Below are 123,450 nucleotides of genomic sequence, written 5' to 3' on the forward strand. Positions count from 1 at the left end.
AATATTTTTTTATTAATTGATGCCACTTCTAGCAGCATCAGCTAAAATTTGCTTTTCATTTTTCCAGTTCAATATATAGGTGAGACCTAATATTCAGCTTAAAAGGCTCTCCCTTTTCTCTTTCCTGCTTTCACAAGTCTCATTTACCATAGGAGGAAAATTTCTAACCCTGCCATCTGATCCATACTATCAAGAACATTTGCAGGTGAAACACATCGTGGTGCCTATTGATGTAGTCAGCCAGAAATATGGATTGTGCTTGAGTGCTGCCTCAGGGGACAAGATCAACACTTTATTGCCATTGGCTTCCTGAAATCAAGACGTGATATTGCAGGAAGTTCTTCTGCTGCAGAAACATTATGATTATATAGAGAATGTATATCCAAAGGTCCTTTAGTAGCTGCTACTTAGACCCAAAATTCTGATGTGCTCTCTGCTTCCCTAGGACCACAGCCCTGGTGCTATGCAACACGGCAAAGGTTTTACAGCTGAAATCCTGGACAGTACTACTGCTGTTGCTCACCTTGGCCACAGCAATGTAGCTGTGGATAGTTTCCATACCCTTGAATGCAGTAGGGAGTAGTGTTTTGAGGAGGTTGTCTTTCTCTTACAATTTTTAGCTGATATAAAAAGAAATAAAAATGAAAACTAAATTAAAAAAAGAAGTATAAAGAAGGAAAGATGCCAAGAGAATCCTACTCCTATGCAGGGATTCCTGGTAGTCTTAAAATCGCTCTCTCCAGATTGCGATGTCACCGCTGCCTCTTTAAGGCAAAGTATTCAGAAAGCTGAAACTTCTGTTTGAGGTAGCAGCCAGAATTCCACAGATTTGGGTGATAAAACATCCAATGGCTTCCAACTTGTTACTCATTCTGAATTGTACTAGCTGTCCTCCTCATAATGATCCTTCTTTTGTCTTATAATTATCTCAGACACAAGAACTGAGAAACTAAACCCTCTATTTTCAGTAACTGATTGCAAGATCTCATTAGCTAGTGATCTTAAATTGCTTATAGAAGAAATCTGGAAAACTTGCCCAACTAAAACACCACAGAAACCTGACCTCTCCATATGTGGGAAAAGAGAGCACAGATGATAGCTTTGAATAGATAATAAATAAGAAGGTCGAAGACTGGGGACACACATCTCCTTTCAGCCAGTGCACTGTGTCAGATAGGAGATGGTTACAGAGCCCTGCAACTCTCTCCGCCCCTGGTAGGGCTTGTAATATATACATGTATACACTTACATATTAAATACGTGTATATATATATATATTTTTTTTTTGGGGGGGGGAGGGTGAGGGTAAAGGCTGGATTAGATTTTGTGAGATTGATATTTTTAGTACTGATACCTAAGGAAAGAGAATCAACTGGACAATTCAATGACTTTAACCAACGGGAAAACAAGTGGGGAGAAAAGGTTTTCTCACCCATCAAGGAGGCTCTGGGACAAAGAGTCCTACGGCTGCCAGTTTGGAAAGATCCCACGGAACCTACGGCAAACCCCCGTTCTCTGTGAGCCGCTGCCCGCGGGTGAGGACCCGGGAGGGGACGGGGCAGGCGTGGGGATGTCCCAGCGCCTCGGAAGCGGCGCGGCCCGTCCCAAACGCACCCGCCTCTGGGCGAGGGCCACGCTTCCCCCGCCCCACGGCGGGCTCGGGGGCCGGACGGGCGTGGCGGCGGAGGCGGGCGGCTTGAAGGGTTCCCACCTGCCCGCTGCCGCCCGCCCGCAGTCCCCGGTGCCGCGAGGCGGGCGATGAGGGGGCCGCGGGCGGGTGCGATGTTCGGGGCGGGCAGGTATAGTATTCCGCGGCCCGTCACCAGGAACCTGGAGGACCTGGACTCGGTGCAGAGCGTTCTGCTGCACAGGTCAGCGGCGGGACGGGAGCGGGAGGCGGGCGCCGCGCCGTCTCTCCCAGGCTCGGCGGCGGGGGGCTTTGCGGCTTCCTCGCCGGACTCGGGAGGCGGTGGCGGGGAGCGGGCCCCTCGGCGCAGCCCCTCTCGGAGCCGGCGAGGGGCAGGCGGCGGCCTTGTGTTGCCGAGGCAGGAAGTCAAACGGGCCGAGCCCTCGTCCGCCCTCGCCTTCTCCGGGCGCCCAGGCAGGTGGGTCCCCCGCTCTGCGGGAGCCAGCACGTGTCGGATCGGTTCCGTGAGCGCCGGGAGCTCTCCTTCAAAGGGAGAAGCAAAAACTCGTGAGCAAATCTGAGGTGGGCAACCGTTCATGAGCGTGCAGGAAAAGCACTGCCTGCTTTATCCCCTGCTTGTCCGTCCCTAACGTGCTATGCTCCACGGTATTGCGCCACAAAGAAATCGGACCGGTAACCCCTTACCCAGCGGGGCATCTGTGGGTCTCTGGGAGCCACGCTCGGTGCCACCTCCTTGGTGCCCAGCTGTGCGAGGGCAGTGCCATCCCGGTCAGCAGTGCTCAGCAGAAGCACAGCTGGGTCTGGTCTGCAAAGTGCCCCATTCCTCAAGTATTTTCTCGGCCCTGTTTTATTTCCTACTGTAAAGAAAAAGCACGCTCTCTCTCGGTGCCAGCTCTAAAGGGCTATTGCTATGGGAACTGACAACTGATTATTAGCTCAGCTTCTCTCCAGCTGAAAGCACCGAAGTGAATGAATAGTTGCTTGAAATGCCCAAGGATGGAAGCACCGATTGCAGCGCACAGCGTGCTCTGGAATTGGCCTGCTCCTACTCTGCCCTCTGCAGCAGCTCTATAAGCAAAAAGCTTGCCCATGCAGTACCAGGGATCCTGTGGTATCTGAAGTACTATCAATGAGTTTGTTAGTGGCTTGATAAAGAAATCTGATTAGTTTTCCTATAAAACTTCTTTTGGTCACAAAGGTAGCTTTCGTTCTCCATGTAATCTCTTGAAATGTGAATTCCCCAATTAAGATGACGTTCTGGTGTCCCTGTTCAACTTGTACCACTTTGCTGTGGGTCGTAGCTGTGTGAAAATGTCAGAAAAGCTGTGAACAGAAGATTTTGTAATCACAGTCTTATTCGTGTAATCTTGTGTTAAACCTTACTGTGATAGCAAAATCTTGCTTATTAAGAAAAGCTGATGCAAAGTGCTTTTCGCTCCTCTTAGAGAAGGGCTTTAGTGGTGTAGGGGAAAGCTGTACTGTTGTCAATAAGCTTGTACGAAAAGGAATCCACTCCTTTCTCCTATTTTTGCTGGTGCTGTGCACAGGAGAAATAAGAAGATGAATAGGGCTCAAGAGCTGAAAGAGGCTCTGTTTAGCAGTCCACCAGAAATTTGGTTTGTTTTCCTTCAGATGTATGAGTAAAGGAGGTGTTAACCTTAAAAAACATAGAGATGAGAATATTTTTCTCTTAGTATTGTTTGCTTGCAATGTATCATGTCTTACCTATAATGAATCATTTTATGTCTGTCTAGTTGTCAGTAGTGTCATGTTGGAAATATTACTGGATTTGAAAACCAGTAGGAAGGAAAAGATGAAACCGTAATGTGTTATTTAGTCTTTCTTATTAGTTCTCGATAACGAGAACTTGAAGTTAGGAAAGGCGAAGGAATGCTTAAAATGTTAATAAAAATGGTGACTGGATGAAGAACAGATTGAGCTGTAGGCCTGCAGCAACCAGTACGATCTGTTTCGGTGTTACTGAGGCCTGTTTGTAGTGCCTGCACTGTGGAGAAAGGGGAGGGGGAAAAAAAAGCCAGAAGACTGTGAGGTGCCATCACCAGAGAGTGTTCCTGGCTCAGAGCACCATTCGGGTGGTACTACAGTCAGTTGTACCTCACCCACACTAGCACTTGGCAGAACAAGCACCTAATGATCCAGAGTCTGTTCAAGAAGCATTTAGATGAGGTGCTAAGGGATTTGATTTAGTAGTTAGGTAGGGATAGTGATAGGAGGATGGTTGGACTAGATGATCTTGTAGGTCCTTTCCAACCTTATGAACCTATGAACCTGTGAACCTAGAGTCGTTTCTGGACAGGGCATTGGCAATTCACAGGCATAAACTGAGTGCTCCTAAGTGTCAGACAGAGTTCCCTCATGGTGAAGAGAGCAGTGATTTGCTCCCATATACCAAAGATATCACACTGCTCCTATTTTCAGCTCTGTGTTGAACAGAGCACAGCCACATCCACAATTCAACCCCCGAACATGAATTCAGTGAAGTCAGTCTCACACAGGATCTACCAGAAGACAAACTGTTTCAAGTCCTTTCCTAATATTTATGCACAAGAAATGATGGGAAGCTTCCTTAAGTAGGATTGTGTGGGAAAAATCCTCTTCACTCAAATAAAACCCTGCTGCGTGAGATAAGTCTTACAGTTTGTAATTGTTCCCACAGCACCAAAACCCCACATTCATTTCAGAGGAATACTTAAGTGTTGCCCAACTTTCTCTCTCTATGAACTAAAATCTTCCAGCATCCTTTCCTCCATGGTAAGTTTAACTGTAAAATAGCAAGTGGTGTAAGACTGCCTCCACTTCTTGGAGAGCCTGTCTCTCTCACTTATTGAGCAAACAACTGGAAACAATTAACCAACTCTTGAACTTAGTGAAACTTGACATAAATAAAAGGACCACCTAGCACAGACAGAAACCCCTCTAACAGAAACACTTCAGTGTGCTATTCACTGTGTTAGAAGTGCTTGCAAATGCCAGTGGAATTAGGGTGAACAGGTCTGTGTATCTCATCTACCTCTTTTAATATTGTAACTCCTGCCATATTCTTTCTAGGGCATCATAACTCATCAGGCTCTTTGGGAAACAGTGTTTATGCCGATTCTGTTTTTACACAGTAAATTGTTTGGGAAGTTGAGTACTTCTGAAACATTTTTTCCACCTGTTTTTCTGGAAGCAATAGAAAATATGAAAGTTGGGGCATAGCTTGCATTCTGGCAATTGGAAACAAAGATCTGATTTATTTTAAGAATTGTCTACCACGCATGAATTATATACTTTGTGTAAAGTGGTTTTTGCCAGCTCGGATAATTCTTTCCACTCTTTCTCTCTCCCATGTCTTGTCCTAACTTGAATAAAATCACACTGGAACAAACTTGCCTCTTTGTTTTCTCTAGGTAAGGAATGTTTGTCTTCTCTTTTGGGTAGTTATGTATTCAGAACATCCACACAACAGTAAGTTTACTTTGAAATAAGGTTTTCTACAGGCATTTCAGAATGGCCGCAACATTTGATGTAGGTATTTCTAAGTACTGTAGTTAAAGTGAATCACTGGGACGCAAGTCCAAACCATTCCTGTCTGTTAATTCACTTGAAATCACATTGATCAACAAATGCTTTCCTAAGACATTTTCAAACGCAGGAATCTCATACCAGAATTCTGCAACTCATGCAAAATACTCCAGTGCTATAAAACCTCACTGCTGAGGCTGTGCAAGCATCCCACTGAGCAGAGATTAAATCCAACACGTTACAAATGTTCCAACCATTATTCTCCATCCCTTCCCTTATTCTCCATGTGTGTCTTGGTAGGTTTACTGACACAGCTATGCAGCGAGTTGCCTGCACTGCTGCCAGGGGTCTTGTTTTTCATGTGTGTGAATAATTAAAACCCTGAAAGCGAAGTGGCCTTTTGTTTTAATGTCTCTGTGTTGTGTGTTTGTAGGCTGTATTGCCTGCTTTCAGGTGCCAAAATGTGCAGCTGGTTGGGCTGTGCCTTGCGGCCCTGCCCTGTCTCCCTCGCTTACCTGCTGTCCTAAGCTACGGAGAGGTTGCCTTTGCTTCTTGTGCTTCTTTAAATGATGATGGGATGTATTCTGCTGTTAACGGTCTGATGGTGAAAATCAGTTTTTGATTCAAGTTTCTTTCTCCATACAAGTTTTTTATTATAAGCAGTGCTCTGGGGCTCACCCCGGGGCTGTGGATCCATCCGGAGTCTCTTTTACGGGGCTGCTGCTGAGGCCTTGGTGTAGTTCACACAGCCTATTCTGCGTTAGGTTTTCGATGCTGACAACTGAAAGATGCTCAGAAAACCGCTGAGACTCAGATGTTGGTGCTGAGGGAGCAGCGGGGAAGGCTGGGCGATTCTCAGGCTCTCATACTCCGCGGAGCCTAAGCGGCCCTTGCAGCTCAAGGCCCCGCTTACGCTTCCCGCCCTCACCGGGCCCCCACAGGCGGGGCCTAAGCGGCCGTTACGCTCCCGCGCGGCGCTGCCACGCGCTTCCCCTGTCTCCATGGCGCCGAGCGGGACCGCCAATCAGAGGGCGCGGCGCGGGTCACGTGCGGGAAGGCCGCGAGAGTCATGGCTTCCGCGGGGGAGGGCGCGAGCGGAGTGGCCGCGGGCATGGAGCCGCTGCGGGGCTGTGGCGAGGGCGGCTCGGACGGCGGCAGCGAGAGCGGCTCGGACGGCTCCTCCATGTCCGCCGGCTCCGAGTAAGGGCGGGGCGCGGCGCAGTCTGCGGGTGGGCTGAGCGTTGGGGGCATCGTTTTGTGCTAAGCAGTGACTAAACGCCAAGTGCGTGACACTTGTCCCTGCTTGCAGCATCCTTACCCGCCCTAAGTCCCTGCGGTTCCAGGTAGAGAGCAGTACCTGTATGGGCGTTTTGTATGTTTTTTTTCCCAGCCGGACACTCCCTCTGAGCTCCTACAGGTGCTGCGGTGCGGTGTCATAGCGTTCTTTGATCGGCTGTGTTCCCACTATCTCTAAACAAAACTTTCTTCCTATATTTGGTCAAATTCTAATGTAAAATGTACGAATGTGAGTTTACTTTACTCAACTACTGATGTGATTCCGAATGTCTCGGGTCAGGTTTTCCTTGTTTGATTGCTATCCTCACGGTCTCAGGTTGGTAGGAGAGATCTGGGAGTCCTCAGGGCAGCTGTGGTGCTCCCCGGGCTGGGAAGGGGAGCTACTCTTGGCTGTGAGCATCTTTTACGTACAGTATTTTACAAGTTCTTCACGTAGTCTGCTAAAATGAACTTCAATGTGTGTGAAATGAGAAGCTTTCTAATATTTACTTGAAATGTGTTGATAAATTAAATCACTGTCCCTGCTTTAATGGTTGCTGATCCTCATGCTCCTGTAATTGTACTGTGAGGTTCACCTTCAAGCTGTGGAGTGGACAGTTGGTCCTGTTGCCTTCTCAGCTATTGTCTTTTTTTTTTTTCCCCAGCCAAAAGTGTGATTTCCTTTAGTCATTTCCCATTTAAAGCGTGTTTATGAACTACTTTGTATTTGTTTCTGAGCTCTGCGCTTGTTCCAGTTAATATGTCTCTTTTAGACTATATGATCCCAAACTGGACGTGGTTGACACATGGCCATTGCTACAGTAGGACAAGAACTGTTCATGCCTTGCATACAGCACCCCTGCTAATCCATCCTGCAGTTCCCTTGCCTTTTCTTTGCAGCATCTTGATGCTAGTGACTCAGTGATCCACTCTAGCTGGTAGAACCCTTTCTGTAGCAGTGGTGCCTCTTAACTCTTGTATTTTGTATTTTTGGATGCAGATCTAAATGTCCTGTTTTGAATGTGTCTTAAGACGTGTTATATGGATTTCTTTCTTTTAATTTTTTTTTTACTTTAAGATGATTTAAAAGCACTATTGTCTTTCAACGAGGTTGCAGTACAGTCCAACTTTTAAATATGCTATGAGAAAAATAATGGGAGTGAACAAGCAAATAAACAGTATGCCATTTTTTCTCTAAGCCCCATCATGCCCATGTATGTAATTACTAATTAGAACTTGGATACGGAAGAAACCCTTTTTTCTTTGCTTGCTTCCACAGAAGTTAGTAACAGTGCTTTTTGCAGTGGCTGGAAGGTGTTTGAAAGGGACGCCTTTCCTTCCCAGAGCAATTGTTTGTCCTGGAAGAGTTCCTATCCCTATACAAACTTCAAGCATTAAGCTTTTAATATTCAGGAGATTACATACTTTTTTTGCCTCGTACTCTCCGTATCCCTTCCCTGCTTGAAGTAAGTAGATGTGACTTAAAGAGCAGTCTTTCTCATCAGAGCTATCGCTGATTGTTTTTCTTTGTTTCCCAGTGACCTTGAACCTGAATGGTTGGATGGTGTGCAGAAAAATGGGGAACTGTTTTATTTAGAAATGAGTGAAAGTGAAGAAGAAACTTTACTTCAGACCGTTTGTCCAGAAATACCGTCAGTGAATCATGTCAGATTCCGTGAAAATGAAGCAGAAGTTATTCAAGAGGGATCACGAAAAGAAAGGAAGTATGAACTGAAGAAGTTGACAAAAATATTAAAGAAGAAGAATCTGTTACCAAAGCATCCTAGTAAGAAAGGAAGTGCAAGCTGTAACGTGCACTCCGGTGGTCCAACTTCCATACTGAAACACCACTCCACTCAGAAAATGGGTGAAATACAGCACAAATACAAAGATATTTATGTTTATGTAAATCCCAGAAAACTGCTGGAGAACGCTGGAGAAGATGAGCAGCTCAGGCTGCTAGAGGCCTTGGTAGGAATTGTCCATCAGTCTTCGTGGAGCAGCAGAAGAGCAGAAAAACAAGGCAAGAAGGATAAGGTCACCAGAGGAGTCAGTGAGGAGAAGCTTGTAGTACATGGCTTGGTGCCGGGTAGTTCAGCAATGAAGACGGGGCAAATACTGATCGGTAAGTTCATCAAGTGAACACACTCCTCTTTTAAAATGAATATTCTTTGTTTAGTTTTTGAGAAGCAGCTGCCTTGATTATTCCCTAGATGTAAGTAATGCTTACAATTACTGTTTGTAAATTCCTGAGGTACTATTTTAAGTAAATATCGCTGCGTTTGGTCCTTTGTCACTTATTCAATGTTACATTCTTACGACTGCTAACATAATATGTGACATAAACTGGAATGCATTAAGATCACGGTCCCTTTAGCTTAAAAGGAGCACGCGTCTTCAGCTTAGGAAAAAGTACCACCTCACATCTTTAATGCAGAATTTATTCTGTAGATAACTGCCTGTGGAAATACTTGAGTGTGCCAAATACTGCATTTTGTTTTTATTCTTTTCTACCACTCTCAGAATATGTTTTATATGGTTTTTGAGACACACACACAAATAAAAGAGAAGAAAACACAGAGTAAATATATACTTTTTAGATTCTTATCTGTGCATACTCTTGTTTAGTTGTTCTTCTGTCTAGCAACGAGAAGAGCTTCTTCAGTAGTGTAATCAGCAGGCCTCTCTGGTGCAGAATGAGAGGGCAGTGAGCCAGCAGAGCAGCTCTTTTGTGTTGGATTGGCTGTTGCCAGACATAAGGCGATGCAGCTAAGTAACCTGGCAGGAAACAATGCAGAAGAAAAATTGTCCATCTAGTTTTTGCTGGTGTGCTGAGTTAAACTGGATCACAGAAGTCCTGACAGGCACCAGAGCTAGAATAACATACAGGATTGAACTTTCCTGGCCAGGAGTGAAGCAGCAGATGTATGTGTTCCCGTTTCCAGCATCAAGAGGCCACTGAAATAAATGACTTAGTACTCGTGAGCTCCCAACCTCAGAAACTGTAAATATGGGAAAGCTAGCCTGTGCCTTTTAGGGGTGGATGGTTAATTGCCCTTGAAGTTGCTCTCTAGTAAGGAAAGAGATGATTCTGGTTAGAAGTTAATGAAAATTTTAATGCTGTAGTAGCACAAAACCCACAAACTCAGCATGAGTGCTTTTGAAATTCCAGTGTTGTGAGTATTGAAATGCAAATCATGCTTTGACTAGCTCATTCTTCTAGAATAGGTTTTCAGATAGGCTGCTGAAGAATACTCCAGAGAGAAAATTGGATAACTTTCAAATTTTATCAGAAAGGACTGGTTAGTCAAGAAGTGAGGGATGAAGAATGAGAGGAAGGAGGAAGTTCCTATACAGCTTCATCTACTGTGCTTAATGGTATTTAATCTGATTAGTGTAAAGCTGGGTATTTATAACCTCTAAGTTAATTTAGGAACACCAATTTGTATGTAACTGCCTGTTTGTAAGAGCAGCAGTGAAGTCAAAACAGTGTAGGTACATATCAAATCCAGGAGAAAATACAGACCTTCTCAATGTGGTAGTACTTCATCTGCAGCATTCAGTGTTTTCTTGAGCTAATGAGCACAATTTCTTTTGTTTGTTTGTTTTGTTTTGTCTTAAATAGAAGAACGTTTTAGTTAACTGAAAAGTCTAGCAATTTTATGTGTCATAGGGCTGACCAATATTGCTTTGGTTTGGGATGTTGGAAAGTAGTATTTTCAAGCATATAATAGTTATTCAGCTTTCACTTGAGAAAATGAGCTGTATGCTGTGCCAACAGTATAAAATATATAATTTGGAAGTATTTTTATACGAAAATTACACATCTATAGTGAACACTGAGTACTGTCAAATTGTTATGTGGTGTCTAGCAATGGAGAAGCTTCGCATAAATTAGGCGTTTAGATTTCAGTGCTGTCAGCATAAAGATATACAGTAAAAATAATTCTGATTCTGTCAGAAGAACTGGCTGGCTCACTGTCTCTGTATCGTACTTGAGAGGACGAGAGTTACAGTATACACCCAAAGCTGACTTAGAACAACTGTAGTTCAGTAGAGGGCCTCTTCAGATCCTCGCAGGAGCTGAAGTTGCACAGAAAGTTCAGGAAAAAAGTCAGTAGAACTTTGCTTGTAAATTTTAGGAGTTCTGTTCAGAATTTTGGAAACGCGCAGTGAAGTATATTTCTGCAGTCAGTCTAAAACATGATCAGTATAGCATGATGCCTGCTGACTGCTTTGGGTATGGTTTGCTCATCTTCTTTGACCTTCATAAGCACAGATGTTAATTAAAAAAAATCAGGAACAGGTTAATATTTTAGTAACCTTCGATGAGTGATGCAGACCATTTTTGTATTAGTGGTTTTGTTTATTTGCTTTATTTTTAAGTGAATGCCAAGTATATTTTCCCTTTGAAAAGAAGTACTTAAAAGTGTTATACCGTGGGTTTCTCGCTGTCCAGTTTGCAGCGGATGTTGCAGGCAGTCTTTGCTCAGAAAACAGTGACTGGATTTGATCTGTTGACAGTTAACATAGAATTTGAAGTCATTCCAGTACTGAGAAGACAAGAACAACCGAAAATAAAAATCCATTTAGCAAGTGCCTGCTTTACCAAGCCACCTCCTCTGTGTTCAATTTCAAACACCACTCTTCTCCCCATTCCTCATCTCAGCCCCCTGTTCTTATCCCATGGTAACTCTGCTCATTCTCATCTCTTCAGCAAGGTAACAAATCTTGCAGGAGGCTGGGACCGTGCGTGTGGTGCCTTCCTTCTGCCACCCCCTGCTTCTTGTTTTCCTTTGCTCTATAGTAACTCTTCCACAGGCTGTCAGCTTTCAAGGAATGAGTCCTCTGCGGGACCCAGCCCTCCTGTAGCGACTGCTGTGCTCTCTAATACTCAGGCAGATGTGCCACTGGCTGCCCTAGCTGGGCCAGATGTGCTGAGCTGCTGCCCTGGCTTCAGGACTTGCTGTGAGCTGCAGGAGGTGTTTCGTGGCCTTCCACACAGCTCACTGCTGCAGCGGTGAGGAGCATATTCTGCCTCTCTGATCTTCACTGTTGAGCTCTATATTTCTGTTTTTTTCCGTGTTTGTGGTACGGTAAATAATAATGGAGTTACAGGTTACTTTGTATTATTCACAGCAACTTAGTTATTTGTCAGCAGTAACTGTGGTTGCCACTGAACTGGCTACTAAGGTTGATTCATGAGGGAGGTTGAGTTTTTTTTTTTTACTTTGAATGACCTGTCACTGCTTTAACACTTTCAGTAGAAATAACTGCTTTCCCCCCCAATAAATAATCATTTTCCTCTGATGGCTTCTTCAATCGATTCTGATATGTCTATCCCTTACAGCATCGAACATTAAAATAGAAAACATCTGTTTATTATTTGTGGAATATGCTTTTTTTTTTTTTTAGGATTGGGTATGGAAGTCGTAACTCTTGTTGCTGTATTTTATCAACTAAGTAGAGTGCAGCCACTGACTGTGTGAACATAAGTTTTGTAAGCTAGGAAACTGCTGCTTTACCTCTTTAAAAAGATGTTCCTCTGTTGTTTTTCAGTTCTTAGTGGTTTTTTTTTCTATATTTACAAGTTCATCCGTCTTAAATTTTCAAATCAGAAAGTCTGCATTGCTTTTGAAATTCTTGGTGCCACTTCCATGTGGGTTAAGAAATCCAGTTGCTTTTATTCCATGTACCTTAAGGGTCTTTGTTTTTTGTTTTTTGTTTTTTTTTTGAATATTTTTCCTTACATGAATTTATTATTAACAATATGCATAGCCTGCTCTGCTATGTGGAACTTTGAAGTTAGATCTTTGAGCATATCTTCAAAGACAAAAAGCTCCACCGAATACTCACTGTTAGATCCAGGGAAATAAGGGTTATAATAGGAAATGCCGTTATAATTTGATTTCCTCTCCCCTCTAAACTGAAACCCATCCAATTCGCAGCAGGGGATACTTTGTGCAAACGCTGATGATGGCCATCTTTACTGTGGTATACATGGAAAAGTAATTCCTACGATACTGGAAATGCAGAAAAGCTCTCTCGCCTTAACCTCTTGGCAGTTATTTTTCATTATCATTGCACTTGTCACTGAGCACCTGAGTGTTGTGCATGAATTCTCTTATCTGATCAGTGCATTCAGCTGTCAAAAAGGTGTAAGGAGTATCTAGGGAGAGGGATTATTTCTCAAAGTTAGTAAACATGGACTGTAATAACCCAGTTCTAAGCAACTGTGCAGAAGATGCAGGCTATTGTTGAAAGCATCAGTTTAAAGGTGCAGATCCCAACTCCGTTTACTGGCAAATAGTTTTCTGTGGGTTTTTAATTCTCTTGGTGCTACATGGAAGGGTTACTGATTTCCTTTGAATGAAGACATGTTTAAGCAGTGATTTCTTCTCCTTTCATTTGAATGGTGAAACCACAGATAATTTTTGTTGGAGGTCCAAAGTTCAAGTCGTGTGCGTAGTATCTTTATTCAGCAATTGATTATGGTGTGGTAAAACAGGCAGTCCTTGCTGGAAGGCAGAGCCTAGCGTGATCTGATTGTTTAAAACACAAATCCATTTACGTAAGCAGCCTGCAGTTATTTTATGACAGTTGAGGTCAATAATGCTGGTGGTGGTTGTTGTCATTTGTCATTTGCTACGAGCGAAGAGTTCTGTTAGAACAGTGTTCTTGAAAGGACCACAATGCTCTTAAAGTTTGAGATTTTCCATGGGAAATTACCATATATGGTGTATTGTTGAAAAGTCCCTCCTGTGTAGAGTTGTTAAGCACACAAGATAGAAACACGGAGCTTGCATAAGCTTTGCTGTGCTCTCACTGTGCAGTATGGGATGTCGTTTATATTCTTTAATCTCTTCTTGAGGCATAGCAGCATTGGTTTGGGTCAAAGCAGCCCACTAACATATAAAACAAGTAATTGATCTGGCTTTCTTCAGTACAATTTGTTCCACGCCTTGCCTTTTTTGGAAGGGAGTACGTGAATATTGATAAGTACTTCTACTAAGCCACTTGTGAGAACAGAGGAAATTATGTGAAATTATGAAAAAAATAATAAAAAGGTCTTCTCATTTCTTCTCCATGTGAACGGCATGGCTCTGATTTTTAATTCAGATTAAAATATTAATTTGCCATCACTGCATGCAAGTGGCATTCACTCATCAGCCAGTACCCCCAGCCTAATGCAGAGTTATGCTTTAAGAGAAGGCGTGTGCAGGTTTAGCTGTATGGAACTGATATCTAACAAAGGCAATAAATGTGTGCATCGTGGGACAAAGTGACAATCCATCCTGAGATAAATATTTTTGCAATGTTTGTAGTCCTGAGACTTGATCTTCTTTAGATGGGCAAAAATTTATTAATCATTTTCACACCACATGTTTGAGGTCAATACACACTCTTAGGTAACAGTGAGTGACAAGTATTCTCCGCTGAAATGGAATTGAAAAAGACTGAATGAAGAAAACAGGCACAAATTCTTGACTGTGTTTTATCTCTGTTCCATCACTTCAGTAAAACCTGGTTCTGCTTAGCACTGTGCAGAGAACATAAATGGGCATCTAATAGTTTGTGAACTAAGCGATCTTTTTGTCTTAAATGATAGAACTCCAAACTTGATTATTCATTCTTACTGAACTCACAGACACACACACACAGACACACGCACACACATATCACAGAACTGTAGGGGTTGGAAGGAACCTCTGGAGATCATTGAGTCATCTCCCAATAGCTTACTGTATTCTTTTAAGAGAAGGATAAATATTGTTCTATATTTCTATTGACTCTAAGTTTGATATCCTGGAGCTGTCAGAAGAAAAAAGAGTTCCTTTAAGTGCTGTTGCTCAAAATCTCTCTAAAAATGGAAATTAAACCTTGTCCTAGTGTTCTTCATTTTTCAAGACAGACATTAATGAGCTAAGGGGCTAATACAGTGCAAGCCAATAAGAGCAAGTCAAGTGCTATTCTATGTATAATTTGTATTTGCAACTGTATTAATGAAAAATATTAAGTTTTATGTTTTTCTGTAGCAAGTTAGAAAAGAATATTTCATAGAAATGCATGATTCTAGTCTATGTCAACTTCAGCAAAAATGTAAGTGTTCAATTCTCTGTATGCAAGAAAAGTCAGTTGTCCTTTTTCATTTTGTAAGACGTACCTGCAGTGCCATCTGTACAACCCTTTTCAGTCCTCTATCAAAACGTTTTTCTGCATATCATTCAGCTGTGTTTTAGTCTGAAAATTGACTGAACTCTGCAAATTATCAAGTTTAAGAAACGATGCTGTTTGGTTGGATTGTTGTAGGTTATTTAATCTAAATTGATTAAATATGAGCGAAGTTGAATTTTGTATTTTGCATACCGCCTTTTTGATTTAATGTCTAAGAACCTAAGTCAATCTCACTTTTGAGTTTCCCAAATCTTTAAAGGGAAAGACGTGTTTCTCAAAGGAAATGGTTAATACTGCTTCTAACAAGGAATACTTGCATATATATAAACTCTCACTGTCATAAATTGCCACACTGGGTAGATCCTGCGGTTGTGTTCTGTTTTAAGGTGCTTCATGTTCGTAATTTTACTTCCTTCCTGTTGTGCTAGTAGTGGCTTTCATTCTGTTTCTTAGTAGTCTCCGTCTACTGCGTTCTGTTTTCTTTGGCAAAAAGAAAAGGCCAAGAGCCCCACCATCCCCGATCTGGGAAGTCAGTACTGATGGGTGTAGTTTTTCTTATTCAGTGTCAATTTGCAGTTCTTGCCTAGAGATACAGCATTTTCTGGCAAAATGAAGGGGGCCTTATGGGACTGCTTTGGCAGTGTCTTGTGGAAAGCTGTTCCATTTATGGTATGTGATTACATTTTTACAAATTGAATGGAATAAATATTTATCTCTCCAACCAAAGTTTTACAGACTTACAATAGTTGTCAAATAAATGAAACACTTCGAGTATAAAGCATCTAAATACTGATGGATCTTTTTTCAAAGAGTATTTGTGTATTCTACCCTATCAGATGTGGTCCAAAAACATTCCTTAAGTGTGAAGGTACATATATCTTCACTAAGTGTGCGCAGTTTGTTTGAACGCTGTTGTGGAGCAGAAGATCAGATGCCCACATTTTGTCTTTACAGTAGAATTATTTCCCTGACAGAACAGAAAGAATAAGAACTATTTTTGCTTTAAACAGTGCTCTGGATTAGTACAGGAGCAACTTAAGCTTTCTCTTCTATTTGTGAGCGATGATCTTAAGTATGTGTTATTTGAGTGTTCTTCAACAAAGAAGATAGTAGTTCTGATCATAATTACTTGTGTGAGTGCAGACTGAACAGTCCTTTCTCAATTGCTAGCTGTCAAGTCCTAGGACTCTGCCTTGAGCTCTTCTACTTGCTTTTAAATGCTCTTTTAACTTGCAACTATCCTACCTTTGAGTAGTTCTTGTTCATTAAGTCAAAACTTTACTGCACTGTGCATCTAAAATCATGGGGAGTAGGGAGAGAGCTGCTTGTACTTGAAAAAAGAAGTCCTTCATAGGAGCAATAATAATTTTTCCCACTGATCTTTCTCATCTTTCTTACCTGCTACGTTGTAAACCTGTCTTTTTGCAGAGGATGTGGTAGAATCATTAATTAACTGCAATATTTTCCCTTGCTTGAAATAGAAATTCCAGTTCTATTTTTGAAATTTATAGTTGAGTGTGTATTTTTATTTTTTAAGCTTTAATTCCTTTCTTTTTGCTTTTCTATCTGCCCTTAATTTTTTTCAAACCCTTTCTATCTGCAGGTGATTTCTTTCTGTGGGGTCCTGTTTTTTTTTTTTATTGTATTTTCAGTAATGGGGAGAGAGCTGGAGTTTAGAAAATGTGAGATGTCATTAGGTAGGAAGAACTGACAGATAAAAAGATAAAGAGGGATAAGAAGCCTCAGAACAAGGCAAGACTTTGGAAGAAAGAGAGAGGGCTAAATCATGGTGTGGCTTAAGAGACCGAGGAGATGTAGGCATTAAATGAAGTAGCCGTGATTCTGAGGAGGATGACTGACATTTCACAAGATGATTGGCTAAACTAACTGCTCACCACCACAGCAGGGTAGCTAAAGTCCATCATATGCTGTCCACGCAGTCCTTTTTTTTCCTTTCTGCTAACTCAAGAGGTCATTTAAAGCATCTGGGATTCAAAAGTTATTTAACTGGGGAATGGATGATTTTCTGCCAGTTTACTAAACTAAGCTGAGTTACTAAGTTCTCAGGAAATGGCAGCACTACTGTAAGAAGAAAGGGGAAAGGGATGATGAGGTTCTCTGTCAGATAATGATTGAAACCTCTTCTGTATATAATGGCCTCGAACTCAAGTGCACGTAGGAAGAATGAGTCAATAGGATGGACTGAAACCTGGATGGAGGGAAAAGACCTTGCCAGTTATTTTCGTAAAACAATACAAATGTGGCAGTAAGGACTTCAGAGCATTTGAGTTAATAGACCTGTTTCTAAGCATAGTGAATGTTGCAGGTAGATCTCATCTAATTAAATGTTTTAAGTTATTTATAAATGGATGCCATATTTATTTTTCTAAACAAAACACTGTTTGGCTTTGTACTGTACTGTAATGGCCTCTAATTCATGGCTTTATCTCTTTTATCTCCAGGAGATGCTCTAGTTGCTGTAAATGATGTTGATGTGAATTCTGAAAACATAGAAAGAGTTCTGTCTTGCATTCCAGGTCCTATGCAGGTACAGTTGAACATTTATTCCGAACGTCCTTTGTAAAAATAAATAGTATGTATAATCTTTTTTTTTTTTTTTTGCTCAGGAAAAGTTAATTAGGTGATCTTTCTCTTAGATGAGGAAGTTCTAGTTTGTGACCAACTTCAGCAAGATGTGCAGTCTGACAGCAGAATGTATGAAGCAAGTTATTAATGTCTAGCTTCCAAATAACTGTAAGCTGAAGAATAGTGGTGGTAGTGAATGCATACGCTGCTATTTTATTATCCCTTGGAAATAATTATGATGGAGTCAAAGAGTGAAGTGTAAAAATAATGTTTGCTTGTCATTTTGAATTTGATTACCTAGTTCATAAATAACTGGTGTATAAATACTGAGATAAAATAATTCATCAGTGTAAAGGAGTCACAAACCCTGATGTAACATGTAGAGCTATTAAAGAAATTTAAGAGTATTTAAATGGAGGTATTGATAGTTCTTGCATTTAAATAGAGAAATAGAGTGTTTAAAAGTCTTCAGCTTAAATGTTTTTAACATCTTTCAATACTGAATAGTGATTAAAATGGATACGAAACAAACAAAATAGGTGAATAATGTTTTTTCATACAAAATACTCTGCATGTAGCTTGTCTCCTACCTGAAAAATATTTTTGGAACTATAAAAAGAATTAAATAATTAAGAATTAAGACATAGAATGTAAATTACCTGCATTGTTAGTACGATAAATGTAAGTGTTTTTAGTTTACTTGGCTTAAATCCACATCCTGGTGAACAGGCAAACAAGGTAAAAGCTGTAACTCAATACAAGATGGAGGAGGTTAGAATGATAGTGTATCTCACAGTATGTCTGTAGCCCTTGGTAGCTTTACTTAGGTAGAATATATGAAGCGAAAATAAAAACGTTTTACTGTCCAGAGATAACAAAACCAAAAACTTCTATTTCTTTTTAAACGTGCTTCTGTTTGCAACATGGCGTAAGTGCTTGTAGAACTGCATCTGCACTTGCAATAAGATTGAGTACTACAATGTCAGTTTAGGAAGTTTTCCAAGATACTCAACAGTACGAAGCTTGCCTCTGCTACCAGAGTTGTGGTCAGATTTTGGCAGAGCTCCATTGCAGAAAAACCTTGTCTTGCCTGTCCTGGACCAAATAAGGAGTTGATTTAACTATTATTAAATATGGAATGATTACAAAAACAGTGATGATATAGTTTACTTAATTGTATCCTTGCTAGATTGGAGTGGGCTTGTTGCTTAAATGCAGTGCAACCCTTTGCATAGTAGTGATTTTTAACGCAGCGTTAACATTTTCACTGTCTACTGGACAAATTTACTGACAGTGCTTACTTCAACCATAGAACCATTTGTCATGTTGGCTTTCCAAAACCTTTTATTAAAGTGCAATTATTCCTTTTTTACCGTGTAATTTTAGTCAAGCTGAAAGAATGATTGCTGAAATAGACAAATAGAGAATTTAAATACATGGTTCTTTTTTTTTTGCAGTGTAGAACTCTGTGCTCATACTGCTGAAGAAACAGAGGGTTGTTGTTTCTAAGATGGTAACAAAGGCAGCTGTTACAAGCAAAATTGTGAATATCTTCTCATTCAGCACACGTTGCACGAAATGATTTCTCATTCATTGTACATTGCATACATTTTAAAAAGATGCCAATTAAAGCGCTCTTAACATCATCATGAGTTAATGAAATAAAAAGCTGAGTCACCATTCTTCTGGGTTTGTTGTAAAAAATACTGCAATTAAATTAAAAAATTACGTACCTAACTTCTCTCAGATGCAGCATTTTGCTTAACATCTCTCATTATTGTGTTACCTTTCCCAAATTTTGTTTGTATTAGCTGAGTTTTGGCAAACTCGTTTTTGAGTGTGCAGGGGCTAGAGCAGTGTGTTTACAAGGGAAGAGCATTATTTCCTATTTCCCCTCTCCCACAGCGGAACTGTTTCTGTTTGGGTGCTTGTAGGTCTCTTAGTAAGATCAGGTCCCAGTCCCAGTTAACTCATTTCAAAGTTCTTCAGCAGTCATTGAATGCAACAGGACAAAGCATACCCCTCTATCAGTGACTGAGACAGTATAGTAAAGCTATGTTCTGTGATCTGCGCAATTTTACGTTTCTGAAATCCAAATATTTGCTGCTTAATCTGACGCTGATCATTGCCCACGTGTTCTTTTCCTTCTATAGTTGTACTCGTGAATATTCATAAAGCTTGATGTTACATTTCATTTCTTAAATGCATCCGAAAAAGAAAATCAGGACCTGTTTTCAGGCAGAGTTGAACAAACTTAGTGATTTATTTTAGTCAAGCTCAGTTGATGGTATTTCTGTGCATCCCACGGAATTACTAGATACACACAGAAGACAGTTTCCCTGAGTCACTGAGATAGTACAACAAAACTAAACAAACCCCTCCCTTGTTTCATTCTGTCATCTCTTTTAAGCAGGTAACTTGTAAGCATCCAGAAAGCTACTCAAACTTATCTTTTTGGGGAGCTTTATAGGCAAACATCCTATGGAAGTTGGTCAACTTCAGAGAAGCTAAATAATGCTCAGAGTAGTGTGGTTATTTTTTTTTGTAATTTAAAGATCCAAAAAGGTGCTTCTTCAACATCTTTATTATTACTTTTATTATATAAGAATTAAAATGAGTTTCTGTGCTGTCTGACATATGGCAGTGGTGCTGGAGCTACGCATTCTTCAAGGCGAGGCTTGAAAGCAGCAGAACCTTTGAGGTGTTGAATAGCACCAGACAGAGGAGAGACTGACTAGGAATGAGATGTGCATAGAAGAATACACTTCTCTTTATTCAGATACTTAGAAGTTGCAGTAAGCTTTCTAAAAATATTCAGCTTGAGGCAGGTAGTCAGAAATCTCAGCCTGAGTTTTTAAATTATGGTTTGGCAAATCATAAGCACATGGAAAACAGCATCTTAAACAGGAAATGGCAGGCAATGCCACCAGTTCTGCCTGTAATAAAATCCATATTCTAGAGCGTACAGCTTTCTTACAGATAAACACAGAGCATGCCTTTCTGGGTCAGACCATAAATGTAACAGGAGTATTTTTCCATGTATCAACACTGAAAAATGTTCAAGTAAAAAGTATTAACAAAAAATTCAAGTATACAGGGATTCTCCCATCTTATTTGTTGATGTTCCAGCAGTCCTCCTAATAACAGCTTAGGGACTTGCTGGATCACTTTCTAGTTTGTAGCTTATTTTAATCTAGTCCTTAAAATTCCTTTGACTTCCACAGCATCCTAGAACAGTGATTTTACGTAACTGAGTTATACGTTATGTTCATTTCTGTTGGCTTTCAACCTGCTTCCTACGAAGTGATTTTAATGCCTACAGGCTCTGGTGTTAGGAATAACAGCTGTCTTCTTGTTCTTCTTATTGTTCTGTGATTTTGGAGAGCTCTGTCACATTCAACTTTTGACTCTTCTTTCCTAAGCTGAAAAAATCCCCATCTTTGTACCTCGATATTATCATCTTCATCCGTTCCTTCTTGCAATATAGTGCAATATGATAGTTTTTTGTTTGTATTTTTTTTGAGAACTCTTCTAAGTGTTGAGAGTATATACATGCTGTATATTTTTGGAATGGGATATCAATATTTTCTGTGCTTTTTCCAATTCTCCATTCTGAAGTCTTTTTTCCTGTTTTCTGTTGTATATTGACTTTTTTTTTTTAAGAGAACTGGAGTCAAAACTGTGAAAGATTTCATACTCAGTATTCATGAAAGAATTCCTCAGTTGTCATGTATTTAATTGGATCTTGTGCTCAGGACAGAGCTTCATTGTAGAAATGTAGCCTCTTGGTTTCATTCTCTTTAAGCATTTTCTAGCCTACGTGATCTTTTTCACAGCAATTTTTTAAAGGATAAATGTAGACTAGAACTTGAATGAGAGCTGCTGTATAGAATCAAATAGACTTATAACAGGAAGCGAAATTATGGTGAGAGACCTTTCTCAAAATGTAGTGACTCCTCATCTGAGTGGCGTGGCATTGCGTGCAGTGATGTGGGAGCCAGCAAGGAGGCTGCAGGAGGAAGGAGAATTACAGTTTTGTTTGGCCCAATTCATTTGAGTCTTTGCTTGGAGAGCCATATGGTTATGTCTCTTAAGACAAGACAGACTGAGATTTTTTTAGAGAGGCTGAAAGATAGACTGCAGCAAGAATGACATCTGTGCGTCATTAGAGTAGGAACTGTAGCCTAAGTGTTGTGAATAAGTTTCCACAGACAAGATGTAGTTGAAGTTAAGAGAAAGAACTCTTGAGTCTTGAGGAAATCTGCAAGAAGTTAAGCGGGATATGAAGAAAATCCTCTGAAATACATGCAGATGGATTGACGTAGAAAGAGAACTGAGTCACAGAATGCTGCAGGAGGAAATGCTCTACAACTGTGAGCGATCAAGTTACTGGGTCATAAAAAGCTGCTGCTGCTTAGCTGGATGCCGTTACTCCTCGAGTCCTGTTAGCACACTGTGCATTGAAATGAAACTGAAATGATGAGGAAAGAGCAGGGATGACTTGCCGAGAGGAAAGAGAAGTGGTAGCACGTGACAGGAGAGCATGATGGAGTACAGTGCCGTTCCAAAGAATAGAAATGAGAAGAATAAAAAAATGCTGATAGCGGCCAAAATAGGAGAGGAAAAGATTAATGAGTAGTGTTGGGAGGGAATAGAGTGGGATGGAAGAAGGCAGCATGTGACATAAATGGTGTAGCTAGAAGAGATGATGGTGGCTCATCTCTCGGATCTTGTTGGACAGGCAGTGCGTGTTTTAAAGCATTACATCTTCTTGCTGGGACTCCTCTCAAGACTTGTGTATGCACATACAGGCAATTATGAAAATATAAAAGCATCAATGTTTAAATGTACATACTGGCTCTGCTTAGGCTTTTGGATGTATTGCAACTGGAAAAAAAAACCCAAAAACTTTAATTGCACTAATCTGTAGGCTACATTGTCACTGACAGAAGTGGGATTTGGTATGTTACATTGTGTTTGAGATCTGCTAAGTCAACAAATGATTGTCAACGAATAATAAAGGTTATTTTCACATAGGCAAACAAACTTGGATAAAAACATAAGAAATGAAGAACTGAGAGTATGTCTACTTAGTTTTGCTACGCTGTATAAATTTATTTTCCTGTTTAACTGTACCTGTCAGCATGCTCAAAACACCAATGAAACGTCCACGAAAGAGCCTTGAGGATGTATAAGGACAGAAGTGCTAATATTTAGAAAGAGTCAAATTTAGTGTATGTTTAAAAATGGTGGTAATACATTTTGTGTTCAAATAAACTGAGAGCAGTAAGTATATTTTTCCATTTTCAAAGCCATGAAAATTGAGTATGAAAACACACCAAACCACATGCTTACTTAAATGGCTCACAAAGCGTATAATAGCTGGCTGTTCTTGTTAGTAATAAATGGTTATGTAGCACTGAGTGTATAATTGTTTTTCCTCATACAGCAGCAATTCTTGAATGCTTTTGTCTTGTACAGATGTTTAGAAGAATTTAGTGTTGTGTCGTGTAAGTTCTTAAAAAAATCAACTATGAGGATATCTCTTAAATGTCTCAAATGACATCCCTCTTATCTGGTGTTATAATGTAATTGTAAATGCATCATCATTCTTGCAATAATTAATTGCTTTAATAGGTAAAACTCACATTTGAGACATCGGTATTTGAGCCTGAAGGAGCCTCTCAGCAAAGGAATAAACGGGAACAGTCGAGTATGAACAACCTGGTTCGGCTTCTGTGGGGGGAAGACAGCATGGGACTTCAGCAGGCTCTACAGAGTGTTCCTCATATCGTTATGTTCCTCTCACTGAAACTGGATTCAGAAACATCTAAGGATGAGGTATGTGTCTAGCTAAGAAAAGTGAAGAGGAAGGGTAAAAACTGGTAGCAGCAAATGCTGTGCCTTTTGATATTAAAAGATGGAAAATCTTGCTGATCAATTTGAGTAATGAGAAGTCTGCCAAATGTCTGTTTTGACAGAAATAAAGCCTGAAATTTCAGGGGGGAAACAATCACTGCAGACAAACTCTAATTGGGCTTAAAGTCACTTCAGCACGGCTGGTTGTCTTGACAGAGAAAACAGACCAGGTGTTAACAGAGAAAGCAGAGGCAAAATCAGAACTTCATTATTGTCTCTCAAATGCTCTCTGTGACACGTTGAATACATGATTCAAATTGGAAGTATGAAATCTGCCTAATCAGAAGAGCCTTTTCCTCAGTGGGAGCTGTTGGCAGTCCCCACACATAATCTTACTGAACAGTCCCCTTTTGTTTAGAAATGCTAATATGCCTTTTCTCAGAAGAGTCTTGCATTGTCTGCTGTTTGCAGCCGACTGCTGATTCTTGCTTGGGCATTGTTTTCTCAGGTACCGAAGTACACTTTCGTTGTCCAATAAAATTTCCTTTCACATCTCTTTCCTTTTGTGTTCTTCAGAAAAAAATTTCCAGTCTACACGTAACCTTTTGTAAGTTTGTGTAGATGTTCCTGATGTAGCCATAGCTACAGCTGTTCTGCTCCACATGCTCAGCAGATAGAGAACAGAGTGGAGGGTTGAGCTTGGCCTGTTGCCTGATCAGAAAATGAATAGTGGCCCAAGTGCACTCTTTGGGAGTAGACATTTAGAAAAAGACCCTTGTCCCCTTCTGTACTTCTCACATTTAGCTCGTGGAACTTTAATTAAGCCATTTTGTACATATGCAACGTGACATTGTCTCTTTTTTTGAAAGATGCTAGGCTTGTGTAGAGCCTGAGATGGGCAGATGTGTGTATAATTAAGACTTAATAGGCAACCATGAATTCTGTACCTCGTAACTCTGCAGTACTTGGCTTTGCAATAGAAATCACATTCTTTTAACTCTAATACTTTCAAGGTACCCTATGCTTCTTTATATATTGCTGCTATATACTAACGCTGTGAGATTTGTTTTGCAATTCTTTCTTATTTTGTTCAAGAGACTACAGGTTTTCATACTAGACACCATCATTGGAAATTAATCTATATCAATTTCACTTACAATTTTTAGTAGCCTTCCTTCTGTGTAATCTTCATCGTGATACTGCTTCCATTAAAACACGCAGTAGCACAGTACTTTTCTTCTTTCTTATTTCCCTGTGATAAAGATGAAAAAAGCTTATTTAACAATTTATTAAATAAATTTAAGGTGCTTTATAAAAGTTGACTTAGCTGTTAGAAATACTTATTTGACCTTAAGTTCTAAGCTTGACCAAGAATCCTACATTACATGTATGGGACGGGTATGGGGCAATGGCTGTAGACGTAGACCAGCGCTTTCTTGGACACATATAATTTTCATATGAAATATTATAAAAAGAAACGAAGAAATTCAAGGTCTCTGATTCTGGTAGGTAAATAGATATGCAAGTGCTTAATGGCAATTCCTGTACTTCAGAGTAAGTGAGCAGTGCTTTCTTGGCCCCGTTATTTCTCTACTTTCTCCCAAGAAATGGGATTAAGGCTGAATGTTGAGTGGAGGTAAAAGAAGGATTATAATGCATTTGTCCTCTCCTTTCACACCATGGAAGAATTGCTTCCTGGTAAGTCTTGGCAGTTATGCAGCCCTAAATAGTCTCTGGTGTTGCGATATGCTTTGCTGGTATAACCAAGGCTTTTTTTTTTTTTTTTTTTTTTTTCTTCTTTTTTTTTTTGAACACAGTAGAAAAAGAAAGCTAACTTTTTCAGGGAATTTCTTTCATTTTCACTGGGTAAACACTAAGTGACATTTGTGCTGTAGAGGTACTATTCCAAATTTAGTTTACATTAGTTCAAGTTAACACTGAATTATTATATGCTCATGCCATCTTGCACAGTGGAGAAATACAATGATCCATCACTAAGCTTCTCTACTCACATACTAAACAAGCATGGTATGCAGATCACGTCTTTATAAACATTGGCAACTTGGGCTAGTTACTAATTCTTCCACTTGTGAGCCTTTGGCACCCAAAAATAGACTTCATGATCTCTAAGACTTGTAAGCTTTATCTAACAGTCCTTAAGGAAAACAGTGTTAGAAAGTATTTGTGATTGTGTGTGTGTCATGAGTCCCATGTGATGATGGTTTGATATTGTCTTTTATGCTTTAATTCAAAGTTATGATTATAGCATACACTGTTTGTACCAACATACTTTATGTGCACTACCAAACATTATATTATATTTTATGCATTTGAATGATGGTACCATATTTTAAAAGGAATGAAGTTCATAGTCCTTCTACACGATAGTTTTACTGTTACAAACTGTCACGTAAAAATGGGAAGTGCCTATGAAGGTAAGGTGTTAAGCTATCTTGGCTCACGAAGACAGTTGTGTTTCTTGGAGAATTTCACTCAGGTTTTGTAACTTCTAAATGAATCTTTAGGAGTGCGTAGTGTTCTTTTCCTCTTTTGTTTCTTTTCTTTTTTTTTTTTTTAATGTAAGATTTAACTCTTGTCAGTGCACTGTGAAGATTGTAGTATTTTTGCTGGTCAGCATATTTTTGACTCAGTTCCATTTCATTTGTTGTCGAGGCTGCACTGAATGGAGGAAAAAAATGCTATTAAGATTCAGCTTGAGACATAAATAAAATACTAATTTAAAAAGGAGAAATTGGTAAGTTAAAGGTTAAGCCCTTAATCTAGATGCTCTTCTCAGGTTTAGGGTGTTTGGTTTTGTGTAGGGTTTATGATTTTTTTAAAGTATGAGCTGCTTCTCATTTGGCAATTCCATTGAACTTAGGGCTACAGTGGTACTTTTCATCGTGCTCTGAGGACAGCTGATCCTCTATGGTGGTGATATGTGCTGAGCCTTACTAGTTCATTAATATATATATATGTTTCAGCTGTGACCTTTTGTTATAGTTGTCTTTTCTTTCCCTGGGAAAGTGTTCAGATAATTCTCAAATGAATTTTGTGTAAAGGACCCCATTCATAATGAGGAGAGAAAAAGAGAGAATGTTTTCTTTTAGCCCTTTGTAGTGCTATAATTGGAAAATGGTGGGTTGTTTTTTTTTCCTGCTGAGGGATTGGTTTGAGAAAAAAATGCTCGTTACTAATAGCTGTTTGAAAATAAAGTTAATTAGATTGGATAAGAATGAAGAGTTTGCCAGGTCTGTCTACAATGAAACATTAATTTAATCTTGATGAAGGAAAATCTAACGGGTATTGGCACTGAGCAATAAAATAGCTAAGTTAATCACATCAGGGTTTCTTTTGTGTAGAAGAATAATTCAGTGTTCTCATTGCATTGGATGGGCTGAATATAACATATCGTGATTTGGCAGAAAGCAAAACTGTGGAGAATCATACATTTGCTTATTAATGTTCTGTTGTTATGGCTCCTGAAGTAATTAATATACTATTTCAGAACATGCTTAAGTAACTTTTTTGTTAAAAGAGTCAATAAGAAAAATACAAATAAGTGTCACAAACATTCATCCTCACTGATCTTCAGTTTCAAGCTGACCTTTCTATGAGCATGCCAACAAATACAGTCAGAGGTTTGGTGGTTAAATTGGTTTATGGTGTGTACGTGATTTGAACATACACCAAAGTGTTATGTTTTGTTGTGCACATAGTGTGAATAGGTAGGGACAGGGAGAGATCTGAGTCATTGTGTTCTTTTTGTTTTTAAAGAGCTGTCTGTTTGATGGGCAATGTGGCTCTTAAATCAAAGCTTTGAAAGAAACAAACAAATGTTTGCAGTCTCTTGGAATCAGATTTGTTAACAGAGTACATAAAGCTGTAAAACCAGTGGCCCAATCGTTTGTCATTTCCTGTTTCTCCATACAATACTGATTCAAAAGAAGTCCTACTTTTCCTTAAAACGGTAGTTAAATAGTCAGAAACGTTTGCTTGTATTTTCGAACTTTGCAGTATGCCTGTGTAGATCACGGCTTGTTTTGATACTGTGCGAAAGTATATGATAAAAGCTTTCATGTTTAAAAATAAAAATTGATGCCAGAAAAAATCTTTTTTTTTTCCTGGTTTTGTTTTTGTTTCTTTGTTTTCACTTTCCTTAACTAACAGTTAACTTTGTTCACAGCAAGAAATTCTTTATCAGTACCCCATATCAGAAGCATCCCAAAAGCTCAAAAATGTGAGGGGAATATTTCTCACTCTGTCTGACATAATGGAAAGTGTTACTGGCGCCCAGATTCTCAGGTAAAAATCGTTGAAATTTTATGTGTTACTTCTCTTATTATTTGAAATGTACATGTACAGAAAAATGCACGTGGGTCATGCAGCCAGGCCTAGACAAAACAAGAACATCAATGTACCTTGAACTGGGGCAGTGTTTTTGTCATAGGTAACAGTGTTTAGGATTTTTAGTTCAGTATAACATATTTTATTTTATCAGATCCCTTCATAGATCTCTTAAAACATTCTTAAATAAACTTTAAACTTCAATTGTTTGGCACTGTGCATTGGCAAACTGAAAATTCTGCAACAGCTTCAATCAAATTAATAAACTAATACTTAAATATGTATTTCACTTAATGAGCATCTGCACCTTTAAAATTCACTTCACATTTTATTTGGAACACCATAAAATATTTTTGTATCCACAGACCAGAACTGTGGTTAGAATTCTGATACAAATAGCTCTGAGCTTTTTGGAGGTGGGTAGAGGTGGTGGAAATATGTCAAGAGGTCATTACATACTTGAAGGCAGACAATTTTCAGATGGAATAATTAGGAGTGAGGTAGCATCTTTAATTTCACACTTAATTCACTGAGAATTTATATGTCAGCTTACATCTCCTGCGTGCTTGGGTCACAATTCCCTTCTGCACAGCACTGCCTTTCACATCACACAAGTCATGAATAGTTAATTTTGTTGTTGTTGTTGTTCTTTTTTTTTTTTTAAAGAACCAACTGTTAGTGGGATTCCAAGCCCAAGAATTTTGGTTCAAGAAGGATGAAGGCAGTACAAATAGTGAAAAATACTGCCAAGAATATAGAACTTGTTGAAAGGCAGAAAGTCTCTTTCTTAGCTTTAGGTTGTTTTCCACTGATACTTTTTTTCTTGAAAAGGCATTCTTAAATTGTTTTGAAATGCTTTTTAACATAACAGAAAATCCTCAGCGCTCCTCTTCTGTAGTAGAGAAAGTTATGATAACTGCTCAAGTATTATGTATCGTTTGAGATGTGTTTGTTTGTTGTTAATTGAGTTGTAAGTTCTATTACTTATTTTGCTTGGAAAGGTCCTTGAAGGATAAAAATTTTCTGGAGTCCTATGGAAATAGTTGGGAATTTCATAACTAATGAAATGATGGTGTTATGGTTTATTCAGTTCCATCAATTTCTTCAGTATGAGTGAGTCAGTGGAACAACTTAATCACAGAGTCATTTATTTAAGCTTAAAGTTTCATGTCTTCTACTTTGCATCAGTGTTGTGTTAGTTATTTAAATATTCTTAGATCATACTAAGAAAAGTCAGGAGTAGAAATCAGCGCTTTTTCATTTTAGTAATTTTTCTAGATGGTCTGTAAAACAACTAGCTCTAATATGTAGTAAGTCTGTTTCAAACTCCCATTGTAATAGCAACTAACTAGTACCAGTACATTTCTTTTTCACTCATAGGGATCCTTAGTGTTGGACAGAGATGATTATAACTTAATTTACGAATGAGGAACTGAGTTACAGAATCTGTGTTCATAGTTGCACAAGTTGAAAAATGAATTCTAGTTCTGGTCCTAGCTGAGTACTTAAACAAGAAATTTAGTGTTGGAAACGTTTACGGACCTTGTTTTTTAGCAGAAACCATTGATAATTACATTCAATTTGTAATTACATTCAATTTGTTTATCTATTGTATAATATATTACTGCTGACTGGAACTCTAGGTTTAATTCTGTTTGTGCTCTAATCTACTCGGTAGCTCAAATGGGTTTGTTCTAACTTTCTGGGGGTGATGAGCTTTGTAGGGCAATTTCTGTTACAGGGAGACAGCACAGCAGTTAAAACTTGTCCCGCAGATAATAGGTCCTAATAGCTCTTGGGCTTGCTGTCAAAATCTACCTGTGGGGTCTTATTTTAAAAACCTTTTGTGAGTAAACACTGTCTTCAGATCCTTCATCTCAGTGTGACCTGAAATGGCATTTCACTTTCTAAATTAAATGTACTAAAAGACGGGCAAGGGCATAACAGGAAGACCTTTAGGGGGCATCTGGATTAGTTCTTGGAGGAAAAGCGTGCTGTTTCAGTAATGGTTGTTCCTTCTTCATACTTGTACTTGAAAATGTTGTTACTAGTTAGGTGTCCTCATACTTGGAGTAGAAGTCAGAGGGTCAGGTTTTCTAATAATTAATGTAATTATCTAGATCAGTTGCATGCATATTATTTTACATGATTATAAGATTTTGTATATGTAACACATACATTCCAACTTGGAAGGTGATTTTAAACAATTCCTTTTTTTTTTTTTTAATTTCATCATGCTAACAGAAGTACTTCTGGCTTCATTTTTCTAGTTCGTCCCTTTTCTTATGCGAAAAACTAGTTCAAGTTGTTTACTGGAAAGAATGTGACAAATTGCTTGTGATTGGCCTTCCTGAAGAAAAGTGAGTTTTAAATACAATACTTTATTTTCTTTCTTTTTTTTTTTTTTATATTTTTCTCAAATTCCTCAGATTGTACTGTTCTGATATCAAAGAACAAGAAAGGGGGAAGGATTACTATGTATTCTTCTTACTTAAGTTAGATTTTATAGCTGAGATCCCACTGTTCGGATTGACTTTGCTCGTGTTTTTTAGATACCTCTCATTACAATTTCTTCTTCATTGGCTATGGAGGGCATGCAGTCTTAACAGATCTCAAATAGGTGTAAGCTGTAACAGTTACTTTCAGTGTTTTGTAAAGATGTGTCTTGATTAGAGACTACTGAGTAACAGTAGTAGTAGTACGTATTAATGTGTTCTAGAAGTCAAGAAATTCTGAGTATTTTCTTCCATCTTTGCTACTATGTCTGTGTGGCCATGGGCAAGTTCCTCAAAGGAAACTTCTCACACAGTCTTATGAAGTAATTTTTGTTTGCGAGTATATCACTGGTTGTGGAGACTCTTCAGAAGATGCCTGTGTGCATTCACAGTAGTTAAAGATGTTATAAACATAAGGAAACATTTTATTTTTATTATTATTATTTTGTATTTTAGTGTGCCACTTACTCAGCTTAGGAACATGATTGAAGATGTTGTCAGGACCTTAAAATTTATGTATGGCTCTTTAGACAGGTGAGTTGTTTCAAAAGTCTTTTCAGTCTCTAGTTTTTAACTGATGCTCATGGAAAAAGAACATTATTTTTAATATTTACATTGATTTTTTCTTTTTGCCTGTTCTCTCACCTTTGCGCAAAACCAGGATTCTGTTCTTCTTAACCTTTTGTTTTACTCTTAACACTGGTAAGACTTTAGAAATAGTCTTTTTTACTTCAGAAAACATCTTGATTAGGTTAAGTCATTCACGTAACCAAAGTCACTCTAGATGTCAACAGCACTCTGCAAATGTATTAAACCACTGTCTGCAAAACGTATATATGAATCACAGTGTTACATCTGTACTAAAATAAACACTCTGGACTTCTCAACTTTATTTGGCAGAGTGAATATCCTTCTCTATATTTGGAAATTACCCAGAAAAATTTCAGTTTGACTGTAACCTAAATAAAATTGCCAAGGTGGGCTATTCATGTGCTTACATTCACCTCAGGATTGAAGTGTATATGCCACGGAGAAAATCCTAGTGTTCCTATGGCTTTTGTGCTGTTCAGAAAAATGTTTTAGACAAAATGATTTCACATAATGTCAAGTCTTAGCTTTTCCTCATAGCATTTTTAACAAGGAGCATCTTATATTTGTTATACATGCAGCTATTTAAATGCATCTCAGAACAAGTTTAGCTTTCAGCATGGAGGGTAAAGTAGTTGATTTTCCTGTAAGTATAGGAGACCACTAGCAATAATAGAATTTTTTGTATCTTCTGAAGAAAATAGTCATATAGCACAGTGATCTATAACACACAAAACTAGTTAAATAAATTATTAAAATAAAGAAAAAGAATAATCTGATCATTTTTTTAAATATGAAGCTGATCATTGCCTCATCTTAAGTTGCTCCAGTAGTACTCTACTGCTTTCAGCAAGGCCATTTCTTCTTTGTATGTACGTACTGTCTGAGTATTAGTATAGCGTTTGTTTAAAATGAATGTTAAAAAATCCAAATGTAGGACCATGATGCAAAGAGGCTTCGACAGCACAGAGGGTTATATAAACAAGCTACAAGTTTCTAGATGATATTTTAACTTGCAGTTCATGTTTGTTCAGTGCTTTTTGCCAGGTGGAGCATGTTTCTCGTCTGGATCATTTTTTCAACCTGTTCTTCCAGCGAGCACTTCAGCCTGCAAGACTCAACTCAAATGCCAGCCCCAGTGCTCAACACTACGCTACCTGCAGTGCATTATTCTTAGACAGTCTCCCAGGCTTGCGCTGGCTGACCTTGCCTCAGGAAATCAAGGTGATCTTGTTTTCAGATCTCTTTGTCTAAGACAAGCCAGAAAACTGACACAGGTCTTGCATCTTTTGTTGGCATTGTATAGTTGAAACGTAGACTGCCTGTTTTCCTACAGGACCCTTTGCTTACTTTTAGAGCTATGCCAGCGTTTACCTTGAAAACAGAATGCTATTACATATGTAGTTCAATGACTTCAGAGTTACCTAGGAAGAGCATGATGATAAAGCAATTAAGATTACTTCAGTCTATCTATACATAACTAATAATATATGTCATAAGGAAAGCAAGTCCTGGTATGTAGCTTTATGTTTGATTCTCATCATTTATGTACTTTCAAAAATACATTAAAAATTAATTTTAGTAGTAAAAATACTAGTACTATAGATAAAATAATACTACGGAAGCTCATGTGTAACTTGCTATTTAGAAGACAGTCTTTTATCAATGTATTGAGTTATGCAAAGAGAACAGGATGCAATCATCAAAGAATGTAGAATACTGGTGTGAAATGACATTTAGGACAAATGCTGGTAATTGTGGCTTACATGCACAAAGTTACTCTAGTCTTTTGCTTTTTATATTTTCAGTTAATTCTGAACTCAAATGTTTTAATAACATAACTATGCATGTATTTGTTTAGAAAGGAACCGAAAGACTTCTGGGAACTCCTTCGCAGTTCATTTATTTTTTTCTGTTTCCGTGCTAAAGTTTGCTTTAATGTGATTTAGTATCACTACCTTAAGGTTATGTTTTCTACGGAGAGCATTGGTAGAACATAATTGATCTCACAGTAGGTTCAGACGTAGATAATAAGGTCTTGCTGGGTGCAGTTGGCTGCTGTGTTTTCAGATATGCTTCGAGTACAGAAGTTAATCTGTACTTGGAAAACGTGGAAATGGATTAATGATTGCTTCTGTGTTGTCATTTTCTGTATGAGCAGGGTTCTGCTTTATGCTTCCCCAGTCAAAAACAGAGCCGTAGACTACTCTAAAAATAGAGAATTGATAATGAAATCTAAAAGCCATCTTCTTGCTGAACCACGTAGTCAGTATATGAACGAATCTCAGTTCTGTACCTTTTCTAGGCTATATACAGCAAACCACTGGTTACAGGGGAAGAGAGACTTACATATGTTGGCTGTAGATTAGGAAGTAAAACTTTAGAAGCTTTTCGGAGTACGCTACTCCTGAAGTGCAGCATTTAACTTCCTCATTGTAATCTTATTAACTTTACAAGTGACTTTTGTGATTCTTTGTTATTTCAGTCTTTTTTGCTCCTACTTGCTGTAAGTATAAAATCTGATGCAGAGAAGAAGTTTCTACTTCAGAATGCTCATTACCCAAGTTGGTGGTTAGAAGTAGTTTTGGAGGTGTTCTTTATGTAATTATGTAGTATGATACTAGTTCTGAATTGCTAAGGCCACTGGATCTCTTAATTTCCTACAAGTTGCAGCTGTATGATGGAAATTAGGTCTCTTAATACTTTGGGAGAGCATTTCGAGAAATTGAGGATTTTTTTCTACATCGTGTGTAGTAGCATCAGTGTAACTCCCCTCATGTTCCTAATGATGAAGCTGTTCCTGATGCACTATATTTCTTAACTGTTTCCAGAGATTTTTCTGAATCAGGTTAAACGTTCGTATATTCCATGCAGCTACTATTTTTCTGTTAGTATGAAGACTTGAGGTAGCACCCATCTCATCTTCTCTTACACCTAAGATATAAGTTACTACAGCTGAAGTGCTAATCTTGATCTCCTTCTGTTATTAGGGGGAAAAATCTGGCAATTCAACTGATCTACTCTAGCTTTTTGCTTTGGTATTAAATAATGTCTTAGGACTCCAATGCGGCGCGGGACTCACCTGCATCAATTATGAAGCCTGAATTGAAAAGTCTAGCTCAAAAAGGCACTTCTATGCTGTAGGTATCGTTCAAGGACCTAAACATATGACTGGACAGGGCATTGCTATGATCCTTAATGAGACGGGTGCCTTTTAAAACTGGATCACTTTTTCTATTTAGAACAATCATGTCATATAAAAACTCTTAACATCTATTTAGGTTCCCGTTGACAAAATATCTTTCTGCACAGTGCACGCGCTGTAATAGCCTAAGGGAGTGAAAGAATGCTTCACTACGTTTTCATTTTCTGTCCTTCAGTGAATATTAGTGAATCTAGGAATTGTTTCTGCCATCATGATGTTTAAATATTTTCCACTCTGTAATTACAAAATTCCTTTCCATTTTATGTGAAGAGCTGTTTGCATATCATACTTAAATGTAGGGGAGAATTCTAGTCAGACATTTGCTTTTGTAATATTTGTTTGAGTGACAGAAGTGCATGGTTTTTGAGCATCTCAGTAAAATTGTTTTCATCTCATTATCCCAGTTATATCTGCTATCCAAGTGAAAAATTGTGAGGTGTGCCCTTAGTCTTGTAACACACACCCATACACTCTCTTGCAAAATCCATACTCCACAACTGAGGAGGTTAAAGCGTTTATGCAGTTCATAGTTGTAAAATATAGTTAGTCAGCACTGTAATGTGTGTTAGAAATGTAACTCAGCACACCTCTATCATCACTTTTTTTTCCTATCAAGAAAATGATTTTTTTGTACTATATGTTGGTGAACCTTTCTTTTCCTCCATGCTTTTATTCTTCTTTCTCGCATTTCTTCAGAGACAGACTTTAATGCTTCAATCTCTATTTTAGCTTGCAGGTTGTTTGCTTTCTTATAAAATTACAGGGTTTTAGAGGGTTTTGCAAAACTTATTTTAATATGTGTGATATGAACATGGGTTTCCAAAATTATCTTTGGTCATCCACATCTGCAAGACTTTTCTAGACAAAGTTTTCTAGACAAAGAGGAAATTTCTGGTAGATAAATTTAGTGAGGGTTTTTTTTATTTGTGTATTCTTTGGAGAATACAAATGTCAGTTATTTTGGGCAGAAAGCCATTTACATCTTAAGTGAAGAAAAAGCTGAGATGCTGGTTACTTGTTGACTGCCAACTGTGTAGTTGACATTTCTGTTTGTGAAACTGGCCGTATTTCAATTAGAGTCAGCTTGTTTAAACAGCCCAGGGTGCTTGTCATGGTCGGTTGTAGGTTGTTTTCGTTAGTAGCACATTTGTGTCATGGACTTCAGCAGCTACGGACATGTTCTGTAAAGCAGTGTATTTTTAGAAAAACTTGAATTCACCAACAGCTCCTGCATGAAGTGAAATACACCAGTGTAAAGCAGTTTCAGCAGAACAAACATCATGTGTGAGAACATTTGGGAAATTTCCATAGAGATAAAAAAAACAAATCCACTGTGGAGAAAGATTTTTCTGAAAACTCAGCTGGATACAGTAGCTTGCCAGATCTCAGTGTTGTCTCTTGCCTTCAAGGAGTGGTCTCTAGTCCTCATGTTTTAAAACATGCTTTAACTAAGTGTGACATCTCCTTCATACACAGCACAGTGCGTTCAGGAGGCATACAGGAAGAGAAATTTCATTTCCAAGAAGAGGGAAACACTTAGCAATTGAATGTTTTTTCTGATGAATTGAGGTGTTCTCAATATTTGTTATTGCTGTTAAAAAGCATGTGCGTTTCTGTCCATTCCCCTTCGTCCTTGTGAATTCTAATCCTCTAAGATTAGCAAGATAAAGTAAATTATGAATTTACTGTAAATTACTGTGTTGATAGCCTCTATTAAAATGTACTGCTTAATATTTCAGATGGAAATTGACACGGCACTGAGCGATCTTGAAGCAGCTGATTTTGCTGAACTGGTAAATATTTACTTTTGTTGTTTGCATTGCACAGCACTTCTTTGCCTTCCCCATATTCAGTAACTTAAGAAATGCACCAGTTACTCAGCCACGCTTTGTAATCAAGTGGGATTCAAAGCAAAAGTATGCTTTGTTATTCCTGTTTTAAGATAGATTAATGTTACCTGCTTCCTTTGTCCTGAATTTTTCTCAGTGCTTACCATGTTATCGTCCTCTAGCACTATTCACTGAATAAACATGGTTCACTGTAATTTAAGTCTACAGGCTGTCTGTAAGGACACTTCTAATCTCAACAGAGTTGGTTTTTTTTGGTTGTTTGTCTTCTTTTTATGTATAAGCACCTGTCTCCTCCCCAAGTAATTGTAAATAAAACAGAAAATTTCAGTAAAGCACTGAGAACTTACCAGTTTAAATAAAGCGATTACAAGTCATACAGGATCTTAAAGGAGAAGACAGTAATTTACTTGAGCATATGCTTTCTACCTGCTGTACAGGGTGGCGAGATGTAAATGTACTAAAATCTTGTTCAGATAATTAATGTTAGAGCTATGAATACCATTTAGACAGACATATAGTCAGTCTTCCAAAACAAAATAAAAAATGGTACCAGGCTGGGTGAATAGTTTCAGAAGGGCATGTTTCCAAATTGTACTTTATTGCGAATAAATTGATCACACCCAATAATTTAAAAAACTCTATATCCATATATAAAGTTAGTCTTACTACACTGAGAGCAACGGGCATCTAAACTAAAAGATTAACGAGTAGGCATATTTGGGGTAGAAGTGCAAAACACTGTATTAAAAATGCTTTGACTTGGAAGTTTTGCTCTAGGAGGGCCTCTGGTGTCAGTGGTTACGCTTCAGTTTGCTGTAAAATCTGTAGGTCTTAAAAAGTTTGTTTATGGACAAGTAGGCACTGAATGGGAAATCTGAGCATCTTATTTTAAGCTGAAAACTATAGTGACATGAAAATTTATAATGTAGGTTAAAACTTCCTATTTCACTTAACTGTTCAAAATACTCTTAATACTGCCATTCTGATGCCCTGTTGATATAAGTGGACAGAAATGGAAATATTAAATAATGATGATAGACTGCAATTAGTTCACTAGTATTCACTTTGTAAAATAAAAATAAGTCGGAACTAAAAATTGGTGCTTTTGTTCACAGTCTGAAGACTACTACAACATGAGAAGATTATATATGATTGTGGGCTCCTGTCTCTTCTACAAGGTAGTACTACTGACTAAGGCCTAGAGGTTAGGAAAATTAAACATTTAAAACTCCAGTCATGCAGTAACTCTTTTCAGAACCTCACAAATAAGGTAAACATATGTTTGCTTTAAACATGTAATTGTAATAACAGGTCAAAAACGCTACAACAAAAATATCATAAAGTGGTACATCCTGTATGATCAATAAGACCAAAATATTTTATTGAAGCTGTCTTATGGAAATTCTGTTGCAAGTGATGTAAGAATCAAAGAAAGACAGTAATATGATATTAAAGATTCACTTGAATTGATTCGGTATGATATTCTAACAGGATTTTTCTTTGTATTGCCATTATTTAATAACCAGTCGTCTATCCTTGATCTGCCTTCAAATCAATGATTTGACAAACTATATTGACTGCTTTTTCATTTTGGCCTTATTTGTAAATTTATCTACTTTATTAAATGTAAGTAGTGTATTTGACAGTGTACAGATAGAGAAAGGTAACACCCTTTGCTTTAAGGAAACTAACTGTCATGCAGTCGATAGTTATTCCAGTAGCACTGTGAAAGTTAACTGTCAGCACAGTTCGGTTTTGGGTTTGTTTGTTTGTTTGTTGTCAACAAGTTTCTTACTGAATACACTTCCTTTTCTGTGTTCAATTAAGGGTTACTTGATTGGCAATCACTTGCCAAAGGAAGATCTCATTGATATAGGTTTATATAGCCAGCACTATTGTCTGTTACCCTTGGCAGCAGAACAGAAGATGGGTCATTTAGTGATATGGCGGGAAGTATTTCCACAGCACCATATCCAGCCATGTGAAGTGTCAGATTTCACAGGATACAGTGAACCTGAAGCAAGATACTTTTTATTGATAGTTGGCTTGGTAAGTAAGCATTTCCCTGCTATGTAAGCCCCTTCTTGTATACTCTATTTTATCATTATGTTTTGTCTGATGTTCAGCAAGATCATAAATGTCCATGTGTTAATGCAGTAATTTTAGAAAATATTCGTATTCCCATCTGTTTCATAAGATATAATTTCTTAGGTAGCAGAATTCTTTTTATCTTGTTTCTTTTATACTTTTCCACTTCAGTTGAAAATGATTTACTTCAATGATCCTGTGTTTTCAGATAACTCACTGAAGAAATGTTTTTTTTAAATGCATGGTGTTTTTTGTCTAATATCCAGTGAATATGTAAATCATGGCTTTCATTTGCATGAAAACTTAGGTAATGTTGAAGGAAAAGAAAAAAACCGCTTTGGGGTGACGGAAGGGCTCTTGAATATACTGCTGGTTGGTTTTTTTTCCAAGCATCTGGTGAGATATAATACAGTAGATAGTATATTTTAAATCAAAAGCTAATGTTGCTACCTCCGTGTTTACAGAGACACTTTATGCTGTGTGTTCTGCTAGAGGCAGGAGGCTGTGCATCAAAAGCCATTGGGAATCCGGGACCAGATTGCATATATGTAGACCAGGTCAAAGCCACTATACTTCAACTGGAAGGTATAGATGCCAGCATAGAGGAAAGACTAGATGCTCCTTCCATTCCACCTTTATCTTGTGCTGACTGGTTCCTTCCTACAACACGTGACAAACTGGATTTAACCACCTCACCTATCCTAAGTAAGATACAAAATGCTTCCAGAACAGAAACTGCTCCAGCAAGCAGAAGGACTCTGTTTGGTGACTCTTCCTTAACAACACATAAGCCAAGTCCTGTGAGAAACAGTCGAGGACCTGACCATGGTAATGAAGGTGCAGCAGAAGAAGAAAGCAATAATCCACAATCTCTAGCAGATCAGGTCTGAGAACAGGGACTAAACAAATTACTTAAGGTTTGGGTGGGCTTGGGGAAAGTGGCAGTCCTTAAAAAATTCACTAACTTAGAACAAGCAAACAAGCAAAAATCCCAAAACAGAGCTGAGTAAAATGTCAAGAGCCCCTGAATTCAGTAGAAGATACTTCATTTGTTTTGGGAAACTCTGAGTCAGCTTCCCAGCTGTCACATTTTTATTTGGATTATCATTGCTTCTAAATATTTGGTATTCAGCTGACTAAACTGGGGACAGCTGTGCTGGAATCGGAATAAGTAATTGGAGAATATCCCCAAAATAATAATTGTGTAAACAAAAGCAATAAGGCCATCTTGCTGCACGGTTGTACAACTGCTTCTAATCAGTTTTGGCCAAAAATAGACTAAAATACGTTTTACATTAATTGATATGACTGGAGCTTCTCAAAAGCAGTACATAAATTTTCTTTAAAATAGATGATTTCTTTCTTTAATTCTATTCTTTCCTTAGCTGTATTTTCTGTTAGTTCACCTATCTACTTGTTTCTCAGGTTGCTAGAAAAAAGCATACACTCTCAAATCCATTTCATCTGGGAAACGTTAAGAAGAACCTGTCGGAGAAGGACATGGAACTGTTTAACACTATCAAGTAAGAAACTGTTTCTTTTTTTTTAAGTATTTCATTTTTGAAGTCATACGTGCATGTTTTTTTCAAGATGCACATTTTGTTGTGCAATTTTATTCTAACCAAAACTTTGCTATTTGAGATCTTAATTAGAAGACTTTGTCAATAATATGCTTATGTATACATGTCCAACATATATGTAAAAGCAGAAATGGAAGTAAGTGAACTTTTGGCACACATACACCTCATTCCTTCCCGGTGTTTCTGGGTAGGTGAACAAAGGACAAAGAAGCCATAGCTCTTCCTAGTTTTCCCGTTCATCAGACAGAAGTCTGCTCTGGTGTTTTGTCTAAGTGATAAAGAAAGCTTCAGGTTTTTTTTCGAAACATTCTTTTTTCGTGAGAATTTTTGAGATCAAGAGTTCAAGAGATCTAACTACTCTTATGTGTTAAATTTTAATATAAGCAGTCTGAATAAGAAGATTTTCATGGTATAGAAATAAGCACCTGTCTAATGTTTCCATTTTAGTACTCCACTGCCGCTACCAGAAAAATAATCTTAAAAAAAATTGTACAAACTGTTTAACTGAAATTTCTTTCAAAATTATTTGAATATTAAAATGATTATCCTATTTTTTTGAAGGTTGACATCTGGTCCTGAGAATACCCTCTTCCATTATCTATCTCTGGAAACAATGCATGGAATCTTTATTACTCCAACTCACAAGGAAGTAGCACGGCTCGGTGGCTCCATCCACCCTCAGTTAATTGAGAATTTCTATCGTTGCTGTCTGTCAATTCGTTCTGTTTTTCAGCAGTCCACAATGAAAGAAGTATGTAAGCTTGGTCTTTAGTTTTTCATATTTACTTTCTCAATTCATTATTTCAATATTGTTTTCACTTCTTTATTTAAACAGTTCACTAGCAGGCGATTCTTTGTGCAGTTGTTTAACGGCACTTGACTCTTTTACTGCTGTAGGTAGATTTTCTGTTTACACGGCTCGACAGTGATAGCACGAGGGGGAATGGTTTTAAACTATGACAGGGAAGATTTAGGTTGGCTGTTAGGAGGAAGTTTTTCACTCAGAGGGTTGTGACGCTCTGGAACAGGTTGCCCAGAGAGCTTCTGAATGCCCCATCCCTGGGGGCATTCAAGACAAGGCTGGATGGGATCCTGGGCAGCCTGGTCTAGTGGTTGGCAACCCTGCCCACAGCGGGGGGGTTGAAACCAGATGATTTTGAGGTACTTTTCAACCCAGGCCATTCTGTGATTCTCTCTGAACATCCAACAATATATGTGTGTAACTATGGTTCCCCCTGCCGTGCTCTCAAAATAAATACTCCATGTATCCAGTATGGCATTTTATTTTTCTGCTTGGTCTCTGTTATTTAGCACCAAGTTTTCACATATTAGGTTGAAGTAGCAAGAGAGGGTTGCTGTTTTCTTTTAGTCATATTAATCCCATAAGGAATTTCGGACTGGAGGGAAAAGCAAATGGAGTCCTCTGTTAGCACAGAAAATGTTTGATTTGAGCAGTGCCAGTGCTCCCCTTGCTGCCCTGACAATGTGTCTGAACACATATCTGAAGAGAGTCTGTCTGAAGCTGAGGGAGTGTTTGTTCTCAGCTTTTGTTTTCCATGGTACCTGAGATTGCTTATACATTTGCCACCCACTCATGTCTTTCATAGTTGTCTCATATTGATATCTGTCTAGTACCTGATTGGTTATAAGGATCAATTCTTTTTAATTATGCTGCCAAATAATCTCTTGCATTTTAGATTGTGCAGGAGAGCACAACAGGTGAGTTTTTTTCTCTTGACAAAAAGTTCAAGCCTTGCTCTAGACTTGGCTGAATCCTGATCCCAGCTGCCAGAGTTTCACTTGAGAGTCTGATGTTTAGAGTAGAAAAAAAGAGGGTAGATCTGATGTCAGCAACAATAACCATTCTGCCTCATGCTTGATTTTTGTTTTCTCTTTACTTAGAATGATCCATCCACAGTTAATTGCAGTAGTATTGCAGAGATATAAACAATAGGTATGAGAGTCAATTTGAGACGCTCAGATCAGATGCTTTGTGTTCAATAGCTGTTTATTTTGTTCATTGTCTGGTTTGTTAATTGTGCAGATGATTTTTTACTGACACAAACTGAATCAGGGTAACATTTAATCCTTGCTAATTCTGTGACCTATTTAGTCTCTTTGGGAAAAAAAAAAATGTTACCACAAGTGGAATACTATATACAAGTTGCATTTTCTTAGATCCTCAAGCGAGGATCCAAGTGCATTAAATGAGAAATGTGAAAGTACAAATTGAATGCAGTTTGCAAGCATTGGTAATATTTTTCTTTGTGTTTTCTTGAAATTACTAAAGTAATTTCTAGTTAGACTCATGTGCCTTGTGACACATTTTTTAATTTTTTTTCAAGTGTAAGAAAAAAATAAACCTTAATTTGGATTATTCTGTCAATACTGTAAGACACTGAGGTCTGGCTGAATAAGACACTGGCAGTGGGTCTTGTGTTCTGGGGATTCAGCAGGAGATTTAGAAGCCCAAAAGCAAACAAACTTCTCATCTTCTGATCAAATTGCCTACGGTTAAGGTTGTTCAGTAGGCAGCCTGTAGTTTAGACTGAAGATACCTGAGTAAACAAACCATTCAACTATTAAGTGTAGTTCAGAAAAAGAGAAGAATGCATGCTTCAAAGTGACAACTTCTGCTTTGACAACAGCTGTGTCAGCACACGGTTTTCTGTGTTTTCCAGGTGCGTGTCTTCCCCATAAGCAGCAGCTGGGTTCATTCTGCTCTGGAAGTCAGAAATAATTGAACATGTGCTGCAGAACAAGGTTTCTCTTAGAGAAAAATCTGAGAAACCTTATATAAGCCAGCTTGTTAACTAAGACAATTAGATTGTTTTGACTCTGCAAATTCAGGGTAGTTTTTGTTATCTGGCTTGAACAATTAATGCTGAAACTGACAGGTTGTATTTGGGCATGAGGAAAATGTAAAAGGATGAAAAGAACTTGTTTTGTTCAGCTTGACAAAAAGAAAAGGTAAAAAATGTACTATTATGTGCTACTATACTGTTAATTCAAAGGAAGAGATGAGAGCTTTAGCTGTTTTAATATACTTTGTTGTTAATGAGGCTGCTTTATGTCAGTTGTCTTATGAAAGAATGCTGTTTGGATAGGCCAAAAAAATCAAACTAAGGGGAGCACTTCCAAACTGTGTAGCAATATTAAAAAAGCCTGTTGATACTGAAGTAATAAAACTGAAGAAAAGAATCACATAAGCAAAATAGTTGCATCTTGTGTATCTGGCTTTCTGACAGCAATATCATTCAGCAGCTTTCTGAAGAAAGCATGTCACAATTACATATGCTAACGTTTACACTAAAAAAAAAAGATACCAACGCTTCACCAATTGTTTTACAGAAAAAGAAGAAAGCGGGCAGTAACATTTCAGAATGTAGTAGTACAGATGAAGACATGGGTCCGATAAGAGAACATGGAGTTTTGTTTGAGTGCTCTCCTGAGAACTGGAACGATCAGAAGAAACCAGCGCCTACACTGAGTTACTGGGTTGTGGGGTAAGTTTAAAGACAGACAAATCCATCTCTCTACAAACCTTCCATTTTGAGGATGCTGCTATTGTATTGAAGAATATATATATTTTTTCAACTGGGAAGATCAAGTCAACCTACCAGTCTATCTGAGATGTTTTGGAGAGGGAGCATTCTTTCTTGGATTTGCTTTCTAAGTTCTGCCACTGGCACAAAAAATCTATTTACTGTGATGTTACATAATTTTAATGCCAACTTATTTGCACAACAGAATAGTTTGCTGCCCTAGGTATTAAATATTTGAAAAAAAGCTCTTATTTTTAGGTAATCAAGTGTAATGAGAAAATACTACACATCATCACTTGCTAGTTCAGAACATGGCAAATCTCTTAGTAGTTCCAAACCAGGCCAGCAGGCCCCATTCTATGGCCATCACTTCTCAGCAACCTGATATTTAGGTGCAGTTAGCAGACAGTCATGTTAGGATTAGTCAGTCAGTGGGAATATCAAGGAGTCTGCTAATGTTTACATGGCAATGTGCTGTGTTATAATGCTACATACAGTTATGCCAAGGTACATTAACAGCTTTCCTTTTTAGTTCTTTCCCTCATGGAGTCTGTCGGAGTGACACGTAGTATTAAATTTATAAATGAGTAAATGCAAATTCTGAGGCCTGCTCTCATGTAACCCAGTGCAAAAACACAAGTAACATCAAAAGACATATTAAAAACATATAAAACTTATTTGAATAGTCTTGAGAAAATGAAAAGAGAATAACTTACTCTAAGCATCTAACATATGAAGACAGTAAGATCATGCAGGAGAGACACAAATTTGCTAGTCGTATGACACAGCAATTTCAAAAAGCTAACACCTGTGATTTCTTACTTTTGTGTTGTTTTTTTTTTTTTTCTTGTGTGTGTTCTTTTTCTTCAGGAGACTCTTCTTGCATCCAAAACCACAGGAGTTTTATGTTTGTTTCCATGACTCAGTTGCTGAAGTCGCTGTTGAGCTGGCCTTTAAGCTGTCCTTTGGTTTAGCTACATAGGTGGACTTCCTGAATCTTCAGCTGTCCTCATTCTCATCTCTCAAAGCCTTTAAGGGTAGTGAGAAATCAATTCAAATGAGGTGTTTGCTGATGGCACGCCGTTGAAATGCTTTCAAAAAGGTACCTTGTGATTTGACACAGGTGAAACTTCAGAGATGATTCAGTTCAATACTTAAAAAATTCAGTGCTCTGAAATCTTTTATGTATTTATCTATTGTCAAATTATTTATCCTAATTGTAACTTCATTATGTGAAAACCTCACATAATTAGTACATTCACCACTGTTCAGTGTCTAGTATTGAATGTAAAATGATACACTGATATCCTCAAAGTGCTCTGAGAATATTTGGCAGTCACTGATTTCCCAATTAATGAAAACATTGTGCCTCTGAGCACATGAAAAATACACGAATATTTTCAGTAACATTGCATTAATCACAACAAAAAGAATAATGGTGTTTAGCCACTCAAAATTGATGGCTTAACTTTTTGCTAGTGCACACTGCTGGACCTGATTTCATGTGTTTTATCATAATGCTTACATTTTGAAGGCACAAAAGAGTGCTCTGAGGGTGATATTTTTGTTCAAGACCAATGCATGAACAGCTACTTTTGTATTATAATTTCTTAATAAAAAATGTATATTTAAAAAAAACAGTACAGTGCTATTCTGATTTAAGGTTATGTGTTATATTTTATTTTTTTAAACAGTGTTTGTTTATCTGGATCTTCTACAATATAATGCTGGGTACTAAAAAAGGTTAGGTTACATCTGTATGAGGCAAGAGAAATAATGCTTGCAAAATGAGGAGGCTTGTACAGAATTGAGTTTTCCTACCAGTTGCTGCAGGGTTTGTAGTAGACGAACTAGCTGCTCTGGTTGTATTTGTTAATTTATTTAGATAGTTTTACTAAATATCTAGTTTAAAACGTTTGATTTTCTTGGAGCCTTTTTTTACTCTCAGCCAACACATTTAGATTTGGTTATCTGCATAGTGGATATCAGCACTACATCCTTTGGCAATCGTGCCTTTTTTTTTTTTTATCTTTGGCTGCCTCTACTTGCTAACAGTGGGATAAAATATATAAAATTAATTTATATATAAATTCAGTTCTGTAGGTTCTCATTATCTTAGCTCGTTTCAACAAGTAAATTGCACTCAGAGTAATTCTAAGGTGATCCTTCAAATGTACTTGACTGCTTGTGCTCACTGGGTGATTCCCAGCATGGCTTGAATTGTTCAAGGGTTGCTTTTATTTCTTAAGCCTAAAGTTTAAGTGTATGATGGAAGGTTTTGTTAATCAGCCCTTTCTGGAGCTGATGGTCCTTTGATGACAACATATCAGTTCAAGATGCACAGAGCTGAGTTGCAACAGTATTGCTTTTACATTCGTTTTCCATCCATAAATTCAGTGATCTGAGATTCACTGTGTTTGAAAAATAAAAAAAACAGGACAAGATAGATAATATACAAATGCCCTTTAAAAAAAATCTGAAATTTGAACACTGTCTCTTGGCAGATAAGAAAAGGAGTGTGGGGGGAAAAAAAAAAAGCAATCATTGCAACAGTGGACATAGAGCTAGGCCTAAATCATTTTACTATTTTATTTTAAGATGGTTTTCTTTGTTGATTTTTATTTTTTTTTTCTGGGGAGAAGGGTGGTACTTTGCTGCCTGTGTAGTTGTGTAGTGAGCTAATCTCGTTTGACTAAGTTGGGTTAAATCATTGCAGAAAAAACTGTGAACATGTAGTGTGTGTGGAAGTATGAGGAAGGACCGAATGGAGGGGGCTCCTTCAGTAGCAATCAGCTACGAGAGCTGCTCCGGAAGTAATGCCTCCCATTTTATTATGTTGGTCCATGACATCTGATGTTGATGGTACGGCAGTAGAGGTTGAACCTTCCCACAAATTCTCTGGTACACTTTGCTGCCATGCAACAGATGCTGGCAGGAGCCCTGCCCCTAGGAGCCATTAATGGCAGAGGAATGGTGTTCCCTGAGGTAACACGCCCTGCTGCAAGGGATGGGGGGCAGCTGATGGCCTGGCAGAGCAGTGCCAAGCGCTGCGCTGGACGTGCTCAGCCGGTGGTGTGGGGGCTGCCCATCAAGCAGGTGAAGCTGCTGCTGCAGGTGTAGGCCTCATCTAAGCAGCTCCAGGCACAGCAGCAGTGCAGATTGACTGCTTCATGCACATTTAGACAAGGGAACAAGGTGCAGACCCGGCCACTCTATTTCACCACTGTGCTTAGGAAAACATTTTCATAAGCATGTCTGTGGACATAGTGATGGCAAACGGACTGCAGGCTGCTGGCATTCAGAGGAGCACTGTTAGGTGAGGAGGAGGTAGGGAGAAGGTGCACTTCCCTGCAGGAATCTTGTTGACCTGAACAAGAAGCCTGCAACCACGAGGTTGCACACTTCCTTGTGGTGAAGCAGTAAAATTATGCTCAGTGGTGTCTGTGGACGTTTTCCTCCTGATGGTTTCTCAGAAGCAGTAGTTATTCAGCATACCCAAGTTGATATGAATGAAAATGTACTCAGAAGAAGGAAGGAATACCTAGGCTTGATTTTATTTTGCCCTTAAGGTGTCTTTACTTTTATAACCCACAAGAAGACAGTGAATTGAAGAGCATGGCTGTGCGTTACAGAGTTCAGTCTCACTGCTGCTTACCACTGCGCTGGCAGGAGCCATGCATGTGGCAGGGGCTGTGCTGGCAAAAAGCATATACTTTTCTCATGGTTCACATAAGATTTCCCTTCTTTATTAGCTCCTCAGCACCACTTACCTTAGTCCATTTACAGTAGCGTCTAGAGAAATCTTTTGATCTAGGAGAAGAATATTGCCACAGAAGCCCTGCAAAGTTCCTGTTGTGTATGAACCGTTTGTTGTTCTAATACGGAGTCCTAGCACCCCCTATGGAAGCTAAACTGTATAGGCAGGCTCCTTCCGGAAAAGGACACAAGTTGAACAGAGTCCAATGTTCTGTGGCTTCTCCTGACAGTGTTGTTTTTTTGGTTTTTTGTTTGTTTGTTTCTGTATCTAGACTGCATTTGATGCAGATGTCCCTACTCTTAGACTGGTATGAAAAAGAATGGAGGTAAGGAAGCTGAAAGTGTTTGCAGTTTTAGATTCTTGCACTAACTCGGAACGCATACATCTGTTGTTGGTACATGACAGAACAAATCCAGATTTCCAGTACCAAATGCCTGAAAAATATAAGTCTTGAAAGGGAACATTTCTGACTTTTGTTATGCTTCACATCAAAGTAGAAGCAGTAGAAGGAATGTTATATCACAAACTCCATCTAATTCAAACTGTTAATGTTTATTTTAAGAATCCTTTTTTTTTTCCGTAGGACTTTTTCAGTTCTGGCATGTCAATTTGGCAAACGTTAGACACTGTTTTTCAACAGAGGCTCTAAATTATGCTTTCAAAGACAGGTACGAACAGATATTAACGGCCAGAGTAGATAAACTGGTAAATCATCTCTTGGTTCTGCTTCATAAATTCACTAGATCTGGCCAAGGACTGTGCAGTTCTTTCTGTCAGCATAATTGGTAATTGATGGTAGTGTGTTGATTAAGGTTGTGTAACTAGTATCTTTAAAAGTGAGCATGGTTACTGTGTAGCTTATTGTTGAAGGTAATGAAGTCTTTCACTTCAGTGATGGAAAACTTTGTGTGGTGCATGGAAGTAAGTGCTCATAACTGCAGTCAAAATTTCCAAAGTTTTGTTCAGAACACAACGATTTTGGTGTTAATTGATGGAATTAGGAAGATACATATTGAAAATGTTAAATTTGTCTACCAGTGTTTCTGTTCTGTGTTAAAAAATCCCAGTTAATTACATTTTAGCAGTTAAGATGGCACTAGCATGGATTCTGATCTCAGAAATGTTAGTAGATAATCTCGCAAGTGAAATTACAGCTCTTTTAGTTCTAATGAAGTTCTTGTGTTGTGTCCCTCAAGCAGAAGCCTGTCTTTATCCTTGTTAGTTTTCTTTGCATTATTTGCTTGATAATTGTTACTGTGCGACTGCCTGAAGGAGCTTCTATGTAATAGAATATGTCTAATATTATTAGAATAGTGTGTGCTAATAGTGTGGCTAAGTAATCACCCTGTGAACTTACTTCTTGCTAAATGTAAAGCTAGAAACATTTATGAGTAGTTTAAACACTCTGAGGCCACTAGTTTTGTACAAATGGAACATGAAAAAGTAAGAAACAATTTTAAGTTATGGGTCAAAATGCAAACTTCTGAGCTATGCTGTCTTACCTTGCAAATTGGTATGCTTGAAGAGGAAAGTTCCTTATCTTGGATGGATTCTCACTGGGACACAGAGTTCATCACTCAGGGAATTAATTGCAAAGAATCCGGATTCTGAAATAATGGATAATGAAATTTGAAAAATTACATCAAATTTATTTGTATTTGAACAGAAAATAAGTTAATATGTTTTTCATATAGAAATCTGCTTTATTTGTGTTTTTCTTCAATTGTCTGTTTGACGATTTCTTTGGTTATGATCTCATAATTTAAACAAAAGTTTGGGTTCTGTGGTTTCTCTTGTTGACAGTTTTTTTCTGTGATGCCAGAAGAACTTGCCACAGGCAGTGTTTGTGCCATGAGATTTCCTGGTTTTGCTTCCCAGGGAGAATGTTGTCAGTCCTGAAGTTTGGATCGATCCCTTTGTATTGCATGCAAATTCCCCAGCTGGCCTTTCTCAATTACAATTCCTTCATATGTAAAGAGTTTGAGGTTGCTGTCTTCTTTTTCTTGTTAAGGGTGGAAAAAGTAAAACGCGTATGATGTACATAAGCGTTTATAGTTCTTCAAATCTCCTTTCTGCCTTCTAGAAGTGTTTCCAGATGGCCTACATGTGTATGTGCTTGTGACTCAAAATTTAGAAACATTCCACAAATAGCATTCAAGATTAATTTCTTCAGAAGGATATTTAACAAAGCAGCATTACGTGTTATTGGAGCCCGGGGACTTGGGATGCTTTCTTACATACTTGATGCAGGATAGGAAATCCAAAGTATGGTGGTGTGCGTGACTTTTGCTTTGGCTGGGTTGTCTTTTGAAAAAGAGTACTACAAACGTTAGCTTGTGGGGAAGGGAAGTGCAGAAGAAACTCTGAAGAAAGCAGGCTTTGTGTACGTGCCAGGCACTGCTGTTACAGAGGGTAATACAGGCACGCTTCAGCATCTTCGTATTGCAGCTGTCCCCTTCTGCTTGCTATGTGGGAACGGTGCCCTCTGTTTAGCTTGCTCGTGTTTTTACATACTTGCACTACTCAAAGCCTTAAGGTTCTTTTAAAACTCATTGGTAAACAGCTGCTTGATGGACTATTGATTATTGATCAGAGCTGAAAATGTACAAGCTGTAAGAAATTTTTCAGTATTACTAAAGGAAAAAAAATAGCTGTGAAGTTTTAATAGCTTTAAAATGTTTCAGAGCTCCCTTGGGACTGGAGTGACCTCATTTAATTCTTAAGCCTTCTATTTGCTCAGTAAAGAAGCATCAGAAGAAGGATCACAGCCTTTCTAAATTTAGCTTTTGGAACCAGCTAACAAGGCATTACGTCAGATAAATATTTCTTAGTTTAAGATCTCTCTTTTGCTGTAGGTGAAACAAGAAGAAATGTTCCTTAGTGTTCTTTACCAAAGAAAAACACTTTGCTAAGCATCTGACTTTTTGTCTCAGTGTAGTGCAATAATGATTTGTCCTGATTATTTATATGCTGAGCGAGGGGAGGGAACCTGTAAGGGTCCCATTTACTGCTTTATGACAGTGTATCACTACAATAACACTTAACACTTATCATCACGGAGAACTCCCTAATACCCTTTATGGGACAGGAGGAGCCTTAGTGCTAGTTCTTTTTCCTGAATAGAAGGACTTGGGGGTCCTGATGGATGAAAAGCTGGACATGAGCCAGCACTGTGCATGTGCAGCTCACGCAGCCAACAGTATCCTGGGCTGTATCAAAAGAGGGGGCCAGCAGGGAGAGGGAAGTAACTGTCCCCCTCTACTCTGCCCTCGTGAGGCATCATCTAGAGTGCAGTGTCCAAGCCAGGGGCCCCAGTACTGGAGGGGGATGCAGAGCTGCTGGAGTAGGTCCCGAGGAGAGTCACAAAGATGACTGGAGGGGTGAAGAAAGGTTGAGGGAGCTGGGCTTGTTTAACTTGGAGAAGGTTCTGGGCATACCTCATTGTGGCCTCTGTACGTGAAGGGAGTTTACAAACAAGAGGGAGACTGACTTTTTTATACAGTCCTATAGTGATAGGATCAGGGGAATGGCTTTAAACTAAGAGAGGAGATTTAGGTTAGATGTGCCAGTGCTGCATCACCCTGAGTAAAAAATTTCTGCTTAACAAGTTGCCCAGAGAATCTGTGGTAGATTTTGTTTAATGCGTATCTTGTTGGCATGATGTCTTATCATTATTTGCATAGTATGTTTTTAGTTGAAATATTATACAAGTAATGCTCTTAAGTCATTTGGTTGTTTTTATAAATAAGCACGTACCAAGTTAAATACTTCAGGAATTAAAGAGCACTGTTTTGATATCATTCAAGAAACTAATCCAAGGAAAAACATAACCTTTGCATAAAATTATCTGTGTTGCTATTTTTTTATATGAAATGTTATACATCTTGAATTTAAAACTCCCAAATGTAACCCAAAACGTGGAGATTGAAGCATATAGGGGCTTTAAGCAAAACATCGATTCTTTTTCAAGAACCACAAGTAGTCCACAATTCTTGTCAGAAGTGAGGGTAGATATAAATTAACGCATCTTCATTTCATGAGGAGACTCACTGTAATTTCCGAGGCGTTCATTTTTAAGAGAAGGACAAAAAAAATTGCTGTGGAGTATTGGTAACATGCAGACTTTGTGAAGCACTGGAAGGCCTTAATGTGGTTTGTTTCTGAGAAATAAAGGCTGGCGTGTGCCTGTCATCTCCTTGGAGACTGTCTGGCTCCACACAAAGCCTTCAGGTCCTTCTGTTACTACTACACGTACTTTTTAGCCCCTACGAAATAGATTTTGTGCTGCACAGGCTGAGAATTGGGGTGAAGGACATGGCCATTTCCCAGGATCACAGTGGCAACGGAAGATGAGTAGGGGGATGGGATGCAGTTGGTGCGGGGAGCAGGACGTGGGGTGACAGGGCTGAGTTTTATGTCTTGCCCTGCTGCAGGCTGCACAGGCTCTGGCCTGGCTCGGCAACGCTGTTACAGGACAGCATTAAGCGATGCAGTGATGGTTCAGCACTGCTGCTTTTCTGTCTCTCTAGCGGTACGAAACGGTGCAGCACGGTCAGCTGCTGTGTGCTGAGGGGCTGTTTGCAGAGGGGAGCAGGTAAGTGGGAGCTTTTCCAGCCCTGTTCTGTGTGGTTTTGATGCACGGTAGCCATGAGAACTAACGTACCCGCGGTGTGGCAAGCAGGTTCTCGGCACCTTTTTTCCGGGAGGCTTTTCGCTCCCCGCTGCGCGGGGATCACGGATGAGGGCCAACACAGCTGAGGGAACAAGAGCGCGCGGCCCCTTTAAGGGGGCGGGCCGGGCCCCGCCGCAGTACTGACGCTCTCCGCTGACACCGCCTCCGTCCGTTTCCAGATCTTTCTGGAACGCGCGGCGCCCGCTGCCTGCGCGGCCCGAGAGTTTCCGGAAAGTGCCGAAGCGGGAGCCGGCGCCCGGCGGACTGCCCGCCGGCCGGCACAGCGCGCCTGCGCAGAGGCGAGAGGCCGCCGGTTGGTAGCTGGCGCTCCGCAGTGGGGGAGAGGCGGCGGCGGCGGCGGCCGGTCCCAGCAGCGCAGCGGTCTCAGGCCGGTGGGGAGCAACCAGCGCAGCCATGTCTGTGGTCGGCATCGACCTCGGCTTCCTGAACTGCTACATCGGCGTGGCGCGGAGCGGCGGCATCGAGACCATCGCCAACGAGTACAGCGACCGCTGCACCCCGTGAGTAGCGCCGCGGCCGCCTTCCTTCCCCGGCCCTGAGGCGGCGGCGGTGCGGGCCGGGCTGTCCCGCGGGTCCTTTCCCCGGCGCCGGTAGTGCCCGGCCCGGCCCTGCTCGCCGTGCGCTTCCGGGAGCGGCGCGGTGCCGGCTCCGTGCCGGGAGGAGGGGCTGTGCGAGACGCGCGGTTCTCCCCATCTGTGACTTCTGCGCGTCCTTGGAGGGCACGGCGGGTTTCTATTTTTTTCCGTTCCGACGGCTCCGTGCTCGCGTTCCGGAGCGGTTCGGGGGAAGGGGGGGGGGCAGCGTGCTGTGCGGGCGGCGGACGCGGTGAGGATGCGGAAGGTTCTCCCTATGGCACTGAGGGAGTGAGAGCCGTCTCTAAACTTCTGCCTACCGACCCCCCCACCCGCTGTCCCGTCTTTCTCCTTCGGCTAAAGAGTGGCTCTTGCGCTTGTCGCTTCTTGGCGTGCATCCTGGGCAAGTGGACCTGGTGTAGGTTTGTGCGTGTTGAACGCTTTGTTGCTAATTTATGAGTCATTGTCCTTGGGAGGCTTGTGCGAAGCGGCTGTGAAAGTGAGCTCAGGCGTGGCTAGTGAGATAACACCCAGTGCACAGGTACGTGCAGACAAAAAAAAGTAACATTAACATTACAGGAGCTTGTTGAAGTAACTGGGTTGTACTTCAAGCAGGATTTGGGCAGATACAATACTGAGAACAGTCTGAATTTTTCTGCTCGTTGAACGTGGCACAGTAACGGAGCGCTTCATTCTTCTGTTCCTATAGCAGAGCTTACATCACTTCGAGACCTGAAGTTCATAACTAACATGGGTGGGATTTGTCCCGATTACTTGGCACTTAATTCCAGATATACCAAGCGGCAGTGTTTGTGTTGGTGTAATGCACAGTAAAAAGATCTGAACGAGCTATGGTCAGGCTGGGATGCTTCTGTTCACAGTGTGTCATTAAGCTTCCTGAAGACAGGGCTGGATGTGCGTGACAGGGCTCATTATGCTCTCTAGACAAGGCTCACGAGCATGGCCACCACCTGGCTTTGGAGCCCATTCAGGTACCTGTGCAGTGCTGCTGTGGACAATGCAGTGTCAGTCAGAGCCTACTTTGCATTGAGATAAAATCAGTGAACATTTCTGGAAGGTGGTGTGTTATCACAGTGTAATGCAGCACTCGTTAAGTTCTGAATCCTTTGTCCCAGTTGTTAAAACATTTTGGTGAGCCTTTACATCACGCCCTTTTCCTATAACGTGAGGCATGGGTTTGTAGGCATTTATGAAATGTGCATCTTGGAAGCTTTGGGATAAGCACTGTAGAAAGGGTAGGTTCTGCTGTGAAACTATCCATGTCAGGACAATGTAGAATGCTCCTTGGGGCTCCTGGCCTCGATGTCTGGTGTTAAGTGAGACCTGGCTTTTTCCAGCAGGAGGACTCCAGCAGGTCAGCTGCACGTGCTTGCAGTGAACCTTGGCTGCTGAACACAGAGTGAATGGCTGTGTCTCACTGCTGTGGCCTTGTGCAGAAAAAAAGTTGATTGTTGATAGCTCATAATCTTTAACAACTATTTCTTTCAGATCACGCGCAATTAGCATAGTCACAAGCTGTAATTAAAACCATTCTACAGAACGTCTTTGCAACAGACCCAGGGAGAGGTTTGCAGTCTCCTGTTGAGGAAAGCTGCTGCTGTTAGAGTAGTCCCAGTCCTGCTCAGGTGTTGGCTTCAGAGGAAGCTAGGATGCTTCCTGAAAAACGACCTTGGGCACAGCTGATGTGTTTGGAGCCAAGGAGGGCGCATTTTGTTTTTCAGCATCTTTGCCTCTTGGCCAAGGGATAAATCATCCATCCTCATGTGCTGGAGCTAAGGTGAGGGTGCCATGGCAAGGTTCGGGAGCAGAGCAGCTTCCAGCACGGTGCTTCACGCTGCTGCAAAGAGGTGTCAGCAGGTAGTGCTGCCGCTCAGTGTGTCACATGGCTTCACCAAGAGCACGTAACATCATGGTAACAAGTTGTAATAGCTATTAGTAAAATCAGTGTCTTGATCAAAGACATTAAAACACCAACAAAAAGATACCGCATGTTTGAAAATACAGGGTCATGTCCACTATTAACAGTTACATCTGGCGAAGGTTCTGTGTTCAGTGTGGCGGTGTATGGAGAAGAAAAGTTGGTCAATGGTGCTGTCCAAGTGTATGCAGTGCCCTCATTGTGGTGAAGGTGGGCAGGAGTTGGGAAGTAGTCTGCTGTGCTGACCTTTATGTGTTTATTGAACAGTGAAATTTAAACCTTATGGGTCTGCATTGTAGTTGCTAGTTACTGATGAATGGCCTTAGGCAGATCCATTCCCAGATGACAGTCAAGTCCTATTTCCCATCTATACAAGCAGAGCTGGTGATTGAGGGGTGGAAGAAAAAGCCAGGATCTTTGACAGTACTTGGAAATACACGAGGATGGTATACTGGGTGCAGAACATGTTAATAGAGGGATGTAATGCAGCATGTGTTGGAGAAAAAATCTTTTAGCTACTCCAGTTTTACTTAAGTGCTGGTGTAGGTAGCAGCGGGGCTCTGAGCTGAGTTCTGTTGCCTTAATATGTACGTTTCTTGCAGGTTTTCTTCCTCTTGACACCAGAGGGAAGGCTGCTGGGGAGGTAGCCAGGTGTCTGTGCTCCCGGGGTGGTCCTGGTGCAGGGGTTGGGAGAGGAGGGGAGCTGCTGAGGGCTTCCCAGACCCTTCAGGACTGGCAACTGTAGGGTTTCTTAGGAAGTGTGTCTACAGTTGGCCGTCACTGGGTGTGCCCGTGGTTCTTGGCTGCTCAGCTACTTCAGGCCTGGGTGTTATTCTTAATTACTGTCTCACAGTGTTTGTTGGAAATTACTCCTACAGTGTGGAAGTAGTGCTGTCAGACGTTGGGGGTTTTTGTTTCAAGATGACTGGAGAAGTTCAGAGCTTCATATTGAATACTCTGAGCTGTCACCCTGAATTAACTATCGATTTTTCACCTTTTTTGTAGAGTCTGTAGAACGTGTTTGCTTTTAAAGAACTCCCTAAACGCCTTGAGAACAGTTGTGGTTGCCACAGTTCCTACAGTAATTAGCAGAGAACAAAATAGCTGGAATTGCACAGCAAGTCCTGGTGCTTCATGCAGTAGCACTGTCAATACCGTAACCGTATTCTTCCACTGTTGTTTTTGGCATTTTGTTTTGTTTGGAATAATGTGGTTGTAGTTTATAATGCTTTCTTTTAAAGCTGAGTTTCTTTTTTTTTCTCGTAGGGCATGTATATCTCTAGGATCCAAGACACGGGCCATTGGGAATGCAGCAAAGAGCCAGGTAAAAGGATAGAGGGGGGATAAAAACAACAGCATATTACCTGACTTGCTTCCTGCTGAGCTGTAGGAAGAGAAGTAGTAAGTAGACTTGATGTTGTCAAGTAAATTGTCTGTTACAACCGTGCATTTTGCAGTAATACCACTTCAGTATCCTTTTGATTTTTTTTATTCTATTGAAAATCGTTTTGTCATTAAGAGTACATAATGGGGAGAAATAGGATGACGTGTTTCTTTCCTAGTAGGGTATTTCTTTCCTGACCATTTGTGACAGTAAGAGTACAGTTACAAATTTTATCTCTGTGGGATGAGTGGGTTACTTTGCTTTTGTGAAGTTGAAACAGCAGTTTATTAAAAGCTTGGTGTTGATGCTGGCTCTTGCTTATAAAGGAAAGTTAATACACCTGTGCTGTTTTAATATGGGACTTTGAAATTAAGTTCAATTCCTCTTCTTTTAGTTAGCTGTAGTAGTTAGTCCTCTTTTTTAGTTAATTTTAAGTAGACTTAATTTTAAGTCGCAGAAGTGACTTCGCTTGCAACCGAGGAGAATGAAAAATTCTTAGGAATATAAGGAAAATACTTAAATAGGAAGGAAAATTAAATAGGAAAATACTTAATAAGGAATGTAAGGAAAATACTTAAAGAGCTTAGAATAGCCAGTATGAATCTAGAAGGCCAAAGCAGTTGAGGTTTTACCCTCTTTCTTTACACTCAGACATCATGTTAACAAACTGAGCGGAGGAGGCTTCCTTCCCCATAGTGGAGTGCAGGTGACTGGAAATTGAACAGCAGCTTTGCTGTGTGGCTGCAGAGGTGGTGGAGCCCCCTGGGAGTACTGTGAGCATTCAGTACACAGCAGATGATGTGAAACTTTTGTTCTGAGAAACTTGACTCTGTTGATCTGAGTTCAGCCCCTGAACTTGCTAGTGGGAAGGTGTCCTGTGGTAATGTTTTCAGCTATTTGTCTTGTTGTTTAGGGTAGTAAACAGGAATGGCTGATGCTGAAGTAGATTACTCTGGAGTAACTTCTTTGATAGCTTAATTAAATGTTGTATGTGTTAGTGTTTCTTACTTAAAAAATCTATCCTTAAAATAATCCAGGTGAAAATCTCACAAAAGAATAGTTACAGAGAGGTTTTATCTTCTTCCCAGGTAGAATCTGAAATAGAGCACAATTTCAAAAGAAGGGGAGTGCAGTTTGTGTACTTGTTGAAGTTCTGTATCATGTAAATGTAGGTAATAGCTTGAATTCTTGCTGCAGACTGCTCTTGATTTGATACGTAATCTATCAAATTTAGTACACAATATCAGAAAACGCCTTTAAATTAAAATGTGCAATGGGAATTGATAGCAGCGAATTAATGGTTGTTAAAGGGGAAGGTCAACTTGGATTTTATCATGGAGACCATAGATCTAAAATGAGTGCTGCTTTCTTCACGCTCTGTTTTCCAAGAACTTTGTGAAGCCCAGCATAACAAAGAGTTACCATCTGAAAGGGCTTCTGTAGTCTGTGTGGAAGAGGTATCTGAAAATAGCCTGTTTTCCACAGATTGTTACGAACGTAAAAAATACGCTGCATGGCTTCAAAAAGCTGCATGGAAGAGCATTTGAAGATCCTTACATACAAGCTGAAAGGGCCAAGCTTCCCTATGAACTTCAGAAGATGCCCAACGGCTCTGTGGGAGTTAAGGTAAGTTAAAACTTGTCAGTCTCTCTTACATTAGAGACCTTCAAGCCTTTGCCACATGGTGCCTGTTATTTATTTGTGTCTCTCAGTATGCATAGTTTAAAGAGGTATTGCATTGACTTTTTCATAGATGTGCCATAAAATGTTATAGTTACTAACTTGGATTTCATTCACCTTAAATAAAATAGTATAGTATAGCTGCTCTTCTGAAGAAATGTAGAAGGCCTTTTTACCTGAATTTGCTGAAGTATGGTACTTCCTCTGTCTGAGATGTCTGCTGTGGTTTTTCTTCATTTGCTTTCTGTAGTCTCATTAATAGTTTATACCTTAACACGTTTATCTTTGAATAGGCATAATTGCTGTGTGTGATTATTAGTGACATCTTGGTTTGTTGTATGGAGATGCAGAGACTGAGCTGTAGAAAACCAGGGCAATTCTGTCTCAGCATTGAATCTGAACAAGTTATTTTTATATTGCTTCCAAACTGACTAGTTGGAAGCAGCTGTTCTCAACATTCAGACTTGCTGGCTTCAGTCTCTGAATGTGGGTCTTAGAGAAGTGATCATTAATTTCTGAGAAAGTGTTAAATTTTTTTCATGGGACTTTTTCTTTTCTTAAAGTCAAATGTGTTTTTTTGATATTTTTTTTTTAAAGCTTTTCAAGCTTTTCTGAGACCTTGTGCAGAGCTCTTTGCTTACGAACTTGTCAGGGAAAAGTGCTTGTTGGTGGGAAATGACTTCCATCTTCCATTGTTGCTGACAATGCTTAACATGGGATGATTTGTTACAGAACTGCAATTTTGTCTTTCAGGTGAGATACCTGGATGAAGAGAGACTGTTTGCAGTGGAACAAATTACAGGAATGTTACTGGCCAAACTTAAAGAGACTTCAGAAAGTGCTCTGAAGAAACCAGTGGCAGACTGTGTTATTTCAGTAAGTTGTTGTCCATTTACTGCAATTCTTGCTATGGATAACTTAATGTAAGCTTGTACCATTGTACTGCAGTGCAACGGGGAAGAGGTGCAAGTGGTGTATAGGAATTGCGTTCACAGTTTTTTGTGACTGATAATGCTGTTGTAGTCATACATGAGAATGTGGAAAACTGTAAGCTGATTGGGGCTGGTTCAGTGGAACGTAACCTGCTTTCTTTAGTAGAGAAATGTTCTATGTTTAGACTTTTATTTCCTAGTCCCAGAGAACTTTCCCAAGTGCATGGTAAACTTCTTTGTTATGTAGTTGAGTGCTGTTGTATTTGAAATCTGCCTGGGACTTACTTCCCTGAAGGTCATGTACTGGGGGTTTTAAAGTCCTAGTTGTCTGCTTTTCACATTGTAGGAAAGTGGTAGCTAACAAAATAGAAAGTGGGAATATAGTTCTATGTGTTAAGCTTCGCTGAAGAGGAGGGGATGACAACTGACTGCAGACAGTTTCCTTTAGAAACATTTAGAGCTCTGTTTGTGCTTGGGCTGTTTTTAGTGGAACTGAAGACTGCAGCAAACTGTAAGTGGGAACTATCGTGTAGGTGATAACTAAAAATGGTACGCCTTGATATAGACCCAGTTGTAGCACAAAATTTAGTTCATAGCTTCTGAACCTAAGATAACGTAGTACTTCAGCTGTAACTTCAGGGTCTGTGTATTTATTTATACTTAATTTAGTAAATATTTTGACTTTGCTGTGGAAATGCTTTGAGGTCATAATGAATTTAAGATAAGTCTCATCAGAGGGATGAAAACATTGTGGAGGGTTTTTGGTGCTTAACTGTTTTTTTGAAGCACGTGTTTGGATTTCACTTTTAACTTTCTTGTCATGCTTAGAAATTTTAATTAAAATATGCAGTAAGTGCATTACTTGGCCGCTCTATTCAGACTGCCTTATTAATCTGAGGTTAGTTTATAACAGTTTCTTGTGTTACTGAAATTTACAGGCTTGTTGGATGGGTAAATCTGGCTTTTTGGATTTAGGAGTTCCTATGTCATATTGTATGTCATTGTTTCTTGGAAACAGGTACCTAGTTTTTTCACTGACATGGAGAGAAGATCTGTAATGGCAGCTGCTCAGATTGCAGGATTAAATTGTCTGAAGCTAATGAATGAAACTACAGCAGGTAAAACCTACGTGCACAGAAATGAAGCGGCAACGCGTATAAATGTTTTCTTAACAAACTATTGCATCTGTAAGGGCTGTGACGCACCACTGTTACACAACTAGGAGCTTGGAAAAATGCTGTCAAGGCTTGTATTGACCAATCCAACTTGGGAACTGGAAGCATGCTAACTGAAGCTTAGGGGGCATGAGGAGAGTTGGAGTTTGGTTACCACAGTACAGTGACACTAAAATATACCAACTTGACAAGCACAGGAACTCTGTGCTTGCCTCTGCTGTACTGGAGAGCTGCTGCAGATAGGTCAGGAAAGCCTGAACTAGCTTCAGAATCCCTTAATAATCCAGCAGGGGTATGCACCTGACCTAAATCTTCAATTGTTCTATTAAGTAGTACTATAATGTTGTGTTGTCAGATATAACCTGCGTATTTTTTTTTTCTGAAACATTATGATAAATCCACTATTTAACTGAGATGTGTTGTGGTATCTTCTAAGAGTGATATTTTTCATGGTTTTGCTCTACCATGTACATCCAAATGACTTCTCATCCACCTCTGTTTCTAAATTGTAGTTAGCTGCAAATAAAGTTTTCCGGTCAAAATCTGGATCAAACCATAATGCAAGAGATTTTTCTTTCCAGCTTATTGTCTGTGCTGGAATAAAAATAAATCTCACAGAAGTATGAGGGGTTAGGTTTTTTTTTTCTCAAGCTTTTTTTTTTAATTAAAATGTATAAGGGACCTATTAAAAGTGTATAATTAAAAAAAATCATTCAATTTCTTCTCATGTGTGGTTTGAAAAGGTGGCTCTACACAAACCGTGTTTTTATGGAGCTTCATCTTAAGGTACATTTGCTGATCATACTTAGAAACCTAAATTATAGCTTTTCAAAATACTCAGATTGAGTAAAGTCTGTGGGGAAAATGACAGTTTAAGATTGTCATAAATCTGGCAGTTGTAGCATTGGCATCACTGATATTTCTAGCAAGTTACTTCTTTACTGCCATTACCTGTTTTTGATAATTCTATGGTAAGGGTATTTAAAACATGCTGCATGTCACAGGAACTGAAGTTGGAGCAGTTTAAACCAGTTGTGTCATTTTTATTGATAGAAATTCTTCTATGAAATCTCAGCAAGCTTTTTGAACGAATGCTGGGTTTGAGAACTTAGGTTTTCCTAAACTAGTTTGAAGACTTCTTTTACAACATACTTGAGTTGTGCAGGGCTGAACTAAAATACTGAAAGTAGTTTTCAGTGGAGAGTTAGAGGCATGACCTTCTTTATATATGAATATTAACTGACAACCAGTAACGAAAAACAATTTTTTTGACCAAGTCCTAGCCCTAAAAATTTAAAGTTAGAGTGGAGCATATGTTATTAACGTATTGCTTTGGAAGTACGCAGTGTACAGTTGCTCTTGGAAAGAAGTGATGCAGAGTACTGGAATGGCAATTATGAATTAACAAAAGCTATTAGTAATACTGTAAATCAAGCCAATGAAAATACAGGATTAGGCAACTCATGTAGCTTGAAAATAATGTCTCTTTGCATCCAAATATTCTATCAGAGCAGAGGAATGGGAGTGTTCAGTTAGTTTAAACACGAGTAGGGCCTTACTTTTGGTAGTGCTTTGAATGCATGCTTTACATTTGTGTGCAGCTTTACCTTGACATCCACACACTGTTCTTTTCCAGTTGCACTAGCCTACGGGATATACAAGCAGGATCTGCCGGCCTTGGAAGAGAAGCCAAGGAATGTGGTCTTTGTAGATATGGGGCATTCTGCATATCAGGTTTCAATCTGTGCTTTTAACAAAGGAAAACTGAAGGTAATCTTTTAAGTCTTGGCAGTAAAATACCATATTCCCAAAGAATTCAAGATACTGTTTTGTGGAAAGTTTGATTTTTTTTTTAACTTAAAAAAAAGTGTGAATTTGGTAGTCTTCATGTAAGGTCATAAGGAAGATGATAGTGGTGTGAGGTTTTTGTTTGTGGAGAGAGGGAGAGTAAATGGCAGAGCTACTAACATCATGAGTAAGTAGGCAATTTGCTTTTTCTTTAGCGAGCTACTGAACTGAGTAAGGCTGCAGTGTAGTAGGAGTTGGCATTATAAATGTGACTTCTTTCTTTTAAATAATAATAGTTGTATTTTATTTGAGGAGGACAGAAATGAAGTGACATGAATCATTTGTTGTGTTTATTTTTTTTACACTCTGTCAGGAAACTGACAGTAACTGTTAAGAAATCCACAAAGAGATTTTCTCGTATCTGATGTGTTTTTAAAAATGTCAAATTTAAAACTATGTGAAACTAATCCTTGTATCTAAAGAAATATTATTAGGTAACTTGTATTCCGTTTTTTCTCTTCTATGCAGGTTTTAGCTACTACCTTTGACCCTTTCTTAGGTGGTAGGAATTTTGATGAGGCTTTGGTAGACTTCTTCTCTGAAGAATTTAGAACAAAATACAAACTGAATGTAAAAGAGAATCCCCGAGCACTGCTCAGATTGTATCAGGAATGTGAAAAACTGAAGAAGCTTATGAGTGCAAATGCTTCTGACCTTCCACTGAATATTGAGTGCTTCATGAATGATCTTGATGTCTCCAGTAAGATGAATAGGTACTGTACGTTATTTTCACTGAAGTGTGATCAGGCATGGTGTTTCAACTGTCTTGTAATATGAAACATTTTTCCTGTTTCTTTCCTGGCAGAGCTCAGTTTGAGCAGTTGTGTGCTGCCCTTCTGTCCCGAGTGGAGCCTCCTTTAAGAGCAGCCATGGAGCAAGCTAGTAAGTAGGAGTTGGGTGCTGCCTTTGCTTCAACAAAGTAATCAGTAATGCAGTTACCTTAGATCTCTTTAATGATTATCTTTTTAATGTATTTTTGTATTCATTAGAATTGCAAAGCTAAGTACTGAAAAGTTAAATGTAAGTTCCATTCATATGCTTGCCATGTATGCATGATCCCATTCCTGCCTCATTTAGTGCACAAATGCATATGCAACTTATTGACCTTCATTCACCCTGTGCAATGGAAAAGGTTGGGCCTTGGAAATATGTGTATGTATTTTGAAGGGGGAAAAAAAAAAAAAAAGAGGGGAATGATGGGGAAGGGGGAAATCATCATTCTGTACTGGTACACTTAGCAACTGTCTGGCCAGCCTGTTCCATGTGTGATACATAAGTCTTCACTGACCTGAGAACTTGGCAGTCTATTCTCAAAATATTTGAAGCATGTGCAAATAACAGTTCATTTGTTTGTTCAGTGTGGTGGTGTAAAGGAGAGAAATAGACTTTCCTAGAAAAAAGGTTTTAGCCTATTTTTAGCATCGTTGACAGAAAAGGGAAATATTCTGCTTATTTTTTGAGTTGGCTTGATAACTAATGCTGGAGGAACTTTAATAACTGCTGAGCAAAACCATACAAGGACTGACAGCTGTTTGAGATTCTGAGATCACTTGACGCTTACATCTTGAATCCAGAATTAAAGTTAACCTGCAAGCTCGGTTGAATGTTTATTTATGTTTTCAGTCAAGGGTTTTGCTTTTCTCATTGGCAACTAAAATTAATCCAAACATATGATGAGGTATGTTTGGGCTTTCTTCTATTCTCATCTGGGAGGGGCGAGAGGTGTTGTGCAGTAGTACAGGGCTGCCAAGGGAAATGATTGCACTTCTGAGTTTATGTCCACCAGAAAGGAGGGTGTGCACATAGAGGAGTTTTTGAAGAACAGCTGTCACCACATGAGCCATTTTTGATGCTTTGCTTCTGCATTTTCCAGGACTGTGCAACCAGAAAACATTATAGCTTGCAGGAGGGATAAGGATTTTAAGGTGCTTCACTGCAAATCTGTTTTAAGTATTTTGTTGGCGATTTAATCCGTGCTTGTTACTGATGTGTAGATAATAAGAGATCTTAGTCTTGTTATTGGTTGTTAAGACAGCTTTGTGATACCTTGATGATAAATAAAGGCCATGTGCGCTCTTTCTTCTAGAACTTCAGCGTGAAGATATCTACAGTATAGAAATAGTCGGTGGGGCTACTAGAATTCCAGCAGTGAAGGAACAGATCTCTAACTTTTTCTGTAAAGAAATAAGCACCACACTAAATGCTGATGAAGCTGTCGCAAGAGGCTGTGCCTTGCAGGTACGGGTATTCAGTATTGCTCGCTTAATGCAGTGTACTACTGCAGTGTAAGTAACAAAAACCAAAAGTCGCTGTGCTTGGAAGAGGATCAACTCTTTCTTGCTTATTTGGACAGCTGGTGATAGGCCACAACAGAAAAGACTGTTATTACGTTTGGTACCTTGTCACTGTCACATTGAAGGGAACGATCTGGTTAGAGACCTGTTGAATCTGATTGCCCGAATTTACCACGCCAGTTCTGTGCAAGTCTTCTGTAAGATTTGACTTCTGTCTGTTCTGATGATGACCAGGGAACTGGTGTTCATCCAGTTAACGTTAGTCTTTAAGTTCAGTTATCTACCAAGAGTAATAAGTTTCTGTTTAAAAAGTTCTGTGGTAAGCAGGACCTTCCGTGTGACATTTATGCAGTTAGCTGTTAATTGCTGTATTGGTATTTATTTTTCTACATGAACTTAACAAAGTTCTGATCTTTTGTTTTCTAGTGTGCAATTCTTTCCCCAGCTTTTAAAGTGCGGGAATTTTCCATCACTGATGTTGTTCCATATTCCATAACATTGAGATGGAAATCTTCATACGAAGAAGGAACTGGGTAGGTTGCATGATGCCCGCTGAGAAGAATGGTGGTGTGTTTGTATAAGGAAAAATGTTGAGGTGTGGAGAGGCCTTTCGGACTTCTCAGTTCTCATCTGCTTCAACAGTTCTTCCTTCTCTTGCTTTACTCTTGATTTCCAATTAGTGCTTAATAATTAGGAAGATATTTAATTTAAAAAGCGTTTGCATGAACTCGCTTAGTTTTGATAATGCGAAATGCTTAGTGCAACTTGTGAGCTACCAGCTTCTACTGTGCAGCTTGTCAGAAACTTGAAGTAGATAGGTCATTTAGTGGCTTACTTAGCATGGCAGCTGATCAACAACGTAACCTGATTATCAATTATATTATGCTCAGTGCTTTTAATTTACATAATATTTCACTGCCTTAGGGAATGTGAAGTCTTCAGTAAGAACCATGCTGCTCCATTCTCAAAAGTAATTACTTTTCACAAGAAAGAGCCTTTTGACCTGGAAGCTTACTACACCCATCCGCATGAAGTGCCTTATCCTGATTCCAGAATAGGTAAGGACATGTGAATATGTAAAGCAACTTTTGTTGACAGTGTAAAGCTTTCCCTTATGATTTTTACTTCCATGTTTCTTAGGTTAGAGTAAAGTCTCAGTTCTTTAGAACAGCTCAGGGCAGTCTCCTTGGCTTAGATAGAGTGCTGAAATGGTGTCAACATCAGATGATAGCACATACTAGAAAATTGATTTTCTTTGTTTTTCATCACTGCTGAATGCTTTACAAACGTCAGTAAAAGAGTTTATTGCTGTGTTGTCTGGTTCTTGCAACTTCTGTAAAATGAAACAGGATCTGATGTCCCTGTGAGCATGGATTTTTTTTTAAAGTAATTGCATCAGAGGAGCTGCTAGCACTGTTACCCGTCCAGATGTGTATTTGTGTCAGTTTTTGATCATCTGTGAACATACAACATAAGTGTTTCCTGAATGAGTCCATAGGATTAGATGAGATGAATTCGTTTCTGGTTTACTCACAATTACTGAATGACTCCTCAGGGTCTCTAAAACTGATTAACGATTGTATTTGCTCACTTAAAAGTCAAATGTCTACTTGGTAGTACCTTTTTGGGTGCCTGTGCAAGATACTCATCTTTAGGAAAGAGCATTCTCATCTGTATAGGCATAGTCTGCATCACTTTTGCTGAACTTTTAACAGTTTTCAAAATACAAGCCTTGCTGTCTCCAGAAGCCATGATAAATGGGCTGTTCAGTCTCCAAATGTTCAGTGCATCAGCATAACTAAATCCAGAACCTTTCTTGTTAACATTTTTCAGTGCTAAGTTTGAGTGAAGTGGATGAAGTAAATGGTTTGATGTGAGTTGCCAAATAGTTTCGCTACAGTGATGGTAGAGAAAGCAGCAGAGACGTTTAATGCTTAATACAATGGTACCTTGATTTTTCTGTGAATAGAAAGGGAAATTGTCCTCTAACTGTACAACTTAATTGTAAGCAACAAACCAGATCTTAATGTGTCTAGCTTCAGTTTTTGTTGTAGAACTGAGAACTAAACAGGAAATTTTTAAAATAGATGTATTTAAATTACATTGTAATTTAAAGTAACCTTCTAGTTGTGGTTTTGGTGGTATCGAGTTGTTTTTGTTGTTTTTTGTTTTCATTCTGTTTGTTTTTCTTCAGGGCGTTTCACTATTCAGAATGTTGGTCCCCAGCACGATGGCGACAACTCCAAAGTGAAGGTTAAAGTGCGAGTCAATATTCATGGCCTTTTCAGCGTGGCTAATGCTTCTATAATAGAAAAGCAGAATGTTGAGGGAGATCACAGCGATGCACCTATGGACACTGAGTCATCAAGTAAGAACCAAGGCAGAGAAGATGAGCTGGTATGTAAACTTGTAAATATCTTCAGTCCTTTTAATTCTGACAGGAGAGATGATAATTGGAGGTGAAATCATAGCAGCTTCCAAAAGCTTTATGCTCTTTCCCACCCCTGCATTATTTCTTCAGTTACGTAACTCATCTGTTTGCTTATTATTAAGGTACTGGTGACTTGGCCCTAAGAAAATAGGACTGTAAAAACACTTAAGACTGTTGAGAAATTTTCTACTTTTTTTTTCTACCATTTCTACACTAACCTTAGTGTTATTGTGTTGCTCTCAAATGCTAGCACAGTTAATGAGGTCTGATAGATGAATTCTAAATGTGTGTGTTGTTTTTTTTTTTTTTTTTTAATCCAAATACTACATATTTGTTGATTAAAGAACAGGTTTTTTTTTCATAAGCTTCTTTTACCTAGGGCAGTGTATGTACTTTTCTATAGGTAGTCCTTATGAACTGGCTTAAAAGTCTTGAGGGGAAGGTAATGGAAATAGATGCTTAAAATTCTTGCCATTAACACTGAGAAAGTATTGTTTCGGGTGTCATTATGTCACTGCTAGGCAATGCTGAAGTGCTGTAGGAGTGCCTGCTCACAGTGTTCTGCCTGTCAGTTCTCCCATCCTCGTGTAAGGAGGATCTGTTTCCTTGTCGGTGTCTGTCACGTTAGAGGTAGATAGCTGAGAGTTCTGAGATGTGGCTCTTAATCTGATACTGTAGATGTGAGGGCTTGGTGGCAAGGAGTGCTTTTGTGGCTGGGAATGGCATACTGGCAGTGGTCTCTTGGTGCGTAAGTGCTTTGCATCTGACATTGGCGTAGAAGTGAAATGCCTGAAGGTGCCATAGCTGGCATCTTGTGTTGTCAGCATCCTGCGTGTCGAGTTTATTAATCATAGTAAGAGCACTTTCTCCAGTACGAGGGTAACCACTTCCATCCTCAGGCGTTGTCGATTTGTATTACTTCCATTTATCCTAATACATCTTCTGTTTTACAATGGTGCTTGTCAGCAGTTACCTTTCCTTATTGAGGATGGTACCCTCGACTCTGAGGATGAGGTTTGTGGTGTATATGTGTCTTTCTCACATCCCCCACCTGTCTAGGCAAGATAGCTCCTTCTGGTTATTGCCTTTCTTGTGTGAACAGTAAGAACAAGAAATAAAGATGTTGTTCTATTCTGAAGTGAGAAAGCTTAATTTTGGTAAAAGTAGCCTATTGACTTTGGACTTTCTTCACTAAAACTTGGCCAAATTAATTAATGCAACTAACCTGCAACATGTGCACCTGTGCTAGAGTATGGAATCTTTTAAATAATTACAGTATTACCCAGAACTAATAGTAGATTGTTTAATATGCATGTGTGGTTTGTGAATCCATGAGTTTAATTCCTTGTGAGAAGTCCAAGGCTACTTCGATTACATTTTCACTGCTCCTCACAATCTCTTCACTATATATTGATGCCTTGGATTTCTAGATATTGTGCTCATTCTAAAAGTTTGAACCTTTGTTTATTAGGATTTTATTAAAAGTTTTTGCAGTGATAGCAGGGAATCTGATTACTTGAACTAAATCAAGTCATCAGCTGTCATAATTATGGCGATGTCTTTTAAGACTCTCAAATCTAGAATAAAACATAGGTGAACTGCTTACTGATTGAATTCAAGTGAAACATGGAGTGATGGATCAATACAGTGGTCTCGTGCTATAAATGGCTACTACAGGAATGAATTTCTGTGTCCTGTGAGACATGTGCAGGCAACAGTTATTATTATTAAATGACTGCTGTTTCACATTATCAAGTTTAAGGGTTGAACGCATTTCCACTTCACTGTTCTGGCTGTTCCATACACAATCTGTAGTTGCTGCGTGTGTTGGTGTTGTGCTTCTAGAATTCTATTTGCGTATATTTCACATATATTGATTTTGTAATTCAAATGGAGCATTCACTGGGCTTAGTGTAATTATATGAATGGTAACATCATAGTTATTTAGAGGGAAGGGCCAAGTTGGATCTCCATTTAATTTGAGCATACAGATAGAAGCAGTATTATCATAATGTCTGCTTAAGTAAAGCTTGATCAATTAAATCTATAACTTGAGCTCAGTTCAGTTTCGACATATTGTCTGTGATGTATTTTGATAGACGTCTGTCTTAAATCATACTGCAAACCTGTGCGTTCTGTTACGTACCTCTTTCTCCAGGATAAAATGCAGGTTGATCAAGACGAAGGTGCTCAGAAAAGTCAGGCTGAACAGCAGAGCCAAGCAGATGAGGAAACTGAAAATGCAGGAATTGAACCAAAGGTTTGTACTCAGTTATTGATAAGGAAATGCATTATTACTTTCTTAGACTCTTTTTTTCTGCCTAGTATTCTCAAATTCATTCTTGTTAATCTCCTTAGCTGTGATTTGTAGGTACTGTATTTGGTAGAAGTTAGGTTGGAAATTCTACCTTAGCTCTTCACTTTCAATGTATTAAGTCAAGAATTTAGAATTAAGTTTCCTTGATTTAATACGGGTTTGAAGTGAAGATGACATTTAGGGAAACATGAGAATCTTGAATATGCTGTGTCTAGGTTTTTCCAAAGTTTTCTGAACAGCTCTTAGCGCTGTTTGAAGAAATTAAATTCCACTGGTTTGGTTCAGAAGGAAGGTAATGATGGTTCTGAACAGCAGATGTATAATTGCAAATGAAGCACCAGTTACTTTGTAGCTCTTGCTAATTTTTGTCTTTTTTATGTGCGTAACTGTAGCAATATTTCAATTATTTGAGTTTTTTTATAACTGTGATTCTTACAGGCTTCTTCTGGAGACAAGCAAGATCATCCAGCCCTGCCAAGGGTTAAAACAAAAGTTAAGAGTATTGACCTTCCTATCCAGGCAAGCCTCTATAGGCAACTGGGTCAAGATCTCATCAACTGTTACATAGAAAATGAGGTAAGAAGCATGAACAGGTGGTGACTCATATTAATGTCAATAAATAATTACTTTGTACACTCAAGCATAAACATTACCTTAGAATTTCCTGAGGCTTTATCTTCAGTAAGGATTTGGGTTTTGCCTACTTCTAGTTGGTGTCTTTTTCTTGGTGTAATGAATCAATTTTACTAGCAGTGCTTCAGATTAAATTCAGGTCTGAATTTAATCTGTTAGCCTGCCTGTACCTTGAATAATCAATACCTTTCTTATGCAGGAAATGCCTAGGATTTCCAGGAAAGGCTGCACAGTGCTATAGGAATGCTAATTGTTACCGACTGGTCTGAGTGGGTCAGGATTAGCATTTGCAGCCTTTTTGTGCTCTACCCAGGCTGTGTGCTTGGCTACATCAGGTTTTTGCCCTTCCAGTGCTTCATTGGCAGGAAGGGTCTTGGAAAGGATTGCTTCTTAACGCTTCCTTTTCGTAGGATCCTGCTTTACAACATCTTTACAGGTGTTATGTGCCATTGAAAACATCACAGCAATTTAAATTCCTCTCTGAAAGATGGTCAGTGCAAAGACCAAAATGGGAAATAAGTTTTATGGAGCAGAATGACTCCTAGTGATTCCCAAACAAGTTAGTGTTTTTTTTCTGCTTTTGTGATGGTCAGACTGTAATTTCTTCCTGATCTGTTTATGTTGAAGCAGTTGACAAACAGCTTCTGAACACTTCACCTCCCTTTCCCCACACTTAAGTTCTTCCTGAGGTGAAAGTTAAGCAAGTATTTGTCCTTATTGTGGTACACATTGGGAAGAGTAATGCACAAGTTTGATACTTGAAATTCTTAGTATTAATGAAATTTTCATCCACCTTAGGGGAAGATGATGATGCAAGACAAGCTTGAGAAAGAAAGGAATGATGCTAAGAATGCTGTCGAAGAGTATGTGTATGACTTCAGAGACAAACTGTGTGGAGTCTTTGAGAAATTCATCACTGAAGAAGTAAGACTCACCACCTGTGTGCTTCAGCTGTTGGAAAATGATCTTTATAACAAAAGCTTTGGGTGATATCTGTGAAGGCTGCAGGAGTCTATTGGACTCGTCTCAGAATTGAAATGAATTAACTTCAGAAATTGAATTTTTGCATCAGTCTGGCATTTGAAACGCAAGTAGGATGAATACTATCTGAGAACTTTTTTCAGTGTCAAAGGATTCCACATGTAGACACAATGGTGACAGGTATCGATGAGCATGTCTGGGTAGGAAGAAGACAGATAGGAGTGGAAAATTGAGTACTTAGAGCTCTGTTTCATTATCTGCATTTTATTTATGAAAAATACGGTTCCTTACTCGCTTAAAAGTGTGGTGAACCTGGTGTGTTGCTGAAGGCCATGAGAAAACTCTGCGCTAGGCTTCTGCAAAAGCAGAGTTGAAAGAACACTGGTGTAGTAGTTTCTGATGACTGCCTATGCGAGTGTCTGGTACACGGGCAATGGCTTGCTGAAACAGCCCTCCAGGAGCAGTGGTTTTCAAGTGTAATCCATGAATCACCTGGTTAATAACCCAGCAACGCATTTTGTTCTTTGCTAATTTACATTGTCTCTGATTTGCTTCATAGGACACAAACAAGCTGACCTTGATGTTGGAAGACACAGAAAACTGGCTTTATGAAGATGGAGAGGACCAACCGAAACAAGTGTACATGGATAAGCTTCAAGAACTGAGAGTAAGCTTTCAAGCCCTTCCTTAGAAAGAGGGGAAGGGGAAGTAGTGTATGTGCATATTACGTGGCTAGTGTAAGTAAGTATCTTCTTATGAGGGATGTGTATGTGCCTACCTCTGTGTGAACTTGATAAATCCACTAACTTAAAAGTATGGACAACTAGGTTGTCTGGACAGTATTTAATGGGTTGGGTGATTGAGTGTAGTACGTACAGCTAGGAATACTGTTTGTTTTACTGTCAGTTGAGCTTCTAATGCGAAAGTGGCCAGTTGAAGCAGGCAGTGTCTAGTGACAACTAACAAAGTCAGTCACTGTGTGTGGTTCTTGCTACACACTGAAAGAGGCTTTTAAGTGTTTGACTGTTTTCCCAAGTATTCAAAACTACACTTGAAAGCAGTTGCTTTGTTGATTGTAAGTTGATTTATAATGACAAAAATCTTAAGTACATTTATATTTTAGTAATACCATGACCTAGTGTGAATTGTGATGAACGGCTGCTTGGTTATTCAAAGCTACGTCTCCAGCTTGAGTTGTAACTCTTTCCTCTCTTGTGGGAACAGTGATTGATGGAAACTTAAATAGGGGAAACTGCCTTCGTGCCTGTATATGAGTATTCAAGAGAAGGGTGAAATAGAAAGTAGATAAATTCTAAATGTCAGAAAAGTTACAGTTTTAAGCCATCCCTGCAAATCATGTCTCATCTCTTCCAAGTGCGTTGTTGGAGAAAATACCTACAAAGTACTAAGCCAAGAAAGAACAGGGCACTAATCCTGCATTTCAGATGGGTTTTTTTTTTTGGTGGCAGTGAAGTGCAAAGGTTAAGCTTTGGAATGGGTGTGAGAAAGAGGAAAAAGCCATGCTGCTTTTGATTCCATTTTTATTCTGTGATCCAAGTATACCAAGCCTGCATTTTGCCAAGATGCTTATTTCTGTGAAAATGAATTAGCTGCATTATCTCACTTGGTTTATGTTTCCAGAAATTTGGAGAGCCTATTCAGGAGAGATATATGGAACATGAGGAGAGACCAAAAGTTTTAAATGAACTGGGGAAGAAGATTCAGCTCCTCATGAAAGCAGTGGAAGCATACAAAAATAAGGTAGAAGCTTATTATTTAGGGCATGATCTATGGGTATTTGAATTTGGCTGTAGGATTTTTTTGTCTATATGTTCTGAAGAAAAAGATAATCTAGGATTTAACTTCTAAGCTTCTTGAAAATGACTTGTGCTTACAGTCCTGGGAACTTCTAAACTGTTCTTGAAGTTTCTTTGTGAATGTGAATTAACAGTTGTGTTCTTAATGGTGAGACTTGTACCGCTTGAGATGCCTACCTCAGCTTATGAGCGTTTTCCTTGTTTCTGTCACACAAAAGATTATATGCTGGGGATAGTTTTTCAAGTGACTCTGCTCTCCTGCAACTTCTTTACTTATGTGTGTTAAAGCAGTGTGCATTTCAGATCAGAATTTGAAATATCTTGAAATTTCCTGTGTTGTGTTCTGCAATTGTTCATACCAGACAGATGTTTAAAAGCATTTATTTCTAGTGGGTTGTAGTAACGTAAAAAAAAACAAAAACAAGTGCATCCATTAAACTCTTAATTGATTGAGAAGCATGTAGTAATAGATGAAAAACATCTTACTTCCTAGGATGAAAAGTACGATCACCTGGATCCCGCTGAGATGGAAAAAGTCGAAAAATACATTAGTGAGGCTATGAACTGGTTGAACACCAAAATGAATGCGCAGAACAAACTAAGCCTAACTCAAGATCCAGTTGTCAAAGTGGCAGAAATACTGTCAAAATCAAAGGTAAAATACAGAAATTGTCATGCATGTTGTAGTCCATTAAGTTGTTCTTGAGTAAGATTTTTGGTCTCTGTATTGAGCTAGAATGCCATAACTTCAGGTGGTAAAGCTCTAGGTTATGGGGGCAGCAGCAGTTTCCTTAGCATTCAGTCCTAGCTCTTCACTTTAAAGCAGTACCTCTGAGTAGAACGTAAATCAACATCCGGAGTTAAGGCACTCATTTGGCTGGAGAACTGATTTCGGTAGGATTTTGACAAATCAGAAGCTCTTCACTCTTTTAAGCTTCCAGATTTGATGGAAGTCTGGTCCTTGAAAATGGTCTTTTTAAATATTTGACTGTGTTGGACATTACGATCCCAAAACAGATTTGAGACTTTCTAGTTTAACGCGGTCACTGTGCTACCAAATAACTGTTCTCTCACTTTTGTTCTAACTAGGAGTTGGATAGCTTCTGTAATCCCATTATATACAAGCCCAAACCGAAGATAGAACCTCCCAATGATGGGCAGTCAAAAGCGAATGGTGAACATAATGGACCAGTGAATGGACAGAGCAGTACTGAAACAGGACCTGATCCAGCAAAAGACACTTCTCAGCAGACCAAACCATCTGGAGAAATGGAAGTGGACTAAATCTTGCATTTCTGTTACTTAAAATAGTGCAAGTAACCACAGGGTCCATTCTTTTGGTACACACCTCAGATGTTCAGTTATTGTTAGCCAATCTTCTGTCATTTGTTGCTGAGTAGTTTTGGAAGTGTTTCATATTAAGTACACCTCTGATGTTCATTTCCACTGATGCTGCTTATGTGGAGCTTTAGCCAAATGTAGATTGTATAAGTCAGTTTAAGCTTTCCCAATATATTTTATATCAAAACATACAGAATTGATATATAAATGGCAACAATCTACCTTATTTAAAGCTTTTATTGTGGATAAACCTCAGCTCCTTTATTCAGGAAAGGATACTGTATTGCACTACTGATGCTCAAGTGTAGATCTAATTGCATCTTTATTTTGGAAAAATATTGGAATTGAAGTGGCAACACTTGTCACTTGAAGCACTGACCTTTTCTAGTTATTGTATTGTTATAATTTAAATATTAAAATAGAGGTTAGTTGGCATACTGGTCAATGTTGTTCATGTACCATGAAAATTGTATGGTCTCTTTCATATAAACTAATACAAGCAATTTTTTTTCCTTTAAGATTCCCAAACCACTAACAGTCTCAGTTAGAAAATTCCAGCGTAATGGCTCTGCCATTTGCTGAAATGAAGTGAATGGTCCCATTGCACATTGCTGTACATAATAGACTGTGCTTATAAGATGATGCTAATGATAATAGTATCAAGTGGTAGAATATACAAGGACTTGCATAGCTTTCCCTTGAAAATGTCTTGCTGCACATGTTACCATTTCCACTTTGTTTGTTTTGAATGAAATCTACATCTTGATTGCATATCGTGCTGGGATGAGAAACAGCACAAATGGTGCTGTGTGACCTGGATATTGGCCTAACATTGAGGTTGCTTAAATGCTGTCTGTTGCAAACTTGGAACAAATACTAAGCGCTTATTTAAGCCGTGGCACTTAGCATATAATCCTTTTGATCAAGGATCTCAACAAAGAAGTATGCAAACTGGATATTACTACTCTAAAGATAAAAATCTACTTGATGAATTTGCATAGCTTATCAGTTATCCTTGCTCATTTACCTTATTTAATGGGAATGTCTGTTATGTATTATACAGCTGAGTCACAAGTTCCTTTTGATGTATCTTGGACATCATCAAGATCCAGAGTACATTCGTATATTCTGAATGCTTCAAGCCAGTTACGGCAGTACTGTGGTACTGTAGCTCTTGTTAAAGCAAGCCACTTTCTTTTTTTGTTTTTATTATTACTATTTTTGCTTTAATATCTCTTACCAGAATAGAAATGGACTACTCTATGGAAAATGGTTTATTACTCAAGTTAGCGTAACTGAGATGAGTTGCAGCATAACACTTCAGTGTCTAGAGCTCTGTCGCAGGAATGGATGTAGCTGTTGAGGCATTCTGTATAAGCTTGTTGCTGCTGTGAACGAGCAAAGGTAGTGCTCTTGCTTACAGTTCTAGCAGACACTTTATCTTCAGCCATGCCCTGATAATCCAATAGTTTCATGCTACAGTCAGTAGCTGAGTCTATGGCTGATAGAGGTGTACTGTGTTCTGCACCATCCTCATAGAAAAAGGAGGCATCGTATACAGCTGCTAAACTAACTCAAGTGCTAGAGTCGTACCTTCACGAGCAATACTAGTAACTGATGTGTTAACAGCTCCCCTACACGCACAGTTGTGTGTGGTCTTGCACCTTGTGTTTACCTCTTTTGAAGCCTTTGAACAATAATTGAGCTGTGTTGAACTGTAGGTACTCTGCGATCTCAGTCGTCATTTCCTCTGCTGTAATTCACACGTCTTTGGCATCAGAGTGGCGACTGTACTTCATTGTCAGCTGTCCCTAGAATAGGTCAGTATGTGACTTGGGCAGGCTTTGGTCCTGTAGGCTTTAATGGCTTTATCACAATAACAACTAGCATTCCTAAGTACTGGCTTCCTATAACCCCTTAAAAAATTGTTTTGTCAAGTGGACTTGCTGGTATTTAGTAGGGGAAGAATTTAGTCCAGTATGAGCTCTGCAATAACCGAAACATAAGTAAAAACAAAATAGCTTTATCTTGCTCTTGCTTGTTAAATGTTCATTTTGGCATTGCAAGTAGTAGAAGCCTTCTTGAAGCGTAAGGACAGAGTAATTCTACAGCTGCTTAGCGTCTCAAGCTTAAAAGCAGGTATAGTAAAGAGAGTAAGGTATTGTTGTTAAAATAGCCAAGTTTTGTGCTGTTACCTGCTGTCTCTGCTGCCTGCTTTCAACAGGTGGCAACTGCTTGCTGGTCACGAAGTACGCGTTACAAATCCTATTTGTCAGGGCAGACTTGTTCTTAATACAATGCAGGTAAAATTAGCATGTTACAGATTAGCAAGGTGTATGTTAATCTGTTTTCTGTTACAAAACTTCACGGGTAAGGTTCTTAACCACCTGAACCACGCACAACTTGAACAGGAGGTTTGGCACGCTGGACTCAAGTGAGTTAACTTGTGGCCACCTTGGTGGCACCAGAATCTTCAAACATAACACAAATAACTGTGGTGAGTGACAGCAGCATGCTATCTTGCACCCTGTAACAACTCTTCAGAGCTCACATCTTCTTTTTGTATTTACTTTTTGAGGGGAAAGTGTTTAATGTTTCAAAATTCTCCCTCCATCTCATAACAAAACAAACAAAGAAAAAAAGCAGGAAGCAACACCATAATGTCAGTAGAATCTTATTTGAGTGGGAAAAAACATGAGTCTGCAACATATTCAATTTGTTACATCAGAGCAGAACTGTTTCCTTGTATTTTACTAGTAAGACCTTTCCTCTTCCTTTAACAAGCACCAGTTCTATGCTTGAGCATTTATGGTATTGCTTAAAAAATGACTTGAACGTTGCTTTACTTTAATGAGCAAACTTGTTACTAGCTATTTTAATACTGCTTCATTACCACACCTTTTATCACATGATTTTTTACTTCAGGCTTTTCCTGGCAATTTGTTTACGCATGTAACAGTTTTTTAATCGTCATTTAAGCTTATATATCTTTTTTTAAAATCTTACAAAGGAGTTTTAATACGATACACCTGTCTTGCTTGTTTAGTTACTGATTTGGATGGATTTGAGGATGTCTGAATTTGAAGAATCCTCTCCCTTCTTTGCATTTGGTAGTGCCCTCCTACTTTTTATATGCTGCCTTTGGAATATGCTTGTAAAGCATCAGTAGGCAGTTGGATCCGAAATCCTGCAGGCCTTTTGGGTGAAACACCTAATGCGTGTTTGAGCTGGGGCTTTGCAGCCTGGCAGAAGGTATGCTGCACCCGGTCTGGAGGGGCAGCACTGGGGGCAGCTACTGTTGCTCAGCTCTTCCTTCTGAGGTGAACAGATCCACAGCTATACCTGGCATCGGCATGCCTGGTGCCCTTCAGAGGGTATCTTGCTTTCAGTGCGTAGTATGAAGGTTTTGTTCTGCTTAAACGTGCAAGCTGTTTATCTAAGCAAACTGTCAGTTGCCTTTTTATCTTCAGTATTTGAAATAACTTCATTTTTTGAAACGCTCAGTATGTTCAACTCCCATTTCTGCTGTAGCTTCTTCCTGTTAATAAGTCTTCTCAAATATTCCTTATTAAAATGTTTCGTTTTGTTTTTTCTTTTCCTGTGAGGGTTAATTTTAAACACTATCTTAGGGAACAGGCGAAGTAGAGACTTTTTTTCCCTATTTTTTTCCTGAAATAGGTATTAGTAAGAAGTTAACTGAAGGAAATAAGTCTTTGTTCTTAGTACTTTGGCCATGCATTCTGATCACCTGATGCCAGTTTTCAAAAACATGAAACCGTGTTACAAAGAGACTGTATTTGCTGGTTTGGAGTACCTAGCCAGCTGTTAAGGGAAGAGAAGTTTCAGCATGACCCTCACCTTCCAAAGCAGGGCTTTGCTTGTTGTGTTACTACACAGGAATACTCCATGGGCTGATACAGAAGCCCATCTGAACTGAGCTCTAGATGACCAAACTTCAGATATGAATCACTATAGTGTCTAGAAATGCTAACCACGTTTATGTTAACCTGCTAGTATCTACAAGTTTTCTTCAAACTGGATGAAAATACTGTTTCAGTACTTTTCTCATTATCCTATATTTTCTAGCCTTTGAAGCACCAGAACAGAGGTAGTAAAAACTGCGTTGCTTAAAAAAAGCTGTTAGTTAACAGCCTTGTAAAATATCATTTCATCTCCATTATATTATTTGGAGTGGAAATACAAATTCTTAACATGCTAGAAATTGTGTGCTAGCTGACTCCTACCTGCATTCTTAGCTCACCGCAGTTGAACTTGAGGACATCAACCAACTGCTACACGTGTGAGTAACAAGCAAACACAGCTGAACAGGACTGTTGGCACTACAGCATGCTAAAGTAGGAATTTGCACGTGACTTACAAGCGTTAAATCCCATTTTCTGTCTTCCTTATCAGAGGAAAACACATCCAACAGTGAAAAGCAGGAATCACTGCAATATGATACATGAGGAGTAATTTAAATAGGATGCAATTAAGAGCTATACTCATTAGCCACACTTAGTGCTAAAATGGTTTAATAAAATGAGTAGAAAAAGGAGGTAGTTACTGAATCTTGCATAGTGGGGTAAGTTTGTTTACACATTCTGAACGTATCTCTGCAGGACTGGGGGGAGAGATGGGGATGTTAGAATTTAAGGCAGTGTTAAGTATGCAAATGTTTACCATGTATGTATATGGGCTCCTGATTAGTGACAGACCATGTGCAAATTGACAATACTCAAATTTATTTTTGAATGGCAATATAGATTGTCAAGGTTGTGTATAATGATAATAAATATATAAAACGTTACTTGAACCATAAGTGACCACTGAGACCTAATTTTTCCATCAGTGCTCTGAAAAACAGCTTTGTTTGATTTAATGGGTGCATATAACGCACATTTATCTGAAAGGCTGCAGGTAAGAAGCAACAGGCATTTTTGACTCGCTCTGTCCTGATTGAGTCAGACAGGCAGGGTTTCTCTTGTGTTTCTCTGTGTCAACTGCTGCAGACTCATGTCTATGGACAAACTTCCCCAGGCTGGAGCCCGAAGGCCGTACTGCTGTGCCTCTGGGAAAATGTGGTCATCTTCCCATCTGGTCACATTTGTGCGTTTGGATAAGTACAAATTACCGAATGTCCGTTAATGCCTCTTTCACTGAATGACTTACTCCAACTTTTGAAAAAGTTCTTTGAACTGCTTGGGCAAGTCAATGGCTTCAGGCCTTGTTGGTTCCCTGAGAAGGAAAGGTCCTGAAGCACAGCTGTAAAGGAAGCAGTTGAGCACCTGCCTCCCGCAGGACTTCATGCTGCATGTCTCAGTGGAGCAGTTCCTTCATGTTCTACCAGTGTGCTATGACTGTAGGATAGCTGCATACCCTATGTAATGCTATGACAACGCACCATGATTCAGAAGTCATGAAATTAATAAAATATTTCTATGATATTTCTCATTTTGCCAGCAAGGATAGGGGTTTTCTTAGGAGTAGAAAAAGGTGCTTCTTCAAAAACAAACAAACGTAGCTGTTTATGATGGTCAGCGTGCATGCAATCTATGTACAAGAGAGGGGTTGAGGGAGAATGACAATCTAAGCATCAAATCCATGTGCTTAATGACAAGGGGAGAAAATGCTATTCTTACGTTAAATCAGTATTTACCAGAAAATGGTTTTCAATTTAAGAATCTACAAATGTACTTTAGGCCATCAGATGTTGAGTAGGGTAGTTTTTTTTCTGATCATTTCCTTCAATTCCAAATTACTGAAAAACAGTATTTGCATTTGGCTTTGCTCGCAAGGAACTACAGCCATGGGGTAATTTACTACATGGTCTGGCTAGGAAAAGACAAGCTGCCTTAGTTCTTAGTGCAGATCTACAGCATCAGTTTTTCTTGTAGGAACTGTCTTGGCTCTATAACAAAGAGTTAGATACCTACTTAGTTTTGTTTTCCTTGTGACAGAAAAAAAAAAAAGCCACATTAAACTGCTTGCCCAAAAAGGTACTGATAAACATCATCTATCATGACAGCCTGACCTAAAGCCTTGGTCAATAAGTGGAGAAAAGCATAAATTACATGCTTCTCCTCGAGCATTGTTTTCTTTTTGTGGGTAATGTCAAAAAAACAGTTCTAGAAGCGAAAAGGGGAGATGGTAATACAGGAACTTGGGGGTGGGGGGGGAAGGAAGGAGGAAAAAGAACAGAAATTTTTCATACAAGCCAGTATTTTTCATACAAGAAGTATGGTAGACTTTTTAACCGAGACATCTGCCCTTTGGGAAATGAAATGATCTAATTGTGTCCTAACAACGCAGGCGTGATGTCATCCTGGCTCCAACGTTAAACTGGTGGCTGATCTCACGAGCGCAATCTACAGAGGTGGGATTTGATGCTACCGCACAAAGTCACTGATACAGTAACATCACTAAGAGATGGAAAAGATGAGGAGAAAAGCTTGCGATGGCATAAGCAAATTCCACTAAATAATTTTGTGTTAGCAATGCTTCCAAGTGGTGTAGTCGAGCACAATAAGCAGAAACTGAGTACCTGCCCAGCGCTGATGGCATCTCTAGAAGCAGTGTGGTAGTCCTATAAGCTAGAGTGAGGCATGTTGGTGCAAGGCTTTAACTCCGTAGGAGGGATCCATAAAAACGTATTAGGCAGGGAAAAAAAAGTCTTGTAACCTACCAAGGTTTTATTCAAAGCAGAATAGACTTAATAGCATTTTGGAAACTGTCGTTCTTTGCACAAACTATTTTTTTGTTCACATATGTTTCAAAACTCCTCCACCCACACTCTGAAGCCAAGGAAAAAACATGATGTCAGATCTACAGATGAGTAAACTGACTCACGCGGTTGACAAGTTTGACCTGTTTCTTAAAGATAGGGATTTAAACTAAAAAAACAACTGTGAAATAAATGGATTGTCACGAGCATAGAAGTGGGGTGAGAAAAGAAAAAAGCCCTGTACGTTTTTTTTCTGGATCAGCGTGGCTGTGGTGGAGTCAGTTCTGGCACGAAGCTCTCTTTTTGGTGTGAAACAGACACTATCCCTGGACAATCTTAGGCAGACAAAGGGGACTCACAGCCCCACACCTCTGCGAGCGAGGCATCAGTGCTGACACAGCTCTCAAGGGACCTGTCCAACTGCCAGCCTCACAGCTCACACAGTCTGACCTCACTGTGTGCACATTTCCTCTGAGCATGCTCTATGGAGACAAATGTCATTCTCAACAACTACGTGAAGTGAAACTGGAGTGAAAAAAACCTTAATATTGAAAATAGTAATAAAAAAGCTCAGGCTACTGAAAAGGAAAACAGAATGTACTGCAGCAATGCTATTGTTTCTCAGCCTTAAGAAATAAAATATCATCGGCGTAAACATGCCATGGAAAGTTCTCAAGAAAAACCAGTCTGGTCTCTTGATGGCAAGACAAAGTATCAGGGAGGAGAAATAAGAGCTCGGTAATTAAAGCTCAGCATGGTCATTTGTTTAAGGACAGAGTTTCAAAGCAAAACCAGTATGCTGCTCTATGTACTCCGTCAGTCATGCTGTAAGGTTACCCATGCCGATTTTAATCTGCATTAACTCAAGTGGCAAGCCTCAACAGAGGCTCGTGAATCCTGAAACAGGCATACTGTCAGGCCCTGCTAACGCTGGACAGGCAGGGGTGCAAAAGTGAAGCTGTTTGGTCAAAGTATTCTTGAGACTGGAATATACAGAAAAAATGCAACCAGACAGTATGTGAATTTTACCAGGAAAAAGCCTCACCAAGATTATTCTTGTTCTCCTTGCTGTTCACTGTGAGTAAGGCTGTGTATTAACGAGCTGGTCATGTCACAGAAGAAATGTAACTTAATGATTTTTGAGAATCTTAGACCCCAATCTAGGAATCAAATCTAACTCTTGTACTAAGCAAAGCCCATTTTCTAATTTCAGTGGAATTAAATTTGTTTATGTTTAGAGCCGAATGTAATCCACTACAGTTTGTGCTCTTGGAAAGGGATGTCCTATGTTTAATTCTGAAGCTGTGTGGCTTAAGCAGGAGCTTCCAATACGCTCTCAGCCAAGATTGTGGACAGAGCCTGCATGCATTATGTTAGTGACCTGCTCTACTGCTAAAATCGACAGAAATCTTACTCATTTTGTTGCTAACCTCTTACTTTAGAGGAGACTGGGGTGGTTGTAGCTGGGTAAGCCTCTGCTCTTACACAGATGCCAATGGTTGTTTCATCTCCCAGGATTACAGAGATGATGACTGCAGTTCAGCTTCAAATTTTCATGTGATGGTAGGTAACATTTGATGCTTCAGAGTTAAATGCTGGTAGCACAAAAAACCACACTACATAATACTACACTGTATGTACCAGGTACATATGTTTCCTCCTAAAATTCAGATAGCTTTACTGCTAATGAGTGTAAGTAAATCTCAGGGTAAACCCACTTGCTCTCTTTTAATAGATCAAAACAAACAGAACATTCCACAAAGGCTCCTTTTTTCTTTTCTCCCCTCCCCTCCTCACCTCCAGGAAGTCTTAAAATAAAAGGTTAGCTATACCCAATTGGTTGCATTTTTTGCTAATTTGGAAAGACTGTTCAGATAGGAATGATCCATTTGTCATCAAAAACATTGCTTACTATGCTCCTGTCCTCTTGCATGGAGGTATTACAGTGTAGCTGAAAAAACAGTTTCCCATTCAGTGGTCTTTTTGCATCCTATGGAACATGCAAAACCTGCTCACAAGATCACTGCACAGGTAAAAGCAATGAGCTGGCTTCTGAAAGTATATATAAGGACAAATGCTAATTACAAAAAAGATTAAAAATGATATAAGACAATATTTACTCTCATGACTGTTGTGTAATTTCATATAGCTTGGAAACAATGATCATTAACAAAGGAATTGTGCCTCAGGGAGCAGTCTATGTTTGCAAACAGAACCAGCTGCCAACCCCAGAGCTTACACCCACTGCTGACAACTGAATATTCAAGAAGGTAGACCAAAGAAACCTCTACTGAGCATCTAAATAAACTCATGTGTAAGGCAATGTATCTGGAAGGGGGGGAAACACTGCATCACGCAAGGATAAAAAACAAGACTAATGAATCCTCATGTATTAGACCACATTCAGCATACACTTCAGTCAGTTTGTGTATCTGTAGACTCCAGCGTAACAAGTCACTCATCTGTCAAGAGAAAAGATAAAGAAACACAAGAAGAAAAGCTTTGCAGAGGTGAAGCCAAGTGGCTGAAGTTACACCTGTGTCTCAAATGCAGCCTAGCAGGCACTGGTATGCTCAAGTCAAAAGAATTGGGGACTGAAGTCTTGACATGGAAAAAAATAAATGCATCTACAATAAAGCAATGCTGCAGTGCTCCTCTCAAGGCATTTTGGCAGGCAGAATTAAACACAGGTGAAGTCCAAGGTGGAATGAGGTGGCGAGCATATTCTTGCATAAGCCAGCACTTAGAAAGTTGGGGTTCTATTTTCTTTGTATGGAGTTCCGGTTGGCTTTGCTTTTGTTTTTTCAGATTATCTTCTGAGTCACTGGAGAACACCTTAAGTTTTCTGAACAGTTTATAATGTAGAAAAAAAAATTACGTGCACTGAAGGCATGGATAATAACCGTAAGTAATGGGTCTTGTGCTTCGAATCTCACAAAGCCAGGACCAAAACTTTCAATGAGATTCACTCCAAACTTCAGCACAATGCTGATACAGAGGTTTTGTTCTCACAGATTTTAGTACGGTGCCTTTTAACATTAAGCAGGTAAGTATCAAGGCCATTTCATAATGACAGAATCGTTTTTTTGCCACTCAAGTTTTCATTTTACAGGTGATTCTAAAATGAGCAAGGTTTCTTGTCTCTCAAAGTAAAGCTTAGCTCTCTTATTGAAAGGTTAGCTCTGACAACATCTGGCTGGGTAGGCAGTGAAACAGAGGGAAATTTGCATTTGATAAAATCTGATGTTCTTTGTGGAAACACTTAGCTCTATTCAGTCAGAGTGGAACATTCAAGCCTCCATGACCGCATACCTTCTCTTGAATAAGATAAATGAATATAAAATATGCAACATTGCAAGCATAAGTTAAATGTCACTCACTTTCAAGTTTTATGATAAATCAGTCCTTTCCTGCTCATTTTTTTTCCAGCATTAGCATCCAAAATTGGATACAGGAGACTAACAGCCTGTGCGGTGTCACCAAGGCAGCAACTGGAAGAGGCTCTTGTTTCACACGGAAGTAATGCAAAATATGGAAACAGAATGTGCATTCTGGTGGCATTATGCCTCTAAATACCCTCGCTGAAGTTTTGTGACCGTATAATTACAAACTTCTGTTTTAAAAGCTACATCCACTCTTCTTGACAATGATTGGGATTTGGTTCCCAGTGATGAGGACTCACGGAATCGCACAGAATATACTGAGCCGCTAACGCACACAGGCAGTCTTGCAGTGCAAGCCCTGGTGCCCGCAGTGCCTTGCCTGCCCTTCTTTGCCTCAGCAGATTGCTGCTGCTGAAATACACTCCTGCTGCACAAGCAGGCTGCTGACGAGCTCACACCCTAGCAGGTCGCAGCAATCTCTTGCACATATGCTGCGAAGCTAAGGCGTAATTCATTCTAACATTCATAATATAAAGTTAAGGCATCAAAGCAGAACCTGACAGGGATCCTTTCAACACCTTGCCATGCCACACCTGCACTATCTTGAGAGAGTGAATTACACATTATATGGTTTATTTTCCCCCCTTCTTATTTTCACCTGAGCTGAATGTGTTATTTCTAGCATTCTCACACACTAAAGCAGTCCTACTTGACAGAAGTCAAGCAAACTTTAAAAAAATAGACCTGAATTTAACAAAGAACTCATCAAACATCGTTGTGCTTTGTAAAGCTTTCTTCAAAAGCACAGCCATCTCTCCTGTTTGTGGACAAGTGAGGGATGATGTCTCTGAGTCATTCTCCAAGTGACGCAGACCTTCCTTGCTAAGAAAGTCACAGAATACTGTGAAGAGCCAGCAGATGTCCCCTAAATGCAGGGGGTCAGCTTTACCATCCCTGTATTACATAAGAAAGACTAAGCTTTCAAAAGCAATCTTATTCTAAAACACCACTAAATAAATAAAACTGTAGTATCAGAAGGGAATGGTTCCCACAGAAAATGACCGTAGAGTGCAAAGTTTGTATGGAAAAAAGCAGATCTGCAGTTTCTAATCATTTTACTGACCTGCTCTTAGTCTGGGAAGACAACCTGAAATTAAAGCCAACTGTACATATTCAAGTAAAAATTGATCATTTTCAGACTAACTAGTCACGGTCTCAGCTGAAAACAACTGTACTTTCTACAGATTTCAAGCACCTTGTGTGTCTCACTGGGGAAACATCTGCCCAGAATGCCATCTGGCTGTCATTTATTACTAAAACTGAGCATCTACTTTGGCTCTAGACTTAAAGCAGAACAGAACAAAGAACAAAGGCTGGCACTTTTCTGAAGTAATAAAACGGAGGGGGCAAAAAATCTGATGCTACTATCTAAATGACTCCATCTCTCCAGTCTTCCCAATACAGAGCTTATTGAAGCAGTCATCTGAGCTGCTGAAATGCTGGGAAACCTCACCTAACTCATAAAAAATAATGTTGCGGTAATATTATTTAAGAGACCGTGGAATGACCTGAGATACGGGTGGATGAATATGACATCAACACAGACCAAAGTAGAAGATAAAGAGTTAAAGGGTACCAGCACAACAAATACAGTGTCATAGTAACAGCACCAGACACAGCAGACGTGCTCAGTCAGAAGTTCTATCACAAACCCAATACAACATCGTATTCTTAAAGTCTAGAAAGGCATTTAATTTTTAGTTAGTGTGTGACAACGGTACTGATTCCTATTTTAGCAGAAAAGAAACAGAACTAAATGGCACGAGCCAAAACTAGCTATACTTGCTTCAGCATAAATGCATATGTTCAGTGTGGGGATAATTTACTACCGAGACAACCTAGCTGAAGGCAAGACACAGTCATTGTCACTTGACATGTTTAACATGGAAATAAGATCCCTGGAGACAAGATTGCAGAGCTGTGGGCCTCCCAGGCAAAGCACTACCACTACTCTTCCTTCTCTTCTGTGTAGAAAACTATGTCACTTCAGTACTTGTGCTCGCAGCAGCTGCAGCAAAGTAACATGTAGAGGTTTCCACCTTAAACAAATCGGTTCAAACGTATTTATAATAATATACATCTGGCAAAAGGCTGGTGTGAGCCTTGGGATCCAAAGGGCAAATGCCATTTAATAATTAATCCAGAAATCCTATCCCAGGTTTTTGTTGTTGCTGAGTCGATGCTGGGTTGCAGTACGACGACGATGTGAGAGACCATATAAACCAGAAACACCAGAGACAAAATAAGGTCAAAGCAATGAGGGGACTCAAAACTGGGATTTAGATATGTCATTGGGAAGGCCAAATATCCCCCAGAGAAGAATCAGATTTAGATAAGATTCTGCAGTTCTTGTATGGCTAGCAGGAGAAATGTAACAGCGCCAGTGTGAAAGATTTCAGCAAATGAAAGGAAATTGAAGATGAATTGAAGTCTTCGCCATATGTAGGCTGGGGCAGAGTGGGGTGACTGGAACTAGCAGAACTGCCTTTTAACCTGCTTTTTTTAAATCTGTTTACAGAAAAAAATTGGAGAACTATTGCTTATGTCTTAGCTCAGCAAAAATACAGTTCTTTGATATGAAGATTTTAGAGCCTAAATATGAAGAGGGATTAGAATTACTTTTCATCAAAGGTATGAAATGCAGAAAAATTGGAACAGCCATCAATGGCTCTGTCAGGAAAACACGAGAAGTGCAACAACGAGCTTTTCATGACAACACAGGATTAGAAGCCATCATAAAAACAGAGGGTTGGGTTTCACAGACGATGAATCAGGTGACTCTCACAATTTCTGTAATGGAGACAAAGTGAAATTCAGTTCTGGAACTATTTTCAACAAGCGCTGACGACAAGGCAGCGCTGCCCAGGCACAGTCCTACAGCACAGTCTACAGCACAGTAGCTTGCCCTTTGCAAGCCTTGTGCATATACACATTTCAACTTCACAATGCATCAAACGTGTCTACGTCATCATTCCAGAAAAACACAGCTACTGGGAATGTGTAGCAGCTCACTGAACATTTTTAGAGCTTCTGAAACAATCACAGCCAATGACAAACACGACAGAGATTTCAATTCATGCAGCCATTTGTGAAAGACAAAGGAGCAGCTGACACAGGCTGTCTCCAGGTCACTCCCTTTCATGAAGCTTGGCAAACCCGGCACCTTGAGCAGTCTAGCTGTGATACACCCAAAAAGCTAAACCCAGCATATTCATAGCTGATGATCTGTTACAGCTCAGCAAAACTTCAAAAGCAAATACTCAAGTGGAATTTCTCTTCTGAGCCCCTCTGTGTCTCATAGCCTACTTTCACAGGGAAGAACCTCCAGGGTGAGCAGCCATAATGTCCAGGAAGATGTGGAGTAACCACTCCTGTTGATGTCCATTACCCTTGCCGCCAGGTCCCAGAATCTGGCATGAGCTGAACTCTGGTAGGTACAAATTCAGGTTCTCTGTTTTTTACCAGGCAAACATTAAAAAACGAATGGCAACACTGGGCAGCCTACACAGGTAGCTCTTTTGAGGGAAAGGGTCGCTAGACTCATGAAGTTAATTGTTGAACAGCAAGGCATGGTGGAATGTAGAGCGTGAGGGTGTGCTCTGGTAGTAGAAGGAAGAAAAAGCCATTGTTTTTAACCAAAAAATTCACACGGCATGGCAGAAGAGAACAGAATATATACTGCCACAGTGATAAATTCCAGAGCTGGACACAACTTCCTGCTCCACCATATCTCCCTTTCGGAGATCTGACTGTGGCCACTTGTGTGGCTGGGGGATACATCTCAAACCTGGGCTCATAACTCACAATTTTTGGCCTGGTCATTGCCATCTTAATGGGGAGATGAGGGGGTAAAGGGCATTTATGCACACAACACGGGCTGCGACACACCATTAAGCCCAGGACCTCAAAAAGGTCTGAGACTCTTTGAATTTACTAGCACAGATGCATCCAGCAGGCACAGAGAAAAAGAGATGCAGAGGCTGAGTTATGCCCAGGTAAGAACAAGTTAGCTTAAATCAACTGCAGATTCATATAAATAGAGAAGAATATTTTAAACTTCAGAACTGTGAGTTCCAAAAGAGACTTCTAACAATTGCAAGACATCATATTTTTAAAATGAAAAACTGACAGTTTTTGAAACAGACCAGAATAGGCTGCCACAGCTAACTGTATGATCCTGGAGACTCATCATAAACACAGTTAATAAAAACCATTGAATGGGAAGAATCGTTGTCACTTAACTTCTAAAATGTTCAGATTACAAAGACACATGCAAAGCAGCCTCAGTATTCATTTGCTTGGCTACAAGAATCAAATCTTGGCAACAGCACTGCAAGAGGTGGGGAGGAGGAAATAATTTACGAATCCATGGGTTCCCTCGTTCAAAATTCACCTTCTCTTGGAGCATGAAGGGGGCTTTTGGAATATCCTAACTTCATTCTTTTGAAGTTCACTAATTACTCTTTGCTTTTGGCTGCTGTGACAAAAATGACTCACTATAAAAGGTTTAGTGGGACATGTCTGCTGAAGCACTGTGCTGTACAAAGCGATGCTCCAAATTCAATTTGAAAATAGCACTAGGGCAAACTTCCATCATAAAAGAAAAACATCCCTTTAAATAGTTGATGTTTTGTGCTGATTGATTCTCGCTTTAATGTCATTAAAAGAGAAAAGCGTAAAACAAGTGTTATTTATTTATTTATTCAGTCCTGATTGGAAAACTAGAGCCACAGCTGAGGGATCATTGTATGCTTACATCATTTACTCGGGATACATCAAGAGTGTCGTTGAAACTATTATTTGATGCTACACTAGCAGATATACCTGAGAACTCCTTCCTGCATCTGTCAAAAGCAGCAGTGCGAAATAAACATGGATGTGTCAAATTTGTGAAACTATCAATGCCATGAACCTGCTTGCCAAGACACGAGCAAAGCTACAGAACAACTAACAGTGACAGACAATCATTTGCAGACTATAACTTTATGCCTAGCGTGGGTGCATAAACACGATTACTTTGTGAACACAAATTCTTACCTATATGGACTCCACAAGCATATCCATATAACTTTCAACACACCTTTATGAAGGCACTGATTCCGGGCTTAGAAGTAATGAATTCCAACATCAGTAGCTCACTAAAATTAAACGAAAGGAGGGAAATTAAGGGTCAAGGAGATTACAATGAAATAGGCCTGCTAAAATAAGAAGTTTGCTGTCACGGTGTTGTCCGTGACAGTGACCCAAGGGAAAACCGAGAAGGGAGAGGGGAGAGAAAAAGAAACTGCGTCAGTGGCCGCGCGGCCGCCCGAGCAGAGCCGCGCTCCGGGAGGGGGAGGGGGAAACGGCGGGAAGGGATGGGTCGACAAGAAAACAACGGCACGATCTGAGAAGGAACGGTAACTTTACTAAATCTAATAAAATTGAACAATTGAAAGAGAGAGAAAAAGTTTCAAACCAGAAGCTATGAGCTTACGCTAAGGAGGACCCGCACGGGAAGCACACGTGCTGAACCTCCACGGCAGCCCAGAGCAACGCGCCCAGAACCGAGCGCCGCCTGCCTCCGGTGCGGAGCTCCGCCCCTCCCCTCTGCTGCTCCCCCAGCATTAACTCCTTAACTGCTGCATGATGCTCTGATGTGGAATACCGGCATCAAAACCACAAAACCACAACATTCCACCCCTTATTCCACATCATCACATCATGCTTAACACACATCTATACATAACCAAACAGTAATAACATGAGTTACATAGAAACATATATACATATATATACATACATACACACGTAATTACAGACTGCATTCCCCCAGCATCAAATTCCCTTGTGGGACACACTGGACGTCCCCATTTTTATCCATTACCCACCAGGTGCACCCAGGTCCCTGCGCAAAAACGGTTCCACGGAGGGGTTTGCCCTTTCCAGAGGCTGGAAGGACCCACACCGCTTTTCCCAACATGCTCCTCACATGTACCACAGGGACCTTATCTCCCTCTATGGTCTGTAGGGAGCCGGACTGTGTAGGACCCTCTCGGTTGACTGATCCCCTAGTGTTGACCAGCCAGGTGGCTTCTGCCAGATGCTTCTCCCAGTGCTTGAATGTCCCACCACCCATTGCTCTCAAGGTGGTTTTTAACAACCCGTTGTAGCGCTCGATCTTACCAGCAGCTGGTGCATGGTAGGGGATATGGTAGATCCATTCAATGCCGTGTTCTTTGGCCCAGATATCCACAAGAGAATTTTTGAAATGAGTCCCATTATCGGACTCAATTCTCTCTGGAGTGCCATGTCTCCATAGGACTTGTCTCTCGAGCCCTAAGATGGTGTTTCGGGCGGTAGCATGGGGTACTGCGTATGTCTCAAGCCACCCAGTGGTCGCCTCCACCATGGTGAGCACGTAACGCTTACCATCGCGAGTTCGTGGCAAGGTGATATAATCAACCTGCCACGCCTCCCCATATTTATACTTTTCCCATCGCCCTTCCTGCCAGAGGGGTTTCATCCTCTTGGCCTGTTTAATTATGGCACATGTGTCACAGTCATGGATAACCTGTGCAACGGCATCCATAGTTAAGTCCACCCCTCGGTCTCTAGCCCACTTATAGGTCGCATCCCTTCCTTGATGGCCAGAGGTCTCATGGGCCCACCGAGCTAAAAATAGCTCTCCTTTGTTCTGCCAGTCCAAATCGATCTGAGACACCTCAATTCTGGCAGCTCGATCTACCTGATGGTTATTTTTCTGTTCTTCAGTAGCTCGATTCTTGGGCACATGAGCATCTACATGGCGCACCTTTACACCCAACCTTTTTGTTCGGGCAGCAATGTCTTTCCACAGTTCAGCAGCCCAAATAGGTTTACCCTTCCGTTGCCAGTTGTCCTGTTCCCACTGCTGCAACCACCCCCATAAAGCATTTGCCACCATCCAAGAGTCAGTATAAAGATATAGCATGGGCCACCTCTCCCGTTCAGCCACATCTAAGGCCAGCTGGACGGCCTTTACCTCCGCAAATTGGCTTGACTCTCCTTCTCCTTCGGTGGCCTCTGCAACTCGTCGTGTGGGGCTCCACACAGCAGCCTTCCATCTGCGATGCTTCCCAACAATACGACACGATCCATCAGTGAAGAGGGCATACGTCTTTTCATTCTCTAGTAGTTCGTTATATGGTGGGGCCTCTTTAGCACGTGGTATCTCCTCTGATGGGGATGTTCCAAATTTCCTGCCTTCAGGCCAGTCCATGATCACCTCCAGGATTCCTGGACGGTTGAGGTTCCCCATCCGAGCTCGCTGTGTAATCAGTGCAATCCACTTACTCCAGGTGGCATCGGTAGCATGATGGGTGGGGGGAACCTTTCCTTTGAACATCCAATTCAGCACTGGCAGTCGAGGTGCCAGGAGGATCTGTGTCTCAGTACCAATTACTTCAGAGGCAGCCCGAACCCCCTCGTATGCGGCCAAAATCTCCTTCTCAGTTGGAGTGTAGCACTCCTCTGAACCCCTGTACGCTCTGCTCCAAAATCCAAGGGGTCGGCCTCGGGTCTCCCCAGAGGCTCTTTGCCACAGACTCCAAGTGGGACCTTTCTCTCCAGCAGCAGTGTAGAGGATGTTTTTCACATCCTGTCCCAACCGAACTGGCCCCAGGGCCACAGCACGGGCTATCTCCTGCTTGATTTGCTCAAAGGCCTGCTGCTGTTCAGGACCCCATGCAAAATTATTCTTTTTCCGAGTCACTTGATAGAGGGGGCTTACTATGAGGCTGTAGTTTGGGATGTGCATCCTCCAAAAACCTACTACACCCAGAAAAGACTGTGTCTCTTTCTTGCTAGTGGGTGGTGACATACTGGTGATTTTGTCAATCACATCTCCTGGAATGTGACGACGTCCATCTTGCCATTTTACTCCTAGGAACTGAATTTCTTGGGCAGGTCCCTTCACTTTGTTCCGTTTAATAGCAAAACCAGCACCCAGAAGAATTTGGATTATTTGCTCTCCTTTTTTAAAAACTTCCTCTGCTGTATCACCCCACACAACAATGTCATCAATATACTGGAGGTGCTCAGGTGCCCCACCCTGTTCCAGTGTGGTTTGAATCAGCCCATGGCAGATGGTTGGGCTGTGTTTCCACCCCTGGGGCAAACGGTTCCAGGTGTACTGAACGCCCCTCCAGGTGAAAGCAAACTGTGGTCTGCACTCTGTGGCCAAAGGAATAGAAAAGAATGCATTGGCAATGTCTATAGTGGCATACCACTTGGCTGCTTTTGACTCCAGTTCATACTGCAGCTCCAACATATCTGGCACAGCAGCACTCAGTGGGGGTGTGACTTCATTCAGGCCACGGTAATCTACCGTCAGCCTCCATTCTCCACTGGCTTTACGCACCGGCCATATGGGGCTGTTAAAAGGTGAGTGAGTCTTGCTGATCACTCCCTGGCTCTCTAGCTGACGGATCAAGTTATGAATGGGGAGCAAGGAATCCCTGTTGGTGCGGTACTGCCGTCTGTGCACTGTTTTTGTAGCGATAGGTACCTGCTGCTCTTTCACTTTCAGTACCCCCACAACAGACGGATCTTCTGACAGGCCAGGTAAAACAGACAGCTGCTGAATGTTGTCTGCATCTACAGCAGCTATTCCAAAAGCCCATCGGTACCCCTTGGGATCCTTGAAATGTCCCCTTCTGAGATAGTCAATACCGAGTATGCATGGAGCCCCCTGTCCAGTCACTATGGGATGCTTCTGCCAGGTTTTACCGGTGAGGCTTATTTCTGCCTCCAACACAGACAGTTCCTGAGAACCCCCAGTCACTCCAGAAATATGAATCAATTCTGTCCCTTTATAACTCGAGGGCATCAGAGTGCACTGTGCACCAGTGTCCACCAGTGCCTTATATCTTTGTGGCTCTAATGTGCCAGGCCATCTAATCCACACAGTCCAATACACTCTGTTATCCCTTTCCCTCCCCTGGCTGAGGGCAGGGCCCCTCTATTGGTTACCTGCAGTGACGGGAGCAATTTCATTGGTGGCTGATCTCTGCTGTAGTTCTCTCACCCGTGCTCGCAGTACAGGAGTGGGTTTTTTATGCCACTTCCTCATGTCCTCTCCGTTTTCTCGTAGGAAGCTCCACATGGCCACACGTGACATGATGTTACTGCCGTCATTTGCTCGTGCAGAGGGGCGGTTGCCTTTGGTGGCCGAGACTTTCAACAGTTTGATAAATTGCTTCATCAGATTCTTTGCGTCATGCTCGTCTTCATCAGGTGTTTCCAATACTGACACAGGTTCATCCCTATTCATCAGTAATGACAGTTCCTCCAGTATAGTTTTCTGTGTCTCCTTAATCTCACCTACTTCTTCTGCTACTATAGCTGCAATGGAAGCACGTGATGGTGGAAACTGTTGTTCAAAGTTTTGGAGTGTAATAGTCAATTCATAAACTGGGAGTCTTCTGTCTTGACCCTCGAATCTATGGAACATTGCTACCAGTGTACTTGCGTACCTCTCTGGTGCTGTTTTTGAGAGCTTGCGATATACATCAGGTGTGCACCTTACTCTATCAGGATCACGGTCCTGGTGTGGATTGTTAGGGACGAAATTGGGATCATACAGCATCTCTACTACGGCTGTTTCTCTCAAAAACTGGATGCCTTTCTCCACGGTGTTCCATCTTTCCACCTTAGGCTCCAGATCATCTTTGTAAGGGTATCTATCCTTTACAGCCACTAGTACTCGTTCCCAGAGGGTAGCGACTCCATTCAGACATCTGCCAATTCCTCTGTCGATAGCTGGGTCTCGGGCAATGCTTGCCAGTTGGCGGGCTTCGCTGCCATCTAGGGACACGCTGCTGGCACCGCTGTCCCAACACCGCAGCAACCAGGTGACAATAGATTCACCCGAGCGCCGTACAAACTCCTTTCTTGAACCTTGTATTTCAGTCATCTTTAGGGGCCGACGAGTAGTGGTAACAGTGACTCCATCATCATCGCTGTCTTCTCCATGTCTCTCACTTTTCTTAGTGGCCTTTTTAGGTGGTGGTGGTGGTGGTGCTGAGGAGGGCCCCTCGCCTGGATCTTCCTTTTTTTTCTCTGCTTCTTCTTCTTTCCGTTCTAGGCGCGAGGACGGCCGTGTCCATTTCTGGCCTTCCACAGGGGCAACCGACACTGATACCGGTGCTTCCTGTGATTGGTCAGGTCTAACTTCGAGGTTTTCATTTTTGCTTTGGACCTTGGTTTGGAAACCATTTCTCTCCAGAATATCAATTATGGCTCGATAAGCACAAGCCAAACCCCAAACAATACATTCCTTCTCAGATCGTCCTGAGTCCCATGACTCCTTACCTAAACACTCACTGAATTTCTCAGGGTCCCACAGGTGCTCAAGATCAAAATTGCATAACACCGGGGGTCCCCACGCTTCCAATTTCTTTCCTAATTTTTTCCACCTTCCCTGCCATTCAACACTCTCTGGTTTTGAGGAACGCTCCCTCCACATGATGTAAATTACTATTGCAGAGAGTGCATTCAGAAAAACAGATAACACAGTTGCCGGGCTGACATCTTGAATATAGGTAAAGACCTGAAAAGAGTAATTGGAAACCGTTCCAAATGCCGCATAATCTGTCACGTTAGCCAGGGTGTTTAGGTAGGAGGCATGTAACCCCCTCAGCACACTAAAGTAGCTGTATAGCCACATTACTCCGGTGCTGAACGCGAGGAGCTTAAAAAGACGCCAGCATGCTATGAGGTACATGAAAAACCTTAGTCCACTCTGCACCAGATTTACAATGGAGTGCCAATACTGCACTGCCCGCATTCTCCACCAATAATTGTCACGGTGTTGTCCGTGACAGTGACCCAAGGGAAAACCGAGAAGGGAGAGGGGAGAGAAAAAGAAACTGCGTCAGTGGCCGCGCGGCCGCCCGAGCAGAGCCGCGCTCCGGGAGGGGGAGGGGGAAACGGCGGGAAGGGATGGGTCGACAAGAAAACAACGGCACGATCTGAGAAGGAACGGTAACTTTACTAAATCTAATAAAATTGAACAATTGAAAGAGAGAGAAAAAGTTTCAAACCAGAAGCTATGAGCTTACGCTAAGGAGGACCCGCACGGGAAGCACACGTGCTGAACCTCCACGGCAGCCCAGAGCAACGCGCCCAGAACCGAGCGCCGCCTGCCTCCGGTGCGGAGCTCCGCCCCTCCCCTCTGCTGCTCCCCCAGCATTAACTCCTTAACTGCTGCATGATGCTCTGATGTGGAATACCGGCATCAAAACCACAAAACCACAACATTTGCTTATGGCCCAATCCAGCAAAATCTTGTATATTACTAATGACAGAAATAAATACCGAAATAGGCTCAGTTTTATTAACTTCACATTTTGGTTATGGAATTCATCACTGTAATGTGTCTGATTGCTGGCTACTAACAATCTAAACTAGAATGCAGAAACACAACTACATCATGTATGCAGTATTAGTTATAGATCAGTACTGGAACCAGTCGTCAGAATGGGACAATTAGTCTCAAACAAAGTAACCTTGGACCATGCTGTTTGCACGATGTATGACACTTTTTGAATACACCTGATTACAGTGTGAAACAGAAAAGGGCTGAACCACAGAAGCCTTTGTCTTTTTTTTTCCCAGGCTCTTCTTTTGTGACAACGATACAGCACAAACTAACTCATCTAGAAACTACGTGTACAAAGAGTGAATTACAAGACTGTACTGAGAATAGTACCCTGTCCATCAGACTACAAAACACAGTCTACATGAACATTTGTGTGAGTACTGTCACTGCACTTATGCCATTTCGTTCAAGGTCAAAGTTGATTTGCCTCATTAGTGATAGACCCAGATGAATTTTGATAGCAAGGCAATTATAATTGCTCATAACTTTAGCCTGTGCCCTGAAGCACATATACTTCTCCATCTACTGCGGCCAGTTTTAAAAGGCATTATCTCTGACTCCAAACGCTGTCTTTTGCATGATCATGCAGCATACTTTGAATGCTGTTATTCAGGATTAATTAGGAGTGCAGCTGGCCCCAGCATCACTACGCACTGCTCGTGCTTTGGACATAAGAAGTCACACAACTTCCAACATGGCTACCCAGACTAAAAATATGCCAGTGGAGCTCAACGGATAAGTCTCGCTCTTGCTGACCTTCCAAACGAATTATTCAAACCGCTGACGATGTTTGACGGTACACAACGAGACACGCTGTTTCCATTTCACGTTTAAGGATTGCTCAGCAGCGGACTCATAACACCACCCGCGATTACGAGGGACTGCTGTACGTAGCTCAGCTCCCTCAGCGAGGGCGCGCTTACCACAGCGCCTCCTAATGGCCGTGCATGCGCAATACACTCTTCCGCCCTAAGTTGAAAGATGGCGCCGCAGTTGGTCCCGCGCAACGCGGTTGCGTCAGGCGCAGCTTCGTTCGCGACGGGGAGGGGCCGGTAACGGCGCGGATTTTCAAAATGGAGGCGCAGGGGAAGGGGGGCGGCCGACGGGCCCACGAGTGGGCAGGCCTTGCCCGAGGCGGGCGGCGGAGGGCGTCGTGATGGCGAGCCGCCGCTGAGGTCCTGAGGAGGAACCCTAGCGAGACCCGAGGAGAGCTGCCGGCGCCATGGCGACCTGCATCGGAGAGACGATAAAGGTGAGGAGCGGGGGGCCTGGCCCGGGCCGCCCCGCCATTTGCCGTGGGCGGGACCGTCCCCTACGGGGTGGGAGGCGTGGGGTTGAGGCAGGGCGCTGTGTGTGTCTGCGTGTGTGGCGTTTTCTGCTTGTGGCGCTGCTATGGCAGCGGCGTCACCGCGGCCTCCCACGGGAGCGGCGGGCCGGGCGGCGGGAAGGCGGCTGCCCCGTAACGGTGAGAGGAGCGGCGGGCATGGTGTGAGACGGGCGCGGTACGAGGAGGACGATGCCGTGCACGGCGCTGCGGGGCCCTGAGGGCTCCGTGCAGGTACTGTCTGCATTAGCTCCGGGCCTCTTCGAGGACGTGCTCTCCGTCGCGCTGAGGTTGACTGCTGTTTTGTTTTCGCGTTGTAGGACTTCAAGGTGGGGAACCTCCTGGGAAAGGGCTCCTTTGCTGGAGTCTACAGAGCGGTATCCCTGAAAACCGGTCTGGAAGTGGCTATCAAAATGGTAAGGGGGAATCTGCACCTTCTAGAATTCCCAATAGGCAATTGCAGCAGGGATCTGGACTCGTTGCTTCTGGGTAACTCATGTTGAGAGCAGGATTTGCACCTGGAAGGTGCAGCACAGCCTAAAAAAAGCCCTTATTGATAATTTCCAAGCATTAACGTTGCTGTTAATGACTTGAGCTGAGATACTTGGTCAAGGTTGGACAGTCATCTCTGTAATTCTAATTCAGAAATAGGCACTTTACTTTGTTTAGACTGTGTGGCTGGAGCAATCTTGAGCATAGGAGGAGCTTGCAGCCCTTCAACTTATGATAGCCTTGAAATGTTTCCCTTGCTGAAAGGGCAAACCTTTATGTAAGAAACTTTCATTTCCAAGGTAATTAAAGCTTGCAGAACACAACTTATAATTTTATTTGCTTTTTTAATATTAATTATATTTAGCATGTGTGGCTTCCGAAGTAGGGGGATAGGTTTCTCTCCAAATTTTGTTACTGGTTATTCATTGGTATTTGTGTAAAATTGCTTCTTCCTCTGTTTCTTAAGGTATTTGCTCATGAAAGGCATCTAGTAGGCAAAACTTCAACCTTGCCTGTATGTCAGGGTTTTCAGGCCAAGTATGCATCGAACAGTGAAGATTTTGAGTTCAGTTAACTGAATGCAAGTAATCAATATTGTGGTCTGTTTTCAGATAGATAAAAAAGCCATGCACAGAGTGGGGATGATACAGAGGGTTCAGAATGAGGTGAAAATACATTGTCAGCTAAAGCATCCATCTATCCTTGAGGTAAGAATCGCGGTTTTTTTGCAGCAGTAACTCCATGTGTGACTTGCTGTGTAGTCTGCAAAATGTCTTCTAATTTCCTTGTTTTGTTTTTTAGCTTTATAACTATTTTGAAGATAGCAACTATGTGTACTTGATACTTGAGATTTGTCACAATGGTGAAATGAGTAGATACATAAAGAATAGGAAGAAACCCTTTTCTGAAGATGAAGGTGAGACTTTTTTTTCTACATGACTCTTTTTGTGTTTACATGTTGGCTTATTCGATGAGTTTAATTATGAAAAGAACATTTAAAACAGCTGTCAATCTAAAACTGAATATCTTAGTAACTTGTGAGAAGTGCTAGCCTGGACATAAATTATGGAAAACATTTTCACTTGAACTTCTGTTTCTGTTAACACCCTTTGACAGTAGGTTGTGCTATTTGGGGTTTAAGGAAAGACAGCAGTGTCTACCAAAAGGTGGAGCTTACTTTTATGCACCAAGTTAATTGGTTAGCCTTCTGGAATCTAGCTCATCTTGTACAGGATTATTGAAAATCTTTAATGTGTTCCAACTGTGTGTGCGTAAATGAAGAACAAGCAGTTAACTCTGTGCAAGGGTAAAGCAAGTGAAGGCTGTGACAGAGCTGTTATCTCTCTTTCCATCTTGCTTGTACCTCAAATAAGAGGAATGAAATGAAGTCACCCCTCCTAGTGACAGTTTAGTTTAAGGAATGCAGCCACCTCTCATTTGAACATTGGATTACAGGAAGTGAGGGAACCAAAAATGGGTGGGGGGGGAACCCGTGCAGGCTCTGGGTGTATTTGTGCTCCTGGAAGCACAGCTGGAAGCACTACTGAGAGGGAGAGAACAGGAGGACGGATTGACCTGGGCTGCTCTGATCGGGTCACTCAGATGCTCATGCAGTGGTTCAGGCTGTGACCAGACAATCCCACTACAGCGAGTTATGTAAGGGCTCAGTTAGGAAGAAATACTTCAAGAGGAAGAAATAACTAATTTCATGCTTTGTCTTGGGTTTTTTGAGAGACTGTCAGCTGAGGAGAAAAACTCAGCCATCCCACTATGGTTTTGCTTCTGTTTCTATGAATATCAGCAGACTTAAAGAAGAATTGCATCTTAAGTTTTGAGTTCACTGTTAGTAATTTTTAAACTGCAAATTGGCTGTTATCTGTTGTGAGTAGTGTTTGCAGAAGTCTAGCAGGGAAGCGATTAACTGCACTTAATAACTTATTAATGTTCTTCTCGTACAACTGAGAGTGAGAGAATTTCAGGAGAGTGTTGATCACTTAAAGACAAAGCAAAACAATGCAGTTTCAAAAGAAGAAGCAGTTAAGTAAACTGCTGTGTTCAGTGATTTAGGGCATGAGCAGATGTAGTATTCTGGTTTCACTCCATCTGAGTTCAGTGTTGCTTCTGCTACTCCCAATAATGCCATGGTGATGGCTTTCTGCACAGCTGCTTTAGTTTACCTGCCTCTCCATATATTTCTAGTTTTTTTTTTTTCTGTCAAAGTACTGTAAATAGAGACTATTTTGAACCTATCACAGGGCTGGATTAAAGGAGTGCTGTTACGCAGGCATCTGTTTAACCCGAGTCTTCAACAGAAGTTTGTCTGATCAGAGCCTTAGTTCTGGAAGTTGATAAAGCCGCTGACTTGGATTTAGGACAAAAAGGCCTGTTTAAATGATTTCTACAAATGTTTTTTCCTCTGCAGTTGTTGCCATCTGCAAAGAGAGAAGGGACTATTGTTAATTGTTTCCTTTATAAAGAATGCTTCTTACAATTGATGCAATGGAAATATCATAATAAATGGTGCTGCCTGAGCCCGGGTGAGGTTTTGTTGTTCTTGCTGCAGGTTAAAGTTGGAATGTTTCCTGAATTTCTTATGTAAGAGAACAGAAATATTTTGCCGTTACTATATATGTAGAAGATTGTGAGAAACTGAAATAATTCTAGCTTTGCCAATTTGCTAATGATAACACAATTATCCAAATTGTTTCCTGTTTTTTGTAATCTGCACGTAATCAAGATGCTTGGCTTCGTGTGTTTGCTTCTGAAAGTGAGGAGAGCAATTTACAAATGCAAGTTCTTGGAAAACTGATATAAGGGATTATTTTCAGTTGGCCTATGGTAATTGTGTGCTTCTGTTAGCACAGAAACAAGTTAGATTACTGCGTTACAGGTTGTCATTTTATGGACTGTTGTAGAAGGTAGTCTTGCTGTCCTGCTTCAGGCAAAAAAGTGCAAAGTGTTCCTATATCATTATCATGACACTTAAATAGTGATAATGTTACAAGGGTGTTCAAGAAAACATCAAGGCCAGACAAATAGCAGACTTGAAAGGGTTATTATTTTCAGAGCTACAATTTCAATTATAGCACTAAAGCATTTTTTCTTCTGCTTTTGACAGCCCGACACTTCTTGCATCAAATTACTACGGGTATGCTCTATCTTCATTCTCATGGAATACTGCATCGGGACCTCACCCTTTCCAATCTCTTAGTCACCAGTAATATGAACGTCAAGATTGCTGATTTTGGACTAGCAACTCAGTTGACGTTGCCTCACGAAAAGCATTATACCATGTGTGGAACTCCTAATTACATTTCGCCAGAGATAGCCACAAGGAGTCCACATGGACTTGAGTCTGATGTTTGGTCTTTGGGCTGCATGTTTTACACTCTTCTGATGGGGAAGCCACCTTTTGACACTGACACCGTGAAGAACACGCTGAACAAAGTAGTACTAGCAGAGTATGAAATGCCAGCCTTTTTGTCAAGAGAGGCACAAGACCTCATACACAAATTACTTCGCAAGAATCCAGCAGATCGTTTGAGTCTTTCCTCTGTATTGGATCATCCTTTCATGTCCAGGTGTAGCTCTGCACGGACCAAAGATTTGGAAACTTCAGAAAATTCCATTGACAGTGGAAATGCTACCATCTCTACTGCTTTTACAGGCTCTTCCAGCATCAGTACCAGTGACTGCTTGAAGGAAAAGAAGAAGCTTTTAGCGGGACAGCTACTCCCAAATAAAATGACTTTTTTTCCTAACAGTAAGAATACCAGTAATGCTCTGTCTGTAGATGGGAATGGTTCTTTTCAGCGGGGAATTCAAGGGAAAGAAATAGAGGCAAGTGGCAGGGGAAGAAGCATGCAACTTGCTGAAGAGAGACCACGTTCCCGCTACCTTAGAAGAGCCCACTCCACAGATAGTTGTGACACATCCCGCAGTCAGACTCAAGGACTATCAAACATCATTGAGAAATGTCACTCCCTCGACTTGCTTTCCAAGCCTGAAGGGGGAGCAGAGGAAAAGATCAAGTGTTATTCACCTGCTAACAGCTATTCTGATGTGGGAGCAATTTTTAAGGGAAAGACTTCTGCAAGTTCTGGCTCTTTTGAAGGGCAGATATCTCCACCTGTGAAAGATCAACCACAGTAAGAATGAGCTTACATTATGAATGAGAGTTGTCTTATGTTAAAAGGATATATTTTAGTTTGTGTTTTGGAATTAGACTGCATTAAGTACCGAAAACCTCTATGCTTGTAGCTTGATTACCACATAGAAAGGGTATTACTTAATCTCCTTCATATGGAGAGGCTTAGCTTCCTCCTGTCCCCTGGCTTAAAATTCATAGATGCAGATTGTTTAGTGGCTAGATTGTAGCTTTTACTTTTCCTGATAGAGTACTGCTAGTTATTGTTGTCTTTGTGCAGCAAGCTGGGTACTTCGTACTCCACAGTGGTTGTGGTAGAGACCCTTGCTGATGTCTCTTTGTAGGGGACACAGATGAGCAGGTAAGTAATTCAGTGTATGACTGCCAACGTAAGTACTTGCTCTGGAATTTTTCAGTTCACCTTTAGCAATGCCCTATACAACGACAAGATTTAAGAAAAAGGTATACTTCAAGGATTATAAAATGGGCAACACTTTCTGTCCCATAAAGGAGGAAACAAACAAAAAGTAATCAAAGATAATGACCGAAGACTTAGTTTTGTTTTTATATTTCCTGCATGAGAATCCTGGCTTCTTTATTCTCACTTACTGGACAGACCTCCCCAGCGTATACAAACCAGCCCAAGTGTCAAATGTGCAAGGGATGCTGGGGTCTGATCTTTGTTTTTCTGTGCACTGCTGTGCAATGAGAACCTTGCTCTGTGATAAACTTAGTTGTACGCTCTCAGATGTTGTTTTCCTATTTCAATAGCAGGAGGATTTTGTGTTGTAATTTCTGTAGCTGTAACACTGTAATGCTTGTTATGCAAGCCTAGTTGGATGTACTGTTTATTACATACTTCTATTTTACAGCTCAACTCTTCTCTATCCAGTGAAGCCTCCTTTTGGCTTGTTAGAGCAGAAGTCCCAGGCTGAAACTATGCAGCAGTGGCTTGGAAGCATGCAGACAAATGGTGAGTTACTAATCATTTATGCATCTTGGCACTCAAAGTAGAGTTGTGTCCTGTAACTATTTCTTTAGTTTTTCCAGGTTTTCTTTCTTTGAACTCACGTTAGAAGAGATGAGCCCCATAACTGTGATGCTGGAGTGTAATACTCGCATCCTAAATATTGGTGACTGGATGCAACCACAAGACTTTTTTCTGAATGAAAAACATGGTAGACCTTAAGCTGAGTTGTCCATGTTAAAATTTGACAGAGCAATTGAAAGAGGAGAACGATTTCTTAAATCACTTACCTGTGGAATCGCTCTAAAGCAAGAAATAGGCTGTTGAAAGTATTGTTTCGTTCTACTCTTTTGGACTAAGGTGTAGCGTTCTAGCTTCCTGAGGTAGGAGTTTTTAGATAAAAAGCTTTCTGAAGTAACCTTTTCCAAGCTGTTGGGTTGATAAATGAACTATATGTAAATGCCTTCAGAAGAGTGAAAAAACTGTATCTTATGTTTGAATACTTAGCTCCCCAAAATGAAGTTGTTTTTATTTTTCTCAGCATTTTAGCAAAAGCAAATGAAGGCACGATGAGGAAGACTTTTTTTAGGACCTACACAAATAATTTGGTTCTTAACTGAACTTATTAAGCTGGTAGATGACTCAAAAGCTCTGTGAATTTAGATGTGCAAATAAAGAAGCCTTGAAAGAAAATGTGATCTCACTGAAAAAGAGTAAGATAATGAGGTTGCAGAAGGAGAGGTGGAGGAAGGAACAAAAGACACAGAAGGGAAGGCAGTCTTCTTGTCATGCATTGTGTTACACCTTTTTCAAATCATGAAATTTAATCGTATAACTAAATCATAAATTTGTTTGTCTTTTTTGTTCTGATCTTACGGGACTCCTTAACCCTCCTATCTACGTGAAACTGGAATCGTGTCACATATGGACCAAATAATCCTATCTTAATTTTTGGTTGTTTCTCAGCTGTTCATCAACATGGCAGGAGTGCGTTGCTTATTTGGGTGAGGCACCTTTGTTATTTAAGCCCTTAACCATAGGCTTAAATATCAAAAGTGTTTAGAAGCAGTTAAAGGAAGCTCAACTATAAGAACATGTTGGGTTTTTTTTCTCCCAAATGAGTGGCTGGAAGGCTTTTTGAATGCACATTTAACGTCGAGAGTACTGAGGTCCTGGTTGATGCTAAACACTATCGTTAGCTAACTTGAAACCTGAGTTTAGATGTGAATCTTTGTGGTTATATGGATGGCAACTGATTAATTATCTTTCAACAGATTGTTGAAATCGTAGCAGCTTGTTTCACAGTGCTTTTGTGAGGTGATTTGACATGTATTAAGGCTGTCATAACGGAGATTTATGATAGTCTTAATTTTAAATAAAGTGTATTTAAAATTAACCACTGATATTTTAAATAAGGACTGATATTGTTTGGACTGAGTATTAAAGAAATCACATTCTCTGCTTAAATAAGCTGCCTAACGTTTTTAAAAGCTTTTGAAACGCTTTTAAGAGATTTTTATTTCCTTAATAATATTGTTTAAATCTCGCTTGTTCTTTTTTTAATGCTTTCAGCTCAGCTGAGACCACCTCAAGACCCAACCAATAGTGGTCATGCTCATGGAGGTTTTCGTTATCATCTGGATGTGCAGCAAGATGGATCGAGACATGGATGGAACAACTTGAAGGATATAAAGAATCACAATGCATCCCGTGATTGTTTGAATTCTTTAAGTCAGGGAGACTCAAACAAATTCATTTCTGAAGTTTTCTGTCCATCTGAAAAAGTTCAGTTGCCTTCACGTAGCCTTGGGCCAGCTTCAGAACAAAACCAGACCTGGGGCAAAGAACCACCAGCATGTCAGAAACCTACTCTGCGAAGTATAGCATCCCCTCTTAGTACTTATAGGCTACGACCAACCAAGCGAAAAACAAGAAATGCAGTGGTAGGTATCTGTTTTTAAAACTGAAACTTTACTATGTGCATCTCTTAGAAAATTCACTTTGGAGATCCAATTTTTTTCCTAAAAATCTATAGTTCAAGTTGGGTTTTATGAATTTATACTGCTAGTAATTCAGTTCCAAAATGTATTATTAAAATTCATCTTAGTTTTCCTGTGTATAGTATACTGCAGCCTTGTGGCCACTTCCGGCACATACTGTTTCTGCATTGGTTGTATCGTACAAGCAGAGAAACTACAAGAAGATATAGGAACTACTGACCACATATGTATTCCCTGCCATCTCAAATATCTGTACTGTTTATCTGTGCTAGTTACATTTAAACTTCAACATGGTTAAAACATTGCCTAATCTGTAGAAGCGTTAAGTAAATGCATCAGATGTAAAAATAGTGTTGTTCTCCATTACTTGAATATTTTTTCTCAAGTGCTGCTTTTTCCCTATCTTGTAAACAAGCTAGATAATGAAACTTATCAAATTTGATTAGTCCCTACTGACTGCGTGAGTTTCCTGGTTGGCTTGTTGTTCCTGCTATCGCTTAAAAGTGTTTTGTTGTATTTTCTATAGTCTTTCTCATTTCTTCTCCCTCCTCCATTTATTTTTTTTTTCTTAATGCTTAATAGAGCTGATGTGTTTTGCTTTGGTTTGTCACTTAGGAAGCCACATCTTCCCAGACCAGGCTTGGTCCGTGCAGAAGCGTTCTGTATTAATAGCACTAACAGTGAAAGTTCCTGTGAGAGGCATTTATCAGTTTGCAGTATTTTCTAGGAATATAAAACCAGCTTAATTCTAGAAAGATAAACAGTAGGATAAGACATCTGTGGAAAAAATGTTAACTCAGCCTGTCAAGAAGTGGTTTGTTTTTTTTCAGTCTAACCTGTTATTTTTGTTTGCTTTATTTTTTTCAGGTGAGCATTCTAGATACCGGGGAGGTGTGTATGGAGTTAATAAAAGAACACGGTTCACAACAATTTGTGAAAGAAGTTCTCAGAATATCTTGTGATGGGAATATGGTGAGATTTTTTTAGTTTGATGTTATTCCAAATGCTTTCTGTATTCTGTACTTTGCGTTCTTGATTTTCATTTGAGCTGTTATTTGCTGAAAAATGCTTTGTTGATGTCTGTGCAGCCTTAAGCTCCCCTTTGCACTGACGCAGTGCAGTCTTATGGATTTGGACTTAGGGTATGATGAAGTATTGTTGAAAGCTGTTGCTGTGAAATTGTTTCGAAGAGTAGAACACTTAATGCTAAACTACCCTAATTAAACTGCGACTTACTTCCATGGGAGATTCAGCCATGAATGTTGTTTCCCCTCTTTTTCAGATTACAGTTTATCACCCCAATGAAGGAAGAGGTTTCCTTCTTGATAACAGGCCGCCCATTCCTCCTGAAGACAGCTGTATTTTTAGTTTTGACAACTTGCCAGGTACCACAACATCTGTTTTTTAAATGATGACAAATAATGTCATGCTTATATGAATCTGGACTCTTATTCCCTTCACAATCAGAGTCAAAGAATAGTTTAACTGGGAATTTTTCTGGAACTTGCTGAGAATGTAAGCAAAATTTTAAGTAACTTATGCGAAAATTATGAGGAACTTGCTTACTTCTTTGACAATGCAGTGTCCTGAACTTGAGAATTCCACATTTTTTGTTATTCACAGTGGAAACTGTCTAAATGTGAAATGAAGAAATAACAAGTAACTTGAAAAAAACTTCCTGTCTTGAATTTGCTATTCCTAATTCTTACATAGCTTGAGGTGAGAAGGGGGGAGAAAACTACTGGAAGGCATTGATGTAATAGATTTTTATCAATTATAAAGCCAGCTGGGCTGCTGTAACTACTTAAATGAGGCATGCGCTACTTTGCTCTCTTTCATTGGTGTTCTGAACTATGTTGATTGAAGAAACAGCTGCTAATGGGGTGCGTGCTTTTTGAGATATATTGAAAATGGTGGGTATTAATCTCAGTTTCTTTCATATTTCTGTCAAAGACTGGAATATTACTTAAGGTTGCAGCTATATATATACGTATTCAAGGTAGTGCACAGTGTGTAATCTGACAAATGGTTCATGTTTTAAAATGTTGAGTACTTCTGGTTTTTAGAAACGTACTGGAAAAAGTACCAGTATGCAGCCAATTTTGTGCAGTTACTGAGAACAAAAACTCCCAAAGTTACGTTGTACACAAGATATGCCAAGTGCATGTTGATGGAAAATTCGCCTCCTGCTGATGTTGAAGTATGTTTTTATGATGGTATGTATTCATTATGGCAATTATGCAAATTGTTATTTACGACTCTAAAATATTGTTCAACAATGAACATTCCTGGTTGAAGAAATACAAGAAACACTGTATCTATCACTCTGTTTTTATTCTAGCACTCAGTTTATTCATTAGTTTGTTTCTGGTATCCTCTTCAGTGAATGCATTACAAAGGTATTATTGACCCATGTGTTTTCTTTTATAAGATCTTTGGCTCTACCTTTGGGAGTTAACCTGCTTACTGAAAGGTGTGTCCCTACTCCTCCAAGCTTGCCACAGTTTTACACTATTAACTTTAGAAAGCAGATGGCTATCTTCTCCAGCTGTACCTTTGTTAAACCAGAGTGCACTGACTGTTGTTTACTCACCACAAACTTCTTGGAATGAGATGGATTTGCCACATGTAGATAAACCTCAGAAGTTACAATTAAAAAATTAAGGAAAAACGGTCTGTGACTGAGTAACTGCCATTGAAAAGGTGGCATCAGATACTATTAGATCACCCTTAACCTGTTTTTGGCAATGCTGTTAGTGATGGTAATTTTATTTCTGATTATTTCTGATTAATGCTTTAAAAGGTGGTTCTTAAAATGTAGTAAATGCATGATGGAGGCTATTTATATAGTGATCTTTTAGCATAGAGGGTATTCCACTAATGTCACAGACCCAATTGAAGTAGTGTTTTGTTCCTGCTAGTTTCAGCGCTCATCCAGACGTGTTTGTGTTATTCAAGTAATTTGGAAGTGGGTGAACTGCATTTCAGTTGAGTTGGAATGTAGTAGCAGGGATGTGTATTTCATAGTACTGGCTTTGTATGCAAATCAGACTACAAAATGCTTTTTACAGGTGTAAAGGTACACAAGACAGCTGGTATAATTCGTGTGACTGAAAAATCAGGGAAATCCTTCACTTTGAAAGGAGAAAATGAAACGGGTTTGCAGAAGGAAATGCAAGTATATATGGACCATGCAAACGAGGTAAATGGCTTGATATTGCCTTTTCAAATGGAGGGAAACCTTAATACATTAGACATAATTTCACAAATAAGCTAAGTGATGTTAGAAGCACATTATTCAGTACAGTGATGAGTGATGGGGAAGGACTTGTGGTACCTGATGGTTTGGTGTTTTTTTTTTAAGAGCTCATGTTGATGTAGGGATAACAGTAACACTGCCTCATGATGAAGGCTTAAAGGAAATTCTTACTGAATTGTTTCCCTGCTGAGTGAAGGGATCAAACAGAACAGGCTAAGCTGTTTCACGCTGTTTTTAAGACAACTACAACTGCTAGTGCTTAACTGGGTTGCCTGCTATCCCTTCTTGTGTCACCCAATTAGCAGTCACAAGAGTATTTACCATGTCTTTGAACTTGAGAAATGGTAAAAAAAAAAAAAAAAAAAAGCTAAGTGAATAAAAAAGATGAATTCAGTCCGCCTTCTGTTCGGTAACTTTCTGGAATAGAATATGGGGATGGGTTGTTTCCCTCTCTAGTCGTGCTGAAAGTGGAGAAGTTGTGGATTAAGAGCATAAGGCCAAAGTTACCAGGAAGCGTTATAGTAGTACAGTTGATTTTTTTTTTTCTAATGGCAGTCAAAGCTATTATTAATACTCTGGAAGAAAGCATTTCCCTGTATAGGCCTACCTGCCACAGTATAAGTATGAAACAGACTGTTCACCGTTAAATTTGAACAAGCTCAATCAATCTAATTCCAGGGACATCGCATATGCCTTGCAGTGGAATCTGCTATTTCAGAAGAAGAAAAAAGGAGCAAGGGCGTTCAGTTTTTTCCAATTACTATTGGAAGGTAACATTTTCACCAGTACATGTTAATCGTCTTGAGAATTCCTCCTAAGCAGCCTTCTGCAGCTCATGTAAGCAGATGCCAGAGTTTTCTTTCACAAGGATTCATAGCCATTAGCAAGAAAATGATTAACTTTATGGCCTGTTAGAAAATGCTGTTTTGGTCCTGGTACCTTTCTCTGATACTAGGACAAAAAATTCCAGTGTTTTTTTTAGACTTAGCCAAAGTAACTGATACGTATGAAAACAAGTTCGCTGCAGACTGGAGCCATCAAGTGTAGTCTGTGGTTTATGGAATGACAAGTTAGGTCTTCTCATTTGTTTCTTTAGTCCCTTTTGGAAAGCGTTTTTTTTTTTTTCCCCCTTGTCTCATTTTTCCAGGAGACCTGACAGTATTGAATCTTCGAAGGCTCTGCTGCCTCTGTTGTTGGACAGCACCAATTGTTCAACAGAAGTTAAGGCACTGGATAGAAATAGAGCTGCCAGTTCTACTCCAGTTCAAACTCCGAACTGTGCTCCTGTAAGTACACAAGAACATACAGCAAAGACTGTCCAGTAGGGTTTGAAATACTGCTGGTTTATTTGAAGTAATGTAATCATCGTGAATGTATGCCTTTATTAACCATCTTTGAGCATATTGACTAGAAACTTTTGCTTTCACTTAATTAACGTGTGGTATCTGTATTTGAAATGGACTTCTCAACTCATGTCCTCCAAAGGTTTCTCACAAATGTCTCCTGGAAATGTAGCTTGATAATGGCTTTCTTGAGTTAAACAGAGCTATCTTATATTTGGTTTGGAGGGCTCTGATTTGCCCTCAGGCTTGTGGTAGAAATAGCAGTCATGGAGGATGTTAGCAGTTGAGGCTAGCATTCTGAAAAGGTGCTATGTTTGTCTTTCTGTAAAGCATAAGTATTCGTCTCCAAAGTTGGATGGAATTTTCTGACAATGGAAAGTGGAAAAAGAAGGTTTCAGAAGTAGTCTGCATAGGGCTGAGGTTTTCCTCTGTGAATGTGGTGAATCAGTGGAATAACTGTTGTTGTAGTGAGCCTTAGGGTAGAGTAAGTCCTCTGAAATTTCATAGGCATTTACAATGTAATGCTGTTAAATGAAGCATATCGGCTAAATCTCTCTGTACATAGGAAAAGATGAAGGAAACAAGAGTGGTAATTAGCTACTGTAGTTGGTGTATAATCACTTGGTCTTACTAGCTACTACTGTCATTTTTGGGTTTTAGGTGGTATCGTATCAGAAGTCTGCATTTATGGCCAGTGCTGCTGAAAGTACGTGCTCCTCTGTTCCTCAGAAGGAATACAGCCCAAATTCAGTTCAACTTGTAAAATCAGTCTTCGTGAAAAATGTTGGTTGGGCTTCGCAGGTGAGAAATGCACAGTGATAAAGGAATGTTATTTTTTAATAATGAACTTAAAAATTTTGATTTGTCGAGTATATACCTAGATTTCTATACTTAGATTTCTGCTCTGCTTCTGAGACTGGAGTATTGTGTAAAGATCTTTCAAGTCAGCTTGTTAGATAGATGCCGTGGTGAACTAAAAAAAATGAAAAAACTTAGTAATGCCAGTGGAGTATTTAAGTTATAGTTGTCACTTTTTTTATGGCTACTGTTGCCTAGTTGAATACCTTCTGTCATTTAAATTACTCTCTAGACAGAAGCTCAAGTTGTTAAAACTCAGTTTGCTTAGGTAGAAGTAAAGGTGCTATGACAAAGCATTTCAGTCTGGAGTGATTTGAAATGTGTATTCTTTGTTTTTTCTTTCCAAATGGTGTTGTGTTCTTCGTTAGCTGACCAGTGGAGCAGTATGGGTTCAGTTTAATGATGGATCCCAACTGGTGGCCCAAGCAGGGGTTTGTTCTGTCACTTACACCTCTCCAGATGGCCAGACGTCTAGGTGAGTCAGTACTGCTGTAAAACTAGTTCAGTTTACTGTCAGCTTAAGGCTCCAGAAATTAAGTCAACTTCATAGCTGCTCCTTTTTGTTGCTGTTAAAACCTACCTTTTCTTTCTTTTTGCTGATTAGGTTATGCAATCTTTATGAATAGTAACTTTGCTTTTAGGCTAACAAATGTTTTGTTAATTAAAACAATAAAAAAAACCTGGCACTGAGTCTATTAGATAGTCAAAGAAAACAGCTACTGTTTGTGTAGTATTGTATTCTCCTCCCTCATTTAAATGTTTAAATCTTTTTCCCTTTTAAGTTAGGGCTAGTGTAGGGAAAAAGTTTTAGAGAGTTAAAATATCAACATCGGTGCATAGATGGGAAGTGCTCAGATGAACTTTAGGACATAATTTGGATGTGGGGCACTTGCCTCACTTGTACAGCCACTCAGTGTTATGCTTCCTCTGTGCAAAGTCCTAGATGGTAACATGTAATCTGGGTATTACTGTAGCTTACCAATACTTGGAGATGTAATGTTGTGTATCTGAAATAGTTCCTTGAGTTGAATACGTACGGGGATTGGAGGGAAGCAGGACTTAAGTCACCAAGCTCCATTTAATTTGTCTGTCTATGTATACGTAAGGGATTTGGGTTTTGCATTTAATTATGTTGACATTTGCCTTTGCAGGTATGGAGAAAACGATAAGTTGCCAGAGTACGTCAAAGACAAGTTGCGCTGTCTGTCTTCTATTCTTGTGATGTTTAGCAGTTCAGCCGGTCCCCACCATAACAGCGAAGCAGGTTTTCGGGCACAAGAGCTTAACAAACACACCCACTGACATAAAGTAACCACTGTTACTAAGCTCATCCAGGAATTCTTCTGAATTATGGTTTGAAAAAATAGGAAGGTAAGGATTGTACAGATTTTTGTAAGATACTTTACAAGCACATTTTTCTTCAGAATGACAGGATCATCTTGCTCAAAGAAAATGTTGAGCAACTTAATGCTAAATGACCTCACATTTTGGGAATCTTATTTTTTTTTACCCACTGTTTACTTATTGTCGATGATCTAAGAAAACTTATTTTTGTTGATGTGTTTGTTTGTAAATAACTTGTATTTTACCTCTTACAAGTAATATATGTAAATATGTACATGTTCTATACCTTTTTGCTTTTATTTTTGTAGCAGCACCTTTTGAACCCCCCTGCACAAGTGTTTTATACCCCCTAAAAATAAATGCAGTGGTAAGCATCTAGATCTCTTTGTTTGATATTCAAGTTCACGGAGACCCTTTTCCTGTAAGTAGTAAGCTTAACTGTACCAGAAGCTGATGTGTTATTTTACAGCATCGTATGTTGGTGTTGTAAGAATGGGTGAAGCAATGGGGCAAGTAACTATAAAATTGCTTGTGCCAAGCTTCTTCTAACTTGCTGAACTAAAAATTCACACCATGATTTGTCTATTTATTATTCTATGCCTACATGGAATAATATGTACAGGGCTACAGGTAACTGAAATACATACGGATGAAACTTGACAGGAAAGCAGATTAAGCATGCTGCAGTGAACTGTTTCAGTTTGTTAGTTAATAAACAGTTTTTATTAACTTCAGCATGATTCATAATGTGTAAGATAAGGTGGAAGTATCTGTTATAAACACGTGACAAACTGAACCAGCACTATGAGCATCTGTTTGAAAGCATTTTCTTCTGTGCTGATATTCCCACTTATATTAACACTCACAGGTGGTATGTGAGCATTCCCTGTGCTCTTTGATAAACCACGTCGGCTGGAAGGCAGTTAGAGCTTTTAAAACGTTCTGTAATCTCTTAATTATAGTACGCTTCCCATTTCTATTAACGTTTCACCCCTTGATGAGGTGCTGGCCATCACTGTGTGTTTTAACAACTTGTAGTACTGCTCACTGAAAACCTTCAGGCATAATCCACTCTGGGTGTGCCGACTGAAAGTACATATAGTTAGAAAAATCCTAAGTAGTCAACAGCAGGAAGTGAAATGGTCTGAATGCTTAGGAAAGTTTAATTCATGAAGAAATGTGACAGGGAGGTAGGTACAGTTAAATTACAGTATAGATTAAAAAACCTTTCAATACCAAGAACAGTTAAACAGATTCAGAGGCTGATAACCTGTAACAACCATGCAGTAGCTTAAACAACAGCAGAATTGGTGAAAATGCAACTCCTGTAGCCAAAAGCATTTCAAGTCTTGTGCAATCAGTGTATTGTTGAGGCATATTCTGTATTCTGAATATTCATTGGTTTTATCCTTAACCCTTGAAATTAATAAAAATGCTACAGTGCATTCAAGTTTGTGCTTTGTCCTAACAGTCAACACAAACTTAATTTTAGAAAATTGCTGCTAGCCTCCCTGAAAACTCTAGTTTCTCATGTCCAAAGAACTCTTGGTTGGCTTAACTAAGTTTTTCTTGGTTTGTTTTCACCACTAACATTGCCAAGTCATTTTTCATAAGCTTTTGAAATTATGCAGCAAGAAAGAATGAGGAAAAAACTTGCTGCATTCACTTGAGTAGGTATTGAAAAATAACCTTTTATTTCAGTAGTCTTACAGTGCTGTAACATTTATTCTTAAGAATATTTTAGTACATTTAATATATTCAGATATCCCATAAGCATCAAACAGTAGGTATGTTAAGACAGCAGCTACAACTTCTCCTCAGTGGAGGTATTTGCAGGCTTTTTTTCCCCCCCGTAGCACTGAAACATAAAGTGAACCCTAAGATTAATTTAGGCCCCATTATGAAGAAAATATATTTAACTTTGCAAAGTAAAAATAATTTATTCAAATGTAAACCTGTTTCTTACACTAGATTAACAGAAAGTAAGTCTACAGATATTAGTCAACATCTAAGGAGCCATCAGTTTTGTTCTTTTGACTTAGCATTAAGACAGATCACTCAGGCAGCACAGTGCATTCAATTGCACTACTGACAATGGAAGTGTACACTACTATACTTAGTAATTCCTCCTTTTAGTATCATTACCAAAAGCTGTACGTACTTAGTGCAGGTCAACCTCCTTGCTATAAAAAGGCATTCACTACACCAGTACCAAAAAAGTGCACTAATTACTGTAGTTCAAGTAAGTCACCAAGGCTGATTTTTCAATGGCTCTTGGCCAACTTAAGTAGCTAAATCCCACTTATTTTAGTGAAGTAGGCACCTGCTTTCCTCTACAGTTGTCACATTCCACATCCTTGCAGTGCTAAAATAGAGTTTCAAGTGATACATTTTATATGAACCAGTGCTTAGAAACTAGCAAGCTATTACCCAATGGTTCATTAACGTAGTGATTCTTCTGTACAAAGTGCTTGCAGCTCAATTACATAGTTAGAAAACTTATTAATCCTGATTCACAGAATCAAGATATTTTATAACTTCTTCCTTAAAGGGACGTACTTAACTTGTGTCCTTCACTGCTGCACACAGCACAAAGGTGCGTGTGAGCATTTCAGATGTGCCACTGTATTGATTAAGCTCATTCACATCCTTCCTCTGCTGCTAGAGAAGTGTACAAGAAAAGCTCTATAGCAGCAGGTATAGCCATGTAACAGGGTAAAATGGATCTGTGTTCTGTCAGTGACTAAGTACATATCTACAGTTGTTATTGCACATCCAACTAGATCAGTGGTTAGGCACTCATTCAAAAGCAGCGATGAACTGTTAATTTTCAATTACTTCTATCTTCTCATTCCGTAATGTGTTTAACAACTCTCTTCTTGCATCCTGCCGTGTCTGACAGAAAATGCAATAAGTCTCTTGTATACTATCTCCAAGACTAACAGAGAAACTACAACTACTCCACATATTAAGCTAAATGCCCAACGTGGTCCCAAGTGAGTGTATATCTGGCTCACAAAAACCGGTCCAAGTATGCGTGCTCCACTTCCAGAAGCAGTTAGCCATCCCATGTAGACACCCTAGAACAGAGTTAGTTATACAGGATTTAGCTAAACATGAATTCCCACCAACTGCCTGAATTATAAAAGGTAGAAATGTTAAAGCATTTATTTGTCTAAAATTGTACTAAAGCACTGAGTAGTTAGTTTCCAAGAGTACTGTTGAGCTTCTCTCATTGGTAATTTGAAGGCTCCACCAAACTACATCCACTAGCCTTCTGAGAATGTGCTCTGACACTTAAATGTTCAGACTCTTACAGCAAAGTATAATGTGGAAAAATTAAGTCACAAGCTTTAGGCTTAGTTATTCTGAAATTTCCATGCTGTAAGATATGCCACACGTTCTAGTATGATCCTTGTTTTATAATTCCTCGCTGTGGCTGGCCTGGATATTAAAAGCAGCTTAGGATTCCTGGCATCTTCTGCCCTGCCTGAAATCTGCTACTATTTCACTGTGAGGAATATTAGTGAAACGCCTCGTCTGAGTAAGTAAAACAAATGACAAATAAGTAAAACAAATGGATGAATCATTGTGCTCACCTGAGGTTTTGGGCCTAGAATTTTTGAGTATAAAGTGTAGGACATAACGTTACAAACTGGATAGCCCAGTCCTATTAGTATGTCAGAGGTGATATACTGAGCCAGATAGATCATGGGAGTATTCAAGCACCAAGACTGTGTGACGGGGCAGCCTGCAGGTTCTGAGTGGTTGGAAGAAAGCTGCATGGGTTGCAAACTCCAGAAAGGCATCACCATTTCACTGGGAGTGGTCTGCGGAATGGAATTATTCTTTATTTCTGTGAAAAAAAGTAAAAAGTGCCAATAAGGAAAGATGCAATAAAAAACTTTCAGTAAAACATTAGAACTGTAGTTTAGCATAACTTTGGATTATACCTTGCCATTGGATATTTGGTAGTCTTTTCCCCCAGGGCAGTAAGATAAAAAATCCAATTAAGACGATCAGTAAGCCTGCATGGAGTATGGCACGTTCACCTGTCCTATCAAACAAGGAAATGAGAATTAAATATATCATTTAATTACTGTGTTATTTGGGAAGGTGCTAATGATTGAGCCCTCTCACTAACTTGTAGAAAAGATGCCTACGGAAACATCTGTAACAAAAATAGCTAAATAGCAGTAACTAAAAACTTGTTTTACTTGTGATTCTAAGCTAAAAGAGAAACAGGGAAGGGGGTTGTGTGACCAGAATAGAAAAATAGCTGTAATATCAAGGCTCAGTCAAGCACAAGTACTTCATTGTCATAGCATGCCCAAATTCCCTGACAAGTAAGAGGCCTCCGGAACACATATTTGGACTTGACAGAAAACTTTTCAGTCTTAGCTAACGTAAGTAATAGAATTCCAAGAAGATCCAAGAACTTACTTTTTAGACAGCATTTTAACCACCAGGAAAACAATAACTGATTCAACGCCAATCGCACTAAGGATTATTCCGTTATAAAAAACAGCTTTTTCCCTGGTCCAGGAATACATATCCATCGTCAGTGGAGTAGCTATGCTAAATTGACAATGCAAAATACCATTATTACTACTTAATTAAACAACAAATAAACCAAAATCCAAACATCTATATACACAGAAGTGCCTGTAGAGAAAAGTTGTCCTAAACACAGTCTGGAAGCATTTTCTCCCATCAGGCACACCGGGTACACACAGGCTGATTATAAACCAATTCTGTCATTTATAGAAAAATAAATCCACTAGACCAAATGCAATACAACAGCCCATTCTCGCAGCATCAACAAAATATTTCAGATAGCTTGTGAAAAGATGATAGGGTTATCTGCACATAAAGAAAATGAATGTGAACGGATTATATTTTTACTAAAATAACAAGTACTGTAAAATCCTGTATTTAAAAAAAAATTGCATAAACAATATAAAAGAATTGCAAATATAACTGCATCATCAATTGTTTCAATTGTTACTGAAGTAAGAGCTTCACTGGAGCCTTTACAGTGCAGAAGTTTAAGATATGTATAAGCATCCATTCAAAACCTTTTACATTATTGCTCCATGTACTATACTGTGCTACATATTGTTATGTACTACTGCTCGTTAAATCATTACTGTCTATCAGGATATAGCAATTCAATTGCATACAGTTGGGGACTTAAAAACACTTGTTTTTATAAAGACTTAGTTAAACATCACAGTATTTTGGGAGAACATAGACAAACTTACGTTTCAAAGACTGCAAACACAAACAAAATGACAAAGAAAAGAAAATTAACTGCTACGACAGCAACGTGGTCAGTGTTTCCTTCTGCATCCTCATCCAGAACACTGCTTTCTGAAACAAGAGAATAATCAAATCTGCAAACTAAGCTTTATTACATTATGATCACAGACTAATTTTTTTACTCTGTTAAGTGTTTAAGATGCAGTTTGGTGGTCAGTTAGACAGTTAGTTATGCTCTGACAATTTAAAATGTTTTTCAGATCTAAATGGAACTGCTGAAACTCCAATTCTTCCGAGAGAAAATGATTTCATATTGTTTACACCATCTGCTGTCCCACAGTAACGCTGGGACTGGTTAAGTTCCACGTAGCAGCAAAATAAGCAAACTGCTCTACACGTGTTACGCTGGAAAGCGGAACATCCACAGTTCCTCTTAGAAGGTCAGAAGTACACAGCAGTGTAACTCCCTGCACGACAGTGGAGACTGTTACTCTGACCCAGGCAAAGCATTTCATAGGCCAAACATTTAGCTGTAACGTAAAACTTCCAGATTATCATCAAAAGAAGAAAAGATAGTTACCTTCTCCTTCAGAATTGATACTGCTACACTGCCGTCCCATGTCATCCACTCGATGCTCTCTGGAAAAGTAGAACTGTTTTCAATAATATACATATTCATTTGATCTATTACTAAGTGTTATTTCTAAATGGCATCATTTCTTACTCTAATTACTCCCAGCTCCTTTATTTATCACCCGTGCAGCCAACATTTAACTGCAGTGACCAGCATTTAAAAAACAAAATACTCTGGTGGGAGAATATTCAACAGCTATGTACTGTCACTGCCACCAATGGGATAATTGCATAAAAATCCCCTCTCAGCATTCTTATAAAAAAGCCATAGAAAGTGAGAACCCTGTAAGCAAACTGCTTTTGTTTCTCTGTAAAAAAAAAAACATGGGCAGAAACCATCAGTGTAACGTTAAAGATCTGTACTACAGAAAACAGAAAGTCTGAAGTAATAAGAAAGAAAGATTTATAGTTTCAGCACTCCAGATTTCAGGCTTGCTATTCCTTTTAAGCAATGCAGCATTCATCACAATCTACCCAGTGAACTGAGGGGGAAACTGTCTTTAAACTTTTGATTTTATTACCTGAATATAGCAAAGATGAGAATAATATTAATAATTCCTAAAAGAGCACCAAATAAAACTGGTGCTGTATACATGTTCAGCTGAAGATGAATTGATTTCCATGTTATTCCTTCTTCACCAATAAGTGTAAAACAAGTCTGAAAAACTAGAAACAGTCGTATTAACAAAATCTTGAGAAACAAGAAAATATTACAACACAAAGGATAATCATATAACAACTTTGCTTATCTAGTTTTCTAATTGCTAAATACAAGATTTTACCTGTCAGTCTTCTTAGATTCTGAGAATCCTGTTCTAAATAAACTCATGGATACCAGGGGAATCTCAACTAGCCAGAGAAGTTTTTGTTACTTTTAAATAAAACATATAATGTATACTGTACACATAATGGAATTACATTTAAATAAGTTGATTTTCAATCCTGAAAGTATCGATGGTTAATTTTCTTTGCTGTGTGCAGATTTACTCTTTTTACTATTCCTTCTCTATGGAAAAGCTTTGCCCTGGAGTATCCCTAAAGGCGAGCTAGAGAGGAGAGTATTATTTTATTTTCAATGAAGTTTAAGTTGTTGCAGAGCCAAAGAGTCATTTACCATGAGGAAACAGACTAAGAGTCCCTATCAAATCAGGAAAAGGAATTAGATGAATTTATGCCCTGTGCAAACTGCAGAATGAATACAGATCATTTGCTGCTTGCAGACTCTTAAATACTGTATCAACAGCAGTTTGTAGCAACTAGATAGCAGTTACAATCCACTCGAGAAAACGCTCTGCCCTAAACATTCTCCTCACTGCATCACTGTACACAGAGCACTTCAGGCCTAATAACTGATTATCTTCAACTTTAACAGACAACTAACGAGTAGAAGCTGCTCAGGATAACACTGCTGGTCACTTCACAACGCAAGCCAAGTCTAACCCATTTCTCCCACAAAGGTAATAAGAGTATTTCAGGAGCTACATAACATCTGACCTAACAAACACCCCTTGAGCTCTTAATTCCCTTAGCTCTCTGTAATATTTGTCACTTGTCTTTGTTTTTTGCGAATATGAAGACTCTCCGATGTTCACTACAAGGTCAGAAAGAGCTCTTAGATGTTATTTTCTACATGTGAAGCCAAGTAGATTTTCAGTCATTTCTGAAAGGTGGAAATGCTAGCCTGAGTAGGGTAACATTAAACTCCCTTCTCCATGAATAAGCTGCCAGTTAAATGGAGAATCTTGGAAACTGTTTTTCGTGCAGTCAGTAGCACAGAAGTGCTAGTTTTTAAACTACAGTGAGAATTTCTCAGGAACTGAATATTTTGTTTGCATTGACATACACACGCACATATGAGCAGATCCTGTTTATTCATGACTTTACTTTGATACCACTGGCAAACTGTGCATTGAAACCATCCAACATAACAGCTGCTGAGAATTTCTACTTCCAACGCCCAATTTCTTTCTGCAGAATACTAGAGAAAAGCCAGCACAAGAGAGGTGAAGAAGTAAGAAATGTCTACCTGGTCCTAATATGAAGCCTACTGCTTGGCAGGCACTGGTATTGGCCATGGCACTTGTTCTTTCTGTAAGAGAAGTGGCTCCTGCAATATACGACCGAACCACAGCCACGTTTCCTTAAAAAACAGAAAGAAATAACAAGGGAGTGTTCGAGTAAATACTAAGTTGTACTCGTAAATTCTCCAGTTACAGTTTCTTATTTGCAAGAAAATAATACCTGTGTGAATATGCATATTCATTTACAACGGTCCAATTATGTAACTTCATTATAAACCAGTTAGTACTGACAGACTCTTTACCTTGGGGTTATTAATGAATTATCATTCACATAATGATAAATCAGGTACTAAAATATCCCGCTAACTATCTTACACGAGACACAACATCTATTAATTTTCAGAAATATAAGTTATGCCGTGATTACCTGCTCCAAATCCCACAAGAGCACGTGCAGTAAGCATGTAGTATTTGTTGTGTGAATGAGGTACGTGAACATAGGCATAAAGACAATTAGCAGCTACTGAAATTGCAGTTGAAACAACAAGAGGTTCTCTCCTGGGTCTGTAATTGGACCATAGACCAAATAGGGGAGAGGCAACCATTTGGCCAATGCTGTATGAAGCTATAATCCAGCCCAAGAAACTCGCATCTGCTGTCGGATCAATCTGCAGAAGCAAACAAAGCAGCTGTAAGGGTGAAGTATTAAAGCTTTTTAGAACATTTTATATTCATTACTTGAAATACTTGACTCTGCACTGTGATTGAGTGTATATGCAGTATTACCGTGCAGTAACAGTGTCCAACATAAGCTATCCCTGAACAAGTTAGCATGTCTGCATGGCACCGTGCAACAACTACATAAATACACTACGCTGGGCCTCAGAAGCAGTTGCTTTCGCATACAACTCTGTGTAGGGCAATAAACCTTGGCTAATGGTCTCAGTCAGTGCACCAAACTGACAGAAGGTACTCTCCTTCTGAGACTGAAAATGGCCCATCAGCAGCAAATTCAACTATTTCTCATACAGCGCCACTAACATTACAGGCTACAGACCTAATTAAGCAATAAGGTAAGTTTACAGGCTAGGAGCAAAGAATCACTTAAGTCACCTCTGCACATGCCTGAATCTGTCCTGATTTACAAGGCTGATGATGCATTTTCTTTTCTTCTCCAACCCAGCACCAGCCTCAATTTTAACAGTATCTCTAACACTCTGCCCAGGATATGTTCTTCCAAATTTGCATCTGGAACAGTCTTCTATAATTGCATGGGAAGTACAATCCTAGCATAAATTAAAATAGAGTTTTTAGAGACCTTTTACATTGCGTTTGATAAGAATGCAACAAAGAAAGAAATCAAAATGCTACCTAGGAGCACAAGCAATTTCCCATTAATGGTATCAAGAAGGTCTGCACGTAACAATCCAAATCGGAACGCAGAGTTTCCAGAGTCAGCTTCCTTTTGTTCAAAATGCAAACCAGCATTACGTATTATGCTTCAACTCTACAAATGTATTCTGGACAAGAGATTTCAATGGACTCATTGTTCAACAGTGAAATTATATTGGAAAACTAAACATTTTTGGATTATGGTGTACCTTCATCAATTCAGGCAACTGAGATTTTACAGAACGGTGTAAGCAATCCGTTGGTGGCAAAATAGAAGTCTTGATATAGCCACACATTCCCCCTTGCTGCACCTCTACATAGCACCGCACAATTTCTGAGCAGCTGTTCTGTCCTCTTACTAATTCAAAAACATGAATATTTACAAACCTTTTGGAGATATGGCCATACAGACATAATTACAATTGAGAAACCTGCAATGCAGTAAAAACACAACTGAAGTTACTACGTTTGCCATGCCTATTAGTAATTCAGTTCACTGAAACTACTATGGGTTCATTCATCTGCTCCTAAGTCTGTTATGCCTGCCACCTCAAAAAGCTATGTATTACATGCTCGTTTACTAGTAATTCTTGAAAAGAGGACCTATTTTTAAAAAGGACATAATACAGTCGAATATGTACTGAGGAAGAAAATCCTACAAAAAGAATAACGATGCACAAGTAAACTGCAAGGAATTTTTCCTTTAATGGAAGGACAACAAGGTCTCTGAGTAAGAAGAGTCCCTTCATACACAGTATCACAGAACTGTAGGGGTTGGAAGGGACCTCTGGAGATCATCAAGTCCAACCCCCCTGTCAAAGCAGCTCCCTAGCTCAGGCTGCACAGGTAGGCATCCAGGCGGGTCTTGGACATCTCCAGAGAAGGAGACAAACACCACAAAATGCACCTTTTTATGGGCATAAAAGATCAGTAGTGTCAATGGAGCTAAGTAGTTAAAATCTGGAAAACCCTGTAATGTTCACAGCTAAACGCAACGGCTAAGCAAATAACACTGAAATCCATCCACGATTACTCACCGACGCTACTGAGAAACATAGTCAGGTACATGATCCAGATAGACCTCCACCTGCTCTTGTGATGCTCCTGAGTTTCCACGACATCTCTGGTTTTTGAGGGCAAAAGAGAAAGAAATCACCATCGCATTCTTTCAGGACACCGTAAACACTTTTTGTGGACATCCCACAGTACATCTGCATAAGTGCTTTTAACTCTAATAGAGCAATGGACTTCTGCACAGAAAGAAAGCACTGTTTTAGAAGCAGGCTCAAAAATACTACAATGAAAGACGCAAAAGTTAATAGATACGGGATAATAAAAATATTGTAATACATACGATTGTACTGTATTATAATAAAAGGAAAAAAAAGAGAAAAAAATAGAGGTGCACCACCAGGTATCGTTGCATCCAAAAGCACTGCATGGGAAGAACTCCATCGAGAGAGATCTCGATGCAATCTCGGCCTCGGGAGCATCACAGATTTCACACAAGCGCTTCCACAACCACGTATTAAGCCACAAAAGCCCAGACTCCTCCCAGAGCCGTGACTAAAGCAAACAAACCAAAACCTCCGACCAACCGCTGCCTACGCTCAGCGTTGCAGCAGGTCTAGTTCTACTGCTACCGAAAGAACACGACGACAGCCGCTTCCCACACAGCGACGGCGCTGTAAAGCAAACGCCGCAGCCGGGGACCGCCGGGAGGAACCGCACCGCAGTTCGAACGCTCCGGGCCCGACCCGGAGCGGGCGGCGGCGCTCACGCACACGGCCGCGATCCCGCGGGGCGGAGGGCCGCGCCGCCGGTGACAGCCGCCGTGCCCGGGACGCTGAAAGCCTGTTGCCGCAGCCGCTACCGAGCGGGCCGTACCTGTCCCGCTGCCGTTGCTGCCGCTCCCGCTCCTCCTCTCCGGGCCCTAGCAAAGGCTCCCGCCCTTCAGCGGCCGCCATACCGAACTCCGGCCGCTTCCGAGCCCCGTTCCGCCGGGATCCGCCCCCCGCCTCTCCCGGCCCGCCGCCAGAGGGCGCTTCCCTGGGGCCCAACCGCGAGCGGCGGGGCGGGGGGAGAGCCGCCTCACGTCGGGTGCCCTCACTGCGCCTGCGCGCCGCGCCGACCCCGCCTCGCCCTCCCCGAGCGGTGCCTCAGCGGTGGCGGTGACGGCGAGGGCTGCGCCGTGCTGTGGGGTGAGTGACCTTTGCGGGACCGAGGACGGGTGGGGGAAAGTTCGCAGCCCCTTGGGGCTGGCTGCTTCCTCCCGGAGCTCGGCGGGCTTTCAGAGCTGGTGGGCACCTGCGGGCCGCTCTCCGCCGGGCCCCGCGCTCGGGCCGCACGACCCAGCGGCGCTAACTGCGGTCGGACGAGCGCTCCTGGCTCAGGCCGCTTCGTTTTGCTCGCCCCGCTCTGCATCCGCTCGAGTGGGATCTCTGAGCGGCTCGTTTGAGGCTCGTCCTGCCGTTATTGGGCTTGAAGCTGCTTTCCTGCCGGGTGGTGGGTGGGTAGAGGGGAAAAAAATAAAGCGTTCTCCCGGTTAGAAGGGAGGTTTTTGTTTATTTATTGAAATAATACAGCCTGGAAAAGTTCAGGGCTCGCAGTACGTCTTTCAAAAATGATCCTAGTCTGTAGTGTTATAGACACAGCGTTACCTAGGTTTTCTTGTTGCTTTCTTCGAAAGGTAGTGCTTTGAAATGAAGGGGTGTTGTAGCAGGTCACTTATTAACGTGCTCGCACATCTGTTTCAGTTTCGAAAAGGCAGTTAGGCCAGGCTTCCTGTGTAAGCAGTGCACTGGCTGAGTGCTCAGCATGCAGGTGCTGGCTTTTGTCGTGATGTGCAGCTGACCCGACTGGCTAAGGGATCTTGTTGTGTTTAATACCAAGCGGTGCTTGTGCAGTCACATGTGGGAATGAGCTCTGATGACTACAAGGATTCTGATTTTATAAGGGCATGTAGCAACAGAGCGAGGAGAAATGGCTTTAAATTGGAAAAGGGTAGGTTTAGACTGGATGTTAAGGAAGAATTCTTTACTATGAGGTTGGTGAGTCACTAGAACAGGCTGTCCAGAGAGACTGTGGGTGCCCCCCGCCTGGAGGCATTCAAGGTCAGGCTGGATGGGATTGTGAGCAACCTGGTCTATGGAAGGAGTCCCTGCCTGGAGCAGAAGGGATGGAATTAGATGATCTTAAAGGTCCCCTCTAACCTAAACCATTCAATGATTGTTTCTTAGAGCTTAAACTCTGTAGTAGTAAAACTTTAGCCCCCTCCGCAGCATTTGCCCCTTGTGGCAGCAGAGATATGTCATGTTCTTTCCCTGTAAACATTGGTGGGCAGTAGTTGAACTATTATTGCACCCTTTGCTTACTATCAGAAACAAATGGGGAGTGTCTTATTTTATTTCAGCCGTGTTTCTGAGAAGTTTCCTACCGTTCTTTAGAGCCTTGGAATTGTTCTTTTAGTGTTGCATTCTTTCCAGTAGTAGTTTAATCTTGAAGTGTTCTTATTGAAATATCCTGAATTACTTACGTGTCTTCATTATATCAATGAAGTAGAATAAAGAATGAGACAAGCTATTCATCTCAGCCAGTTTCATTTCAGTATAATGCATCTGTCCAGGAACCTTGGCACTCCTTTGCTGAAGAAGAGAGCTCATGCCAGCCTCTGAACTCATAGCTAAATCTTCCTCGTCATTTTTTCCTCTCTCATTTGGCTTTTATTTTGGGAAGAATTAAAAAAAACTCCAGGCTGCTTTGCCAGACTTCGAAGCATTCATTCAAACTTCTTTTCATGATTGGTGGTGAGCAGAGCAGTGATGTAACAGCTGTTCTGTGATGAAACAGCTATTCTGATGTTAGCACGTATCAGATTGTTCTGCGTATGTTTACTTTGGACAGTCCTTCCCAGAACACAGGACACTCTTTCAGGCCAACTGTCCCTCGCTGCCCCCTGTTTTCCCATAGTGTTTGCAAGATTCCCCGCCCCAAACAGCAGAGGGGCCTTGTGGAGGCTGGAAGAGGTGCTGTGTGACATCCCACGGCACCTCTGGCTGGTGGGTGTCTCTGGAGTCATAGAATCACAGAGTGGTTTGGGTTTGAAGGGATCTCGGTGATCATCAAGCGTCAAACCCCTGCCACATATTGCTGGGCACCTCCAAGGTTCAGCTATCACTTCCCATTTTCTGCAGTGTTTCAAGAGCAGGTTTGCTGTGCTTTGGTAGATTCTGGCAAGAACAAGATGGTCTTTGGGGTGTTTTCCCAGCAGAGCTTGAATGCGA

At 40.1% G+C, this 123,450-nt stretch overlaps 4 protein-coding genes across 5 annotated transcripts; 3 read left to right on the forward strand and 1 right to left on the reverse strand.

Moving 5' to 3' along the window:
• The first annotated feature begins 1,737 nt into the window (after positions 1-1,737).
• INTU (inturned planar cell polarity protein) lies at positions 1,738-43,904 on the forward strand. The gene is made up of 16 exons (XM_065736399.1): positions 1,738-1,871; positions 7,987-8,573; positions 17,086-17,171; positions 22,847-23,050; positions 27,255-27,373; positions 29,686-29,775; positions 30,367-30,444; positions 31,533-31,722; positions 35,443-35,496; positions 36,669-36,731; positions 37,381-37,602; positions 38,106-38,525; positions 39,067-39,164; positions 39,783-39,972; positions 42,573-42,727; positions 43,637-43,904. Exons 1-16 carry the CDS (start codon positions 1,759-1,761, stop codon positions 43,746-43,748), a joined length of 2,781 nt encoding a protein of 926 aa, XP_065592471.1. The 5' UTR covers positions 1,738-1,758; the 3' UTR covers positions 43,749-43,904.
• Positions 43,905-44,405: 501 nt separating this feature from the next.
• On the reverse strand, positions 44,406-121,164 carry MFSD8 (major facilitator superfamily domain containing 8). The gene is made up of 13 exons (XM_065736454.1): positions 121,055-121,164; positions 120,205-120,290; positions 119,555-119,598; positions 118,203-118,443; positions 117,781-117,894; positions 116,276-116,420; positions 115,702-115,760; positions 115,124-115,232; positions 114,303-114,437; positions 113,813-113,916; positions 113,459-113,715; positions 111,581-112,939; positions 44,406-44,419 (listed from the first exon to the last, which is right to left on the reverse strand). Exons 1-12 carry the CDS (start codon positions 121,132-121,134, stop codon positions 112,724-112,726), a joined length of 1,590 nt encoding a protein of 529 aa, XP_065592526.1. The 5' UTR covers positions 121,135-121,164; the 3' UTR covers positions 44,406-44,419; positions 111,581-112,723.
• On the forward strand, positions 51,509-73,558 carry HSPA4L (heat shock protein family A (Hsp70) member 4 like). Its single transcript, XM_065736436.1, has 19 exons — positions 51,509-51,716; positions 54,994-55,051; positions 56,597-56,737; positions 57,545-57,667; positions 58,742-58,841; positions 60,535-60,668; positions 61,215-61,459; positions 61,552-61,628; positions 62,833-62,984; positions 63,467-63,573; positions 63,965-64,098; positions 65,235-65,437; positions 67,630-67,731; positions 68,227-68,364; positions 69,220-69,345; positions 69,962-70,069; positions 71,044-71,163; positions 71,713-71,874; positions 72,309-73,558. The coding sequence occupies exons 1-19, from the start codon at positions 51,610-51,612 to the stop codon at positions 72,501-72,503; spliced, it is 2,532 nt and encodes an 843-aa protein (XP_065592508.1). The 5' UTR covers positions 51,509-51,609; the 3' UTR covers positions 72,504-73,558.
• PLK4 (polo like kinase 4) lies at positions 95,207-109,873 on the forward strand. 2 transcript variants are annotated; one of them, XM_065736401.1, is made up of 16 exons: positions 95,207-95,377; positions 95,770-95,865; positions 96,553-96,648; positions 96,743-96,857; positions 99,060-100,089; positions 100,961-101,061; positions 102,628-102,998; positions 103,923-104,027; positions 104,338-104,440; positions 105,122-105,271; positions 106,127-106,257; positions 106,993-107,084; positions 107,462-107,600; positions 108,318-108,458; positions 108,884-108,990; positions 109,667-109,873. In XM_065736401.1, exons 1-16 carry the CDS (start codon positions 95,348-95,350, stop codon positions 109,815-109,817), a joined length of 2,958 nt encoding a protein of 985 aa, XP_065592473.1. In that variant the 5' UTR covers positions 95,207-95,347; the 3' UTR covers positions 109,818-109,873. The 2 variants fall into 2 exon arrangements, with proteins under 2 accessions (XP_065592473.1, XP_065592472.1); XM_065736400.1 differs by lacking the exon at positions 95,207-95,377 and adding an exon at positions 95,627-95,683.
• Positions 121,165-123,450: the final 2,286 nt, after the last annotated feature.

Source organism: Cyrtonyx montezumae, unplaced genomic scaffold, assembly GCF_038088225.1.
Source record: "Cyrtonyx montezumae isolate F1298 unplaced genomic scaffold, pur_monq_1.0 scaffold_2, whole genome shotgun sequence".
Lineage (NCBI taxonomy): Eukaryota > Metazoa > Chordata > Aves > Galliformes > Odontophoridae > Cyrtonyx > Cyrtonyx montezumae.

What these genes read in the sequence shown, in the direction of transcription:
- INTU (XM_065736399.1), top strand. Translation starts at nt 1,759, where the DNA reads ATGAGGGGGCCGCGGGCGGGTGCGATGTTCGGGGCGGGCAGGTATAGT. An exon ending in ATTGGCCTTCCTGAAGAAAA is followed by an intron (nt 29,776 to 30,366) that starts GTGAGTTTTAAA and finishes TTTGTATTTTAG; the next exon opens with TGTGCCACTTACTCAGCTTA. An exon ending in CAGCTGATTTTGCTGAACTG is followed by an intron (nt 35,497 to 36,668) that starts GTAAATATTTAC and finishes TTTTGTTCACAG; the next exon opens with TCTGAAGACTACTACAACAT.
- HSPA4L (XM_065736436.1), top strand. Translation starts at nt 51,610, where the DNA reads ATGTCTGTGGTCGGCATCGACCTCGGCTTCCTGAACTGCTACATCGGC. An exon ending in AGAAATTCATCACTGAAGAA is followed by an intron (nt 69,346 to 69,961) that starts GTAAGACTCACC and finishes TTTGCTTCATAG; the next exon opens with GACACAAACAAGCTGACCTT. An exon ending in ATAAGCTTCAAGAACTGAGA is followed by an intron (nt 70,070 to 71,043) that starts GTAAGCTTTCAA and finishes TTATGTTTCCAG; the next exon opens with AAATTTGGAGAGCCTATTCA.
- PLK4 (XM_065736400.1), top strand. Translation starts at nt 95,642, where the DNA reads ATGCCGTGCACGGCGCTGCGGGGCCCTGAGGGCTCCGTGCAG. An exon ending in ACCCTTTTCTGAAGATGAAG is followed by an intron (nt 96,858 to 99,059) that starts GTGAGACTTTTT and finishes TGCTTTTGACAG; the next exon opens with CCCGACACTTCTTGCATCAA. An exon ending in TAGTTTTGACAACTTGCCAG is followed by an intron (nt 104,441 to 105,121) that starts GTACCACAACAT and finishes TCTGGTTTTTAG; the next exon opens with AAACGTACTGGAAAAAGTAC.
- MFSD8 (XM_065736454.1), bottom strand. Translation starts at nt 121,134, where the DNA reads ATGGCGGCCGCTGAAGGGCGGGAGCCTTTGCTAGGGCCCGGAGAGGAG. An exon ending in TCTTGTGGGATTTGGAGCAG is followed by an intron (nt 117,895 to 118,202) that starts GTAATCACGGCA and finishes CTGTTTTTTAAG; the next exon opens with GAAACGTGGCTGTGGTTCGG. An exon ending in CTCATCTTTGCTATATTCAG is followed by an intron (nt 115,761 to 116,275) that starts GTAATAAAATCA and finishes CTACTTTTCCAG; the next exon opens with AGAGCATCGAGTGGATGACA.